The sequence below is a fragment of the Emys orbicularis genome, chromosome 1, assembly GCF_028017835.1.
Source record: "Emys orbicularis isolate rEmyOrb1 chromosome 1, rEmyOrb1.hap1, whole genome shotgun sequence".
NCBI lineage: Eukaryota > Metazoa > Chordata > Testudines > Emydidae > Emys > Emys orbicularis.
Genome location: NC_088683.1, coordinates 42,159,760 through 42,303,938, shown reverse-complemented (window position 1 = coordinate 42,303,938; position 144,179 = coordinate 42,159,760). Strand labels below are relative to the sequence as shown.

The 144,179-nt window shown below is 42.1% G+C and overlaps 1 protein-coding gene across 1 annotated transcript; it reads left to right on the top strand.

Moving 5' to 3' along the window:
- The first annotated feature begins 23,742 nt into the window (after nt 1–23,742).
- PLXNB2 (plexin B2) lies at nt 23,743–138,205 on the top strand. Its single transcript, XM_065400954.1, has 36 exons — nt 23,743–23,759; nt 34,148–35,267; nt 37,042–37,224; nt 38,470–38,592; nt 43,513–43,613; nt 50,928–51,054; nt 52,771–52,921; nt 66,207–66,324; nt 66,847–66,949; nt 67,388–67,489; nt 73,387–73,476; nt 74,683–74,764; nt 79,539–79,711; nt 83,297–83,445; nt 86,049–86,157; nt 99,903–100,039; nt 101,132–101,302; nt 103,924–104,056; nt 105,339–105,566; nt 105,886–106,062; nt 106,701–106,840; nt 108,178–108,278; nt 111,073–111,302; nt 112,133–112,314; nt 113,055–113,121; nt 113,223–113,369; nt 115,876–116,032; nt 117,513–117,613; nt 119,189–119,273; nt 128,012–128,166; nt 128,575–128,735; nt 129,409–129,556; nt 130,935–130,999; nt 132,412–132,487; nt 134,815–134,889; nt 138,101–138,205. The coding sequence occupies exons 1-36, from the start codon at nt 23,743–23,745 to the stop codon at nt 138,203–138,205; spliced, it is 5,589 nt and encodes a 1,862-aa protein (XP_065257026.1).
- Nucleotides 138,206–144,179: the final 5,974 nt, after the last annotated feature.

Sequence of the window (144,179 nt, the reverse complement as noted above, 5' to 3'; positions counted from 1 at the left end):
AGAACTGATCACCCAGAGAACATAAAGGAAGCGTCTCAAAGGTCTATGAATCTCAGAAGTGTGAGAAGCCTGGGAGACCAGTTTACACTGTTACAAGCACCTCAGCACAGAATACTAGCTATACTGTTAAGCAACATGTAGATATATATTTAACATGCTTTCTTGGTAAGCAACACATGTGTGGGATAGCAGTGATGGTGGATTGATGAAACCCATTGTTTACAAGTTGCTAACGGCCATTGTAGAGGCTGTAAATGAAGTAAAATTTACACTAAGGTAGCTTCTCCTTCCCTGCCTCTTCATTTTTCATTGTTAATGGAGCAATAAGAATTTGTATATCGAATAAGAGTGGGGCTTTACTTTTGAACATCATCTTTACAGGTGGCCATTCATTAGTCTCAGGGCAAAGTACAAAGGTGACGTTAAACAAAGTGTTGCCTGCTGTCATGCAGTGACTAATTACGTGAAAGGGTAAAGCTCTCTTGGTAAATGAGGAAGGAATAAGTCTGTCAACTTTTTTAGTACCTTATCAACCTGAAAAGATTTGGTGGGAGACAGATTTTTACCTGACTGAATATATATTAGATTTAGGATTAAGGAAACCATCTGCAGTAACAGATTGGATTTGTATTAGGAGGACTGCTAGCTGGTGGCAGAGAGAGTGTAGGAGTTATGGAATGCCTCAAGGATTATCATAACACTTAGTAGTGGTAATCTAAATAGGAATGGAATACATGGTCACGTTCTACATATTCTGGGCAAAGAAACTGCAGTGTGCAAGTGGACATTTGAGTGGAGGAACATAAAGCTATGTAGGATTAACTGATTTTTAGAGCTCCTTTGTGTGCAAAAGTGTCTGCCAGTGGCTGATAATAAGTTCTGGCTGAAATGTGCTGCCTGATGGAAAAAATATTGATTGAATCTTATTTAGTGTTTGTGGGCTGTGGCATATCTGACATGGTCCAGGCGTGGAAACAGAAGTATTGGTGTCAAGTAAGACTGATGATTTATTTCTGTCTATATGGTCATTGTAGAAAAGTAGCATGTTAAATGAAGGCATCCTATCGTTTTTCTGGAAAGTATATTGAGACTGTATCTTGTTTGGAACTTGTTGCTTTTACACTGGGACAGATATTTAATTCCCTTGATTTCCTGAGAAATGCATTAAGAAAGTATAACTGCTTAAGGGGCCAACTGATTCTGTTGGGTACTTGGTGAGAATTTCAATTGGGCACAAATACATTGACTTTTCTGTTGGTTTTTTCCTTATTCTGTGAAATCAATCCTGTTAAATTAAGTAAATATGTCAAATTTTGGGTCTGACTACATTTAGTAATTATTGTTATGCTACAGTATTACATTTCTGTAGAAATGTACAGATATTAATTAATCCTCGCTACACCCCATCGGTATTTCACACAGGGGAGACTGAAGTACAGAGAGGCTAAGTGATTTACCCAAGGCCAAGCAGTAGATGAATCAGGGGTTATAACTCAGGAATTCTTGGCCCCCAGCTCTGTGCCTAATCCACTAGACCAAACTGCTTTGAAGTTTAAAATATGCAGGCTGCACCTTTTTCATACAAACACCCTTAGCACTCAGTTCTGACTAATTCCTTTATACATATGCTTTCAGAAATATATATTTCCTGTTGCCTTTTGCAATGGGTGTCATTTCTTTGTCCTGCTCTGGTTCCCTCAGAATATTGCACTGAACTCTCTGGGGATCAACATTCTGGAGGTCACCATGGCAACGTTTAGAAAAATGCTCGCTACAGACTTGAAGCTTCATTTCTGTTATCCCTGTGAGCTCTGATGATTTGTGGACTTCCCAGACTAATGGAGGTGGGGTGGGGGGAAGGTAAACGAGAGAACTGTACGGGACTAGCACATTAAAATCTTTTGCATGTAATTTTTGAGGCACTCTGCTGATATTGCTCAGTGATGTACAGCAGCAGCATCTAGCATTTTCATGGTATGCTGCTGCGACTCTCTTCTGCATCAAGTAATCTCTGTTCTTATTCCACATCATTTTAACATTAGTGTCTTTGTTGTCTCTGAGCTCTCCTCATTTTTACTCAAGGATACTGTGAAAGCCATTGACAAGGAAAAGATTGCTATGGTAGTAAAGCCTAAGAATTTGTTGACAATAAAATTTGACCGCATAGGTTATATCACATCACATTTAAGAGTGAGTGCTCACATCACTGCTATTTCCCAGTCTTCTTTAAAGAAGAACCAGGAGAACCTTAAAGAAGCTAGGTGGGGTGGGGGAAAAGAATGAGTTCCATCCAGCTATGAGAAGTGATTAGAGTGGAATATTAGTTCTTTGCCATCTGGGACAAGAATTAAGAACTCTCAGTTGTATTTTGTCAGTGGCAAAGTGAACTTGGAGTTCTGTTTTATTCTGTTGATTTGAGGCGTACAAAAATATTCCAGTACAGGGAGATTGTTTTATAATTTCAGTCCAGTAGACTTCATGTCTGCATGTGGAAATAGTGCATCCTAAGATGTAAATAAATAAATGGGCTTTTTTCCATAAAAGGATCATAGAATCATAGAATATCAGGGTTGGAAGGGACCTTAGGAGGTCATCTAGTCCAACCCCCTGCTCAAAGCAGGACCTAATCCCCAGACAGATTTTTACCCCAGTTCCCTAAATGGCCCCCTCAAGAATTGAACTCACAACCCTGGGTTTAGCAGGCCAATGCTCAAACCACTGACCTATCCCTCTCCCCTTATTAAATGAATGATATTCATTAAATGAATCATATTCATTAAATGAATATTTCATTTAAAATGAAAACAACCTAATTGAAATAAAACTGATGTTTGAATATCTATGGACATCATAGATATGGATATAAGGTGTCAATTTTTAACAGTGAGGGGAATTAACCGTTAGAATCATTTACCAAGGGTTGAGGTTGATTTTCTACCACCGACCATTTTAAAAGCAAGATTGTGGTTTTTTTGTTGTTGGTTTTTTTTTTTTTTTTTTAAACTAAAAGATCTGCTTGAGGAATTATCCTGGGGAAGTTCTCTGGCCTGTGTTATACAGATCAGACTAGATGACCATAATGGTCTCTTCTGGCCTTGGAATCTATCAAAATGCACCACTGAAAGTGAGGAACTGAACTCATCTTTAGATAGTGACACTTGAGCAGAGAAATAGTTAAAATAATATTTTAATGTTAAATGTTCTCCTAAGTAAAAAAGAACAATGGCTTGACTGAGACCCTGATTGAAGATGGGGAAAATATATTGCTTTAACTTTTGTTGGTCTTTATAAATTAAAATTAAATTAAAAAAAAAGGACACTGACTAATCGTAAACTTTTATACAAGGGCTTGGGGGACTCCAGGATTTTATAAAATTTCCAAAACATCAGTGGTGGATGGTAATGGATGGTGGTGAATATTTATTGATAGCATTGCCGTTCCAGGCAACCACTGGACTCCAAATGCCATTACAATAGGAACCGATATGTCAGAAATTGTCACTTGAACACACTTTTAAGTTGTGGTCACAAGTAAAGAATAAGAGAATTTACATAAATCAAAAAGAAAATGTCAGGGTCATGTGTGTCACTGTTGCACCAGTAGATCCAATGTAAACAACATACAAAATGAATGGGAGTTCATGGAATCTCAAGGAGAAATGTCCTTAAGGAGTGCTGACTTTCTACAGCAACTCCAAGCTTCAGCATTAATCAGCCGCTCACTTTATGTAACCCAGTACATGTATCTTCCTTTACTATGTTAAGAATAACTAAACTGTTTTAAAATTTAGAACAAGGTAATGGCTGCTAATGTACATCTGCTCAGAAAGGAAAAGGCCAGAGCCAAACAAGTCACAGTAGAAATTCAGCGTGTTGACTGTACCTGTGAAATATGGTTGCTGGAGTAAGAGGTATGACGGAGGTAGTGGACATTCTTTCTTCTGGACCAGAGGATAAGAGGTTCAGCTGACAATTTTTAGGACTCTGGCTCATTCCCACTGCCAAGACCTACAACTCTAGCTCTGTTGAAATATAAATGGCTGTCTTATCTATCCATATCTGATGGCTGTGCAGAGGAAAGGGTTAAAGATCCTATGAAGATTTATGAGAAGAGTAGATGATAGCCCTGGTCTCCTGACAGAATAAAATAGGTATTTAAAACTGTCTGGTTACTATAAACTTGCCTATGGTATGCAGTCACTGCACTAACTCACTATTTAGGGATAATTTGAGTTTGAACAGTGCTATAGAAAACCAATTTCTTTCTATAAAATGCTGTTCAGAACAACTGCTTTTTATTTTATTTTTGTTTGTTTTTTGCATAGTTGTGGAATTCTTTAATTTTTCCTCCTGTAGTTTCTAAAACCCAAGCCTTGAAAAGAATAATGCAGAAGGCAACCCTTTTAAACCTAATGAAAAATATGGAAACAGCGGGGAATGAATATCCAGCTGTGGCAGGGAAAAATTAAGCGAAACCTTTTTCTCCCCTCCTCAAATAGGTCTTATTCATGGGGCTTTTATGGTACCACAATCATATACTTAAAAAATAATTATTCAGTAATTCTGCTTCATTTCCACACAGCAATGATATAAAATGTCAAACTCCATGCAGCCAGTGAATTTCCAGGCTCCCATGTAGAAACCAGTGTACTGTTAGTAAACCCTTAAAAGATAAGATTTTCTGTATCAGGGTTTAATTAGGATTAGAGTTCTGTGATTGGATACCAGTATAAAGGTCAAAAATTATAATTTTTTAAAAAACTGCATATTTTTTCAGGTTAAAAGTCAAGGGAAGAACTGTTTGCTAGTTTGGGAAGGGAGCCTTCATTTTAATAAAATCCCATCTCCATACACATTTAATGGGAAAAAAAGTTTAAATCATTTTAGAGTAGGAAGTTTTGATCGTTTAATTTGACAGCAGTGCTGTGGCATCATTAAACAAAGTGGAAGCTTCACCTTTGTTTGAAGAAGGCGAATTCCAATGAATAGTTCAACAAGAAAGAATTAAGAACAAGTTGGATTAGATTGTAAACTCTTCAGCAAGGCCTGTATCTACCAGCTGTTTATCGTGCCTGTCATGGTGGGCCTCTGATCTCCCTTGGGACCTCTGGTCACTCCCACAGTTGTTGTCTAAAGCCATGTCACCATCTCTTAGATCTTGCCTGGTAGACAGGGTGGAGACTGTACTCTGATATGAGGCTTCCAAGGAAAACAAGGTGGTGTAAGAAGTTTTGGTAATCTACAGGTGCTTTTCTTCTTTCTGTTAGAAATTAACCCAATTGCAATGTCTCACTGTTCAGTCTGATGGACAGTGGAAGATCAGTGAAAATCCAGCATGCAGATTTTTGTAGCGCAATGCAATAGTGTGTATCTTATTGTACAACTTGAACGCTGAGTGCAAGTTAGTGAATATACAAACAAAACTAATAAACAATGGAGCACAGAGATTATTACTCCTGGGGGGATTTTGCGCCACTGACCGCACACACAATTGATGTCCCCTGCAGATTTTTTTTGTTTCCCTGCAGAATAATAGATTCTGACAGGGAAGCAAAGGGAAGCCATGAGAGGAGGCAATGTGCCCCTCCTCTGCAGCGGTCCCAAGCGGGCGTGTCGGTTCGGGCATTGGGAGAGATGTAAATCACCACCTTGCAGGGAGGGTGTGGGGGCAGAGAAGAGAAAGCAGGGCTGTGTGTTTGTGTGTGAGAGAGAGACTGTACTTCTCACTCGCTACTATGGTGTGTCTGGCACAGAGGGGCAGAGCCCCTGGGTGTTTCTGGGGCAGGCCTGGCCCGGCCCTTGTGCTGTGTCAAGGTCAGGTGCAGGCTTGCCACCAAGTCCATGTCCTGGGGGCCAGGGGCCTGGAGGGTGATCCCTCACCTCTGTGCTGCCAGTGGCCTGTGCTCCCCATTGGGAGCCCCAATGTGTGCCCCTTGCCCCATCACTACGCTCACCCTGCAGAGGTGTGGGGTTGACACAAGCAGCTGTAGGGAAGCTGAGGGGAGCCTTGGCCAGGGGTGCCATTTAGGAAGGCAGGGGAGGCACCTGCCCCACCCCCAGTTTCACACCGGAGGTCTGCTCATAGCGCACATCCCAGGCAGAGCTCTTACCTGCAGCACTGCGCAGGCAGGTCCCTCCTCCAGTAGCTGGGGTTCTCTGGCTGCGGCTCCCTCGGTCAGTTTTCTCCACTGCGCTAGGGCCTCTGGGGGTGGGGCAGCCCAGAAAAGGGTCAGTCAGTGTGTGTGCAGGGGAGCACGGTGGTGGTGGTTGGAGCATAGGGTACCCCTTGATGGGGGTGGGTAGGTGGGAGCAGGGGCCCCAGTTGCAGACTGGGGGAGAGGGTTGGAGCCTGGAGGGGGTTGTGGGGTGGGAAAAGGGAGTCAATCTCAGGGGAAGGGAGAGGTGAGGGCATAGGGCTGTGCCCTGAGGAAGGGGCAGTGAGGAGGAGCAGCTGAGGGGGAACAGTCCCTGGGGCAAGGATAGTGAGAGGGGGGAGCCGAAGAAGGGTGAGGGGCTAGGCACAGCTAAGTGAGTCTTGGGGTCTGTTTGCCATCAGAGAAGCAGGGAGCACCCTCACCTGTCCCAGGGAAGAGACTGAGAACAGACGCCACTAAGCTAATGCATTCTCTGAACTGACTAATCTGCTCTCTTCCTTCCTCCCCATCTCTCCTATTTTAGAGTAACTTATACCTCGATCCTGCAGTGAGTATCCATGTGGGCACAGGTGTTTCTTTAACTTTCTACTCCTAGGAGAATATTTTTTGTCGTCTGTATTGTTACAGACATACTTGCTGACAGGTATTTTGACGTAAATTACCAAAATAATTGAAACTGGAATGATAACATTGTGTTATTTTGATAAATAAAATACGCAGAATTTTTCAGGATTTTAAAATGTGTGCAGAAATTTAAAGTTTTTGGCGCAGAATTTCCCCAAGAGTAGATTATATATTAATAAACAATCAGCAGCCTGGGACTCTCCAGCTCCTCTTTTCCCCCAGAACCACCCCACACTCAACAATATCAACAACATACAAAATTGTGTATATGTACCAGGTAGGACCCCAGTGCTGCATCTAATTGGTGTATAGCAGTAATTTGCCTGTGGAAGTGTTTAATTTTATAAGCTATCCATCTTGCATTCTTTGCCTACAATAAACGCAGGCCCTGACAGAGAAGCCATGGGGCAGAGAAGCAAAATCAGCTCCTTTCTCCAGAAATAAGGAATTTTAATGTAGGGTTTGCTTTCCTGCTGGCAGTCAGATGAGTGGGGGAAGATATGGCACATGCCAAAGTGGGAACCCTCTGTCCTGACTTCCTGAGTGCCCACTGTCGATATTAAATAATATATATAATACTAGCATGTGTACAATATATAGGAAATGAGGGCAAGAGGGGAGAAGAATAAAATCCCACTTATTTCCAAGTCCTTTTGAAGTGAGGCATTGTGCATACTAATATGCACCAGTCACACCCAGGGTGTTGCTGAAGGAGTGCTGTACTGTTGGAGGTGCTATCGTTGCATGAAATGAAAGACAAAGAACCGGAGTGCTTCCAGTCATTAAAGATCCCATATAGCTTTTTCTAAGAATAGTATTTTGCTTCAGTGATTTGGCCAAATTCCAGCTCTGGTAATTGCCTTCTGCTGATCTAAATTGCTCCGTTTATTTAATTGGAGAGGGTCCTGTCCCAAAAGATGTTGTGGAGGTTCCTGGTGCCAGTACAATGGCTGCTGTGTTTCACCCTCACTGATTTCAGTAAAGGGTGAAGCAATTTCCAGTTTATGCAGATCATAGTTTGTAATTCTGTGTAAATCACTCGAGGCTTGCAAAAGATGTGTACTAAATCAAATAGCAGTAGTAACAGGCTTAAACAAAGGGTGATTAATAAAGTGCTGATCATTATCAGACTAACGACCACTATGGAAGTCATTGTGGTGGTGGTTATAATACACTGAAATGTATAAAAGAGAAGTGATTGGCTTGCAGTGAAAATTCAGAGCAGTCTGACTGTCTAACTTAAAGACCAGCAGCTGCCTGCCACAGGCATCTGTGATTATGCACTGATTCTGGGAGACAGGGTCAGATGGAATAAGAACTATGGGTTTTGGCTGTTACAAGGAAAAGGTATGTTGCTCTTTCCAAACCTTTGTTTTGTCTCTCTCTTACTGTTCCTTGAACGCTAACATAAACAAATCCTCATAAAATATTAAATTCAGTATCTTCAATAAAGTCCTTTAGCACACTCACTGGCCCACTTGCAATCCGTGTTTGCTGTGCAGGTGAGCCTCAGTGCTCCAGCATGTCCCGTCATGTTTATAACATCAAGTTTCTTAAGTACATGGCACAAATGAAACTTAACGTCATCTCACACACAAAGACATGTTGACTTGCATTTTTAGCAATTAGAATTTATTCATTGGATGTGTACTTTGCTGGAAGGCTATAAAAAGACAACATACAGGCTTGCTAGCTAAGGCAGTGGTCTCCAAAGTGGGGTGCGCAAGAGGATCTTTGGGGGTTCGTGGCAGGAGGAGGGTTTTTTTGTTTTATTTTTTGTGCTTCGTCAGGCGAGAGTCCAAGTGGCTTTTTTTTTTTTTCCTTTGGCAAAAATGGTAGAGCCGGCACGGCAGGGGGTGCATGCTCAAAATTTTTTTACTGATAGGGGTGCGCGATCAAAAAAGTTTGGAGACCACTGAGCTAAGGAACCATTTGAAATAAGCAAACAACATGAACATTCCTGTTGAACAGAGCTATTTTTAAGGTCGGGGGAGGAGTTTTTGTTTAATCACTTAATTGACCCTGTTGCATTTTTTCCTGATGTGCTCAGGCCTACCAACGACCTGTGTTGAAATAGGTGACTGAGCTTTTCAGCTTTGGATTTTCCCTGGTTTTTTTTGTTTTTGTTTTTTGTTTAAAGCACAGAAACAGGAATCTGACCTTTTCTTCTAAATCCTCTTCCCCAGTATTAAATAATCATACTTTACAAAATGAAAAGATTGAGCAGGGTGACCTAGGTTTGGTCTTTGAATGATAACCTCCTTAATCAAAACACTAACAGTATTTAATCTTAAACCCCTAGAAATGTTTTTTGGCTCAAAGCACAGTGCAATGGGAGTGCACATACTGTACTTTAATGCAGTGTGTCTGGGGCAGTGGATTTAAAGTCTGGACTAGTCAAGTCCCACCAGTGTTGCTCTCTTTATCATATGGGATCAGTGAATTAATATGTGCACGAGACAGGCAATTTTTATGCCTATTCCATTTCATAGGGTATTCCTGGATAGATACAATTTTTCTGTTTTCCATTCCAGACTATGGTCAGCCTCTCAAGACAGTTGAACAGTGAATTAGTTCCTCTTGTCACATCATCCTATGTAAATCTGTGTGCACAATATATATATATGTGGTGTTTTTTCCTTACTAAAATGTCTGACTAAAGCAGGGGTCGGCAACCTTTCAGAAGTGGTGTGCCGAGTCTTCATTTATTCACTGATTTAAGGTTTCGCGTGCCAGTAATACATTTTAACGTTTTTAGAAGGTCTCTTTCTATAAGTCTATAATATATAACTAAACTATTGTTGTATGTAAAGTAAATAAAGTTTTTAAAATGTTTAAGAAGCTTATTTAAAATTAAATTAAAATGCAGAGCCCCCCGGACTGCTGGCCAAGACCCGGGCAGTGTGAGTGCCATTGAAAATCAGCTCACGTGCCGCCTTCGGCACACATGCCATAGGTTGCCTACCCCTGGACTAAAGGCTTGTCTATAAACACAGAACTTTCACTGGTTTAGCTAAAGGCCTGATGTTAAGACAACTTTGTAAATTACAGGTGCAAACTAGACCAATATAAGTCCGGTTTAAATATGTGTCGGTCTCTGGTTCCAGGCAGTCAGGCCTGTTGGTTGGTGCAGTGGTTGAAGCTGGACATAGGGTTGGGACCAAGCTGAGGGCAGCGCTGAAACTAGGGCCCAAGGTCAGGCCATGGGTCAGAACCATGGGTAGTCTGTAGAGAAGTCGAATAAGTATTGTAGTCCAGTCAGAGTACAGATGCAAGCCAAGGGTTGAAGCTGTGTTGTCGTCAATCTGAGAGTCTGGGTTCAGAAAGCCGATTGGAGCAGGTCAGTAACAGGGCTGGAGCAATGTCAGAGTAGGGTGTGGACGAGGCTGGAACAAGGCTGGGACAGGAACCTGTTTAAGGGCAGGCTGGAAGCCTAGGGAGTCTAATACACTGTGAAGCAGCAGGAGGAGGGTTCCTGGCCAGGTAGTGCTGTTGAATGGACTAACTTCAGCTGGTGGGGTCCGTGAAATACCTCTTGGGGGGAGAGAGAGAGGGGTGGTGAGGTGGAAGGAAGGAATCTGATCAAGGCCCTGCTCAGGGATAGGCTGCTGCAGCATGCCTGAGTGATGAGTCACTGCAGGCTCTGTTGGAGGGGTGAGTCATGGCACTGGTTTGGCTGTGGGTTTGCCTCACAATGTGAGAGTAATCAAACAAAGTTGCACTAGTTTGCAATCAGTTTAATATCACACCTGCAATTAAATTGGTACAACTTTGTGCGTAGGCCAGGCTTAATAATGTATTGTCTTAATTCGGTATGGCCCTGCGCCTGCTCCCATTGAAGTCACTGGCAAGATCCCACTGACTTTGATGCAGGATCAGACCATATACATCTTAGTCTGGTGTTTCTGCTATTGCACACTATGTGATGCTTTCCATTCATTAAGTGGAATACCAATGGGGACCCACATGCACTTTTATTTGTTAGGATGTGTCCTGTGAGATGTGCATGTTTGTGCATTATATCCGACTCTGTTGCAGAATTGCAGTTCTTTCTGCAGGTATATTTGATGTGATCTTGTTTAACATTTTCCAACAAGTGTTAAGGGACAGATTGTGGTTGGCCTGTCTGGAAATACAAGCAGGATTCAAGGAAAGGTTCAAGTAGTCTTCACTCTCTTGCTTTTGCCCATGTTCAGGAGCTAGCCACAATGTAGCTGCCAAGCAAAGCCACTGCTCCATGGAATTGCCAGCAGTGGTGATGGCCAGTGCAAAGGAAGAGGGATTGGATCGGGGTAGTCAATAGGCAGACCATGAGCCAAATGTGGACCACCAGATGCTTTTGAATGGACCCCAAAATATTTCTATTTACTTATCAATATAATTATTTTCTCTGGAGTCTGGACCTTGACTATACCTTGACCAAGAAATGTGGACCTAGACAAAAATAATTGACAACACCTGGCTTAGATGATGACAGAGCTATAGCCCCACTATCCTCCATACGAGCTAACAGCTGGGAGCATTGCAGTGTGTACTCAAGGCCTTCCTGTACCCTTGTCTCCAGCCCTCCACCACCATGGCAAAATGTCTGTAAGGCACAATCTAGTACCTCATTAAATACAATAATTAATTAAAAGGCATGTGTCTACCTATGTACAGCATAAAGAGAGATACGTGCCTTGGGGATAGTTTACTAGTGCAATTAAATTTTCAATAGCATACTTTATTCTTTAAAAAAATGCAGTGAGATAACATTACTACTTTTATGTAGTGCTTTTATCAGTTGATCATAAAACACTTTGCAAAGACGGACGAGCACCTTAACCCCATTTTGCAGATGAGGAAACTGAGGGCAGTAGCTTGCTCAAAGCTGCAGAGCCAGAAATAAGATCCCTGTGTCCTGACTTGTAGTCCTGTACCCTATCCATCAGTCCATGTTACCTAGTAAACAGTTCCATTGCTGTACCAACCTTTTCCCTGGCCCAGTTTCTATGCTTTGTGTTAATAGCAGAAATCCTCTTTCTGATCACATTAGCAATATAAAATGACAGATTAGTCAGTCTGAATAAACTTCAGTTGATTACAGAAGCTGATACAACACTAGTCTAGAGACCAAGCAAGAAGCAATTGAAACTTCTAGTCATGGAATTCCCAGAGCAAACTAGCAAACATTTCAAACTCTTCCACACAGAATAATTTTTATGCTCTCATTCAGTACTTCAGGAGATGCTCTATGGCCATTTCTGTAGTGCCTCCTCTGGCTCACAGTTACTCTTCTTCCACCAAATGCCCTTTGAATCATAGGTTTGTGCAGTTCGCCTCATAGAGGCTCAATCTACTGCTCCCATTTTTCCTTACATCAGGGATCGGCAACCTTTGGCACGCAGCCCGCCAGGGTAAGTCCCCTGGCGGGCCGGTCTGGTTTGTTTACCTGCCGCGTCCACAGGTTCGGCCGATCGCAGCTCCCACTGGCCGCGGTTCGCCGCTCCAGGCCAATGGGGGCTGGAGGAAGCGGCACAGGCCGAGGGATGTGCTGGCTGCCACTTCCCGCAGCCCCTATTGGCCTGGAGCGGCAAACCGCGGCCAGTGGGAGCTGCGATCGGCCGAACCTGCGGACGCGGCAGGTAAACAAACCGGCCCGGCCTGCCAGGGGGCTTACCCTGGCAGGCCGCGTGCCAAAGTTTGCCAATCCCTGCCTTACATCATTCTTGAAGTAACCTGATTACAGCTATTGGGCCGAAACTGCCCTCAGAAATAATATATGCAACAACCATTGACTCCAGTGGCTGGTGGTATGTATTTGACGATGGATTTAAAAGCAAAACAAAATATTTATATAGCACCATAGGTGCACATGTCACTTTATGGCTTTGAACATAGCTTCCTCTGACATATCTCCCTGGAGGCTGCAAGCGGAGCATCAATCTGTCTTGTATCAAGATACTGGTCACACTGAGAAACAGTGCATAGTTGTTGAAATTAGACTCTGACGTCTTGACTGGCCTACAGTTTAGTTTTGGAAGGGAAACCTCTTCACGCAAGGTATTTCCTGCACGTGGAAACTTGTCACCTGCTCTGCAGTCCCACAGTAAGTTTTTTAATAAACTTGATAATTAACAACCCACATGGTCTTTGTAGCCATATACAGTATATAGACACATACAATACTGTGAGCTGGATGAATCAGCATAACTATGCTTGGAGAAAACATACAAAATACTGACATCTTAACAAAATGTATTTAGAAATTCATGTGGTTCTGAAGAAGCCAATGTCAGTGGTTAGGAATTATTAGGGTATTACGAACACCGAATGTCTTACAAATACTTGCCAAAAAATGGCTAATTTATAGTGCATGACATTCATGTGTATGCAAGTCAAGGCACGTACCATAGCTAGGCATCTATTTCAGCACCTACCATAGCTGACTAATAAGGCCTGAGCGAAAGTTTATGGAATTCACTTATTAGAACTTTACCCTATCTGAGAGGGGGATGTGCGGCTACCACCTAAGTGGGCAAATTTGATTCTGGGCAAACAATTCTAATGAAACTGATAAAAATTAGATCAATTTACAACTAATAATGCATAACAGAAATATTCAGAGTCATCTGATTAAATTGCAAAAATGCCTGCAGAGAGGAGGATTAATAAAAAGCATATTTTGCAAGGCTTAAGGAGCAATAGTCCACAAAGCAAATTAGCTTGTTCATATTTGATCATACAGAATAACAAATACAAAGAATATACAGTTGGAACAAACATTTATATTCCCTGGTTCTTACAAAAACAGTATTTGTTGTCCTTTATGCTTTAACTCTACCATAGCTAAATCTTTTGTGTTACTTGTGCCATTAGCACATACATTCTAGTTCTTCTAGAGCAGGGGCGGGCAAACTTTTTGGCCTGAGGGCAGCATGGGGTTTCGTAAATTGTATGGAGAGCCAGTTAGGGGAGGGGGTCGTGGCCTGGCGCCCACCTCCTATCTGCCCCATCCCCTGATTCCTGTCCCATCCAACCCCCCTGTTCCCTGATGGCCCCCCCGGGACCCCTGCCTCATCCACACACACCCCGCATCCTGTCCCCTGACCGCCCTGGGACCCCCGCTGCCCTTCCAACCCCCTCTCCTTCCTGACTGCCCCCCTGGGATTCCTGCCCCCATTCAACCCCATGTTCCCCCCGGCCCCTATCCACACCCCCGCCCCCTGACCATCACCCTGAACTCCCCTGCTCCCTGCCCCCTTACTGCGCTGCCTGGAGCACTGGTGGCTGGCGGCACTACAGCCACGCCGCCGTCACCACGCAGCACAGAGCACCAGGTCAGGCCGGGCTCTGGAACTGCGCTGCCCCAGGAGCTCCCAGACCCACCGCCCAGAGCATTGCGCTGCCGGCGAAGCAAGCAAGCTGAGGCTGCGGGGGAGGAAGGACAGCAGGGGAGGGGCCGGGGCTAGCCTCCTGGGCCAGGAGCTCGGGGGCAGGGCAGGACGGTCCTGCGGGCCGGATGTGGCTCGTGGGCCGTAGTTTGCCCACCTCTGTTCTAGAGTGAGTCAATCCAAATCAGGGTGGATTTGATTTCAATCACTATTCAGGCAGACTCGATTTAATCATGAATTTCTACATAAAAGTATATTCTTGTTGATTGTTATAAGATTAATACATATTCTTCACAACTCAGAGATAGATGTAGGTTTCATTTTTAGAAGGTATACACTATACATTTTGAAGTGATTTATTTTGAAAACTTTTCAGATTAGATTTACAGCTATATCAGAAAATGAATGATTGTTTGGTTATTTCATTTACCAAAGGTAATTGAAGCAGATATTTATTAAGTCATTGGGACGTGAACTATCTCCAGTTCAACCGGTTAGTCATTAATATTTGGAGAATTTTCTTGCCATGCTGTATTAGGAGGAGAACATCACTGGACAGACATTTAAATTGCTTTATTTAATTAAAACAACGTTATGTATTCTGGATTTTTTTTCTTCAGCAGCAAACATATAATATTTTAACAAAACAAGCATATGAATTTTTGAATTTAGTTAAACATTCAAGTTTTTTTAATCGTTTGTTTTTGTTAAAATTGTTTTTAACTAAAATAGCTAAATGAAATTTTTTTAAAAACAAAAATTAAATCGACTGTGTCAGCCAGGTCAACATGAGAAACTTGAAATATTGGCTTCTGCAGCAAACTCAGTCATCTTCATTTTCCTGTTTGTTCATAATCTGGAAAAGAAAAACAAGCTTTCCTGCTTTTTCACGTCCCAAACGATTTCTCAATTTGGAATGAATTAGTCCAAAGGAAGAAAATATTCTTTCTACACCGGCAGAAGAAGCTACTGCTGTTAAAAGTGAGATTATCACTTCAACAGTCTCTGAATCCACCACTTCTGAAAGGTTGCCGACCCCTGTTCTATTCATTGAACTTTTTGAAACTTTGCATTTTTAGAGAGAGGTAAGGAATTGACTGTGTACACATGAGGGCAGGGGACTGGACTTAATGACCTCTTGAGGTACCTTCCAGTCCTTGAATCTATGAATTTGCAGAGGGACAATAGAGTTGAGGTCTGTTATTTCTCACCTCTATATATTATTTATTTGTTTAAAAACATTTTTGCTGTTAACAAGCATGTTATCTCTGGAGACACAAATCCAGTTTGAGAACTGCAAAAGTAAGCAACTCTGATGGTATCTTCTAGACTGAGCACTGAGTCCCATTGGGTAATAGAAAGATTAACCTAAATAATCTATACAGAAGCCCCTGGAACACCATAAGATTGGGTCCCTAATCCATGAACTATTGGAATCATTTACAAAACTTTTCTTAAACATTACATGAATATATTGTCTCATACTATAGAATTAGAATTTAAAATCCCTATTCCATGATGAGATATCTTTGAGCTACAATATAGGTTTAATTAAACCTATCTTTAGATAGGTTTTTCCCCTCAAAAAGCATTTTATAAAAAAAATCATTTTTTTAATTGATTTTTATCCACCCTGATCCAAATTACTGGCTCAGACTGAATATTAAACATTTTAGCTGTGATAATCATTCTGTTCCATAGCAGAGAAATGCAGGTGCTATTTAAAATGATATCCTGCTTTAGGTATATTACTGTTCCTAAAACATATATACTACCCACAATAAACCTTTTGTCTTATCAGTTTTCACCTGATTTGCTTTCAGACAGTTCAGAGAAAGTTGATCATGTTTAGAATAGCCCCTGACTATGTATCTGGCATTATAATACATGCCGATTGCTTGTTTCAGATGCGGGTTTATCCACAATATACCATACCAAAATATATTGAACAGAAATTGTAAATTCAATTTGGAGATTTATATGCCAAAGTACCCAATAGAGAGAGCATACAATGTAAGAGACAGAAAAAGATTTCTTAACCGTTGCAATGAGCTCCATAAAAGAAACATGTAACCTAGTAGCTGAAAGGATGTGACTAACGCTGCCCACCAGAAATCTTTGGAAATTGCCTGAATAATTAGACATGCAGGATGGAACTAGTCATGCGACTAGCAGGATTTTCATTGCTCTCCGTTTGCCTGTGATAATAGAGCTAGTTTTTGTTGGCCATGCTAAATTGTGCTTCCAAAGGACAGACAAGTTGAAGAAAGTGACACTGCTGCCAGCTGTTGAACATCCAGCTGCAAAGGCCTCTGTATCCAAAAGTGCGTTCACATGAGAAACTTGCCTAGTTTCAGGTTTCATTACATACTCTGGGCTTATCAACACTGTTTCAAACTGGAATAAGCTGCACCAGTTCAAAATTTCTCTGCTATGCAAGTAGCAGAAATTCCCATGAATACAAGACCTCAGCTTTGTAGAGAGCTTTGTGACACTTGATTTTTTTATCAAAACCACAGGGAGTCCGTGGCTTCACCGGAAGACATGGTGCAACAACATAGCATTAGCTGAATTTCACATTGCAGTCTGCGTTTTGTTCAAACTTGTAAATCAGTGGAATTCAAGGTTTGAAAGCAGGGAACTCTCAGTATCAAACAGGAGAAAATCTTAGTTTCTGCCTCAGAGGAGTGCATGCTATCACGGGTTTGCACAGCTTAATTTCGAAGCTTGTATCTTGTAGTGTGGGTTTATGCTGAGACACTTCAGGATCATGTGAGGCACTGTAATGCCTTCACAATCTATTACTTAAATACACATTCCTACAGTTTGAAAAACTGACTTGACTCCTTCCTTAGCATAACTATATGCCCCTATACCAGGGGTCGGCTACCTTTCAGAAGTGGTGTGCCGAGTCTTAATTTATTCACTCTAATTTAAGGTTTTTAGAAGGTCTCTTTCTATAAGTCTATAATATATAACTAAACTGTTGTTGTATATAAAGTAAATAAGGTTTTTAAAATGTTTAAGAAGCTTCATTTAAAATTTAAATTAAAATGCAGAGCCCCCCGGACCGGTGGCCAGGACCCAGGCAGTGAGAGTGCCACTGAAAATCAGCTCGCGTGCCGCCTTCGGCACGTGTGCCATAGGTTGCCTACCCCTGCCCTGTACGATCAGATGGAGCGTTGCCAACTCTCACCATTTTATGTTGTCTTATGATACACAAGGGGTTTTCCTTAAAGACCAATATATGAGTCTCAGCTGTCTTAAGAAAGAAAAAAAGTTTCTAGCTCTCATGGAGAAAAGCTTGAAAACACAGCTTGGGTGTGGCCTAAAGGTTCAAAAATCAGAGGCAAATAAAAATGCCCCAAATGTGTGTGTTCTTAATCTCATATGGGTTTTAAGCCAAACTCATGATCTTTGGGGTCTGACTCATGGCTGTTGAATGCTTAGAGTCGGCAGGACTGTGATAAAGTTGGGAAACAATAAATTGGGGGCCAGATAAAATTAACAGATTCTTGGGCTGGATCCTACAAACTCTTGCAGGGAATAGAGAGCGCAGAGGGGAGATGCATGTACATGCTCCTTAGACAACATCCTCAAAGGGCGAAAGTCTGTGCAGAAAGCCCACACAAAGTCTATGGCTTAAGTGGTGCATAAGCATCATATGGGCTTTCTGTACGGGGGGTGAATTTTACCTACTGTACAGTGTGTTGCACTTCAGTAATCTGACATTTTCACCCACATGCCAACAGAACCAGGTTGGAGGCTGGGGGCAACTTGGTGCAATGGTGTTGATCCCTCATATAATACTGCGGAGTGCTGCATTCATTGACTGGATGGGGGAGCATCCTAAATAGATGAAATATTTTGTACTCCAAGGTCTCACTGCTTTTTAAAAGAAAAATGCTCCTTGGGCTGAAATCTTGTTGGACAACTCTGAAGCTAGGGAAGCACATTTCATGGCCATGTTATACATCCATAAAAAATGGATTTTATAATGGCAGTGCTGATAGACCATTAAATAGATGGGTACGAGTAGGTGCTGCTGTGAGATCGATGCAAGTTACTGGTTAACTGGCATATACATTTGGAGTGAAATGTAATCAATAGAAACATGGAGCAAGTTGCCCCCAGTTCCGGCACAGGCACATTCGATCAACACAAGCAGCTGCCAGTCCATTAGGACCAAGAACATTCCACTCATTTCCTTGCTCTCAGTGTGTTTAAAAGCTAAAGGGTAAATACAAGTCAAAATGCTGCAGCTCTGCTTTTTTTTTTCTTTTCTCTGCAATGGAGATAGAAAGTCTTGATGGATAAATGTAACAGATCAGTAAATACAATTAAATGTGACTTTGTTTTGCATGGCATCTTTCATGCAAGTTGTATCCCACAATACTTACATTAACCCTTTATCCTGCATGGGCCATTTTAGTGTCTCTGATTTGCTGCAAATCTTTTGACTTGTCAATCCTCCCCCACTCATATTCACACCGTGCTCTGAGCCTCTCCAGCTATTCATCCATTGATCCTTTCATCCATCTGCTGCTCCAGCTATCCCACTCTGCTTTGCCCTATTGCTATGGATCTCCCTCCCAGCAACTCACATTTCCCTGCTGCACCAGTTACCCCCCCTCAGACCAGCAACCGCACAATTCATCCCTGCTGCACCAACATCCATCCACATACTTTCACTGTTCAATCTCTTCTCCCACTCACCTGCCACTACCCACTCATTGCCCTTTACCTGCACCCTGTGCACCCCCCAGTTGGAGCAATCATTCATCTGACTTCCTACCTTGGGCATTTAAAACAAAAATCAGGTGCCATGGGGTTTAATAGGTTACCAAGCTAAAAATAAAAAATTACAGAGAGAGAAACTGCAGGGTGTAGGTAAGGGACAAATGTTTTTCAGGCAAGATTTGAAAATATTTGGAAAGTCAATGAGAGAGAGAGAGAGTGTGTGTGTGTGTGTGTGTGTGTGTGTGTGTGTGTGTGTGTGTGTGTGTGTGTGTGTGTGTGTGTGTGAGAGAGAGAGAGAGAGAGAGACTCTTCCACATCAGGCTGAAAACCACCTGAGGTTCTTGTTCTTTCTCCTTCACCTCCTCTTTTACTACCTGAATCTCTTCTCTGAAGTAGCCAGACTGAACTAGCAGCAGTAGAGGAGAAAATCTTAATGAGGCCATGTCTCAAGATTAGAGAATTATGATTTTTTATGGGGTGGAGGGAGGATGAGGATTCAAGTGACCATTTCAAAAGTGTAAAGAAAGCACTAGTTTGAAAAGCAAACAATGAACCTCCAGAGGAATGAAAATTATCAACATAACTGAAGACTTACAAAAGCCCCAAAAAATATTTAATGAGGGATAGACCAGACAAACCCCTGCAATTTATCTCTAGAGGCAGAAGCGTGGAAACTTCTCCATTCCTCAACTGTGTTTCTTGGCTCTAAACATTCAATAACTTTCCAGCCAGAGAATTTTTCCTTCTCTCTCTCTCTCTCTCTCTCTCTCTCGGTTCGCATTATCAGTTGCCTAAGTACAGCATATTATGGTACTCTGTTTAGCTTGGTTTACAGCTTGCCTCCTTTGCATAGTTTCTGTCCCACCAGCTAGGAATTTCCCAGATAAATGATGGACAGAGCCAGAGAACGACATTTAAGTGAAAAATGGAAGAACCCGTTAAACCCAAATGGGAAAACAAAATGAGAAACAGAAGAATATTGAAATATGAGGAGACAGAAATTCATAGAGCAAGCACCATCAAACAAGGGGCAGAATTCTTAATGAAAATGTTTTCGTTATATGGGGCTTAATAAACTGCTCACTGTATAAATGCTATTGATTTATGAGTTAATAAATGTATGCAGCCTTAGCATTTAAGCTTATATACAGTAGTTCTATTAAGCCTCATAATCCTATTTTAATGGGGAGGGGGAAATTATGGGTCTGTCTGGTGCCAAAGTGCCATTTAACTTGAAAAGTCTATTTGCCATTCTGCACCGCTGTAACAGTGGGGAAATTCCTGACTGTTTACATATCCTTTCTTGTCAGACCTAACTCAACCCAGGGTATTTATTTGCCATAACTGTCACCCATGTAGGATTGGTACTATAGAGAGCTGTATCTCTCCGCTGTTGAAATCCAGAGTGCCGTGTGCTGTTACTGTTCTTAGAAAGAGGGCTACATAAAAAATGGATGGCCCGTGTGCGTGTGACCCTTTGAGCCTCATTTGCATGACTGCAGTGTCATGCAATGACAGTTCTGGGAAGAAAGGGTTTGAAATAGTTTACTTGCATTCCTTTTCACATGGTCGTGTTCAGATTTACTTGCATTGTGAAGAGTTCTGCTTTCCTACTCACTTTCTCCAGAGGAAGTCCAAAATCTGTCTGTGAAGATGACCTTAGCATTGAAAACAAGCATTTTGTTGTTACAGTATGGAACAAGCGACAGAGACCTTTTTACCATCAGTGTAAGTGTATTTTTTCTCTTGAACAACGATATCCTTCTTACAAAGAAACTAAAGTCATTCTAAATCTATAGTGCTACTCTCCATGGGCTAGATCTTTGGCTCCTTCTCTAATTCCTTGCCTTAAAGGGGCCGGAAAGCTGTCCTGATGGTGCAGCAGGGGATTTCCCCCAGCATAAGGTAGTCCCTGGCTTCCAAAAAACTGGATAATCTGGCAGTACACCACTCTCTCTTGACTCTTTTCCCCTGTATTGGGGGGCATGTTGGGAGTGGGGGTGGCATGTCCAGAGCCCCTTGCACTCGTGTGATGTCCTGTTTGTAAAAAATCCTAGGGAACAATCACTAGTCAGTCAGTGTAAGACAAAGTATCCTTGAAACTGCCATTATTTACCCCCCGGAGCCAAACCAGCCCTTGGCTGCTCCTGGGATTGGGAAGCAGGATTGGAGTGTCTGTCAGCCCCTTCTGGGCCACCTCTTAAGGATACCCAGGTCTTCCACTCAGCATAGCTTGCCCAGACCTTAAGATCTGGCCCCATAAGCGTCCGCTTTGGAGCCAGAATTTTTTGTATCATTAAAAGCTGTTGTTATGGAGAGAGGCCATGTGGTCTTACCGAGAACAAAGGATAGGAACCAGGGGCTATTCTGGATTCAAAATCATTCTCAGTCAGTTGCTCACTATATAAAATTTTCTTAAGCCAAGTCATTTGCCCACCTTGTTTCTGAGTCAACTGCATCCTGAAAAACTGGGAAAGAGACAGACCTCTGATCAATGGGTACGTCATCTCTGCTGAGTTTCTCTGAGTAAGCGACATACCGATGTATGGCTGTAAATAGAGAGGCCCATACTGAAACTACAGATCCAAACCCTGAAAAGGCCAGTTTCAGAAGCAGAATTAAGGCCCATCCACACCCCAGTTCCTCTCTCCTTCTGAGATAATGAGTGTGTCACTGGGTTGGAAATGTGGGTGTATAATGGCCGTACTACATAAGCTGATGATCTGCGCACTTGTCTCGTAACAATGAACAATACAAAAATAAATGTGGATTCTGAAAAGTCCTTTTTGGCATAAGCTATTTGTACCTCAGAAAAGAAAATTTCATATCCAGTAATATGACTACAGTAATTACTAGTGTCTATTGTCACGGAATAGGGACTGATCACTCCAGCTATTCTAATTGATCTTAAAAGGCATTTGGCTCTGTGAACCCTTAGAGATGCTGGAGTTCTTGCTTTGACTATCTTTAAAAGAGTTGCACAAAAAAAGTCTGACTGGCAATCCACAGTAGAAAAGATGGAATGTTTAAAAAAAAAAAAAAAAAAAAAAACCAACCCCCACACTGATCTGGGCAGTAATAAACCAGGGAATTCGTTACAACTCAGTTTTGTGTTGCATAGTTCTGCTGTTGAGAATGTATATACATCTACAAAATTCTGCTGTTCTCTGTTTAGTTGCTGATGTTGCTGGCACACTGTCTGCAGTGGCTCATGACTCTGAGTGCCAGCCTCAGAGCAGACTGTCAAAAAGCAGGGTGGAAATCCCAAACTAGTTCTATAGTTAGACTTCACCCACTCAGTAGCAAATGTGAACTCCTAAAGCACTATAACATTGTTACAGACACAGTCAGACAATCCCCTTGGGTCATTCCGGTCTATCTTGACGCCTAGGCAAGCTGAACTATGTGATAGATGGTCACTTTACATGGAAAATCGCAATAGTCAGGTGACTCCCGGTTCCAAAGGACCAGTCACTTACTCCAGGTCAGTTGTACTCAGCTCTCAAACCAAAGACAAGTCCTGTAATTAACTAAAGATTTATTAAGTAAGAAAATAAACAAGAGAGCCATTTATAAGTTTAAAACAGGAAACATACATACAAATGAGTTTCACTCTTAGATTTAAAAAGTTTCTTTAATAAGTAGCTTTATCTGTCCTTTAGGGCTGACTCATGCCAAGTAGCATGGGAATCTCTTGCTTATTGTTAGGAATCTTTGCTCCTCAGAGTCCAGACAGTTTAAGAATCTGTTTCTCCATGTCAGGGATTTTATCCCCTTCATCCCAGAATCCAAGCTGATGGGATGAGTTCATGCACAGGCCTCCCCTTTTTGGAGAGATGAGGAATGCAGTCAAGAAGGTCTCCGTCCTTTGATGCTACACAATGCCTCATTTGCCTTCCATGGGCCACCTTGTGTGCAGGATGAGTACTTTGCCTCAATTAGTGGTTCTTTTCCTGGGTGGTGGGTTACACCAGTGGTTTTTAACCAGGGGTCTCTGGGAGCACACAGAGGTCTTCCAGGGGGTACATCAACTCATCAAGATATTTGCCTAGTTTTACAACAGGTACATAAAAAGCACTACAGAAGTCAGTACAAACTAAAATTTCATACAGACAGTGACATTTATACTGCTCTATATACTGTACACTGAAATGTAAATACAATATTTATATTCCAATCAATTTATTTTAGAACTATACAGTAAAAATGAGAAAGTAAGCAATTTTTCAGTAATAGTGTGCTGTGACATATTTGTGTTTTTTGTGTCTGATCTTGTATTTAAAGTGAGGTGACACTTGGGGAACGCAAGACAAATCAGACTCCTGAAAGGGGTACAGTGGTCTGGAAAGGTTGAGAACTACTGAGTTACACAATTACAGAGGATTATAATGCAAACACTCAATATAACTTTATACCATGGAATACGGATATTCCGTATATACTCGTTCATAAGCCGAATATTTTTGGTAAAAAAGTGACGCATCAAAGAGCGGGGGTCGGCTTATAAACGGGTCTACACCAAAATTTGATGATTTTCAACTCTATGGAATCATTGAATTGAATATCTAATACATTGTCATTTTGTTTACCTGAAGCATCTGCAGGCATGGAGCCCCTCAGCTCCCTGTGGCCGCGGTTCACCGTTCCCAGCCAGTGGGAGCTGAGGGGCTCCGTGCCTGTGAACGCTCCAGGTAAACAGAACGTCCAGGCCCGCTAGAGGCTTACCTAATGGGCCAGGAGCCAAAGTTTGCCCACCCCTGAAATATAGGGTCAGCTTATGAAAGGGTCATACAGTTTTTGCTACTTTTACCTAACCATCTTGGGGGGTCGACTTATAAACGAATGGGCTAATGAACGAGTATATACGGTAAGTAGGATTAATACATGCAGCATCCTACAAGCATTTCATAAAGGCAAAAATCTAAACACATTGTTATAACAGTAATATCTATTTACTAAACCACTGATGAGCCAGGTTTGTTTCCAGTTATGTATTTGTCAGTGTTCAGTGAGGTCCTGGGTCTTTGGCATGTGCTGGCATCTGGTCTTCCAGCATCACAGTTGCAAAGACATCAGGCCACTGGAAATTCTTTAATCAGAGTGCAAAATACTTAACCATGGGTATGTTTCCTGTGTCTAATTAGTTGATTGCTATAAAAATAAGCGTTCCCTCTGCCCCTTTATTAGCCCAAGTCAGAATTTGGATCTGGATCAGAATTGTAAATACTCTGGAGCTTAGGTGTGTTTGGATGCAGGATTTTGATTTGGGCCAGTCTAATGTAAAAATACATTCATTAGCTTTGAGGTAATGATATAATTATTCATGTGGACTCTGATCCTGCAAACTGCTCCACTCAGACCTTTTAGCTCACACATAACTCTTGTTGACTTCAGTTGGGCTTTACAATCATGTTTATTACAGTAATGCCTCAGGGCCAGCCAGGATATGATGTAGTCCCTGCCTCAAAGAGCTTGCAATCTAAATAGATGAGACTGACACAGTCTGGGGAAAGGATATACAACACACACAAGCAGAGTGAACAATGTGATGGCAGCAGACAGCATATTTGTTCCATTTTGGTTGGGAGGGGTTATTTCTGAGGTGGGGATAAACTAAATGACGAGTGGGGAGGGGAAGGTGTGGAGTGAAACTGAGGTGAGGAGACTGAGCGAGAGGGCTCGGTGCAAACAGCCAATCAGTACAGGGCAGAGAAAGTCCAGACAGAACTGTAGAAAGTTCTCTGAATGTCCGAAGGTCCTTGCTTTGGCTGCTTCTGCCCCTACCAGCTGCAGTCTGTGGCTGGTTTCCCTGAATGCTATGTGGGTCATAGTGCTCCGAGAGGGGGTGAGGAGTTATCCCCAGCACCACTCTGGGTCCATGGGGTTGCTGGAGGGAATGGTGGCCCCAGCTGAGCCCTGTTTTGCCTCCCTCCCTTTCTCCCACCAGTGTAGCAGTCCCTGGTTTGGCTGCTTCTGCCCCATCAGCTGCAGTCTGTGGAGTCTCAAATGCAAGTGTGTCATAGAATCATTGAAGATTAGGGTTGGAAGAGACATCTAGTCCAACCCCCTGTTCAAAGCAGGACTAACACCAACTAAATCATCCCAGCCAGGGCTTTGTCAAGCCAGGCCTTAAAAACCTCTAAGGATGGAGATTCCACCACCTCCCTAGGTAACCCATTCCAGTGCTTCACCACCCTCCTAGTGAAATAGTGTTTCCTAATAGCCAACCTAGACCTCCTGCATTGCAACTTGAGACCATTGCTCCTTGTTCTGTCATCTGCCACCACGGAGAACAGCTGAGATCCATCCTCTTTGGAACCCCCCTTCAGGTAGTTGAAGGCTGCTATCAAATCCCCCCTCACTCTTCTCAGCCTTTCCTCATAAGTCATGTGCCCCAGCCCCCTCACACTGCTGTTGTTAATGCCCGGATGACAAAGTCTTAAGAAAACTTTAATCTCTTTATGTTCAGATAGCCAAACACTTTTTAAGAAGGGGATTCGCTTGTGACTGGTAATTAACACGGTCTTGTATTTTACTGGTGCCTTTGTGTATGAGAGTACGGCTTAGAGTAATTGCCATAGCTATGGGAAACTGGATGAAATTCCCTGTTGTTTTTATGTTTTTGTTTTGTTTTTTCTTGGAAATTATGGTGAAAAATGTTTTGTGAAAATCCAGAAACATGATTGTTTAGTTTTCTAAGAAAGCGTGACTAGCTTCAGTGTCCAAATCACCCTTCTTCTGAACTTGTGGGAAATCTATACACAGTTTGAGCCTTGTAGGTTAGGTAGCTGCCTCCTTCCCCTCCCGCTCCCCTCCAGAAATCCATAGAAGCTTTCTGGATTGCTTTGTACAAATGCCAAAACATGGGTACCACAGAAATTATTCATGTAGTAAACTTGGTGTGCGACTCATTCATTTAATCTTAATGATCTGATGATAACTTCAGCTTCATGCTTGTTCATTTCTGATTGTAAATAATTTTCAACAATTAAAAGTGCAAGAATGCCAAATTTTGTGTGGAACCTAAGTAACTTTGGGACTAAAATGAATGCTGTTCCTCAAAAGATAGAACAAGAGAAACTTGGTAACATCATTCTTGCAGGAATTTGTGGGATGTCTTTCCTCCCCCCCAAAAATCTAATTTTCATGAATTCATGCCTCCAGACCTTCCCCACACAGTTTGATTCAGAAAGCCCCCCAAACTCAAAATTAAATTCAGTGAACATTTGAGGTTTGGTTTCAGGACAGGAAACCATAATCTTTTGTATGGCTTACCCCAAAACCACATCAGCCCAGGTTTGCAAACGTCCTCTTGAAAGAAAACCTCCAAGTAAATTTTGTGTGTCAGACTTCATTACCACAGTTTAGTTCAGCATGGTTACATGGGTTAGCAAAACATTCCACAAATAACCCTGAAGGTAAGTGGCTGGGATTATTCCATCTCTTAAAATTGAAGGTGTAGTGTTTTTGAGACACCATTTTAGAATGGGTGAGGGGCTCAAGACTCATGCAGATACTTTCAGAAATTGATTGGGTAAGGTCAGAGGAAAAGTTGCAAGACACCCTATAGGCACCAATCTATATAAATGCTGCTAGACTTGTTCTTCGGGATAATTACAAGAGAAGCATTAAGGCAATTTGAAAATCGGTGTCTGAGTGTGGATTATGGAAGTTCTAATGTTCTGTCTGTTGAGGACTTGACTGATACTTTCAGGTTTTTGGTCTTTCTTAATAAAAGCATATACACCTCTACCTCGATATAACGTGACCTGATATAACACGAATTAGGATATAATGCGGTAAAGCAGTGCTCCGGGGGGGTGGGGCTGCGCACTCCGGTGGATCAAAGCAAGTTCAATATAACGTGGTTTCACCTATAACGCGGTAAGATCTTTTGGCTCCTGAGGACAGCGTTATATCAAGGTAGAGGTGTAATTATGTACTCAGATCATTAAAATTGATCCAATGAGAGAGAAAGAGAGGGGTGGTGATTAGCCTTGCCATTTTTAAAAACAGCTTTATCCTAGTAACAATAAAAAGAACAGGAGTACTTGTGGCACCTTAGAGACTAACAAATTTATTAGAGCATAAGCTTTCGTGGGCTACAGCCCACTTCTTCGGATCCGAAGAAGTGGGCTGTAGCCCACGAAAGCTTATGCTCTAATAAATTTGTTAGTCTCTAAGGTGCCACAAGTACTCCTGTTCTTTTTGCGGATACAGACTAACACGGCTGCTACTCTGAAACCTAGTAACAATGTGGCTTCCCAAGTACTGTACTTGCCCTCCCCTACACCTGACTTCTGGGATCTCATGTGTTGCTTTGTAAATGGCAACAAGGTGTATATGATCCAGTTACCTTGTCTTTTAAACAATTTACTTGCTAATATTACAACACCGCCTTTTCTCTCCAAGCATTGCTGGCAGCTGGTGGGGTTGAATATTGACCACCCCTCCCCCGCCTCCCCCTTTTTAAAAAAAGTTTGGGGCTTTTAACAATGTATGTAAAGTGCTTCGTGAATGGTTTTTATTCTATAATTTATTGCTGCCATATCAGATTTCCCCCCTTATAAAAGAAATGGATTTAAAGTGAATTTTAATTGAATAAAGTAGCTCCTGCATGGTGTGTGTGTGTTGGGGGGGTGGGGGTGGGGGAGGAGATGGTTTAGAAAAGAAAGCGGTTTTGCAATTCAGTTAATTCTGACTGACAAATTAGACAAGAGTATTTAGCCTCCATTTGGCCCCCATTCTGTGTAGTTCTGTGCTCCCTGAACTCAGTAAGAGTTCTGGGTGTTCATCACCCACCTCACAGGATCAGGCGCTAAATAAGCCGCACTTACTGCATGTCTTTGGGCAAAACAAGTAGGCCCTGATTCAACAAGGAACTTAAACACGTCTAATTTTCAGCATGTGAATAATCCCAGGGGGCTGTATTTAAAATTATTCATGATGGTGCTTGAATGTCTTGAATATTCTTGAAAGATGTCTTGAATATGGTGCTTAATATCTTGCTGAACTGGACCTTAATTTCTCTGCCTCCATTCCCTGTCTGTAAAATGGGCATGATAATATTCCCTTTCCCTTTTCTGTCTTGTTTGTTTAGCACATAGTTCCCTGCCATGAAGAGTTTGATCTCTTGCTATGTTATACAGTGACCTAGCGCAATTCTTAGAGTCCAAGGCCAGAAGCAACCACTGTGATCATCTAGCCTTACTTCTTGTATAACACATGCCATAGAACTTCCCCCAAAATAATTCCGGGAGCATGTCTTTGAGAAGAACATCCAATCTTGATTTAAAAATTGTCAATGGTGGACAATAGGCAGTCCAAGTCAGTTGAGTCCCGTAGATGCTGCCATAACACAAATAATAAAAGAGAATAAAAGCTAGAAGGATTCTACTTGAGTTCATGTGAGATGATTACAGCACATCTGATTTTATTTTGTTCACTTTTTGTTAATGTAAGTCTTCAGTTAACGTGCCTGATCAGAACTAAACTTTTAGAAGTGCACTGGGACTTACTTTTGGATCTTTTCCATGGCATTTAATTTTTGTTTACTGTTTTCTTAGAAGGGGGGAAAAAATGAAGCCAGTGAATATAAAATGGAATGTTATGCTGCATGGATGTCTGATATAATCTAGCCCTACTGCTTTGAAAAAAAAAATGAATGCCAAAAAACCCAACTTTATGGCATGTGCACGTTATTTTGGTTAATTTAACTGGAAACTTTTAATTTATAGAATTTAGCGGAACTGCTTTGGAAAAACTTTAATGATTTCTAATAAGACTTAATTTTCTCAAGCATAGTGATTCCTCCTAATACAGATTATAACTATCGTTATCCTGTTATTGATATTTATATCCAAACATATATATGCTCCAACTGAGATTGGAGCCCTGTTGTGCTAGGTGCTGTACATACATACACAGTAAGAGACATTCCCTGCCCCGAAGAGCTTACAATCTAAATAGACAAGACAGACAAAGGGTGGGAGACAGCAAATATCCCCCTCCCCCCCGGTTACACAGAGAGGGAAAGTTGTCACTCAGGATGTCTGTGACAGACCTGGGAATTGAACCCAAGCTCCTAAATCCCAGTCCAGAGAGCTATATTGAGGCCATACTTCCTCTTGATGAGGCATAGCCCCCTGCTTGGAAGTGTGGTGCCTGTATCGTTAGGGTGACAGCCCCTAACGAGCACCATATAGAGAGAGCAGAGCAGTGATGGCTATTTCTAAATAATTCCCTTTCTAATACCTACATTTCAATTCAATAAATATCCAGCTCTTAAAGGGATAAGTTCTCCTCTAAGTTGTACCTCTGCAAATCCATTGACATAAATGGATTTACATGGGTGTTAACTGAGGGCAGAATTTACCCTAAACTGGCATAAGAAATTGCTGCCGTTTTCCTTAAGGAAAATCCAGTAAGTAAAGTCACGTCTTGGCTCCTGTTGCTAAGCTTGAGGGGCAGTATCATTTTATATACATTGCCTTTCCAGTGGGACAGGAATAAACAAATGAGTCTGAGTTAATCTGCATTCACTGTGTCCTAAGATTTGTCCTTACATGCTAGATATAGAATTAGATATGATTATTATTTTAGCTATAATTTATAGCAGAGTAAGCCTGCTTCTCTAGCTCATTGCAGATAAGAAGATGGCACAAACAAGGTGACCATATTTTAAAGTGGATGACATGCTATGCTTGTGCTGTTCCATCACTAAAATGTGGGAGGGGAGATGGCTTGTTTGGATTGGAACACTAAATTCCTGGGGAATGGTGGGGAGGTGAGGGGAAAGGAGTCTTCTCCAAATAAGATAGCACACAGCTGCTCTGAGGCCTGGAGAGAGGGTAATAGCGCTGTAGAGGAGCACCGGGTTTCATTACACTTTATGGCATGCATCGAAGTCTGCATTCATCAGGAATTCTGGGACCTTTCCTGGTTGTTCTGGTATATGAGATCACCCTGTTATCAAGAGGCAAGCTGACACTGCCTCTTCTGCTGTTTCATTTACAGTTTACTACTTGATTTGGCCCATGATGGGACCTTTGGAAAATAGGATTGGAGTTAGTCTCTTTCGTTCTGTCTTTTTTATTATTTTGAACTAAACTAGGTCTAAAAAAGACAGAATCATTCTACTTAAGCAAAGCAATCCTTCCCACTACATCCTTGTCTATGCCTAGAACCATGAAAATACAGAGACTATAAAGATAGATTAGAATTAGTGGATTATTCAAAATGCCAATTTTCAGCGTAGCAGCCGTGTTAGTCTGTATCCGCAAAAAGAACAGGAGTACTTGTGGCACCTTAGAGACTAACAAATTTATTAGAGCATAAGCTTTCGTGGGCTACAGCTCACTTCTTCGGATGCATATAGAGTGAAACATATATTGAGGAGATATATATATACACACATACAGAGAGCATGAACAGGTGGGAGTTGTCTTACCAACTCTGAGAGGCCAATTAAGTAAGAGAAAAAAAACTTTTGAAGTGATAATCAAGATGGCTCAGTACAGACAGTTTGATAAGAAGCAAGTGTGAAAATACTTACAAGGGGAGATAGATTCAATGTTTGTAATGGCTCAGCCATTCCCAGTCTTTATTTAATCCTGTGTTGATTGTGTCTAGTTTGCATATCAATTCCAGCTCAGCAGTCTCTCGTTGGAGTCTGTTTTTGAAGTTTTTCTGTTTTAAGATAGCCACCCGCAGGTCTTTCATAGAATGGCCAGACAGGTGAAAGTGTTCTCCCACTGGTTTTTGAGTATTATGATTCCTGATGTCAGATTTGTGTCCATTAATTCTGCCAATGTGAGTCTTGGGCACAGTAAACAGTTTACTGTCTCAGGGAGAGTTCTTCCGTCCCAGCTTGAAAAGTTTCTGCAGATTGGATGTTGACTTTTAGGTTCTGCTCTTCAGTGCAAATGATGATTCAGGCAATTCCCTTTCACCTCCCACCATGGAGTTTGCTATTGCTGCCAACTTTAACTTCTGTTTTGGCACAGGGATATGGTTCTTTTTTTCAGTTCCTTACTTGGCTTTAGCACTTCATGTGGCTTGTACCCTCCCACAAGGCATTCCCCTGTTAGATTACTTTTTGTTTTAAATTATTTCTCTTTTCTGGTGACCCATTTCCTTTCACAGCCCCAGGTCTTTCAAATTTGTCTTGAGATCCCTTATAGTTTTCCAAGTCCTTTCCCCATCAGGCAGGCACTAGACAGTCACACAATTAACTTTCAAAGGAAGAGTTACTGGTTCATATTTGTTTGCCAGATTTCTGTCTGCATGTGATCTCCCCCCCCCCCCCCCCGTCACCCTCCCCCCTACCCTTATACCTACATGTCCGGGCATGCATGCTTTCCTTCCCCACCATCAGAACTTAACTTTTGCAAGTCTGCAAAATGTTCCACGTTTGGGAAGCCAGCCTGAGTGTCATAGGTAAAAGCACACAGTAGCTTAGCTCTCACAGGGCATTAATATAATTTCAATCAATCAGCTGGTCTATTTAAAAGTTCAAATGCAATTAGCTTCTGAAATAGAAGTTTCAAGAGAATTCTAAAAGAAATTTACATAGTTAAGACAAACTATATACTATTAAAATTTGATATTTTATTTAAAGAAACAAAGTTGAGTGTTAAGACTATGACACATATCAGTAATCACAGGAAAATTTAAAAGTTAAGGCTTATTCTGCACACCAGCTGACACTCCTACAAGTACAGCAGCTTCCATTAAAACGTGAAAGTCCTGATCGAAAGTTCAGTGAAGACAAAGGGTTTTGGATCAGTCCCTTAATGAGTATAGGGGTAATGATTTGTTATTGGCCAACAAGCAAGATTTGAAGTTAGAGTCCACTTCATGGTTTCAGCATGCCCTTTTTCTCTTCACCCACGCAACCCACATAAAGTTGCCAACTCTTATTTTTTTGTTAATATTATGATATTTTGTGGTTTTCCTTAAATATTCTGGAGACATAATTAATTTATGTGAGAAATGTCAGATTTCATTTTTAGTGTCTTGCCCTCATGATTGTGAAGAAAAGATTGAAAATGTAAGCACTAAGGGCTCGCAAACAAGCAGGCAAATATAAGAATCCAGGTATTTTTTTAAAGACACTCATGACTTTCTGGGGCCTGATTCTTGATTTCTGAGTGCTTGAGCTTCACAATACTGCCCTCACACTCCCATTTGCTCTGCCAGTGTCCCCCATACATCCCTTCCAGATTTACATACCCTCCTTGTGTTTGGCTTTCTGCTCTTCCTGCTAAATTGCGGGGGGATGGGGACGACGACTGACACATAAGCACTAGGGACTTGTCTGTGCAAACTGTCACCAACTACCTACATCAGTTTTTAATTCATGCTTTTTGTGTTGGTACAAGACTCTGTGTGGGCAGTCTCTCTTGTTTTGGATTAAGAATGCCTTAAATTCCTTTTTTCACCCTTTTTAAAGCCATTAAGGCAAATCAAAATAAAAGTCACATACAGACTGGCACTTTAATAAACAGAAGTGTGAATTAAAACCAGTTTTTTTTATTTTGGTGGCATCTTGTATGTAGATTGGCGCCAAAGTCACCCAGAGCGATTCTCCCTGATTAACCTTCTGTGGGTCCCATAATACTTCCCAGCCCCTCCCTACCTGCTGTAGAGATCCCCACCCCCTTCCTGCCTCTGTGCTGAGCTTCAACACTGCCTAAGTGTGATCTGTCATTCTGCTTTCCTGCTGAATTTGTGTGCTGTGATAAGCAATGGAATATAGGCTGTCCCTGAAACACCTCAGGCTCCATTGTAGCTGTAGTGTGCTTGAATTCATTGAGCAGGCAGATAGGCTGATGGCTAGGTTCCAGTGTGCATACAAACAGCTGGTTCCCAAGTCACTGTTAAGGCAGGAATGGGTTGCAAGAGCAGGGTTGCAAGCAGGTGGACTGGGGAAAGGAAGAGACAGAGTAAGAGGGTTTAAAAAAAAAAAAAAAAAACCCACACACAACCCTCAGACATTCCCTCCCCCAGCAGGCCATCTTAAGAAAGGTGGCTTGGCTTTTGGCTTCCAGAAGCGCTGCACCCTAGGAGTTGCTGTAACAAATACCTAGTTCTCAAAGTTATTGGAAGATAAGCTGGACGTATCTACAGAGCATTTGCTTTTCATGCAGTTAGGAATGAATAAAACTAGCTCTTGAAAGTCTAGTTCTGAAAAGAGATACATACTTGTTGCTCTTTGACAACGGTAATAATATGAAGATATCACACAGGCAGAATTGGGTCCCAAATAACTGTTTACTGTTTACAAACAAGCAAAGCCTAACTATTTAGATACCGGTAGTCTGGATGATTTCTAGAACCTAGAACACAGTGCGCACCACTAGAGGGCTCACAAACTACTTAACAGGATACTGTCTAATTCCTATATGCTGAAACACCAATCTACTTTACTGAAAATTAATGAAGCTAATGGATTAGTTTTTTCCCAAGCAATTTAGCATGATTGCTATAACTTTTAATCCATTAGAAGGATTTCCTGGCATGACCGCGATTGTTGCTCTTTGGATTAATGCAGGTATTCCAGTTCTCTTTCCTTTCCTTCTCCAACTCACCAGCTCCTCAACTAACAAATGTCTGGAAGGGCCTCACGGAATCAATAAAATCCAGTAGCTTTCAGTGTGAACATTTTAGCTAGAAAGATCATTGCTAATATGTAATGGAAAAAATTAAATCCTTTGTGTTATACTGCATTTAGAGTTACTGGATATGTAAAAAGATTGATCCTTTTTTATACTTTCAGAGAAATTGCCATATGATTTTTAGCTGGCAGGCACTTAAACTTTCAGAAAGCTCCCATAATTCTGCTGTTTAATAACACTGAATTCTTAAGTTTTGTATTTGTTTAGATTTTGATCTAAATTAAACCCCACACCAAACAGCATCTATCTGAAGCTCTTGGCTTATGTTCACAAGCCCAGTAAAAGGACTTACAGAACATAAAACCTTCCAAAGCATCGTCACTTCTCCTTCCTCCCACCCTATCACACATCCTGACTTCATTGATGGCCTTTGGATTACCAGTCATTTCTGTGACCATAATCAAACTCACCTTCATATTTTCCCACAAGACAATTGACCTCATTTGACACTTCAGAAAACCCCAGTAATTCTCAGAGGTTATTTGGTTATAAATCAATATTTTTAAAGCTAAGGTTACTAAAGTTAGGTTAAACTTTATTTTCCCTACGTCTTACATTTTCTCTCTTTCCCTTTTAGGTATTACATAGAAATGGCTTTATGGATCTGGACATTGAGCATTTTGAGCTGTTTTTGTGTCAGCTGTGGATTCAAGGTTAAGAAACTGCATTTTGAAAGTCCCACAGAGTTAAACCACCTTACAGTGAATAATGATACCGGGACTGTCTATTTAGGAGCAGTAAATTACCTGCATCAACTTACAAAAGACCTGAAGAAACAGATGTCTGTAAAAACGGGTCCAGAAGAGGATCACAAAAAGTGCACTCCTCCCATTGAAAATCAGTGCAGTGAAGCAAAATTGACTGACAATTTCAACAAGTTACTTTTGCTGGATAAACTAGAAAGAGAAATTGTTGTGTGTGGGAGCCTTTTTAAGGGAATCTGTGCTATCAGGGAGCTGGAGAACATTAAAAATATAACCTATTATGTTGATAGCGGTGGGGAAAAGTCCTTTGTGGCAAGCAACGATGAGACTGTATCAACTGTGGGACTAATCACCTCCCTGAATAAAAAACGACTGCTCTTTGTTGGAAAAGGGAATGGACCAAATGATAATGGGATAATAATTAGCACTAGGCAGCTTTACAGTGAGGATGGGAAAGACATTTTTGAAACCTATACAGACTCTACAGCTATTAAGTCAGTATATCACTCCTCAAACACGCAGCAGTTTGTGGCAGTCTTTGAATATGATCAATATGTTTATTTTATCTTTAATCAGCAGGAGAAACAGCCCCTTAAAAATCGAACACTAATTGCACGTCTGTGCAAAAATGATCCCCACTACTATTCTTACTTTGAAATGGACTTAGGCTGTCCAGATGATGATGGCACTTATGACCACTGTCATTCTGCCTATGTCACTACCCCAGGAGAAAAGTTGGCTGAGAGCATAGCCCAACCGGGACAGGAGAATAGTAGTGTCCCATCAGGTGACAAAGTGCTTCTTGCGCTCTTCAGCAAATTCAACAAAGACAATGGCTCTCTCAAATCAGCCATGTGTATGTTTTCCTTGAGACACCTCAATGAAAAGATGGAAGAATGTCGGGAGGAATGCTACACTAAACCTGATAAAAAAAAAGAGTTTTATAAACCCTTTTTAGCAGAAGGATCAGAGCCGTGTGGATCACATCCAGAGGTAATGTGAACCTCAACTGTAGGCTCTGTCTAAGACTTACTGTGATGGGAAATAAAATCTAGGAAATCTAATAAAGCATCTGGTAGCTGTTTGATATATCGGGCAAAGGCATAATCAGATCATGGGACTGGAAGTTGAAGTTTGATTAAAATCAAATTGGAAATGAGATGCAATTTTTAAAGAGATTAATTAGACATTGGAACAGCTCACCAAAGAGAAGTGGTAAAGCCATTATCACTTGGAGCCTTTAAACTGATGTTGGATGTTTTCCTGAAAGGTCCATTCTAATTCAGTCACAAGCTATTGCGCTCAACAAAGTTATTTTATGCAGTACGGAAGTATTCCTTCCGATGTAGAAACTATTGGGTGAAATTCCATAGCTGGTGTAATGCACAAGATCAGGCTATAGATGATCATAGTGAATATAAATATATGGAGATATACCTATCTCATAGAACTGGAAGGGACCCTGAAAGGTCATCTGAGTCCAGCCCCCTGCCTTCACTAGCAGGACCAAGTACTGATTTTGCCCTAGATCCCTAAGTGGCCCCCTCAAGGATTGAACTCACAATCCTGGGTTTAGCAGGCCAGTGCTCAAACCACTGAGCTATCCCTCTCCCCCCATCTAGCCTTAAAATCCATGAATCTATGAATTTTCAAATGCTATTTAAAAACCTTGAGACTGTTTTTTTTGGGTGTTCTAGCATTTTTAATGTTGTTTTTCAACTGGACTCTAATTTTTGAGTGTAAGGAGGTCTGCATATTTTTTTCTGCCCAGGCCATGACCACCATGTTTTGGCCCCAAATATTTCCATAAAATGGTGGTCACCCTTTACTTTCAGAGCCTGTCAATAACACTGCTTCACTGTCTGGAGAGACTTCAATCTAGCTAGCCAAAATATTCCCATCCTCCTTTCCCCCTGCTCTTGCGGTTTAGGGTGATGCCTCTGTGACACTCCCAGCTTTGTTTGCTTAGGAAGCCAAAAAGATCTACTGAGTGAGGTATTGATTATTGTGGTGTCTGAATTTGTGAGAATGAGAATGAAATTTAGGAATTCTGCATGGTGATCAGGACTTGGCATCACTTAAAGAGGGGAAGGAGTGGATTAAAGATTAAAAGGTGACTATTTGACAACCTTGTGATACCAGATTAAGTAGGAAGGCTAATGTGTGAACAGTCATAGAGAAAAAAACATCCTTCTTCTAGAGGTAGTCTCTCCAGGTCAGGGTTAAAGTGCATTGGCAGGATGATGTGGGGAAGCTTGCACAGCATCTGCCTATACTGTACCTCTTCTGCCAACAGCACTAAGTTGACAAACCAAAATCTGGTTTAAATATACCATTTTATAGTGTGAACAGATCAGTCACATTTTTAAATGGCGGGTATTTTTGGTTCAAAAAATACCTAAAGCCTATTTATTTTATTGTACAAACTGGTTAGTTTTTTTAATATCTTTTTATATCTTCTTAAGGAAATAGGAACAAAGGTTTGGTTTGGGGTTTTTTCAATCTGAAACAGCTCCTACAAAGTGGGATGTATTGGACCAGTTGTAATTATCAATCTGCTTTGCTGTTGTCCTGAGGAGAAGAGCTATGCTTCTGCTTTTCTTCCTGTCACTCCATGTCCTTCAAATAAGATACAGAAACAGCGACAATTCTCAACTAATCATCCTTGTATAGGGTAATATTGTGATGATAGTGTTGCATTGTGCTCTGAGTTAGGAGTTACTGATCTGAATGTTTAACATCATTCTATATCTCCATTCATTCTTAGGGTGCAAGCAAAAGTTTCCTTTGTGGTTCTGAACACTTACCATACCCTTTGGGAAGCACAAAAAACATTGTTGGGAAGCCGCTGTTACAGAAAGAGGGGATGAATCTAACAGCAGTTACTGTGACAGTGGAAAATGGGCATACGGTGGCATTTTTAGGAACTTCGCTTGGTAGAATTCTTAAGGTAATGTTTCCGACTTTTAAAGGACTAGAACACGTTTAAAATGTTTCAAGTTGTGGCAGTAGCATGTTTAAAGACAATTAGCTTTTTAAAAGGTAAAGCAGAGTTTCAGGTGTAGATTCTTTCTGCACTTCCCATTCTTAATTTTAAAGAGTACACAGGCTATTTCTGAATTACTTCTCCAGCTCCTGCAATGTGCTGTTTTATTTAGTATCACACATATGACATTTAAAGTAGTGGAAAAAAGAAGAAAAAATAACTGTTAGAAAACCCAAACAGCACTAGGCGCTCTAACAATTAAACATACAATTACAAATTATAACCACCCTACATCACACACACAAAAACTTGTACAAACAATGAATGAACTAGTCCTGCCAATCAAATCAAATCAAAGCAGGAAACTATCCCTTTTAATTCTTCCTACCACTCCGCATAGATACACCTTCAGCTTTCCCCCAAAGTCCTGCCAAATGCATGGCTTTTGCAGAATGCACAGAAAGGTCATCAGGTTTTGGCTATTTCAGACTGCATTCATTCATAAGGCATTAGTAAGGGCAATAAATAGTGTGCCTACCATATATATTTAATTAGCACTTTGTATGGTGAGCACAGCAAAGATCTTTAGTCTTATCTCCATTCAAGGCCAGTTACTTTAAGAACAGTTCTTATGACTGTAATTCTCCATTCTCATCCTATAATGATCTGCCCCTCCAGTGACTGTAGAAATCTGAAAGGCAATATGAGGGCTATAGACAAGGCTCTTGTAAATTGTGACTGTAGGTTGTTGGGTTTGGGGTGAGGGGTGAGCCTTCATTTCTACATATAGTGTTATGGATCATCTTAACTTAGGAAGCCCTGCAAAATTATTTTGCTTGAATGTTAATGATAACCACATATATCATATAGTTTGAAATTCGGAGCAAACTCCATTGGATAATATAAGAGTAAATAACCAACATGAACGTGTTTCAGGTGCGAAGGCATAAAGTAGAGACTCTATTAAGTTGACTGGTCTAAATAATATAAGTTGGTTAAAAAATCAATACAAGTGTGAAATACATAGAATGGAGGGAGGTTTCTTTTCATGCCTCATGATCTGTTTACTGTTTTTGAAGTAGATTTCGTTAAATTAGAATGTTTTCCCCAAACACACATTTGAGAGACTCAAGTAAACACAGGATTTTCATTAAAAGTAAATCAAAATAATAAAGTAGCAGCATTAAGCACCTGTCTTTCATTAAATAGGTGTTCCTGATGACTCCTGCAAATGAATATAGCTCTGTTCCCATTGAAATAGACAAACCTGTAAAGAATGACCTTGTCCTTGATGCTACCCAAGAGAACCTGTACGTGATGACCACAACCAAGGTACAGTATCTTACTTTTGGGGAAGGTGTCTATAAAACTTGAGGTGTGCGACTATATTTGAAAAGATTCTTATAATTCACAATTATTCTCATGAGCCTTCACATTTGGTATGATTTTGGCTACCTCTCCATTTATGTCTATATACGTGCCTTTACAGCTAACGAGGGCACAGTTAGTAGCCAACAAATGAAAAATGTGTTTCAGGGCATAAGGCAGAGCAGAGAGAAGGTGGCTACTGTCTGCTCCTTCTTTTGCCTGCTTCAGCTCCTCTTTACTCTGCATTCATGCCAGCAGGGAGGAGCAGCTGGGCAAGTGGAAGGTGGGTGACTGTAAAACCAAGGACAGTGGGTGTAAATCAAATGCCTGGTGTTGACAGTTCTCATGATTTTAATGGTGAGTCTCGGGCTATTTGGTCTCAAAGTCCCAACTGCTGGAGTCAAAAGAGAATGCAAGAATATTAGTTTTCATTTAAAAAAAAAAAAGGTTTCTGGTCCTCAAGGTACAGAGAAAAGCTTGAAAACGTGAAGCAAGGGCACCCTAAGGGCTGAAAAACAAAACAGTAAATTAAAAAACACCCAGATGATTATTTTTTTAATTACTTTCAGAGGCCAGATGCATGTTTTTAGAACAGTTGAAGGTGGCAATACCCCAAATGTTCCAGGAGTCCCTGTACTGCTTGGGGTACAAGGAATCCAGTCAGCAGTAGAGGAGCTGCCTCTATTATAGAGGGAACAGTCAGTTCCAAGTTAAGGGATTCTCCCCCTCTTGTCTGGCAGGGTAGCGCTCCATCAGAGAGAAGGGAGAACCAGTAGGGGGCAGGAAGGGATGCCAAATCTCTGGCAGCTCCTTCACAGCACCTGGCTACTAGAATCATAGAACATTAGGGTTGGAAGAGACCTCAGCAGGTCATCTAGTCCAATCCCCTACTCAAAGCAGGGCCAACACCAACTAAATCATCCTACCTGCTTCCCCTTTCCCCCCACTTCTCTTGGTGGTTGCTGGAGCAGCCAGCCTGGGAGCAACAGATGTTGGTTCACCTGTACAGGCAGGGGAAGCCACTTTTGCCAGTCACTAACATCAACAGACTCACTGGTAGAGTGGTGGGTGAGGAATGTTCCAGATGTACTAATGATGGGCAGAAGGCTGAGGTGAAGTGTAGTGCCACCACAGCTATGGGGAAGGATGGACACTTTGGGTGGGTGACAAAAGGACTACGGTAGTGGGGAGGGGTAAGGGAGTGTCTGTGGAAATCTTATCTTGAGAATAATGGCTTTAACATGAGATGCCATAGGGGCAAATGAATCAGTTCAATGAATGATAAAGTACGTATTGTATAGACTAGATACTACAAAAGTAGTTGTTTTTCAGAAGATTGCAATATTTCAAAATCTGGTTCCATTCTGATTCAAAACAAACCCGCAAAATTTCAAACTTCTTTGTGAAAGGGAAAGGTGCCCAGGCTCTGGGGCAGGCCACCTCGCAGGCCGCCCAGAATCATGAAACCGGAAATCCCTGGCGTCGCTAGTAGCCATCCAGGAGGGCTGCGGAGTAGCCAGGCAGGCAAGGAGGCAGGAAAACAACCAGATTTCAAAAGCTGCATGGTAGACTAGGTTCTGTCAGGTCCCTGCCTGGTTTCTGGAGAAACTCTGTCAAAAACTCTATTACACTGTCTCCACAGGGCATTTCAATTTCAACAAATCAGAAGATTGCATTGTAGTGTAGACTACAAATTCTGAATGCTGTGAATCTGTCAGTCTAAACTCCAATGGGCGCTCTAATTTGGAGTTTGTTTTAGCTTTTTTTCTAACTATCTCACTAAAAATAGTGAGGATGCAGTGGTACCAGCTTCAGTGTAGTGTAGCAAGGCGATAACATAGCCAAGGAGCCAGGCAGGCTTGTACAGCCCACATTGCCATGTCCTCACTGCTATTTTTAATAAACTAGCTAGATTACAGCTAGTGTGGGTACATCTACACAAGCTGCAAATTGCACACTGCTTGTTGCAGGATAGACCTAACCTTAGTTTTCTTCCATAAAATATGTATTCTGCTTCGATACTATTGTTATTTAACAGTAGGTGCTGTATAAATATGGAAGATGGAAGCAATGTAATTCCATTAATCGCAATGAACAGTCAAACCCCCTCACTTACTTTTAGTAACTACATAACTTGACGGAGACTAAAAGTCTTAAGAGCGCAAAGAAATAAAACAGCATAATTGAAGGGAGGGGAAACAAATGTTGAAAATTGTACTTCTATTCCTAGTGTACCATGTGGATATGGGATCAGATATTGATATGTCAGAGAATCTAGTGCAGAGTTGCAAATGTAAGACCAATTTAAACTAAAGTAAACAACTTAAGGACTCTATCTGTGCTGATACAGGTACTCAGTGCTAAACGATAACTGTCAGATGCAGTGAACCTTGTCACTCAGAGAACAAGTGCTGGGTCTTATGTGGTTACCACAGCAGGGACATTATAGCAGAGTGAAGGCACACATACTAGGTAGTGTTGTGCTGGAAGATATTTTGGTGTATCTAATTTAAAACATTAGAACTGGTGGAAAGATGGTAAAGAAGCAAATAGAGAGTAAAGTTAGAGAGTGAAAGAGTTTCCTGCTTTCCTGATTCACTTCTCCTCTCATCTGTTCAGTGTTTTCTTCTGTTGTGTAAATAAGCAGTGGGTGGTTTGGAGCAAATGTTTTTTTAAAGTCTAGCCCCCTCCCACCTGATTCCCAGAGCTCATGCAGAGATCAGGAGAAGTCCCCTGCAGCTTCACTGGGAAATTGGAAAAGACTGCATCACCCCTGCCATACCTATTTTGGTTTATTCAAAGTGTACAGAAGTGGTAGGCTCCCAAATTTGGCATGGTAGCTAACTCCCATATTGGGAATAAAACAGCAACCTGTGGCAGTTGCATGCCATTATTCTTGGCTTGTTTCCTGTTTAGCTTTTACCAATCTCTTTGATTATAAGTGTCAGAAAATCTGTAAAATGAGCTTGTTTGCCTTTTAAAACTGAATCTCACAGTCTAAACGGAGCAGCTTTTTTTTTTTTAATCCATTAAGTTTACATCAAACTTGTAGAGACAATATAATATCTCTTAGGGCTTGTTCCTGCCTGCCAGGATTATGAAACAAATACTTTGTCATAAGGGAGAGCGAGAGCGTCATCCCTTTTAATATTATGTTATTCATGACCATAGTACCAATTAGCGAGAGGGTGTTCCAGGATCTGAACTCCATTTAAGTAAAAATCTAAATGAAAAAACAGTATGAAAAAGGAAAAATGGGGACAAGGACACATCTCAATAGATGGGAACTGTCATTGAAATTAGACGAAGGTTTCTAACCATCAGAGGGGTGAAATTTTGGAACAGCCTTCCGAGGGAAACAGTGGGGGCGAAAGACCTCTCTGGCTTTAAGATTAGGCTAGATAAGTTTATGGAGGGAATGGTTTGATGGGATAACGTGATTTTAGTCAATTAGGCAATAACGTGCCATCGCTGGTAAAATGAGGGTCCGGCTGGAGAATCTTGCCTGTATGCTCGGGGTTCTACTGATCGCCATATTTGGGGTCGGGAAGGAATTTTCCTCCACGGTAGATTGGCAGAGGCCCTGGAGGTTTTTTGCCTTCCTCCGCAGCATGGGGCAGGGGTCCCAAGCTGGAGGATTCTCTGCGACTTGAAGTCTTTAAATCACGATCTGGAGACTTCAACAGCTGAGTTAAGGGAAAGCGGGTGGGTCAGCTTTTGTGGCCTGCATCATGCGGGAGGTCAGACTAGATGACCATAATGGTCCCTTCTGACCTTAGAGTCTATGAGTCTATGAGTCTATGAGATACAGAAGCTTTTTTTTTAATTGCTAATGTGCAAAGTAAGAACCATGTTTTGGATTTTCAGAGTAATTTTTTAGCTACCTGCCAGTTGCTTAAAAAAAAAAAAAAGACTGAGTTATGATTGCCAAAGTTTTTGTAGTCTTCAGAAGTAAATCTTAATGGTCAGCAGAAAGAAGAATGTCCCATTTCCTTCAAGAGCTTTTGTGCAATTTCAACAGCATAATTTAAAAAAAAAAAAAAAGACTGACTGTGCCTTGGCTCACTTTGTCATAAACCAAAGGAAAACAAGGTTATTTACACCCATCACTACAGGAAATCAAAAGCAGAGGCAGTGTGGTTGCTGGGGGTATGAGTAGCATGGCTGCTATTTTCTCCCCTAGTGCTTCGTTTGATAGTTTTACATTGCTTATTTCAATTTTTCCACTTGAATTTGTTGTATGGCAACAAGGGATATGAATAGAGAACTGAGATACCTCTGGACATTCCAAAATATTCTTGCTTTTGAACATGCTGAACTGCTGCCGGATAGAAATAACACTTCTGGATGCATTTCCAAGCACTGGGTGATAGCACCAACTAAAATGTAAGGGCATTCTAGTCATAAAGGGAACTGGAATGGTTGTGTTTGCCAATCAGTTCAAAGTTAGACGTGGAAATGCCCATCCTACAGCAGCTATTCTTTGCAGAAGTGGAAAGCCATTTGTGCAGCGTCTAATGTTTCTGCCCTGCTGTTGTCATTGTAATGGGGATTTCCAGAAGGCACCTGCCTAATCTGGGAAAAATGATGGAAGGGTTCATTTCCAGCAAAAGCCAGATTACATGTTGACTATCCAAAATATCACATTATATTGGACAGAAAATTAGATGAGACTTGCAATGCAATAGAGCAGAAAAAAAATGTGAAATTGGACTCCAGTCACAGAGTCAACAAGTCAAGGATTAGGGAAGTGATTTGATACGTCTCTGTGTGGCCATGGTGAAACCAAGTGGTATACTTTCTTCAGAAATGAAGTTGAGCTAAATTGATCCTTATTTTCTTTGTTCATATTGTGTTTGGATTTTTTTCATCTTCATTCTCCAGGTGTTTCGTCTTCCTGTCCAGGAATGTGCTAGTTACTCAAACTGTGCGCTGTGTACTCAAGCACAGGATCCTTACTGCGGCTGGTGTGTAATAGAGGGGAAGTAAGTATTGTTGATATTTTGCAGGTGGTGTGTGGGGTAGGTTGACACTGTTCATAGAGAAAGTCCTTATATGGCTGGGTGTAGCAGGCAAGCAAATAAGGCAGCAAGGAAGAGAACTGCTAATCCCATAAAATATAAATCAGTCAAACACAGTTTTATTATGAATTGCTTTATAGTGCAAGGCATTGTATGCTGAGCTCACAGGTAATCCCAGGAGCATAGGAACTGACACTTGACTGCCATCTATGTAGGTGACTAAATTATTAATTAGAAATATGTATTCTTCTTTGAGTGATAGTCCCTATTGTATTCCACTGAGGGTTATGCGCCTGCGCTGCTTCATGGTTTTGCCCGAGGCAATAAAGGACACAGTGGGTGGCCGGCATCTCCAGTTCCTTCTCATCGCCGCACGGTCCCAGTCAGAGCTTCTACTCTATCTCCTTGTGATGTACTTTCCAAAACTTTATAAGAAGACTCTTAGTACTGTTTATAGTTTAGATTTATTATTTTGTTCTGTATTTTTTGTTAGATTTTTCCTTCTTCATAGTAGATTTAGGACTTGGGATGCCGATTTGGCAGGGTTTTCAGCCAAACTTCCCTCCCACCCCACCCCATCCAGTACCCAGGCTTAGGTACTAGATTATGCCGAAGAAGATTATTTATGGGTTCAAAATCTGTGCTCCCTGCTACTTTTCCATCTGTGATGAGCACCAACACTGTTTGTACTGCTTGGGGGAATCCCACATTACATCCAGATGCAGTATCTGCCTCTATTTCTCTGCCCATACTCAAGAAAACTGGGCTCTCCATCTCAGGAAACACATCATGGAGTTTGCCTTAGAACCGGCATGGGATCCTGGCCATGGAACCCCCCAGTACATCGGCCTGAACAGGTGAAGAGCCCTCCCCCTACTGTGGACCCTCCATTGGGCTCCACCGGTACCAGTGCTAAGGACCCCGTGCCAGGCCTAGCTGTGAACCAAGGAAGCATGCACATAAGCATGGCAGTATATCGTCCTCCAAGTCTAAGAAGGACTTGGCACTATCCAAGAGTTCCAGCCACAGAGGAACCAAGCGTTCCAAGACTCACAAGACCGAAAAACGATCACCCCGATCGCCGGATCCATTGGTACCGATTACGGATCCTGCAACTCCTCCAGCTCCATCAGTGCCATGGGAGCAGTCAGTCTCCAGACAGATGCAGTTACTGGTGCCAGCTCCTCCCACAGAACGGACCATTGACCCCTGGGAGACTCGTAAGTGCTCTGGGTCCCCACAACTTGTTTGCACCAGAAGGGCTGTGGGCTCCACATGCCCTGATCCGATCACCAGCTTGCAGTGATTTGTCCTCCGCTTCTTCCCACCACCTCCCATTCTAGTGGTTCTGAAGGCACCATCATTTGGAGAGGTTTCCAGCTCCTCTGATTAGGATGATATGGATGTCAGTCCACTGATTCTGTTTCAGAAGCACGACTACCGGAAGGTTTTGATGGCACCGTGGCAGTTCTCCATCTTGCTTTACTCGCAGAGCTGGCATCTGGCTCTGTGGTTACAGGCTATGGGTCAGTCAACAGCAGGGTCAACCAGATTGGCCATACTGGAGCTTATGGCCCCAAAATTCACCCTTTGAACAGGCCTGCTTCCCATCGTCCACAACCGTAGTCGGGTAGGCACTCCGATACAGCGTTGGATGATGCACTGATTAGTTCAACTCCGATGGTACCAGCGGATCCAGAGAGGCATCCCTGATCTTCTCCAGACGTGGCCGCCTCTTCAATCCCCTCCTCCCCACTGGACGACTATTGACAGTTCCAGGAACTGCTGCGGAGAATAGCCAACGCGCTAGGGATCCACTCAACGAAGTACAGAACAGTCAACACCAGCTGCTTGACGTGTTGCACACTTCAGTACCAGTGAGGGTGACCCTACCTATCAACGACGCCATCCTCCAGCAAGCACGCACCCTGGCAATGTGTACACCCACCCTGAAAGGGGCTAAGATGACGTATTATGTTCCCCTCCCCCCTGCCCCCAAGGAGTCAAAGTTCCTATTCTCTCATCCTTCATCGAACTCATTGGTCATCCAGGCAGCATCAGAAAATTCAAGCAGCAACACCCCCACTCCACTCCATCCAATAGAGAGGCTAAGAGGTTAGACCTCATGGGCATAAAGGTCTCCTCGGCAGGGCTCCAATTTCATATTTCAAATTACTTAGCCCTGATGAACAAATATGATTTTATTTACTATGGGCGATTGGCTGTGTTCGCAGACAAGCTACCCTCACAGGATCGCAATCAATTCCAGGCAGTTTTGCAAGAAGGCAGGTTATTCACCATGTCCATGCTACAGGCCACAGTGGACTCTGCAAACATGGCTTCCCATGTCTGGGCAATGGATATTGTCATGAGGAGGGAATCCTGGTTACACTCCTCTGGCTTCCCTAGGGAAGTGCAGAGCATTGTAGAGGACCTTTCATTCAACGAATCGCATCTCTTCAATCAGAAGACAGATGAGACCCAGCACTCCCTAAAGGATTCTAGAGCCACTTTAAGACCTTTGGGTAGCTACACACCAGCACCCAAGAGGAAATTCTACCACTCAACCACAATCAAAATGCCCTAAGGTACACAGACCCCGTCTGCCTATATCGACTGCCAGTCATCCACGCAACACACCCATTCGTTGCATAAGCCGTATTTCTGAGTGTCCTTAGAGAGCCGTCAATCACTCTCTGTACACCCTGCCTATCTCCTTCGGGGGTGCCTCAAACGCTTTCTACCAGCATGGAAAACAATAACAATGGACAAGTGAGTCCTAGATATTATTCAGAGCAGCTGCATTCTAGAGTTTACAGCGATGCCCCCATCTCACCCTCCACCTCAGTCCACACACGGATCACCCTTTTGCTGAGGGGAGCTGTGAAGCTAATCCCAGACCCCTTTCAGAGAACAGGGTTCTACTTGAGCTATGTCTTAGTACTCAAAAAGGATGGAGACCAATATTTAATCTTGACACCTCAACCATTCAATTTCCAAACCGAGATTCCACCTGGTCATGCTTGCAACAATCATTCCTTCCCCAGAAAAAGGCATGTGGTTTACAACTCTCGATATGCAGGAGGCCTACTTCCATATTGGTATATACACCCGACACACAGAACGTTCCTGAGGTTCAAGGTGGGACCTCGACATCTTTAATAGAGCGTTCTCCCATTCGGACTTACCACTGCCCCACAAGTGTTCACAAAAGTTTTCTTGGTGGTGGCAGCTCATCTCAGATGTCCGAGTATCCTCGTTTTTCCCTATCTAGATGACTGGCTGATAGCAGCACAGTCCAAGGAAGAGGCCTAGGAATCAACATCACAGCTGCTTCTAGTCCTCTCCTCCCCGGGGGTTAGCTTCAACATCATATCCTTTTGACAGTCACCTACCTACCGGTCACCCAGAGCATGATTGCCGACAGTCTCAGCAGAAACTTTGCAACTGACCACGAATGGGAATTGCACGACTTGGTAACCACCGACATCTTTGGTTGGTGGGGACCCCCTAGTGAGGGATCTTTTGGCATTCCACAACAACACCAAATGCACCCAATATTGTTCAAGGGGAGGAATTGAACTCACTCAAAGGGGGATGCCCTATTCATCGATTGGTCGGACTGGATGAACTACGCCTTCCCCCACTTACCTCTCCTACCACAAATAATCCACAAGATCAGGCAAGAGAAAACAACAACTATCTTGATCACCCCCTTCTGGTCTTGCCAATTCTGGCTCCCGCTTCTCCTCTGCATGTTAAAGCACCCTCCACTCACACTTTGGATGTTCACAAAGCTACTGACTCAACACAACAGCAGAGTCAAACATCCCAACCCACACACACTTCCACTGACTGCTTGGTTTTTGGATGGACACCTCCACTAGCACAGGAATGCTCTCTGGCTGTTCAAGATGTCCTTTCAAGGAGCAGAAAAGACTCCACAAGACACTTGTATCAAGCCAAATAGACGTGCTTCACTTCCTGGGCTGCACAACAGGGCCTTGTCCCTGAAACTGTGGGCATCCTGCTATTCTTGGAATATTTCCTCTATCTGAAGAACTCAGGACTTGCCCTCAGTTCCATTTAAGGTGCATACAGCTGCCATTAGTGCTTTTCACCCACCGATGGATGGACATTCCATTTTTACCCACCTGTTAACTGTATGATTCTGGAAGGGCCTTCTGTGAAAATACCCTGTGAAAATACTCAGCCTATTGCCCTCCAATGGGACGTTAACCTAGTCCTCTCCTCATTGACAACCATTCCCTTTGAACCTATGGCCTCCTGCTTGCTGTCTCTCCTGTCCATGAAAGCCACTTTCCTTGTTGCTATTACATTGGCTGGGGGGTTGGCGAACTGGGAGCCATGATGGCTAACCCCGCTTTCATCATTTTCCATAAAGACAAGGTCTCTTTATGCCTTCCCCCCCAAGTACCTATCCAAGATGGTTTCCCAATTCAACCTCAGTCTACCCATACGCTTTCCTACCTTCTTCGCCAACCCTCATGCCTCTAATGAGGAATGGAGACTTGACTCATGAGATGTTCACAGGGTGTTGGCTTTTTATCTTGAGCAGATAAAGCCATTTCAGAAATCTCCTAGGCTTTTTGTAGCCATAGCAGAGAGAATGAAAGGGCAAGCCATTTCCACCCAGAGAATTTCCAAGTGAGTCTCAGGGTGCATTACACACTGTCAATTATCAGGATGATCCCTACCTGAAGGGATTCAGGCCATTCCATGGGAGTGCAAGCATCAACCACAGCCACACTCCACAATGTGCTCCTTGAAGACATATGCAAGATGGCCACGTGGAGTTCTGTACACACTTTTTCCACACATTATGCTCTAGTGCAGTGGTTCTCAACCAGGGGTCCAGGGCCCCCTGGGGGGGCTGCGAGCAGGTTTCAGGGGGGCCGCTAAGCATGGCCAGCATTAAACTCACTAAGGCAGAAAGCCAAAGCCCCGCTATGCAGGACTGCAGGCTGGAGCCGAGCCCCAACACCTGGGGCTGAAGCTGAAGCCTGAGCAACTTAACTTCGCAGTGCCCCCTGTGGCATGGTGCCCCAGGCAACTGTCCTGCTTGTCCACGCTGGCCCTAGCTTTTATATGGAGAAAAACAGCTGTTGTGGCACAGGTGGGCTGTGGAGTTTTTATAGCATGATGGGTGGGCCTCAGAAAAAAAAGGTTGAGAACCCTTGCTGTAGTGCATGATTCCGCATGGACACGCCTTCCCCCCTTCCCCCCCCAGAGCAGCAGTCCTCCGTTCCACAGTCTCCTCACACCATCCTCCCACATAGGCACTGCTTGCTCCTCACCTTCAGTGGAATACAGTAGGGACTATCACTCGAAGAAGAAAACGAAGTTGCTTACCTATAACTGGAAGGCCTTCGAGATGTGTGGTCCCTATCCATCCTCCAACAGATCTGCGGTAGAGCAGGAACTGGAGACGCTGGTGGCCCACCGTGCCCTTTATCGCCTCAGGTGAAACCACGAGGTGCTGCGGGTGTTCAGACCACTGAACAACACTACTTTCAAAAGCTCTGGCTCTGGGCATATGGTGCATGCGTACAACCCTCAGTGGAGTACGGATAGGGACCACCCATCTCGAAGAACCTCAGTTACAGGTAAGTAACTTCGTTATCTATGAATGTGCTGAACAATCTTGGAATGTCTCTTGTTTTTACACTGCATTGATGGAGTCAGAATAGGGGGCTACAGCCTTATAGCTCTGCTTCTGACTGCTAGGTTAATTAGCCCCTTGGCATGAGCCGTTGGGATTTCATGATATGAGTGCTTGCTGTCCGCACAAAGGGGTTATTTAATTATGATATGCAGATAAATTTCAGGCCTCTTGCTTCCTGTCTAAAAATTTGAACCATCACATTAAGTTACAAGCTTGATGTGAAGCAGAACACAGAATACGCCAGCGAAGGTTATGCATTCCATGCAGGTTTGTGTAATACACTATAGCTTTATCAGTCTGTACGTCGGTTAGCATATATATAAACCTGGGGATTCAGAGTATATGAGCAAGTTCAACTTGAACTCCTCTTAGGCTACTGGGAGCTGAAGGCTGTGTCATATATCATACAAATGGCAGTTTTCCCTAGATTTCCTTTCAGGTTTCTGATATAACCTCTGACCTCAATATTGCAAAGTATTAATGGTCTCTGTGAGACACGGGCAAACATGCATTTTTGTACATTTTCTAGTATTTTATTAATTTACAAGGAAAATCTAGAACTCATTTTTGAAGTTTTACTTCATTACACCAAATTATAACCCATGATTAGACACAGCACTTCACCAATTGTGTGTGTAGGTATATATGTGTGTACACATACACACACTCAGTTTATATATCTACAATATTCAGAAGGTAGTGTGCCTATTAGAACAGTACAATGATTTTATTGTTACTTGAATGCTGCTGTTTTAATATTAATATTTCAGTAAATGTCTGGAGGCATTAATCAGGATTGGATTCCATTGTGCTAGGCACCATACAAGAGGTGTAAATGGTGTACAAGGCTGACCCAAAGTTTTGTGGGGCCTATTCAGCTAACTTCCCTCCTATAACAAGGACTGTCACCTCTTAGAACCAATGACACCTTCCCTGTCTGCCTCCTATCTTCCATCTGTGACAATCCCCCTTACCTATTAGTGAGACTCCAAAGCCCCTGATACCCCTGCCTCCTATAGTAGCTAAGAAAGCCAGAAGATGGGCCTGGAGTGAAATCTTTCAAGCAGGAGTCATAGCTAATAAATTCACTCACGGTTATAGTTAATAACCCTCTAACGCTGGAATCAGACAAGCCCACAGCCACAGCTCTGATGCTCTCTGAGTTTTATGGGTCAATTGTGTCTCTGGTGCTGTTACACCAGTAAAGACCTAAATTTTCCACTTGAGCTGTAGAAACAGAAGACTGGTCAAGGAATGTAAAGTATGTTAAGGCGTAGATGGAACAAGTCTTATTTGGATGAACTGCAGGTAACTGGTCCATTCTCTGAGTTCTTTGTATTAAATATCATCTGTCTGTGGGATTGGATTGTCTATTTTTATGGAATGTAAAATGGCTTAAAGGTAAATATTTGTGTTTTGTTTTATCATTCAGATGTCTTACAAGCAGCTATTGTGTTATCATTAAAAACCTCTTCTAACTGAAAGTGAAATTGTCAATACCTAATTTTTTTTGAAGAAGTCATTTAAAACAGGGAACACTGATCTTAATCAGCTTTGCATTAGATATTTATATTGTGTTGTCTTTTTATCAGATGCACAAGGAAGATAGACTGTGAAAGAGCTAATATGCCGAACCATTGGCTGTGGAGTCCAGATGGTGTATGCATGGCTATTACTAGTGCGCATCCTCAAAATATGAGTCGCAAAGCCCCTGTCAAGGTATGAAAAATAAACATTTTGCCTATTGTATGCTTAAAGTACACATACAGTTGCTATAAGTAGCATATCAGAAAAATAGTTATCGATATCCATTTGTTTGCGGTGGTAATTTGAAATAGTATTGAAAGAAGCCTACATCTACTCTTTTAGCTGCCATTTTTGCAGGCTGCAATTACAAAGAAGAGTGTTTTTTGTTTGTTTGTTTTTTAACTTTAGCTGTAAACAAAAGTGGCACATGCTGTTATGGTTGTCAAAATGCTTCTGTTCGAGTCTAGGCTACGTTTGTCTGTATTATGGGGAATAGGTTTTTTAAGTTGAAGATCATTGATTAAACTTGTGTAGCTTTTGTTTATTTTTCAGTTTACTAAATGCACTTATCCAGTATGTTCTATAAGCACATGTATGAAACGTTAAAATAATACACAGCTCATGAATGTTAATTAAATGGGCCATCTCCAAGAGGGTTCCATGCCTTCTCAGTACCCACTTGCAGCTCACTTAGGCAGAAATTTGAGTCAACAGTTGAGCCTTAAACCATGCTTTGAAAGTCAACTAGTAATAGGAACACAGGAATTGTCACATTGGGTCAGACTAGTGGTCCGTCTAGTTCAGTGTTCTGTCTCTGGGAGTGGCAGATACCAGATGCCTCAGAGGAAGGTGCGAAAAGCTCAGCACTAAACCAGTATGACCCCAATTAGTTAGAGTTTAGCTTTTAGGCCCTGAAGCATGAGAGTTCATATCTGTTCCAAAACCCTTGCATTTTGTTTTAGTATTTACTGTTACAACTCTGGGTATTCCTCCTCATTCATATAAATATCTAATCCCTTTTTGAATCCTGCTGAGGTCTTGAAAGTCGGGCTCTGATGGACCAGTGGAAGCAAGCTGCTGAGTTGGGACCACTGATAATACCCTGTCGATATCCCCAGATGTTCAGATCTGAAAACTATTGGTGAAAGTGTCCCATTTGATCAGGACTGATATGGTGGAGAACAGAGAGAGCGAGAGAAGACACTCAAACCATATTGAGCTCTATTAGATAAAAATCTATGAATTGAATCGTACCTGAAGGTGAACAGAAAGCCAGGTCTCCCTCTGGTTTTATGTATTCTCTATGGGTAATACACTAAAGCAAGCAGGCAGATACATTCTGCTCTAGCTGAGACTTCCCACGTGGTCTTTGACTCTAGCTCTATTCTAGAATGCCTTGTGATAACCCAATCAGGAGGTAAGCAAGGTGTGAGTATCCATAGGGAACTGACCATTTTAATAAATCCATTGCTGGAGAATAATCTAAAAGAAAATCATCTGTCTGGAAAAAAGTCACAATCAAAACTGTGAAAAGAACATGGAAATCACTATCCTCCATTTAATGTACTCTTTCCTGTGATACATCCAAGCTTTCATTGTGGTCCATCTATTCACCACAGAAATGCTGTAATTCCTAAAGTAAGCTGTCTCAGAGGGGGAAAAGAGGCTATCTAATTACTGACTGTAGTACCGGTGGCTGTGGAAAAAGGGGACAATGAGAAACTATAAAAACAGAACCAGTAATTAACACACCAGTGTCCTGGAGCATCAAAATCCATAAAAGCACTCGGTCTCCATCTTAATCAGTCTCCATCTTAATCTGTCTCTGACCTTGCTCATTTTTGTTTGAGTGGTGGTTGTTTTTTGTGACATTTTTTCTAAAGTAGAATTATGCCTTTGTGTTTACAGGTAGAACTGACTGTAAGTCCGTTGCCAGAGTTAACTGAAAGTGACAAGCTTTGGTGTCAGTTTGGTGAAACAACCAATATTGCAGAGTTGAGAGATGGGACTATTATTTGTGATCCTCCCACTACAATTCCTCACACTCCAAAAGGTCAAGGTAAGGACACTGTGCTGCCTCCCATTTATTTTATGTGGGATGATCACTACCATTGTAATCCTCCATTATCTATCATTTGCTTATAAGTTTTTCCAAGTTCAACCTATTGGGCTGAATTTTTTCTTTTTCTTGATCTCTTCCTAGTTTCAGCAAAAAACAGTGCAGTCATTTCCATGCATGAGGTTAGTGGAAAAATAGTTCAGTCAAAGTTAATTTTTTCCAACTATTTTGTGAACAGCTCTAGCACTTCCAATGTTTGCAGCAGGAACTTGAAATGAGGCAGACGGGATCAGAGATGTGCCTTTTCCTGTACTCATGAAAATCTGTCTAGATTTGATTGACTTATCAGTCCCCCCAAATTGACATTTGCACATGTGCAGTAGAGCTTGTTCAGCACTTGCTTCTAAATTTTATGAATTTCCAAAGTGTGCCTGCCTGTTTCCCTGCACCACAGACCATCCTTTCTCATCTGGCAGTTCCCTGCCTTATTCACTACACACCTTTCAAATTCTGTAACAAACTAGATAGGGGTCCTGCAGGAAAAAATAGTATGTCATGTAATTAAAGATGCTATCCTAATTCTGCATCCCTGTTTGTATGCATTCAGTTTCCATGAGCAATCATGGTTCTTCTAGTGTTTCCTAGCTATTGAGTGCTTGACTTCATAGCAATGTTCCTCTAACATCTATTTTTCGTTGAGTGCTTGCTCATGTTGATTCCATTCTGGGTGTTCACGTGACCACGTCAGGGCCGGCTCCAGGGTTTTTGCCGCCCCAAGCAGCCCAAAAAAACAACTCCCAAGTCGGAGTGAGGGACCCCCCGAATAGCTGGACGTGCCGCCCCCCTCGGGAGTGGCCACCCCAAGCACCTGCTTGCTAAGCTGGTGCCTGAAGCCGGCCCTGGACCACGTGTGCGGCCGTTGCACGTTTTTGCCTTAGCAGTACCCATAGGGCTGGCTGTGGCACCCTCTGGAGTGCCGCACTTATGCCGCAGTATATCAGGCACCACCGTCCCTACGCCCTCTCAGTTCCTTCTTACCTCCCGTGGTGGTCCGAGTTTCTTTCTTGCTTAGCAAGAGCTAGCGGTTTCTCCTTTTGAACTTTGTGCCTTAGGGCCTTTGTATATAGTTTGCATATAGTAGTGTTTATTCATAGATTCATAGATTCTAGGACTGGAAGGGACCTCGAGAGGTCATCGAGTCCAGTCCCCTGCCCGCATGGCAGGACCAAATACTGTCTAGACCATCCCTGATAGACATTTATCTAACCTACTCTTAAATATCTCCAGAGGTGGAGATTCCACAACCTCCCTAGGCAATTTATTCCAGTGTTTAACCACTCTGACAATTAGGAACTTTTTCCTAATGTCCAACCTAGACCTCCCTTGCTGCAGTTTAAGCCCATTGTTTCTTGTTCTATCCTTAGAGGCTAAGGTGAACAAGTTTTCTCCCTCCTCCTTATGACACCCTTTTAGATACCTGAAAACTGCTATCATGTCCCCTCTCAGTCTTCTCTTTTCCAAACTAAACAAACCCAATTCTTTCAGTCTTCCTTCATAGGTCATGTTCTCAAGACCTTTAATCATTCTTGTTGCTCTTCTCTGGACCCTTTCCAATTTCTCCACATCTTTCTTGAAATGCGGTGCCCAGAACTGGACACAATACTCCAGCTGAGGCCTAACCAGAGCAGAGTAGAGCGGAAGAATGACTTCTCGTGTCTTGCTCACAACACACCTGTTAATACATCCCAGAATCATGTTTCCTTTTTTTGCAACAGCATTTAAGTAGTTAAGTGTGTGCTTGTTAGTAGTTAGGGTCCCAGCGGGGACTTCGCCCCAGGCGGGGCATGCCCCAGTCTCCCGGGTTTAAATCCTGCTCGGACTGCAACAGGTCTATGCCTGTGAGTGACCCCCATACAGCTGCCTTAAGTGCTTGGGGGAGTCACAAGTTAGGGATCAGTGCCGGATCTGCAAAAACTTTTGGCCCCACACCCAAAAGGAGTGGGATATCCACTTCAGGGCTCTCCTGATGGAAGCCGGGTGGAGGGTGGACTCCAAGCCATCCATGCAGGTTGCACCACACAGCGCAGCACACCGCTGGCACCCGGCTCCTCTTGTCACTGTTCACGTTCACCAGCGCCGAAGAAGAAGGCCAAGCACCGAACATGAAGGGTCAGGGGTTTGAGCATTGGCCGGCTAAACCCAGGGTTGTGAGTTCAATCCTTGAGGGGGCCACTTAGGGATCTGGGACAAAATCAGTACTTGGTCCTACTAGTGAAGGCAGGGGGCTGGACTCGATGACCTTTCAAGGTCCCTTCCAGTTCTAGGAGATGGGATATCTCCATTAATTAATTAATTTATTTATTTATTCATTTATTTACCTACCAAGGGGCCTGGGCCTGCCTGCCCGGCTACTGCAGAGCCATGTGATCATTCCTCCCCGGTTGGGGCTCTGAGCCCCCTTAAAGGTCCGCCACCGACTCCCGGGAGTGGAATGGGACCCACTCCCCTGCCTGCACCGTCGTCATCGCAGGGTCCCCAGGTGCAGAGAGAGCACAGGTTTCCACGTGCTCCAGTGACGACCGCAGGACCCGACTAAGGCTCCCCAGGAGGGCAAGCCCGCCGTTAAGACCCTTTAGGGGACAGGGGAACACTGCCTATCAATGGACAGAAGACATCGATCTTCTCTGCCACGTCGAGAATCCAGGGGCATGTCCCAGTCGCATCATCAGATGCCCAGGCTGACATCCAGATCCCCTCGGCACTACTCACTGGCATGGGGTTGACGCTCCCCCTGCTATTCCCGGCACCGCTCACTCTCTCTCACTGGTCGTCCTCCAGGTGTTGGTCCCAATCACCGGCGCAGTGGGAATGTTCCCTGTCTTGGCACTGGTCTCCCCAGCACCGGCACAGCTCTTCCCGGTACAGTCATCAGTCAATTATGCCTGGACAACAGTCACCAGTAGCCATGACCAGTAAGCAAACATAGGCATCGACGGCTCCTCCCTGGTTGCCGGAAGGTGGTTCCTCCAGGTCCCATCAGCATGATTGGGCACCGGAGCTCGCTCCCTTGTCTGCGGCACTTCAGTGGCAGCACAGCCAGTGGCCAATGTGGTGGCCATATTGGAACGCGTCGGGCGTACCAGTTGTGGTGATGTCCCCTTCCCAGCACTCCTTGGTGGCCATATTGGAGCATCAGTCGGTGAGTACCAGAAGCCCTTTCCGAGGTCGGGGCGGAGGAACCTTTGCCCATCCCTAAGCCTCCTTCTCCGAAGGTGCTCGAGACCCCAGCACCTCCACCAGCAGTCCAGTCTTCCTCATCATCCCCAGATGAGGTGGTCGTGGGACCTTCCAGAGCTAGCCCGCTGGATGACTTTAGGGAGCATCAAGCCCTTCTCTGGCGCGTGTCCAAGAACTTGAGGCTCGAGGTGCAGGAGATGGCAGAGCAGGAGAACACCCTCTTCAATGTCCGCTCGGCCTCTATGCCTGCCCGGGTCGCCTTGCCCGTACGTGATTGGGTCCTCAAGATAGCCAAGACCCTGTGGCAAACCCCCTCCTCCATCCCTCCCACCTCGAAACAGGCCAAGAAAAAGTACTTCATGCCAGCCAAAGGTTTCAGTGGGCAACGAGAAGGACAAGCAGGTTCCCACCTCCTCGCCTCCCAAAAACAAAGAGGCCAAAACACTCGATTTATTTGGGAGAAAAATGTATTCAACCACCAGCCTGCAATTCTGGGTGGCGGACCATCGGGCCCTGCTAGGCCGGGACAGTCTGAAGAAGTTCAAGGAATCCCTCCCTCAGCATCTGGCCCAAAGTTTGGCACCCTGGTGCAGGAAGGTACTGCGGTGGCCAGATGTTCCCTGCAGATGGCATGGGACTCGGCGGCAAGGGTGGTTGCATGAGTGGTGGTCATGCAACGCAGCTCCTGGCTTCAAACAGCGGGCCTCGATCCAGGACCTCCCCTTTGATGGAGTTGGTCTGTTCTCTGATCAAACAGATGCCAGGCTGCACAGGTTGAAGGACATCAGGGCTACCCTTCGTTCATTGGGCATGCACACGCCGCAATCAGCCAGGAAGCCCTTCTGGCCACCACTGCTGCCAAGAACCTGGCAACCCTGTCAGGGATCTACAAGGAGAAGGGATGCTAGTTTTAAGCTTCATCTCCATTCTTCCTCCTGCTCGCCAGCCCAGCCTGGGCCCGCCAAACACCCAGGGGCCCAGAAGCAATCTTTTTGAGAGTGTGCCTGAAAGCGACGCCCCAGTCATTCAACCGGATCCTACCCACCTTTTCCTCAACCGCCTCTCTCCCTACCACTCGGCCTGGTCGCCAGTTATGTCGGACTGCTGGGTCCTGGACATAATAGGTCAGGGCTATACCCTACAATGCTTGGCCACCCCTTTTTACCACCCACCCACTTTCCCATCCCTCTTCAGGGACTCTTCTCATGAGCAACTCCTCATTCAGGAGGTCGAGAAGGTCCTGGACTTGGGGGCTTTGGAGGTAGTTCCTCAGGACATTTAAGGAAGAGGATTCTACTCCAGTTACTTCCTAATCCCGAAGACCTAATCTGAAGACCCATCCTGCGTGGCCTCAACAAGTCTCTCAATAAGTTGATGTTCCATATGGTCTCCCTGGCCTCCATCATTCTTTCCCTGGATCCGGGGACTGGTACACCGCTCTCAACTTAAAGGACACTTACTTTCATGTCTCCATATTCTCGGGACACAGGCGTTCCCTGCGTTTCTTAGTGGCCAGACACCACTTCCAGTTCACGGCACTATCCTTTGGCCTGTCCTTGGCCCCAGGGTGTTCACAAAATGCATGGCGCCAGTAATGGCTTACCCGAGATGTTGCGGGGTCCAGATCTTCCCGTATTTCGACAACTGACTCATCAAGGGCAGGTCTGCACCAGATCGAGGCTCTGTTACACCTGCTCTGCAGTCCATCTGGAACAATGTGGGCCTGTTAATAAACACATGTGACAAAGTTCCTCCTCTATCTTGGTGGGTCCTGCGCTTATTGGCGGATTTTCTTGCCTCAGAGATTCACTGTGTGATTTGGGGAACAGCCCAGAGGCCTTCCCCTCTGGAAGAACCCACAGTCCAGGTCAATTGGGAGGTTTGGGGGGAACCCGGGCCCGCCCTCTACTCCGGGTTCCAGCCCAGGGCCCTGTGGACTGCAGCTGTCTATAGTGCCTCCTGTAACAGCTGCATGACAGCTACAACTCCCTGGGCTACTTCCCCATGGCCTCCTCCAAACACCTTCCTTATTCTCACCACAGGACCTTCCTCCTGGTGTCTGATAACGCTTGTTCTCCTCAGTCCTCCAGCAGCACACCCTCTCACTCTCAGCTCCTTGTGCCTCTTGCTCCCAGCTCCTCACACTCCCACCACAAACTGAAGTGAGCTCCTTTTAAAACCCAGGTGCCCTGATTAGCCTGCCTTAATTGATTCTAGCAGCTTCTTAATTGGCTCCAGGTGTCCTAATTAGCGTGCCTGCCTTAACTGATTCTAGCAGGTTCCTGATTACTCTAGTGCAGCCCCTGCTCTGGTCACTCAGGGAACAGAAAACTACTCATCCAGTGACCAGTATATTTGCCCTCTACCAGACTTCTGTACCCCACTGGTCTGGGTCTGTCACACACAGAGAAGTCCACGTTAACGCCAGTTCAACGCATAGAGTTTATCGGAGCAGTTCTCAACTTCACATGGACCAGCACCTTCCTTCCGGAAGCACGTTTTCAGGCCATGTTGGACTTCATCACCCACTTAAAGAGCCATCCGCTCACCACGGCCCATGCTTGCCTGAGACTGATGGGTTACATGGCCATGTGCATGTACTTGGTCAGCCATGCCTGACTTCATCTGCGGCATCTGCAGGCATGGTTGGCCTCAGTCTATATCCCCAGCAGGCATGCCCTGGATCGAGGTGGTCATGGTACCAAGCCACGTTCTCTCATCCTTGGACTGGTGGCTGGATCCCTAGTCGCTGCAGGGGTTCCCTTCGTGACCCTGTCTCCGTCGCTCACTCTGGTCTCGGACGTGTCAGACCTGGGCTGAGGAGCCCACCTGGGTGAGCTCAACGCCCAGCGCCGCTGGCTACAAAACAATCTAGCCCTTCATACCAACATCAGGGAGTTCAGAACAGTTCGCCTGGCCTGCCAGGTGTTCTTGCCCCACCTGGAAGGTAAGATAGTGCAGGTCCTGATAGACAATACAGCCGCAATGTGTTACATCAACTGGCAGGGTGGCACCAGGTCTTGGGCCCTTAATCAGGAGGCACTCAGCCTCTGGGACTTTTGTGTGCAGCATGCCATTCATCTGGTAACCACCCACCTGCCTGGAACCAGGAATGTCCTGGCAGATCACCTCAGCAGGATCTTCTCGTCTCGCCACAAATGGTCGCTTCATCCGGGGGTGGTCAGCCTCATCTTCCGCAGGTGGGGGACTCCCCAGTTGGATCTGTTTGCATCCAGGCAGAACAGAAAATGCCTCGTGTTCTGTTCTCTGTAGGGTAGGGACAAGGGCTCCCTGTCAGACGCCTTCCTGTCAGACGCCTTCCTGATTCCCTGGTCAGGAGCGCTGATGTACGCCTTCCCACCGGTACTGTTGATCCACAAGGTATTGCTAAAGTGAATCAAGACAAAGCGTCTGTTATCCTCATAGCTCCAGTGTGGCCTTGTCAACATTGGTTCGGCATGCTGCATGCAGCCACCCCGCTGCAGCTACCTCTTCGGCCGGATCTGCTGTCCCAGAGCCACGGCAACCTGCTGCACCTGAACCTGGCGTCGCTGCACTTAACGGCCTGGCTGTTGCATGGCTGAGTATGGACAAATGGAAGTGCTCCTCTGGCATACAACAGGTCCTGCTGGGCAGCAGGAAACCTTCCACCAGGGCTATCTATGTGGCAAAGTGGAAGCGGTTCACGTGTTGGGCCTTGGACCGACACATTCGTGCGGAAGAGCTGCAGGATGTCCTGGACAATTTACTGCACCTTAAGTTCCAGGGCCTGTCGCTATCTTTGATCAAGCTACACCTGGCGGCCGTTTTAGCATTCCACCCTCCATTTCAAGGCCGGTCGATCCATGTCCATCCCATGACGGCGCGATTTCTGAAAGGTCTGGAGCACCTTTACCTGCACATCTAGGACCCGATTCCCCCTTGGGACCTGAATCTTGTGCAGTCGAGGCTCATGGGTCCCCCCTTCGAACCCTTGGCTTCCTGCTCCCTCCTGCTTCTCTCCTGGAGGGTCTCCTTCTTGGTCTCTGTAACTTCGGCCCATAGGAGCTGCCTTATATGACCTTCTATAAGGACAAGGTCCAACTGCGTCCGCACCTGGCTTTTCTGTCCAAGGTCATCTGGTCAAGACATTTACTTACCAGTCCTTCATCCAAAGCCTCATGCGACGGATGAGGAATGCAGACTGCATACCCTAGACATCAGACAGGTGCTGGCCTTCTACATTGATAGAACGAAGCCATTCCATAACTCAATGCAGTTTTTCCTTGCTGTTGCTGACAGGATGAAAGGTTGCCCAGTGTCAGCCCAGAGAATCTTGTCTTGGATCATGGCCTGCATCCACTACTGCTATCAGGTGGCAAAGGTGCCCCTGCCGGCAATCATGACGGCTTATTCAACTACGGCACAGGCGACAGCAGCCTTCCTAGCGCAGGTGCTGGTCCATAACATCTGTTGGGCCACAACCTGGTCGTCCGTCCACACGTTCGCATCACACTATGCGCTGACCCAGCAGGCTCAAGACGATGCTTGTTTTGGCAGAGCTGTGCTGCAAGACTGTGAACTCAGAGACCACCTCCATTGATTCTGCTTGTGAGTCACCTAGAATGGAATCGACATGAACAAGCACTCCAAGAAGGAAAAACGGTGACCTACCTTTTGTAACTGTTGCTCTTCGAGATGTTGCTCATGTTCATTCCATTACCCACCCTCCTGCCCCTCTGTCGGAGTTGTCGGCAAGAAAGAACTGAGAGGGTATAGGGCCGGCAGCATCTGTTATACCGCGGCATAAGTGCAGCACTCCAAAGGGCACCACAACTGGTCCTATGGGTACCGCTAAGGCAAAAATCTCCCAACGGCTGCTCACGTGGGCTCGCGCAAACCTAGAATGGAAAGGAGATGAGCAACACATCTCAAAGAATGTTATGAAAGGTAAGTAACCGTTTTATATATTTTTCTGTGTGTGATTTCTATTCTACATGCATAATGTTGCATTAATTATTACATAATAGTATTTAAAGTATTCAGATGCTGATACCCATGAACGTGGCTTTCTTGATATCTGGCACAACAAAATTTCAGTGTGCAAGCACACTAGAAGTCTTAGTGCTCAGCTGATGACAATTAGGTTTAGTTACAGAGAGAAGAGCAGTGTAAATTAATTACCCTCTCTGAACAGAAGTATCAGGCTGCTGAGAGATATGTTCAGGTACTTAGATTATACCAAGTACAAAGAATAACATCATACTTCATTATTTAGTAGCCACGCATTGAGACTCTGAAGCTCTGCCTGCCTACCTGGCCCTGCGCGTGGAACAGAAATGCTCCCAGTTCCACGCGCAGGGCCAGGTAGGCAGGCAGAGCTTCAGAGTCTCAATGCGTGGATGAGACGATGGTGTAGAGAGGAGGGGTTCACGTTCATTAGGAACTGGGGAAACTTCTGGGATGGGAGGAGCCTATACAGGAGAGATGGGCTCCACCTAAACCAAAGTGGAACCAGACTGCTGGCACTAAACATTAAAAAGGTTGTAGAGCAGTTTTTAAACTAGGAGATAGGGGAAAGCCGACTGCTGCAGAGGAGCGTGTGGATCGGACACAGACTTCTCTTAGGGGAGAGTCTGATGATAGAAAATCTCCAGGTTATAGTCAGGAGCAGAGGACTGAAAAGTATAATGTAAGGGCCGGATCAGATGACAAACAGCCACATAAAAAAGAATCTGGCACATCAGAAAAAGGCAGGCTAATAAACAGGGACAAGTTTTTAAAGTGCTTGTACACAAATGCCAGAAGTCTAAATAATAAGATGGGTGAACTAGAGTGCCTTGTGATAAAGGAGGATATAGATATAATAGGCATCACAGAAACCTGGTGGACTGAGAGCAATCAATGGGACACAATCATTCCGGGGTACAAAATATATCGGAAGGACAGAACAGGCCGTGCAGGGGGAGGAGTGGCACTATATGTTAAAGAAAGTGTAGATTCAAATGAAGTAAAAATCTTAAGCGAATCCACAGGTTCCATAGAGTCTCTATGGATAGAAATTTCATGCTCTAGTAAAAATATAACATTAGGGATCTATTATCGACCACCTGACCAGGACAGTAATAGTGATGATGAAATGCTAAGGGAAATTAGAGAGGCTATCAAAATTAAGAACCCAATAATAGTGGGGGATTTCAATTATCCCCATATTGACTGGGAACATTTCACTTCACGACGAAATGCAGAGATAAAATTTCTCGATACTTTAAATGACTGCTTCATGGAGCAGCTGGTACGGGAACCCACAAGGGGAGAGGCGACTCTAGATTTAATCCTGAGTGGAGCGCAGGAGCTGGTCCAAGAGGTAACTATAGCGGGACCGCTTGGAAATAGTGACCATAATACAATAGCATTCAACATCCCTGTGGTGGGAAGAACACCTCAACTGCCCAACACTGTGGCCTTTAATTTCAAAAGGGGGAACTATACAAAAATGAGGGGGTTAGTTAGACAAAAGTTAAAAGGTACAGTGACTAAAGTGAAATCCCTGCAAGTTGCGTGGGCCCTTTTTAAAGACACCATAATAGAGGCTCAACTTCAATGTATACCCCAAATTAAGAAAAACAGTAAAAGAACTAAAAAAGAGCCACCGTGGCTTAACAACCATGTAAAAGAAGCAGTGAGAGATAAAAAGACTTCCTTTAAAAAGTGGAAGTCAAATCCTAGTGAGGCAAATAGAAAGGAGCACAAACACTGCCAACTTAAGTGCAAGAGTGTAATAAGAAAAGCCAAAGAGGAGTTTGAAGAACGGCTAGCCAAAAACTCCAAAGGTAATAACAAAATGTTTTTTAAGTACATCAGAAGCAGGAAGCCTGCTAAACAACCAGTGGGGCCCCTTGACGATGAAAATACAAAAGGAGCGCTTAAAGATGATAAAGTCATTGCGGAGAAACTAAATGGATTCTTTGCTTCAGTCTTCACGGCTGAGGATGTTAGGGAGATTCCCAAACCTGAGCTGGCTTTTGTAGGTGACAAATCTGAGGAACTGTCACAGATTGAAGTATCACTAGAGGAGGTTTTGGAATTAATTGATAAACTCAACATTAACAAGTCACCGGGACCAGATGGCATTCACCCAAGAGTTCTGAAAGAACTCAAATGTGAAGTTGCGGAACTATTAACTAAGGTTTGTAACCTGTCCTTTAAATCGGCTTCGGTACCCAATGACTGGAAGTTAGCTAATGTAACGCCAATATTTAAAAAGGGCTCTAGGGGTGATCCCGGCAATTACAGACCGGTAAGTCTAACGTCGGTACCGGGCAAATTAGTTGAAACAATAGTAAAGAACAAAATTGTCAGACATATAGAAAAACATAAACTCTTGAGCAATAGTCAACATGGTTTCTGTAAAGGGAAATCGTGTCTTACTAATCTATTAGAGTTCTTTGAAGGGGTCAACAAACATGTGGACAAGGGGGATCCGGTGGACATAGTGTACTTAGATTTCCAGAAAGCCTTTGACAAGGTCCCTCACCAAAGGCTCTTACGTAAATTAAGCTGTCATGGGATAAAAGGGAAGGTCCTTTCATGGATTGAGAACTGGTTACAGGACAGGGAACAAAGGGTAGGAATTAATGGTAAATTCTCAGAATGGAGAGGGGTAACTAGTGGTGTTCCCCAAGGGTCAGTCCTAGGACCTATCCTATTCAATTTATTCATAAATGATCTGGAGAAAGGGGTAAACAGTGAGGTGGCAAAGTTTGCAGATGATACTAAACTACTCAAGATAGTTAAGACCAAAGCAGATTGTGAAGAACTTCAAAAAGATCTCACAAAACTAAGTGATTGGGCAACAAAATGGCAAATGAAATTTAATGTGGATAAATGTAAAGTAATGCACATTGGAAAAAATAACCCCAACTATACATACAACATGATGGGGGCTAATTTAGCTACAACGAGTCAGGAAAAAGATCTTGGCGTCATCGTGGATAGTTCTCTAAAGATGTCCACGCAGTGTGCAGAGGCGGTCAAAAAAGCAAACAGGATGTTAGGAATCATTAAAAAGGGGATAGAGAATAAGACTGAGAATATATTATTGCCCTTATATAAATCCATGGTTCGCCCACATCTCGAATACTGTGTACAGATGTGGTCTCCTCACCTCAAAAAAGATATTCTAGCACTAGAAAAGGTTCAGAAAAGAGCAACTAAAATGATTAAGGGTTTAGAGAGGGTCCCATATGAGGAAAGATTAAAGAGGCTAGGACTCTTCAGTTTGGAAAAGAGAAGACTAAGGGGGGACATGATAGAGGTATACAAAATCATGAGTGATGTTGAGAAAGTGGATAAGGAAAAGTTATTTACTTATTCCCATAATACAAGAACTAGGGGTCACCAAATGAAATTAATAGGCAGCAGGTTTAAAACAAATAAAAGGAAGTTCTTCTTCACGCAGCGCACAGTCAACTTGTGGAACTCCTTACCTGAGGAGGTTGTGAAGGCTAGGACTATAACAATGTTTAAAAGGGGACTGGATAAATTCATGGTGGCTAAGTCCATAAATGGCTATTAGCCAGGATGGGTAAGAATGGTGTCCCTAGCCTCTGTTCGTCAGAGGATGGAGATGGATGGCAGGAGAGAGATCACTTGATCATTGCCTGTTAGGTTCACTCCCTCTGGGGCACCTGGCATTGGCCACTGTCGGTAGACAGATACTGGGCTAGATGGACCTTTGGTCTGACCCAGTACGGCCTTTCTTATGTTCTTATGTTCTTAATCCACTTTTTCTATATCTTCTGTAGTGCAGAATATGTGAAAAGACTTAAGTCCTTGTCCATGTTGATAAAGTTGATGTAGTTTGACTCCATTCAGCACATAAAGTGATATGGGAAGCCTATCAGGAGGAGCATCCGAGTAATCAAACCATCTAGAAATAATAGAGGCCTCTGAATTTCTCACGAACAAATCGATCTGAGAGAGCCTTCAGAACCACTATGAAGATGTTCAAAACCCTCCCGGGCACCACAGCAGAAGGCAAACTGTAACCACCAATGGCAACAGAATGATTGCTGGTAGAACGTGACAAAAATCCAGACACAACCATTTAGTCTTGAGAAGCTCCACCAAGTTGAAATCATCCACACTGCTTTAGTTGTGAAAAATTCCAAAGGGACTAGGATACATTCTAAATTGAAGGACACCTATTTGCAGATCTCATTTTAAGTTGTCCCTGCAGTACGAGTTGGATACAAACCTAACTGAAATTTTCCACCAAACCAGTGGTAGGCAAAGTGATCTTACAGCCAAGCTGCCATCACCCTTTCAAGAAATTATTTGCGGAAAGCACAGTTTGCAATTGCTCAATAGCTTGTGAAATAGCTTGTCACAGAAGTTTAATGATTTCTGCAAGAGGAATTGTAAATATCCTCATTGGAGAAAGGTTTTTCCATTCTTAGTTCAGTAATGATCCAGATTAGAAATACATTCATGGGGAAGTTATTTACAACAAGCCAAAGGTCCAAAGTGCTAGTTTAATATTTCAGGCATTACTGTGGTTACTGAATAACTTGTACAAGGTTGACTTGTTCTAATTAATATGAGTTTATAGAGTTTGATGCACAAGTAGTACAAGCAATTTTACAGGAAGAAATATCCATACTTTATGAAAATATTTTCTTAAAAATAAGTCTATCAATTTTTTCTTCTGTATTCAATTCTCATTTTCCTTATTACCTCAGTTTTCATCATTCTAGTACCTTCTTAAGGCATTTCCATACTATAATACTATTCTGTAATGTTGCTTACTTACCGTTTCTCTTTATGTATCCCATTCTATGTCTTTGCACCATCAGTTATTGAAAATTTAGTAAACGTTAAGAACAAATAAAATTAATTATATCATTAGTGTGATAGTTTTAACCTTGTGATTCCAGTTAAGTGTTTGTTTAACCTTGTGATTCCAGTTAGGTGTTTGTTTTACATCCTGAACAAATAATAAAAACATCATTGCACCATTCTACACAAGAGCTAAAGTATTCAACAACTTATTTCCTTTTTTTGGTAGATCATGTTTCAGTTTCACTAATATTAACCTTTGGAGAGGAAAAGACGATGTTTTTTGCATCGGCTACATATCCTTTCTATGACTGTGAAGAAGCAATGAATCTTTCTGAAAATCTGCCGTGAGTATTTTATCTTCTTAATGTGAGTTGTTGCATCATGCTGTATGTGTTCAGGTAACTGAACTGTTTAGTTAAGCCAGCTGAATCCTTCTATAGTAAACCATCTGGCACAGTCAGCATTCCCTGATAAGTCTGTTGGCATCCAACTTGCAGATCGAACTCTCAAACTATAGACTCAGACATCTAAATTATCTGATTTGCAAGCACAAACTTGACCTACCTGGGAGTCTAGGGCTTTCAGACCTCACAGATTCAGGCCCAAAGTTCCTATGATCCATATTATGGCTTTTTCATGCATGCTGCTGTTCAGGAGAAGCAAGTTACCAGACTAGGTTCTTTAATTATTCTCACTATGAAATTGTGAACTCAACATAGTAAGGATTTTGTAGCAAATTGTTCTACTTTGTATGACTAAAAATGGAGTTTCTTTGACTTTTTTATTTTATTTTTTGACAATGAAATTGGAATGTTTAGGACCAAAAAAAAAAAGTCTTGTCATGACCCATCACATTATATTTGTAGATGCTATTCCTGTGCAAGCAGTAAATGGAATTGCCAGTGGGACTGGAAGAAACATATCTGTGAAGACTCGTCTTTGGAAGAGGATGTGATTAAACAAAATATGGTAAAAATTTTAAATTAGAATAAACTGGTTTTATTTGAACACTTACATATTTTCTTTAGCATTGCTTCCAGATCAGTTGGTTGGACTCAAATTTTAAATAAAAATCAGGATTCTAAAGTTAACTTCAGATTTTTTTTGTGACTTTAAGTGGGGGTGGGAATGTAGAGGTGTGATAGAATAATTTCTTAGGGGATATTTTTGTTCATTTTACTGTTTTGCTTTAATGGGAGGAATAAGATTTCAGGGCTGGGAAAGATAATCATCTACAGCTTTGGCATATGCTGTAGTCATTTTTAGTATGTCTAATTTGAAAGGGTATAATCAAATCTGTCACTTTATTTTAAGCATGGAGTTCTTCAGAACAAGAATGCCATTGTCCAAAGGCTGTTGAAATTTGTTGTGATGGAAGATTTTTACTTTAAATGTTTATCGCCCTAGGAGGAAGATTGCCCACAGTTTCTAAATCCCAACCCTCCAATAATACCAATGGAGTTCCCAACAATAGTTCATTTTGAAGGAAAGAATCTAGACAATTATCAGGTAAATGAATTAATTCCAAGTAGTCATTTGACTTGCAGTTTAATTTCAGAGTTCATCTTAAATTCCTAAGACAATGGTATGTGTTTCCTCTGGGTAATGTTACTGCTTTCAAACCCCTCCCATTTAAAATGTGTGTATAACTATTAATTATTGTAGGCTGCCCATAAACAAGTAACCCTTGCACTGCCAGGATACATTTTTTTTTTCTCTGTACTTGCTTTCAGAAATCAAGGGTCAACTCCTGACCTCACTGAAGTCAATAGCAAAGCTCATGTTGTCTTCAGTGAAGTTAGAATTTCATCTTGAGCATTTAAATTGTATTAATAAGTAAGGCTGTCAGCTATTTGCACTTAACTCAAGCAATTAATGCAAAAAAATTAACTAGATTAAAAAATTAGACACGATTAATCACAGTTTTAATACTGTTAAATACTAATAGAATACCAATTTAAATTTATTATAAATATTTTTTGGATGTTTTTCTACATTTTCAAATATATTGATATTAGTTACAACACAGAATACAATGTATACAGTGCTCACTCTATATTATTTTTATTACAAATATTTGCAGTGTAAAAAAGTTAGAAGAAATAGTATTTTTAATTCCCCTCAGATAAGTACTGTAGTGCAACCTCTTTATTGTGAAAGTGCAATTTACAAATGTAGCTTTTTTTTTTTTTACATAACTGCACTCCTAAAACAAAACAATGTAAAACTTTAGAGCCTACAAGTCCACTCAGTCCTACTTCTTGTTCAGCCAATCGCTAAGAGAAAAAGTTTGTTTACATTTACGGGAGAGAATGCTGACGGCTTCTTATTTACAGTATCACCTGAAAGTGAGAACAGGCGTTCGCATGGCAGTGTTGTAAATATCTTGTAACGCTGGCTATGTGCCAGGTATGCTAAACTTTTGTACGCCCCTTTATGCTCTTTCTTAATCTTTTTTACAGTGCAAATATTTGTAATAAAAAATAATAATTAGGTCTGTCAATTGCAATTAATGCATACAATTAACTCAAAACAAATTAACATATATTTTTAATGAGCGTTAATCATGCACCAGGGCGCCATGCTCAGGGAGGCTACACGGTGTGTGCCTCCGGGGAAGGGGTGCCTCTCTTCCCGCTGCCCTGCTCCACAGCAGCTCCCGCCTCTTCCCCCTGCCCCTCCTCCCCAAATGGATCCACTCCTGGCCAAGCTGCTCCGGACTGGGAGCCTGCCTCCTGCGCAGAATGCGGACGGGAGGGCTGATGTCGGGGTGTCCCTCTGCCCATGTAACAGGTCACCGCTGAGATGGGGTCAGGGAACACGGGGAGCCTGTCTGCTGCTGGCTCAGGCGTGAGTGCTGCTGACAGCAGCTGCTGCTGGCTGAAAAAGCATTCAGGCTCCCAAGTGCTCTACTTAAAGAGACAGTGTGGCCCCAACACACACACACTTCCCCCAACACCACAAATATTTAAATAAATGGTATACTATTATTGATTCAGGGTGATTAAAACTGCAATTAATTATGTCTATTTTTTGATCTCGTGATAAATCGTGTTTTTTTTAAATTGTTTGACAGCCCTATTAAGAAGAAAAAAGAAAATGAACAAATTTATTTTGCCTCAAGAATATCTGTATTACATTATTAATGAGCAAGCTTAACAATTGTTATGCAAGAGGAGACCGTGACTCTTTCACTGAGGATACCCATCCTGGGGAGGGAACCCCAGTTACTAGGAAAAGCCAGATTATAGTAATGGGGGATTTGAGTATTAATAATATAGATAGTTGGATTTATGATGACTAGGAGAACTGCATGGTAAATTGCCTGGTGAGTGCTAAGGTTGCAGATCTCATGAGACATCTAGACAGATTTATGTGCAATGCCTGGGGGGGGAGGAGCTGGTGGTTGTGGTACCTGTAGGTACCAATGCCATAGGGAAAGGTAGGAGAGATGTCCTGGAGACCAAATATATGCTGCTAAGTAAGAGATTAAAGTCCAGGATCTCCATGGTAGAATTCTCTGAAATGATCTCAGTTCCATATACAGGGCCAGTAAGAGGGGCAGAACTGCAGGGTCTCAATGCGTGGATGAAAGGATGGTTTAGGGGGACAGGTTTTAGGTTTATTAGGAACTGTTGAACCTTTTGGGAGAGGAGGAGTCTATACAGATGGGCTCCACCTAAGCCAAAATGGAACCAGACTGCTGTAAAATTAAAACATGTATAGAGGATTTTTTAAACTAGGGCCAGGGGAAAGCCTCATAATGACACTATATAAATCCATAGTTCGGCCATACTTTGAATATTGTGTGCAGTTCTGTTCACCCATCTCATTTCTAATATTGGTATTAGAAAAAGTGCAGAGAAGGGCAACAAAAATGATGAGGGGTATGGAACAGCTTCCACGTGAGGAGAGATTAACAAGACTGGGACTGTTCAGCTTAGAAAAGAGGCAACTAAGGGATGGGGGGGACATAATTGAGGTCTATAAAAACATGAATAGTGTGGAGAAAGTGAATAGGGAAATGTTATTTACCTCTTTATATAACAGAAGAATCTAGACTTTTAAATTGTGCACTGATTATATTTGTGTGTACTGATTTATAACTCTACATGTAAATGGTCTTGAAATATAAATATGTGCCCCAAGCATCCATTTGGCTAGTAATTTGCAAAGTGCTAGTACTATAAAAGTTAAGTCCCAAAGGTTAAGCAAGGGCCAAAAATAGCAGTGATCCTAAAGGTGGCTGGCATTATTTATTCCTACCGAGTGAAGTAGGAATGAAGCTGGATGAAGGAGAAACTTTATTCACTAAAAGTTCAGTTACTAAATAGGGACCATATTCTACTGTGATCTTGGCGTAAACCTCCCATTGATGTCAGGATGGATCATGGGTAGTATGTGGTCCTAGTTTTGTAGACATGGCCCATAGATCATAATTTGACCACTTGTGCAGAATGAGTTTGATACCTGTGCCATAGGGGGTGCCTGGAATGATGAAAATTTCAGTGTGGGGGATCTGGCAGCTACCAGAAATTTTAAAACCTTTTTCTTGTTGGTTAGTACCCCAATGGATATCCATTATGTTTCTCCTGGCTTGCCTATTTGAGGTCTCTCTGCAGTGACAAATGACAGGTCCCCCAAGGGTGAAGGAAGTTTTCCCTTTTTTGTGGTATTCACCATAGTGAGGTACTCATCATAGTGAGTTTTAATATCTCCATTAAAACAAGAATGGAAGAGAGAGGTGCATTCAGAAGAGAGATGAAGATTTGGGATCTCTTTAGTTCTTATGGCTGATGCCTGTTTATCTCCCAGTGAGTGAGGAGAGAGGATAGTTTTGAAAATGCTGTTCATGATTGTTGTAATAGGCTGGGAATGGATGAAGCACACCCCATAAGATTTCTAGTTTGGATTCTTATCTATACCAAATAAGTTCTTGACCTGGGGACAAATGCTCCTCACTAAATGGAGCTCCTGGTGGAGGCGTTTGTTCAAAAGCAAACAGTGGATCTTTAGGTTGCTTTAAATAGGGGAAACTGCTGTTTTTCTATCTCTCCCTTTGAAAAAATTCAGTAGGATGTTAAAGTAAATCCAAGCTATTACAGTACTTCAGGGGAAAACTGCTACCAGAACAAGCAGCTGAGAGAGGCACTGAATTGGGAGTTGAATGCTGGTCAGTTGTTTTACTTTTAAATTCTAAGAGAAAATTTAATCTGAGTCCTCAAAAGCCAGGCAGGTTTTCACAATGTGAAGAACTGAAGTCCCAGCCTTCAAGGTGTGCTAGATAGCCCTCACATACAGTTCAGTTTGTTTTTCCACATCGGAATCTTGGATACAAGATTCTCCTGTCTGGATGTGCCATCCTCTGCTATAAACATGTATATGTAAAGCACTGGTCAGGGTGTGTTGTCCTATATGCCCAATTCACAGAGGATTCGAGTCTCTGATAAACAACCAAGCTGCCTGAGGACTACCTCAAACTGGAGAGATGCATTTTAGTTCTGGAGGTGCCTAGTTCAAGTCCTTTGTGTCAACCAAGATAGCAGTCATTGCACATATGTAAACACGCACCCTTTCCTGGGTTGTTCTATCAGGAATGTGAGAGGCTGAAATACAGCTTCAGCAACGTTATTTGAAGATTATTGAAAAAAAATATTGTAGTATAAAGTGGAGATGAGTAAGGAAAAAGTCAGGCAATATTCCTTCAGAAAGAAGACCTCTGACAAAATTTAGAAATTGGATGATTATAAAAACCTCGTACAACTTGGAGTGAGGCAATCCTTTGTGTGTGTTGGGGCTGGGGGAGTGGTGAATGGTGTCTGAGGTGAAAGGGTGGTTTTTAGAGCTAGTCAGGAAATTTATTTTTGCTTTCCTCAAAATTTCCTGTAGTGAAATATTTGAGGAAATATTTTTGAGATGGAAATATATTTGAGAGAATCCATTCAGAAGATTCTGGTGGGATTTGTTTTTGTTTTTTGTTTAAAAAAAAAAAAAAATACAGTCGGTGAAAAGCAGACACTTTTAATGAAAATTCATTTTGTCAAAAATCCAATTTTCCATTAAAAAACCCAATTTTAACAGAAAAATTTAGACCACCCTAGAGGCCTTGTCTTCATGGCTTTGGTGTTTAAATGCATTGGTCAGGGCACCTTGTTTTTAGTTTCTGTAAATAAATCTAGTTAGCTATAATGAAGACATTTTGACATTCAGCAGTGAAGTCCTGGGACATTCTCCTGCCCACTGCCTTTATTTATTTATTTATTTATTTATTTATTTATTTATTTAAAGCTTCAGGAGAAGCCTTTTTGGAGCTTGGTAGCCTATTTTCCTCCCTTGGTATCCCGTAAGATCTTGTTATGTGGAGGAAAAGGTCCTTCTCCTTTAATATTATAATACTCTTGGGACTTGCAGTGGAGGGCCTTGCCTCCTGTGTCTGTCCTCACGCCCAGCCCTTCCATGAATCTTTTGGTGGATGAAAGACTATCCTCCTCCCATTTTTGTCATGGATAAAGGACAACAGGAAGAGAAAACCATTGCTGCCTCTTGCTACTGCTACTAGTTACATAAGCCTTGTGGCCCCCAGGGAGAGCTATCACTCCTGCTTTTGAGCTACAGCTACATATAAAACAAATTTGGGCATCTCTCACACCTCAAATTTATATAGATGGCAGCAGCCGGAGAAGGTGGTTTACCTACCCTTGCAACAGGACTGGAGAGTTGAATAACCAAAAAATCTTATTAAAACATTGGGAAGCATCCATCTTGCCATGTACCTCTGGGAGCAGAGCCTCCTCCCAGTGCATCATGAAGATCCTGAGTTAAAGGAGGAGCAGGCCATTGAATAAGGTCTCAAAGTCCTCCAAAGGCATCAAAAGTGAGGGCGGGCCGCTCCCTGCTGAAGCAAAGGGAGTAGTGAAACTTTCTGGTTTCACACAAAGCTAGCAAAGGTTGGCTCCAGCTTCACTTGGAATTCGCAGGTCAGGTTCATGTAGTCCCATGATCACCGTGCAGATGGAACCTGCCTGCTTTGGTTCATAAAACTCCCATGAGCCTAGAGAATGGGATTCACACAGCTTTGTTCACAACACAGCTAATGTTGGAAGGCATACGCTAGATAACTTTTAATTTTGTTCTTACCTGCTAAAAATGAGTGCTAGACGCTCTCCTACTTTATTTGTGCTGCTCTGAAGCTTGGCCTTAAATGGATGTTGGAGAGGCAATGTTGGAGCAAGTAACAGATGATGTTAACGCTGTCTTTAGCTTTTGTTTTCAGGTGATGATTTAATTGGTTAGCTTTCGACATCTGATCTTATCCCTATCAGTGCTGAACAGTATAATGCGTATTTACTTTTTATTAAGCTCAGTGGTACTGTAAAAATTCTAAGCTGAACATTTCTCTTATATAGGGTAGCTCTTTTAAGATTGGAAATGACCAGTTTGAATTTGAGGCTCTTGTTGACAAATCAGATGGAACTTTCTCATTCCAAAGCAAAGAGGTAAATGTTAAAAAAATATGTTTGTTTAAAAAATATACAACATTTTTTGTCCTGTTGTAATACAGGATATGTGTGCGTGTGGCTGGCCCTCAAAGGAGATAAACCCTAATTACAGACCTGTAATGGAGATTCTTCTCCTCCTCCCAAAGGCAAAAGCCTACAGCTTTTGGAATCGTAGTTCCTTAATTCCCCAGTCTTTTCTTTTCTTCCTGATAGCCTTGATTTCAGCAGTTATGCAGCTCATGCATTCATTAAACTATGCCTGTGGAAACTCTGGGCCATATCTTTTTGATTCAGCCTGGTCAGACTGATTGAATATTGGACTAAGAGACAGGACTCCTGAGTTCTTCCCTGCCACTGACTCATTGACCATTCACTGGAATAAAGTGCGCTCAGTCGTTGGGTGCCTTTTCAAAAAAGAGAAAAATTATACCAAGTTCTATTATTCTGTTTACCAAGTTATAAATTAGGTTTATAGATTTTATCCTGCTCAGGATAAAGCCTGAGTAAATAAGCTTGAAGGCCTACTATCTCCCCTCATAAGATTTTTGTTGTTGAGGGTTGATTAATGTCTATGCAGCTGTTGCATTGATTTATATAAGTGTTTTCTTCTTTGTCTCCCCCACTTTTTGAGGCCTCATATTATGGCCATCTTCTTTTAAATACAAGAACTGTGATGTGTTTCAGAGCCTCTGAATGCTAAACCTTGTTTAGCCAGAGTGTGTGTAGTTAGGGAGAGGGAAGGCGCTACACTGCTGAAGAAACATCAGACCTTTCCTTAGCACATTGAGCGGTTATGCTATATTGTCAGGAATAATACATCCTGCTGGTTTGGGAAGGAAGAGTTTAGCAAGTCTAGAGCTGGCAATTTCAAGCAGTTACTGAAACTCTCTAAATACAATATGCTAGCTACTTGGATACTTACCACTAAATATAAATCAGATTATGAAAATTGATAATCCAATGTCAGTTCAGTACTGTTCTCCATTGACCCTTCTAGGTTCTGATTGCTATGGATTAAATTCATTACCAAAAGTTTCCCTGAATACATTTGGTGAAGAACAGAAACAGAGCATAGATTTGAAATGTTTTAGATGCTTTCTGAATCCTCATAGATCATGTTATTAAGAATTATGGGGCACAAAAATTAACCTTCCAGAATTAAAATAAGCAGATGCAAATGTCTTCCTGTGTCATCTTTTCCAGTTTTCCTATGGCGCAAATGAAACTCTACCACTTAATCTGTTCATTAAAACAGATAAGGTCAAGATTGACAGTAAACTCATGGGTAAGTATGAATTATGGGACTCAGGGGGAGTGAAATTATAGTAAATTGAGATTTATTCCCATAATAAAGAATGTTACCTTCTCAAGTTTTACTGGTTTTGGTAAAGCATGTAATTAAATCTGACAGGGCAAAAGTGTTAATACAACTGCATGAATTAAATGTCAATGTTGAGAACATCTTTAAAACTTTATATATTTAAAGTTTTATATAGAAAATATCTTTAAATCTGATTCTGCTCTGAAAAGCAACTCTCTTAAAAATGGCATTGTGAGGGTCCCTTGTTATATCTCAGTAATATGATAGCAAACTTACTCCCTTCATGGGTTAAAGGTGGCTTTACTTACTGTCATCTCTACAAACCTCACCAGGGATCTGAAGTCTAAAACTGTGTTCTGGCTCATGCATCGTCATCAATGATTGATAGATTCTGCAGTCTTCAGTTTGGTTGACAATGAAAAGCCAGAGAAGTATTCTGTGGCAACAAAAAGTATGCAAAGTCATGATCCCTGCCATAAATTGCTTTTTCATTTAGTTATATGTATTCATTTATTTATTCCAATTTATAATGGCACAAAAAATGACAATTAAATCTATGGTCCTGGTCTTGTAAGCTACTATGTGCTGGCAGAGCCCCAGTGAAAACAATGGGCTCCATGTGGGTGCCATAATACCCCGCCCCCCCATGTAACAGTTCTCAGGATTAAGATCCTGCAAACACTTTTTACCAGATATCGTGCATGGTACTATGAGTCCATATGAATGAGACTAATGTCACTCATAAGTAATGTCCCCACGCAGATAAAAATCTTTATACATTATTCCTGGTATATAATAATATTTAAACCGTTTAATTTTGTATAGGCAACACAGAAGCAGTGGAGTTTGAGGAATTTCCCTATGTTGCTTCTGCATGGCTGAGAGCACTTGTTAACTCATGCTATTTCTTCTCCTCTTATGGGGAAATCACATTGTAACAGTGCAGCATCAACATTTCCATTCCAAAGAATTGTGATGTTATAAATCCAGAATTTTACAGGATCTGGTGCAAAAGAAAGAAAAAAGGAAGCAGTGTTGTTATTAAAGGAAAGCTCTTATTCAAATACAAATCTACAATGATCACAAAGAAAAGGCTGGAAAATACTGGCAAAATGCCTTTTTTCCCCTCTTTTGTATGAATGTTTTTATCCAAATTCTCCCTTGCTTCAAAATTTCCTTACCATGTAAAGTCCATAGCATAATGGTCTTTAAACCTCACACTGCACTTTGAAAGGAACTGACTTTGGAGGAATGGACTTTGCTCAGAAGGTACTCAATTATTTCAATTCCAACACTTTTGAACTCTCCAGTAAAGAAACCTCTTCTTTGTACAACACAAGTGAATGCTAAGTTATGATAGCATTTTAAATCTCAGACCACTGGGGGGTTTGAACAGTATGAAATCCAATATATCTATCCCTTTTATCTTTTGTCCTTGTTATCAATTACTTCACGGCTCGGATCTAAAGGCAATGGATAAGTCTGAATCTGAGTGGCTTGCTGCTCCTGTATTTAATGACAGGTTTCAGAGGGGTAGCCATGTTAGTCTGTATCAGTAAAAACAACGAGGAGTCCTTGTGGCACCTTAGAGACTAACACATTTATTGGGCATAAGCTTTTGTGGGCTATAACCCACTTCATCAGATGCATGGAGTGGAAAATACAGTAAGCAGGTATAAATATACCATCTTTTCATGTGCTGTATATTTATACCTGCTTACTGTATTTTCCACTCCATGCATCTGATGAAGTGGGTTATAGCCCACGAAAGCTTATGTCCAAATAAATGTGTTAGTCTCTAAGGTGTCACAAGGACTCCTCATTGTTTTTATATTTAACGAGTTGGTTAGGGAGTGAAGGATTGTTTAACACTTTAAGACTCTATCTTTCCCTGTCCCTTTCACGCCTCTGGGTGTGAGAGACTTCAAGATGTTGCTGTGCTGACTTTGTTTGCAGAGAAAGGGAGTGAGACTTCCGTTCTAGCCAGTGATATTTACTGATGACGAAGTAATTCAGTAAATATGTTCCTTTGCTTTGTCAGGTTGTCATGTGGTGATGTGGGTGGAGATTGTAGGGTGTGTGGAGGCAAAGGGAGGATTTAACAACCGTGCTTGTTAAAGTTCCTGTGCAAGAACAGTCTATTACCAGTTTGAGTGCTGGATTAGGAAAGCAATCTGTTACATCTTTTAAATTATGTTCATGTTTGTAGATGTGGGAAAAGCTTTCCCTGCTGCAGTCTGTGCTGTCTGTTCCAAGGATAAAGGGAAGTGTTAACTCTCTTGATAAAGTAGGGTTGTCAGTCTGGCACCTTTTACCCAGCACTAAATTTGCTTCTTTTTTTTTTAATTGCAGAATGAATGAGTAAATAAATACTCTGTTTAAAATGACTCAGTGACTGAGAGGCTCCATGTCTAAGTGGTTTTCAGATCAAATTAGCTTCATGTACAAGTGAAAAGAGACTCTCTCCTCACCCCTCCCATAACTCTTAATACTGCAAACTCAACATGGAATCTCAGTCAAGTTCGATCTTTTCCTACTGTTTCATCATTAGTAGTAACAAGGGTCCTGCAGCCCACCATAGGCACCCCGCAACTACCAATGCAACCCAATTACCTTGAATGGGTTCACACTGGTACAACTGGTTGAATTTTAGAAACTATCATTGATCATGCACAAGGAGGAGTAAAATCCAGGTCTTTCACTCTCAACTGTATTAACACTGCACAGTAATGAAAATAAAAACTGTGTCATTGAAGTCACCAGCTGGGGCGCTGAATGCACACAGCAAGCACATCTGCTGTTTAGAAGGTGCTGTTTTTAAAAACACGCTCTCCAAGGAAGAACCAGACTGAAGTCATTCAATAACGTGTATGTTGCAGAGAGACTGGCTCTACTGGGCACCACTATACTGTGCATGCCTAACAAAGAAATCACAAAACTGCTGAGGACAGAGATGGAGAAAATGTGTTTTTATATTACTATTCAGTTAGAAAAGTAATCTGACATGGTCGCCTCTTGGAATTAGCATTAAAAACCTATTGCTGTTACTGCAATGCCTAATTGCTTACTATTAAATTAAGTATCTTCTATTATTCTTCTCCAGTATATAAAAGTGCACTGAAATGGTAGAAGTTGGAGAGTGATTTAGCTGGTGCTCTACCCAGCGTTCTAATCCTCTAGCTAAAGAAGGGCCGGTGCATGCCCTTTTCAGTCAGACGTTTTGAGGATGGACTTAACCTACGCGTTCCAAAAGCAGCCGTTCTCCTCTCCCTCCCAACCCCCCTTCCTCAGCCTCCATTCAGCAATGTTTACTTGCTGCACTTCACTCTAAGGAAGAACCTTCCTCCAGTGCTTTCATTAATATCACTTGGTAAACTGACTAGCAAGAAGAAAGACAGCTACAGGGCTGCTTGTACTACTTATATACCCCTTCTGTCCTGAGATGGTGTGGCACCTCTTCAGCCGATCCAGTTTCCACTATAGTAGCTATCAAGTGCATGTCCAAAAGTTCTTTTCCAAATCTGGGCTTTTCTCATGGTGCTGTAATGCTTGGCTGCATAGCTAGGCTTGAGTTTTACCTACTAAGGGTGATTTTGCATGGTGATAATGTATCACAACAGACTAAGGGCCTATCTCCATGGTCTTGGCAAAGCCCATTGAAGGGATAGGATTTGTCGAGCACACTGTGCACTTTAACATAAACTAGGCACATTTTAGTTCATGCCAGCAGGTCTACACAGACCAGTTAGAGCAGTTTACAGATCACACCCCTCTAATGTGTTTTGCTGTACCACATAGACAACCCTAAGGTCCAAGGTAAGCTGTGGTTCTCTGGGAATGTTGGTGCATGGCTCAATAAAAGGAGCACTGTTCAGTAGCTAGCCAGCATGACAGTTGTGCTACAGTCTCTATGGGATGATTGGCTCTGTTAGTTGCTAGGTTACCCACTGTGATTTAACTGCATTTTTTGCAGAAGGGACCGTGCATACTTAAGGGGTGGCAACTCAGGAGAAAAAGAATTGAAAACCATGAGACAGTTCACTTACTGAAAGTGAATAATAAAAGGCCAGGAATAAATTAAGGAGTACTGCCTTGGTATACAGAAACCACTAGATTTCCTGAATACTTCCAGGGAGATTTTTAAAGTGTTGGTTTTGGCCTAGAAAGTCCTAAATGACCTGGGAGCACCCTACTTGAGAGAGACTCTCTCTCTCTCTCTCTCTCTCAGTGATACACTGATACGCCTGTGATCAGCAGGGGTGCTGATGCTAGATCACCCTCAATACAATAGAGGGGGCCTTCTTCTTGGGACTTTGGACTCTGGAATACCCTCCTTTCTTCTCCTGTCTAAAATAGCCTGGATTTTTAATGGCTGATGTACGGGGGCTGTAGTATTTGAAGAGCTACTCCCTTGTACAATGGGTGAACAGATTGAGCTGTATTTGGATTTCTAATTTTAAATAATTGGTAGGTTGTTCAAAGCCTGTGCATGGAAACTTTTATTGTGCTAAATTGGCAGAAAGTAAATATGTAAATAGAGCTTCTTGGTTCTCAATAAATACCTTTTATGTAGCTAAATACACTGTGCTCTGGGCAGGATTGGCCTATTAAATGGGAAGACTCTGGCCCCAGCATTACGGTTTTTCTTCCCCATCATCTTGTTAAAAGAGATCATGTCCTTGAAACAATAATTGACTTGACACTGCACTTGTACGTCTTTTTATAACTGTCATTTTAGTGACTTTATACAACTGCTCTTATGGCCGAAGTGACTGCAGCTTGTGTCTTGCGGCTGATCCGGTCTACAAATGCGTCTGGTGTGAAGAAGAAGACAAGCCAAGCAAATGCATTTATGAGAACCTGTGTAAAACTTCTCATACGAACACATGCCCTCATCCAGTCATTACTCGGGTAAGATGATTGTTTTTCTGCCTACCAATGTATTGTCTTTTCATGAAGATGTCTCTGAAAACATTGCACGCTGAAAGAAGGCTTTCTCAAGGCATTTAAGTAAGCTTCTAAATTAGCTGCCAGGAGATGGTATTGGCATGGTGTGTCTGCAAAGCTTACCAACAAGAGAGATCTATCACAATGTGATAGATGTTGAAACCATGCTAGCAGTACTTACTTAAACATGGTGGTTGGTACCAGGGAGTTAGCACAGGTTACTTGACCAGTATGGATTTATTCTTATCTGAGCTCTGTGCTAACCAAGCATGATGTAGAGCACACCCTAGATCTGTGGTCTCCAGCATTTTTACACCCAAGACCACTTTTTGAATTTAAGGACAACCCAGGATGTACCCCGCCCCTTCCCCGAGGCCCCACCCCTTCCCTAAAGCCCCGCCCCACTCACTCCCTCTCTCCGTCACTCGCTCTCCCTCACCCTCACTCACTTTCACATGGCTCCATGCACTGCCCCTCTCTGCAAGCACTGCCCCTGCAGTTCCCATTGGCCACAGCTCCCCGTTCCCAGCCAATGGGCACTACAGAGGCGGTGCTTGCAGAGAGGCTCCTGGCTCCCTAGCTGTTGACTTTCTTGGGTGGAGACCAGGGCCGGCTCCAGGCACCAGCTTAACAAGCAGGTGCTTGGGGCGGCCAAGGGAGAGGGGCGGCACGTGCGGCAATTCGGGGGTGGCAGGTCCCTCACTCCCTCTAGGAGCGAAGGACCTGCCGCTGAACTGCCGCCGCCGATTGCAGCTTTTTGTTTGTTTGTTTTTTGCTTGTGGCGGCAGAAATGCTGGAGCTGGCCCTGGTGGAGACCCAGGTGTCTCTCCCTCCTGACCAGGGTATTTCCATGCTGAACAGTTCCCCACCTTCACTGTGTTATTCCCAGAAAAAGACAGACTGCCTCAACAGGCCTGCTTGCTTCTCTCCTCAGAGACAGTACACAGTGTGATTCCCTCCAGTTATAAATTAGTACATAGCACTTTCTGAGTAGGTCTCTTTATTTTTAGGGTAAAAGTATTACAGAGAAAACATATTAAAAACAGCAAAAGAATCTACACACATGCTAAGAGATTCCCATGGCCCCTAAAACTCCAGCATGGGCTCTGTCAAGTGAATCCCTCAAACCTCTGAGAGGAATCTCTTTTGTGGTCACAAGGTCATAACCTCAGCTCAGAATAAGGACCCAGTCTTGTAGCACCTCAGTAGGCCAAGTCTTTCTCACCGTTCCTTTAAGGATTAGGCCTTTCCATGGACCAGAGGTCCTGTTTATTTGCTGGATCAGGAGGAAGGCCCTGAGTCAGCTTAAATTCAGGCTATTTATTCAAAATTCCTTTCTTTTTTCTGTGGAGAATCCAGACCCGGGGGTGAGGGGTATCTTTGAATTGTTTGTCCATGACAGGTGATCAGCAGACAAAAGTCCCGCCCCACCCCAATCCCCAAGGTGAAGCTTCAAAGACTGAGTCCACAGGTGGGGTTTGCAATCCCCTCCTCCCAGTACTTCCTAGGAATTCTACTTCACACATATTGTCCCAAAAGATCAAATGTGTCTGCTGTATTGTTCAACAAAGTCTTTTTGAAGTTCACATGATCTCCCAGCAATTGCATTAATCAGTATCCTAGAGAAATTACATACAATTCCACAATAACATATACACAATTGCATTTTTAATACAATGAACCCCAAAGGTATTAAACTTAATTCAGTATGTTTATCTTAATTCCAGAAGGTTTGTCCAGGATATTGTCATCTCTGTCACAATGTGTGTTTCAAACTGCTCCTGTAGCCTGAACTATAATTGTCATCAGTCTGTTGAAGCAGATCTGATCACTGGGTCACGTGCTTCCAAGCCATCTGGGTCTAGTCACTCTTTCTAGTTCTGGGAGCCCAGAGCACGATTCTGGGCACAGACCTCTTGTCTGATGCCTTTTTTGGGATCTGGGACTCGTCCGTTCACCCATTCTAGACCCTGAAATCAGCATCTGAGACCTCCCAAGAACTCTCCCACCCCAGAGTTGCTTACACATGCTCCCAGAGAGCTGCACCTAGGCTGTGGGTGCTTCGGTTTCTCAGTTAACTCCTTCAGGGAAAACCTGGCATGAAAGCAAGGAACATAGGCTTAGCAAAGGAATTTCTTATCCACATTGACTTTACTGTTGAAGCACTCAAGAGTTGCAGATCTTTGAAATGAACAAAAAGCCGGGAGAGACACCCTCCCTTAAAAGGGGTGAGCACAGTCTATGAAACAGTGTTTCAGGCCGGACTGAGTCTCTCCTGCCCTCCACTTCCTGCAAGTTCCTATATGTAGTAAGTTCCTATATGTCGCCTCCCTGCACAGAGCAGAACTCTGCACTTATGTAGGGCCTAAGTCTCTGCACTGTGGGTTCCAATGGTGAAGGTCCATCTCCACCAGGCATGCATCTCCCCATGTAGAAAGACCATTGTTGCATGAGGATGGGCTAGTAGTTGTCATTCAAAGTTGATAGTCCTAGTTGTTCTCAGTGATGGTACTTCAACAAAGTATTAAATGCCTTCCCCGCCAGGGCATCTGTCTGAAATGCAGTACAATAGGCTCCAGTATTCTAAGGTTAAAAAGCTGAAAGGGCTTTCTGGAACTACTACACAGAAACTGGTAGACAGGTGAACTATCAAAATGTTGGAAGGTTCAGTTAAGTTTCAAATTCAGATGCTTGTCTGAGCTGTGGAAACCCACCTTTACCATGGGGACCCTTTTGGTCCGTATTTTCAGTCACAGATATGATCAATAATGTTGCCTCCTCTCATCTGATACAGTAGGGAGGGATAGCAGATTAGCAGAAGCATCTGTGATAGGCCTCTGTGCACCATTCTTTGTGTCCCAGAGTCTACTGTGCATCTGATACGATCCTCCAAGCAGAAATGATTACAAAACAAAACAGATACACGTGCACATGCAAACAATAGGAAGGATAAATGCAAATGCTCTTCAATTAGCTAGAAATACTCCCCCAAGTGGTGCAATTCAGCCTAATAAGTCTCAATACATCATTTAAAGAATGTGATATTTTGAAAAATAAGCACAACAAAATTATAAAAAGGATAAAACACGAGCCAGGAATTTTGTATACAATAGGTACAGTCTGTTGGGAGCTTTGTTGTAATAAACTGTTATAGAATTCCATGTTTGCAGTGATATAGCTGTGTTGGTCCCAGATTATTAGAGAAACAAGTTGGGTGAGGTTCCATGCAAGTGCCAAAGCTTGTCGCTTTTACCAACAGAAGTTGGTCCAATAAAAGATATTACCTCACCCACCTTGTCTCTCTCATAGAACGTTACTGCTATTGGAGATTTGAAATCTACAACAGATTACAATTGATTCTGTACTTCTAACTAAGCATGTGATTTAAGAGGTTTCTTAGCCTCTTTTTTATGAGGCCTATGTAAACAAAAAAAACCTGTATTTTTAACACAAAAGTGTAGACCGTAAGATGATGTGGATTTAAACCATATGTAAGAGCAGCACCATCATTGTAATTTTCAAATTTGCTTTCTTTTTCCCCCCTCACAGATTGAACCAAAGACTGGGCCACTAAGTGGTGGAATCCTTTTGACCATAATGGGATCTAATTTGGGTATAAAAGCTGAAGATGTCAAAAATATAACCGTGGCAGGCACAGAATGCCTTTTCAGAGAGGAGTTCTACTCTGTTTCCACCAGGTACTTGCTGCTGATTTCTGAGAGAGATTTTAGAAAAAAGATTTCTGTGCAATTATCAGGAAGTATTAATACAAGAGGCAGTAATACAGTGTTACCTAAAATTGTTAGTACTGACATCTCTCAGGATTTATACAAAACCACGTTATATAACGGGTAGCCAAACTGTGGCTCTTTTACCATTAAAGTGCGGCTTGCAAGCCCCCCACTCTTCCCCAACCTCCGCCTACCAGACTGGACGGGGGGGAGCTCAGGACCTCTGCCTTGCAGTGGGGTGGAGTAAGGTCTTTTGTCCAGCGGAGAGGGGAGTCTCGGGTTTTCAGTCCTCCAGGGTGCATCTGCCAGGGCTTGGGGCTTCAGCTGGAGTGGGACTGAAGCCCCGAGCCCCAGCTCCTGGTAGGTGTGCCCCGGCTCTCGAACTTCTGAAGATTGTTGTATGCGGCTCGGAGGGTCAGTAATTTTGGCCACCCCTGTTATATAACCACTTATATACAGAAACAGATTTGTCACATTAAGAGTGCTTTCTCAAGCTTGTAATAGATTATTTTGTTTAAAAAGCTGTCCTAAATATTTACTACGTATGTCTCAAAACTGTTTGTTTGTTGTTTAAATTAAAGGCATCATAGCCATTTAGCCCAGGTCTTATCAAACAAATAATTTCAAGATTAAGTCAGTTTTGAGATGAGCTGATGAAAAGTGCTATGTAAGGAATAGGAGGTGATATTAGTAGAAGCAAGCAATACAATTGAACAGAGATGACTGATGATTTTTTATATTTAAAACTATGCAGTTGAACCTTGACTCTCTTTTGGATTATTTTAACTGTATTACAGTAACTCCTCATTTTTTAATCTGTTTAAAAGGAACTTTTGAGATGTTTAGGTAGTGGCTAGTTTTTGAGAACTCAGTTGATGGATTCAGAAGTTCCAGGGCTTTTCTACACTGCCCCACAGTTCCAACTGTGGGGGTGGGCACTGCTATTCATACCCCCATAGTCTGAATGTCAGGCAATGTAGACATGCCCTAGGTCCCAAGAATCTTGAGAATAATTTTTGGTCAGAACAGAAATCTCTGTATACACCAGTTTCTCAGTGGCTGTTTTTACACTTATCCATACATGCAACATCATCCTCAGATGCACCTCTTTCTTTCCCATCCCAAAGTATTTGCAGAAGCATCACAAGCACAGTATAGCCATACAAGAATTCCCCCAATGTTGTTGGTTTTGTGCCTTTTCTAAAACTTTGTGATTTAAACACATGGAGAGAAGCCAGATTTTAGGTGATTGTATCCTTGTATCTCAGCAATGTTTCTACTTTGTTTAGCTCTACCAGTGTGGTAAAAGGAATGAATGTATACAACTTGCATACTGTAATTTATTTATAAATCTAGGTGTGTCTAAGGGTTGAAAAAATAAGGTATTCCAAAAGCAATTTAGAACACATTCCTGTAACTTTCTTTTTCTGCCACTTTCCATTCGCTTAGCACATTTTGTAGTGTTTTATTTCACCTTTTCTTTAGTAAAATGTTTGATATTTTAGGAGTCAATATTGTCTATTTAGTAGAGAAGAAGAGAGAATCAGGAGACCTGGGTTCTCTTTCTAGCTCCGCTATTGACCTAATGTGTGACCTTGGACAACACACTTTCTTTGTCTCTCTGTCTCAGTTTCCCCATGTGTAATATAGAGGGATACTCCTATTTACCTACCTCTGGAAATGGCTTACTGATTCTCAGATTAAAGGCACTATTATACACCCCAATACAAAGCCATTTTAAAAAAAAATCCCTGTTATCCTGCCACTACTAACAGCACCACTGCATATTTTATATTATATTGACCACTTCTCCCTGTCAGCTTCTAGCAGTTGACACATTTTGCAAATTCTTCTGAAGGTAACATTTCCTGTCTGTGCCTGACAAGAAGACATAGCTTTCAAGGATACAGTCAAAATTATGAGGAACTGAGTGCAGGCTCCAGCAGCAATACGTAAGCCAAGGTTTACAAGAATTTGGAAAATTTTGTCCATGTGCCAGGACTCCGACAGATAATTCTGGAGTGATCTGCCATGGGACTTGACAACCCTTTATTTAGGTCCTAATTTAAGTACATTATACTGGGGAGAGTGATTTTCATATTTAATTCTTTCTTAATAGACAATAGTACATTGTTTAAAGAAGAATAGCAATCATCCCAAGACTGAAAGAGCCACACAAAAAAAAGAGAGAAACTCACCAAGAAATGCTCTTTACTGTGCTACTTGATTACTAGTGAGAGTTTGATCTGTCAATAGTGACCAAAAGTCACTGCCATTCAATAGCTATTTAGTAGCCACTGTGTAGAGTTGGCGGTCCACAGCTTTGGTCTTAATGGATAGAGGACTGAGCTATCCTCTCACACCCTTAGGGGATGGTCTCTTCATGACAGGGTTGAGGTACAGTGAGATATGGTGAGGAAGCTTGCACTTCTGCTTGTGCTCCATATGGTAGCTAAAGACTTCAGATTCTAGTGCTGACAGAGTGATGCCTTATGTATGCATTAAGATCCACTTTTTTCAACAGTTGAAATGGAGAAAGTTATAAACTTACTGGTATTATTTCTGATTAGAATTGTGTGTCAAGTTGGAAGCGTCTCAGAACCCAGACAAGGTGAAATTGAAGTTGATATAAATGGAAAACGAGGTAGCTCAACAAATGAAATACAGTTTGAATACCAAGTAAGTATGTTTTATAAGCGTTCTACGTGTGTCTTGTTTTTTTACCGTTCGGACAAACAGAAGTGATTGTATTTTGTAGACTTTATTTCAGAAAGAGAAATATTGGTCTTTGCTCATTCAAGTGTGTTGGAAAACACACTCAAAGGTATTAATATACAATAGACGCAATGAAGATCCCTCTGAACAGCAGATACAGAGCCTTGAAATAGGGCAATGCTATCTACAGTTCAAATGACAAAAACTATGGTAGAGAAAAAGCATCCGTAATGAACCTAGGTACTGTGTCACTGCCGAACAAAAAACTCAACATTGAAAAATTAGGCATTCTTTAGACATGGTAATTGCACTAGTTTTTTTCATCAGTGTGTTTAGATTAGCCAGTATTCTTAATCATGACAATTAATGTGTAGCCACTGAAAAATAAGAAATGACGCTGCACATTTTAATTTAATATTTTTCAACAAATTGTTTAGTTCAAAAGCACGGCGTGCTCAGAAATAAGCAGTGCCACAGACAGCATGAGGTACAGCACATTACACATGCGATTTGCTTTGATTGTCACTATACTGAAGGAAAGTCCTCAACTGTATCTTAATTGCTGTGCCCCAGTGTGGTGCTTAGTTGCAGTTGTTTCAGCCTAGGGCTTTAGTAGCCTGTGTTGTAGATTCTAGTGGCTTTAGTTGTATATGTGTGGTCACTAGAAGATAATATGGATCTGTTATAAGGGAGAGGTTTTAAATAATCCCATTATCAGATTTGATAGGTTAAAAGTAAAGCCTGTAAAACACAGCATGTGAGGGTTGGGTTTTACTCCTGTCCTTCCCCCTCTGACCCCATGCAGTTTTAACTTCCATGCTATTAACTCTTAAGAACCCCAGAACAACAAATGTGAGGGAAGAAGTGGGACCCAGCAGTGAAAGGTGGGGCAAGTCTAGAAAGGCATACAGTGGAGCAGGGTATGGTCCTTGTAGAGAGAAGGCAAGTCAACTCACTTTCCAGCACAGCTCCTCCTCTTGCTAGTCATAGGTCTGCTCTTTCTAGAATCATAGAATATCAGGGTTGGAAGGGACCTCAGGAGGTCATCTAGTCCAACCCACTGCTCAAAGCAGGACCAATCCCCAACTAAATAATCCCAGCCAGGGCTTTGTCAAGCCTGACCTTTAAAAACCTCTAAGGAAGGAGATTCCAGCACCTCCCTAGGTAACCCATTCCAGTGCTTCACCACCCTCCTAGTGAAAAAGTTTTTCCTAATACCCAACCTAAACCTCCCCCACTGCAACTTGAGACCATTGCTCCTTCTTCTGTCATCTGCTACCACTGAGAACAGTCTAGATCCATCCTCTTTGGAACCCCCTTTCAGGTTCTTGAAAGCAGCTATCAAATCCCCCCTCATTCTTTGCTTCTGCAGACTAAAAAATCCCAGTTCCCTCAGCCTCTCCTCATAAGTCACGTGTTCCAGCCTTCTAATCATTTTTGTTGCCCTCCGCTGGACTCTCTCCAATTTTTCCACATCCTTCTTGTAATGTGGGGCCCAAAACTGGACACAGTACTCCAGATGAGGCCTCACTGATGTCGAATAGAGGGTAATGATCACATCCCTCGATCTGCTGGCAATGCCCCTACTTATAAAGCCCAAAATGCCATTAGCTTTCTTGGCAACAAGGGCACACTGTTGACTCATATCCAGCTTCTCGTCCACTGTAACCCCTAGATCCTTTTCTGCAGAACTGTTGCCTAGCCATTCGGTCCCTAGTCTGTCGCAGTGCATGGGATTCTTCCGTCCTAAGTGCAGGACTCTGCACTTGTCCTTGTTGAACCTCATCAGGTTTCTTTTGGCCCAATCCTCTAATTTGTCTAGGTCCCTCTGTATCCTATCCCTACCCTCCAGTGTATCTACCACTCCTCCCAGTTTAGTGTCATCTGCAAACTTCCTGAGAGTGCAGTCCACGCCATCCTCCAGATCATTAATGAAGATATTGAACAAAACCAGCCCCAGGACTGACCCTTGAGGCACTCTGCTTGATACCAGCTGCCAACTAGACATGGAGCCATTGATCACTACCCGTTGAGCCTGACGATCCAGCCAGCTTTCTATCCACCTTGTAGTCCATTCATCCAGCCCATACTTCTTTAACTTGCCAGCAAGAATACTGTGGGAGACCGTATCGAAAGCTTTGCTAAAGTCAAGGAATAACACATCCACTGCTTTCCCCTCATCCATAGACCGTGTTATCTCCTCATAGAAGGCAATTAGGTTAGTCAGGCATGACTTGCCCTGGGTGAATCCATGCTGACTGTTCCTGATCACTTTCCTCTCATCTAAGTGCTTCAGAATTGATTCCTTGAGGACCCACTCCATAATTTTTCCAGGGACTGAGGTGAGGCTGACTGGCCTGTAGTTCCCCAGATCCTCCTTCTTTCCTTTTTTAAAGATGGGCACTACATTAGCCTGTTTCCAGTCATCCGGGACCTCCCCTGATCGCCATGAGTTTTCAGAGATAATGGCCAATGGCTCTGCAATCACATCCACCAACTCCTTTAGCATCCTCGGATGCAGCGCATCCGGCCCCATGGATTTGTGCTCATCCAGCTTTTCTAAATAGTCCCGAACCACTTCTTTCTCCACAGAAGGCTGGTCACCTCCTCCCCATGCTGTGCTGCCCAGTGCAGCAGTCTGGGAGCTGACCCTGTTCGTGAAGATAGAGGCAAAAAAAGCATTGAGTACATTAGCTTTTTCCACATCCTCTGTTACTAGGTTGCCTCCCTCATTCAGTAAGGGGCCCACACTTTCCTTGACTTTCTTCTTGTTGCTAACATACCTGAAAAAACCCTTCTTGTTACTCTTAACATCTCCTGCTAGCTGCAACTCCCAAGTGTGATTTCGCCTTCCTGATTTCACTCCTGCATGCCTGAGCAATATTTTTATACTCCTCCCTGTCCACTTCTTGTAAGCTTCTTTTTTGTGTTTAAGATCAGCAACGATTTCACTGTTTAGCCAAGCTGGTCGCCTGCCATATTTACTATTCTTTCTATACATCAGGATGGTTTGTTCCTGCAACCTCAATAAAGATTCTTTAAAATATAGCCAGCTCTCCTGGACTCCTTTGCCCCTCATGTTATTCTCCCAGGGGATCCTGCCCATCAGTTCCCTGAGGGAGTCGAAGTCTGCTTTTCTGAAGTCCAGGGTCCATATACTGCTGCTCTCCTTTCTTGCTTGTGTCAGGATCCTGAACTCGACATCTCATGGTCACTGCCTCTCAGGTTCCCATCCACTTTTGCTTCCCCTATTAATTCTTCCCGGTTTGTGATCACCCCTTTGCTCCCACTTTTTACTGCCAAAACTCCCCCCTCCCGCTTTCATATATCTAATTTTTCTCTGAAACTTTCCTGCTTTGATCATCACTCTCCTTACCTAGATAGCTCCACTAGTTCCCAAAACTGCCATATTCATCTATCTCAGTTGTAATGTTTAAGATTTCTGGAGCAGGGGCTATATCAGTAGAGCATAAAAGGGATGAGGGCTTCGCAAGAACTTATTGTGCTGGATTTTGCTGTAATTGTACCATCCTTCTAGCTGTAATGCATTCTGTGCTAGATTGTGTGATGACACTGGGCAAAATAAAATGGTTTATTTTTAAAGAGGCGTTTAGCCATCCTCCTACGCTTAGAAGACCTTTCTTCCCATCTCCTCAGAATGGTTCTGAGCTGCTTATTATTTCCTCTTCAGATCTGAGGGAAGAGGTGGGCAGCCTCTGCTCTTTAGTACTAAAAGGAAAGAGAGACTCTTTGACTGCTTTGCCTTAGCTCCCGAGGAACCTTCTATACACAGACATTAGCTGAGCAGTGTGTCTGAATATTCAAGACAGATTGTGTCCCAGTCTATATGTCTGTTTGAGGCTATGGAATTAGGGGGTTTTAAGTATGATAGAACTGAGCAAGCTGTAGCTGGGGGGAAAAACAAGGCTGAATATGGGGAAAGAAATAATATTTTGGGGCTTCATATCTCCACCATGGCTCTACTTACAAAATGTGCAACAATGCCAAGTAGCACCGAATCTGAAAGGGTAATGCTGTGTGCCTTAAGCTGAGATGCCAACCTCTTGTTTGGCTTGTCTTACCTATCTTTCCATGAGGAAACAGACAGCTTCTGACAGCAGGAATAAAATTAGTATGTAGGTGTCACACATACTTGCACACATCTACAAGTGTGGAATGGTTCTTTCTGGCTTCTGCCGTGGCAAAAGAAGATCAAAACAGACAATCTAGTCTGTTTATTTGGTCTTAAAAGCTTCTGTTTTGGCACGGTTTGGGATCTTATTTGTTCATAGTCTGTGGGTAGGTACTCTGCAAGAATGCTTGTCAGAATTTTTTTAGTAGAAAGAAGACATTTGTTTTGTTTTAAAAGTATCAAACTTATTCAGTATTTCTACATGTGGGAAAAAATTCCTCTTTTAAAATAAGTACAATTTCTGCTGTGTATTTCTACTGTTTGTTTCTTTCTTGGCTAAGTTAACCTGCTGTTCTCCTACTGGGAAAGATGGTAATGTGTGTCCATAATCCACTTAGACCACCCCTACCATGTCAAATAGATTAAAGTTAAACATTCAGTGATAATTTTAAAAAATGTTATGGTTACACAAGAATATAAGCGTAGCATTACAATAGGAAATAAATAAAATAAAAGACAACACAAACCAGTTCAGTTCCCCTCTGCAGCAGTCTGTTGTACATAAAGGCTTGCATGTTGTCAAATGTTTCTAGTCTGTCTTGCCTTTTACAGCATCCTTTCATATGGGACTAGGTGCAGTAAAATTCCTTCCAGGCCTTGTAAATCATTACTAACCTTTCCACTTGAAACTAACTATTAGGAGCCCTACTCCACTGAAGTCACCGGTTCTTTTGCCATGGACTTCAGTGTAAACAGAATCAGGCCATAGGTTAACAATGACTTGAACATTCTCTGTCAGTTTTAACATAGCCATTCCTGGTACAATGGAAATAAAATGCTACTTCTAAATTCTCAGTGTCCAGCCATGCCAAACATCTGGAATACTGACAGCTCTAGACATCTTTGCCAAATGAAATAGCAGCACCTGAAAAGCCAAAAGCCAAACCAGTTTTCTTTCACTTTATCTGACTGGTTGCTTGTTACTATGGCAGTGAGTCACAATATCAAACTACAAAGAGACTAAGCGTACTACTCCTGGGGGAATTCTGTGCCAAACAATTAAATGTTCTGCACACAGTATTTTAAAATTCTGCATATTTTGTCAAAATAACACAATATAATCATACCTGTTTCAATTATTTTGGTAATTTATTTCATAATACCTGTCAGCAAGTATGTTATTAACAATACAGACAACAAAAATTATTCCCCCAGGAGTAGAGAGTGAAAGAAACCCTCTACAACAACCCAGTTCCTGTTTCTCTGTTATGCTTTTGTTGGGCACCTCAGTCTGGGTGTGTCACACGTGCCAGCTGGGTGCATCTTGGGGGGAAAATTCTGTCCCTCCAGTCTGACACCCACACCCTCTACCCCCCAGAGCCCAGGGATCCAGAGAAAGAAACAGCCTGATGCTGTGTCATGGGCTTGCACGGAGTTTCTTGCATGCCGCCGCCTTCCTTCAAGACGTGCTGGGAACCCTCCAGCTTTCTTTCCCCCACCCCCCTCACCCTCCGGGCAATGTCCTGTATTTGTGAGCAGGAGAGCTGGGCTTGGCTGTGTCCAGCAGCCCCTAGTGGTGGCCAGAAGCTCTACAGCACCAATTCTGCAGGGAAAAATGAAATGTCTACGCAGAACATTAATTCTTCGCAAATTCATCATTCCGCAGTCGTGAAGAATTCCCCTAGGAGCTGTACCTTTCATCTGTACATGAGTGAAGTTTGCTAATTATATACAAACAACATTAGTCCTCAAAATAAAGGCTCCTATTGAGGTTAGATCTTGAGTCCTAGCCTGCATGTCTGGATGACCATGGGGCTGAAATGGTTGAGGATAGAAGGATAGTCACCAATGCAAAGGCATTTTACACCTAGTTTTGGTGATTTTCAATGTCAAGTTCTGGGTCAGGCATTTTAAGTACAGCTTTTGTGTATGTAAGGCAAATAAGGGCATATTACTTAAAGGAAAAATGAAAGATGATAGCACTATAGACAAAAGCTTGCAAAATTGCTTTTGTAACACATTTATTTAGCCATCTGATGCACTGTAGAGAATACTTTAAAGGAAACTTAGAAACTGTTAACCTCTACATTAGTACAAAACATGAAGACTCTTTTCCTTAACAAAATGAGCTCGTTGGCTAGCCGAGTCACTGAAATGGGGGAGGGAGAGGCCAAGTTAGAGCAAATTTGTGTATGTATTTGTGAGAGAGAGAGAGAGAGAGAGAGAGAAAATGCACACTAACATGGCTGGTGAGCTTGATCTCCAAAGCCCCCCACCTCAACACTATCCAAAGTTGTCATCTTCCTCAGATATTTTTCCGTGTACTTGAGACTCTTTCTTCACTTGCCCAATCAAGAGCAAAGCAGATATTCAGTGAGCTTTAGCCATCACAGCGCCATTTTAGCAAGGCGTTTATGGGACTTGTAGTGTTTTCATCCACTCCATTATTCATAACCACCAGTCTCTCTCTCACAGCTGCTTCATATGCTTCATTACAACACCGTGCTTGTTCTGTGGCCTGGAAGACTAGTAGCCAGCTTCTCTGGGGTCAGAATGCCACTTCACCAGCAGCCACTAGAAGATGTAGCAAGGGGATAAAGAAAGAGGGGAGGCAAAGAGGGTGTGCGCCTTCTCTCTCTCTCTCTCCCTCCCTTTTTTTTTTTTTTTTTTTCTTGATTTGAGGGAGGGTTGTCCCCCTGCTTCTTATTTTAGGAGGCAAGGACTCTCCAGGGTGAGAGCGCAAAAAGATAAAATGATGTCCGGCTGAGGAATTCCCAGGTATGAGTGTGCTCTGTGGGCTTGTTTTCACTGCAACAGTTTGCTACAATTACTATATTCAAGTCACTCTGTTCAAGCTAGCCTTGAATGAGAGCATCTGCTCTGGGCAGGGTAAACTACTTGAGTTACTGCCTCCAAACTGTCACAGTACTGACCGGTGTATTCTTGGTTCTTTGCATTGCACTAGTCTGAATCACTCCTTCCAAACTTCTGTGGTGTATTATATGATTGCATGGTCATAATACCTCTAGGACAATGCAAATCACAAGCAGAATACCAAAAAAAAAGTATATAAGCTGAAATTTCAGGCAATACAAAGAACATAGCAGCTACCACTTTCAGCTAAAATGAGCAAATTGATTAACATAGTGACACTAAACTTGGGACAAATAATTCAACCAATAGAGACACAAGCAACCATACATACCCAGAGTAGACAATGTACTGTGGCATCCCTGCAACAAAGCTGCTAAAAGTTTACCATGAGGTATCGGAAGACATCCCAGTTGTTCAAGGAATGTTATACCTAGAAATAGACAAAACAATTAAGCCGATAGAGCATCTGCCTCGCAGAGTGCTCATTGCATAAAGAAGAAAAAATGGGAGTATAAAGCAAATGGAAAAAGAAGGCATCATTGTTAGTCACAGAGCCCACAAGTTGGATAAACAGCATGGTAGTCACCGAGAAGCCAGGCGAGCTGTGTATTTACATTGATACAAGCAATTTAAACTGGGCACTAAAAAGAGCTCACAACCACGTGCCTACAATTGAAGAAATATTGCCTGATTTAGCAAAAAGCAAAAATATACTCAGTACTTGATGCCAAAGACAGATATTGGCAAGTGCTACTGGATAAGGAAAACAGCTACCTGGCCACACTTTGGACACCAGCAGGTAGATACAGATGATTGAGAATGCCATTGAGAATCAAACCTGCGGCAAATGAATATTGACGCTGCCAATAAGATGTACTAACAGGATTTGCAGGCTCAGCATCATAGCTGAAGACATTCTAGTGTACAGAAATGGAGACGACATGGCAGTAGCTGTGGTAGAGCATAGAGGAAATGTGATCATAGAATATCAGGGTTGGGAGGGACCTCAGGAGGTCATTTAGTCCAACCCCCTACTCAAAGCAGGACCAATCCCCAGACAGATTTTTGCCCAAGATCCCTAAATGGCCCCCTCAAGGATTGAACTCACAACCCTGGGTTTAGCAGGCCAATGCTCAAACCACTCACAACCACAACCTCATCTATCTGCTACAGAGAGCCAAGGAAGTAAACCTAAAATTCAATAAAAGAAGATTGACTGCTCTACCATACACAAGACATTTGCTGACCTCGCAAGTTCTAAGACCTGACCCTGAAAACATAAAAGCAATACAGTGGATGCCCAACCTACAGATATTAAATCAGTTCAGAGATTATTAAGATATGCAAACTGATAGTTTCTTCCAAGCCTCTCACATGCGTGAAAACACTTTAGGCAACTACTGGACAAAGTTGCGTGATGGTTACTTCATCACGACACAGCCATCACGTGTATCAGAAGGCTGGTGACCAAGTATCCAATCCTGAAATACTATGTTGTGAAGAGGCTACTATACAATGCCAGTGAGGTGGGGCTCGGGGTAGCCCTCATATAAAAGGGACAAGAAGGTCAAGTCACCAATGGAAAAAAGAGACTCAAAATGAAACGCAATGTCTTTCAATCGTTTTCATATGTGAAAAGTTCTATGTTCATATGTTTAAGGATGGAAAACCATTGGAGTAGAAAATGACCCTAAACCGCTAAACATTTTTTTTAAAAAAACACTGCTAGCAGCCCCAAAACACCTTCAGTGCTTGCTACTGAAACTGCAGTGCTACAGTTTAGATGTACATAACTGACTCCTTATCCAGAGCAGCCTGGCAGCATGAAAAATATGGTAACTGAAAAGGATATGAGAACATGACAGAAATCTAGAAAACAAAGAAAGATAGAAAAAGAATCAACCAAGCCAGTTATGTGCTAGTTTCAAGGCGGAGACTGGAAAGAATCCGAGAATAAACCACAAGTGCTTATGTCTGTCATTCTGTCAGCATGGCCCTATGCCAGGGGAGAAGACTCACCTTCCTCTCAAGAATACTGGATCTATAGAGACAAGCTGAGCCTCCAAGTAGCATCTTATGTAAAGGCAGTCGCTGGACTTAATACCAGCATAGACCATGCAGTGGACTTCTCCTGGGCCAGTGCCATTTGTAAGGATTTAGGCTACCTTTGAAAATGCTAGTGCTAATGTGAGAGAAAGTATACTGTGACTATTGCATGTTCCACTCCTGATTCTGCATCCACATGCCTTTGTAGGCTGCATTGATAATACCTGCTTGGCACACATGCAGTAGTGTGAGCCATTATCAATCCGTTTGCATCTTTAAATTTTGAATCAGACATGAATACCCTGGGAAGGGGGTGGGGTGGGAATTGGGAATTAAAGGGAACATAGAACCAGCATTACAGCAAGCCAGCCCTCTCAATGTTTGGAAAGTGTGCCAAGATCCCCAAAGCAAAAGTGTTGTGCAGTTACTAAGTATCTAACCTCTCTCCCCTGTTGGTAGTTCATTTTGATATCAGCTGTGGTATCAGGCTGCCTTCTTTTCAGATAATTTGATGCTTATTGCTATCAAACAAGGCTAGCACAGTTAATATTGAAAGTACATATTGAAACCATCTCAACAGTCAGCAAGAGGTTTAAAAGATCTTGTACTACACCAGCCCACGTGATTGCATTTCTGAAAAGTGCTTTTCATCAAACCATTAAGACACCCTGGGGTGTGTTTTTTATTGGTCCATTAAGAAACACCTCAGGTGTGCTGAGGCAGCTTTGTTCCTTGAGTCACCCGTAAACAAATTAAAGGAACGGGGAAAAAACCACTTAGAAGTGCCTTAATTTTGCTATAAACATGGTTATTAAAAATTTTTAAATAGACACTTAATTTAAAACATTCATTTATTCTGGACATCTCAAATCTACATCTACCTAAAAGAGACAGTGTGGGGGGAAACCAAGGAAAAATCAAGGCACCCATTTTCCTGCCTGGTTTAGTATAATGAACCCTGGACAAGCAATGCCCACTTATTAGAGATCACCTCAAAGAATCTCAGATACGCAGTTCAGTACACGCTGTTACACCATCTCTGTTAAGTACTTATATTTTTAGGTTTCATAGTATTTAGAACATTATTTTTAATAATTTAGTATTGAGTATTCATGTTCAGCCTCTCCATTTTATCTGTCTTTAAATTAGTCCTGTGAGGAGCTGTTTGTAAATGAGGTTGAGCTTTAGAAAAATAGGGATTAAAATGCAACTTCTGTCCAAGTTCTGTCTCCTTCTTTGCTGCCACCTACAGCAGCTCCAACAGGGATTCCTAGGTACCATTAACTTTTAATTCTATCCCAAGTGAAGTTAAAATGTATTGAGCTCATATTGTCAATGTGTTTCGGAGAGTTTTGTGGCATATTTTCCCACTGAAATTGCTGTACTTAGCAGTACTTTTCAGGTACAAAACTTAAATTTTGTTTATTTGTTAAAAACTTTAATCTCATCTCTCAGTGGACTCTGAATCTCTCTTTCTAACAAAAAGCCACCCTTTACTGCTGAGGAAAGGATTTGATGCTTGATTTCCTTGGGTATTTAACTTCTCTAGATATATTGTTGCTTTATGTGGATATAATGACATCTAAGAGGCCCAGTCAGAACATGGCTTTGCGCAATGCAAGTTCAAAGCCACACAACATAGCTTCATAGAGCTGGACTTTTGTGAAACTAAGGACTGTATCTTCACCAGAATGCAGCCGTCTAACTTGAAGTGTGATTTTAATATGATTTAGTTAAGCAACTCCAAACTCCTTATTTCATAGATTCATAGACTCTAGGACTAGAAGGAACCTCGAGAGGTCATCGAGTCCAGTCCCCTGCCCTCAGGCAGGACCAAATACTGTCTAGACCATCCTTGACAGACATTTATCTAACCTACTCTTAAATATCTCCAGAGATGGAGATTCCACAACCTCCCTAGGCAATTTATTCCAGTGTTTAACCACCCTGACAGTTAGGAACTTTTTCCTAATGTCCAACCTAAACCTCCCTTGCTGCAATTTAAGCCCATTGCTTCTTGTTCTATCCTTAGAGGCTAAGATGAACAAGTTTTCTCCCACCTCCTTATGACACCCTTTTAGATACCTGAAAACTGCTATCATGTCCCCTCTCAGTCTTCTCTTTTCCAAACTAAACAAACCCAATTCTTTCAGCCTTCCTTCATAGGTCATGTTCTCTAGACCTTTAATAATTCTTGTTGCTCTTCTCTGGACCCTCTCCAGTTTCTCCCAGGGCTGCCGGGGGGAGGGGGGGAGGCAAGTGGGGCAATTTGCCCCGGGCCCCACAGGGGCCCCCACGAGAATATAGTATTCTACAGTATTGCAACTTTTTTTTATGTAAGGGGCCCCCGAAATTGCTTTGCCCCAGGCCCCCTGAATCCTCTGGGTGGCCCTGATTTCTCCACGTCTTTCTTGAAATGCGGTGCCCAGAACTGGACACAATACTCCAGCTGAGGCCTAACCAGAGCAGAGTAGAGCGGAAGAATGACTTCTCGTGTCTTGCTCACAACACACCTGTTAATACATCCCAGAATCACGTTTGCTTTTTTTGCAACAGCATCACACTGTTGACTCATATTTAGCTGGTGGTCCACTATAACCCCTAGATCCCTTTCTGCCGTACTCCTTCCTAGACAGTCTCTTCCCATTCTGTATGTGTGAAAAGTTGAAGAGTTTAAGTGGCTTATTTCAGTTTAGCTAGGTTGATAAGGAACAGATTTAAAATAAGACAAAAGAAGCCATTCTTAAACCAAAATAAGAATGCCCATGCAGAGGGTTTTGTACAGGTTTAAATATATTGGTTTAAAATCACACCTTAAGTTAAACCAATGCAACTTTCTTGTGGTAGAGCAGGTCTTAGAAATGATCTTAGTTCACATCTCTATGTGAAGTCTTTACGCATGCTAAAGAAATGCCAGGTTTTGTTTTTTTTGGTTTGGTTTTTTTAATGCAGATTTTTCATGTGAGAGGAAAGCAATCAAACACTCCATTACTGTTAACAAAGAACCCCTGGGCACACGCATTATAAATGTACTGTACTCCCAAGTATCAAAGTACAATTATAATAATTTGAATTGTGAATTGCATTGAACTAGGTTGCATTCATTCTCAGAGAAGCCTCCCAGACATTTAAGTACATTTCAGCAGAGCATCTGATAGTTCTTTGGGGTTCTGTAAAATCAGTGCTGCACTAGAAAAAATTCATGAAGTAACCACAAATTCAAGAAATTCAAGGTCACCTGAATCTATTTTTACTGATTCCAGCAACTTGTAAGGACTTTCAAAACTTCTCATTTTCCTTTGAGCTAAAATATGATGTAACATTATGATGCAAGTTACATACAGTGTGAGAGTCTCTGCCTGAATGGAAGAAAGTGAGAAGTGTGTTGCCTTCCAGCAATGGTGGTTCACTCTGCTCAGAAGAGAGGGGTGGGAGGGGAGAAGGTTTCTCTAAATATCATTTGATAAGTACTTGAAGCAATAAAGCACAGCAAGATGAGCAATATATGTGAATAATGCCCTATTTCAAATGCACTGTGAGGCCCAAGAGCAAAAGTAGAGAGCTTCTGTCTCCCAAGAAAGCATGATGTCTGTGTTTCACATTCTGAAGTGTGTTTAAAATATTTTTTTTAAATGTTTGCTTTTTGATGAGGTTTTGTCTGTCTGTTTATAGTGTTGGTCTAACTCAGGGTAGAAAACAGATTTTTTTTAAATAAAAGATCAAATTTTATATTTCAATTTGATTTTTTTTATTTAAATACAGGTTCAAATAAAATAAACCTTTGTTAATTTCAGGTTTCAAATTAAATCTGTGCTTAGGCCTAATCTTACTATAATCTAGTAAAGCAGCGTGGTTAAGGTAATATATTTTATTGGGCCATCTTCTGTTGGTGAGAAAGACAAGCTTTCGAGCTTACACAGAATTCTTTTTCAGGTCTACTATAATCTAGTAAAATCATTTAAATTAATTTTAAAAAATATCAAGCAGTACATGTTTGCTGGCAAGCTTTAAGGAAAGTCAGACTGCTAAACTTGTGAAAGTCACTGGCTAATTGCTTGGAACCAGGGTTTGTTGAAGTGCTAAACCAGCTTTTGAAAGCAGAAGCCTCTTCTGCAGGTGCAGAGAGAAAATATTTTCTTTATTTCAGTTTATTCAACTAGTTTAGCATGAAATAAAAATGAAAATAGGAAGTCCAAGGGAAAATTTTAAGACCGCTAATTAGCAGGTAGTCTACAAATTGCTGTTAGGGTCTTTAAATCTGGAGGAAGCCTGAGGATGCTCTAGTGTGAAATCTTGCACGTGAGTAAATCCACATTATCTGTTCATCACCTCGTTCTCTAATGAAGGAAAATCTGTTGTGGAAGATCGGTTCCTAACCCTATTATTCTCATGGGGTTTTTTTATTCTTCACATCCATATTGATGCTGTCCTTTACAAAATTGCCTCAAATTGAGACCCCTTAAATGGGGACTGATTTTTCAGAGAAACTCTTTCTAAAAATCAGGCATCCATTTACGTGTTTCAAGTTAGGCATCCAAAAATACTAGTCATTGTTGAAAGCTTAGTCTGTAATCACTAGAAATATAAATAATTCCTATGTAAAGTAAAAACTTAAACCCATGTGTTTAATGAGTTTGTTGCCATTTCTTCCTTACAGCAACCTCATCCTACAGGAATAAGTCCAATCAAAGGCCCCCAAGCTGGTGGGACCATCCTTACAATCACTGGGAAAAATCTGGAAACTGGCTCCCAGAAAGATGTTAGAGTTTTCGTCGGTGATGTGCCCTGCAACATGTACGTATGCAGCACTTAACTTTCATAATATTGACTTGTACTCCACTAGCACCAACCAAGATCAGAGCCCATCTGTGCGAGGCATTGTGCAAATCTATTGTGAGAGGAGATCCCTGCCCCCAACGGTTTACCATCTTTAAATGGATAAGACTGACATAGAGTGAGAGAAAGGGATAGAACACAGAAGCAGTGCAAATATAGAGTGGTGGTTTGTGAACATTAAGTTGGTGCCATGATTTTGTTTGTTCATTTATTTTTGGGTAGGTTTTTGGTTGGTTGTATTTATTCTGTGAATCACAGGGGACAGGTGGGGGAGGATGGAAGGTAGGAGGGTATTAGCTATAAGAAGGCATTAAGGGATGGGGTGGGGAGAGGGAAGGAAGCACTTGTCTTTTTTTTTTATATGAAGCTTTGCCCTTATTAAAACTTGTCACTTTGTGACTGTAATACAGAGTAGTATAAAGCCTTCCCTCAGCCCCCGACCATTCCCAGCCACGTGCCCATGAGGGTAAACTGCAGCGAGGAACCAGCCAGAGAATCCAGCAGGTAGGAATAGCTGCAGAAGCAGCCAGAACAGGAACCTTCAGTCAGTCGGAAAACTTTCTGCAGTTTTGACTGGACTTTCTCTGCCCTATACTGATTGGCTGGTTGCTCCAACCCTTTCCATCCCGCTCCTCACAATCTCTTCATCTCAGGTCACTCCACCCCACCCCTCTTTGTCTCTTCTCCACTGCCCCATCCCCCTCACCACTCTTCCCTTCCCTTCCTCTTTCCATGTAGCTGATCCCCTTCTAACTAAACCCACCCAAAACCCCAAAATTTTGGAACTAACATGTTTGCAGTGATCACTTTGTTCACTAGGCTTGTGTTTCCCCCGCCCCTCTCCCCTTCCCCCGTGTCGATCTTGTCTATTTAGATTGTAAACTCTTTGGGGCCGGGACTGTCTGCTACCATTTGTTCAATGCCTAGCACAGTGGGACCCCATTCTTGGTCAGCTCTTGGGCTCTACCGTAATAAAGATGATGATTAATAATATAATAATGCTAGTAATTTGAGCCTTGTTTCCCCTTTTCTTTTCCCTCCAATTTCCAGCATTGATTTTGGTGAACAAATAGTTTGCATCACAGGACAACATGACAAAGTTGAAGAAGTTCATGTAACCGTGCATCACGGAGACACAGAGAACAAATTAAACAATCCATTGTTTGCATATAGCGAAAATCCTACTGTCACTAAAATCTTTCCAAAAAATAGCTTCAGCAGGTAATGAAATGTTTCTATTATAACTATGTTCATTCTTAATAGATATGGGTGTGTGGTAGTTTTTCTTCATATGGAACTATTTAAATGAAAGTCACTATACTGTGTCTCTGCAGAAAGTTTAAGTATATGAGCTTGTACATTTTTTCCCCAAACTATTGACACACATTAATAATGTATTCTGTTTACCTCAAAACCTTAATAATACCTTTTTCAAAGCTAAATCTTGAAATAAGAAAAGTAATTAGCTTCTTTTAAAATACAGATTTCTTAAAAGAAAAAGAAAATAGATTGAGACGTATTTAAGGAGAATGTCAATCTACACTAGTTTACTTTGCTTTTTAAAATTAATCTTATTCCCATTAAAGCAGAAGTCATCACCTGCAGATAACATAAAGCTGTCAAAATGTCTGTGTCCATCCATTTCTGAAACATGTCTTGCTCAGCTATTAAGAGTTGGTTTGATGGAAATAAAAAAGAATAAATTATGACTTGCCAGCTTTGTTCCAGTAGGGCAAGTAGTAGCTGGCTAAAAAGCACAACTGGAGTTCAGCAAGGTTTTTAAAGATTTTTTTTGTGTGTGTTTTGTTTTTTGTTTTGTTTTTTTAATCTATAGCCAGACTGGTGGTTTCTCTCTGAGCATTCAGTTCTTTCTGAAAAGAAAAATACCAATAGCCTAAACATAAAAGCAAACAGGAAATCCCAACATGATACTTTGAACTATTTGACAGTGTACCTGTATAGAAGTCCTCCCAGAATATTCCTCATTTCAGGGGCTGGGGACAAAAACTGTGATCTTTACTGATGGGCTTCAGCTTCCTAATATCTTAATCTTGTTGCCTAGTAGAGGACAATTTGGTATTTTCATATCCTGAGAGATCAGAGGGAATGAGCCCCATCTCAAATTCTGTCACTTTCTCCCAAAAAAACAACATGAGATGATGACCTGAACAGGATCTTAAAAGTTAAGTCACCTGTGACTTACCAGGCTCCTTTAACACAGCCTTTTATATAAATAAAGTAATACTTAAGATTATTCCCATTTAAGAGATTAGAGGGACAATAGATGTATTTTTCTTTTTGTTTACTTGGTACATTTGTAAACCCTTTGTAATCAGTCTAATTTTTCCCTCTTTATAGTCAATCACTCCAGGGATTCTCAAAACTTTTGATAAAGTGGAATTCATTTTATTGGATTATTTTGCGGATCACCTTCCCTCCCAGTAATGATTATTGGGATTGTTGGTGGTTGGAAATGTATGCTAAGTCCTTTCTTAACTGTTAATGTATCTATCAACTGAAAGCAACAAGGAGAGCCAGCACCGTGTGACTTCTATTCCTTTCTGTATAGGTTCTTATAACTCACTCATTACCACACTATCAGAGCACCTTCCAGGAATGCTGTAAGCAACATGACTAATTTGTCATGTGTTTATGCTCTCATCCTCTCTCGGGGGAGATGTGCTTGCAGTGGAGTGTCCTGTTTTGGTAGGGGCTCTTTTAATATGCATGTTGCTATGTATTTATGTCAGAGAAGGTAAGGTCGAAGAAGTACATCTTGCACTTGGAGTGGAAGATGATGAGGTTTGTGGCGATCCTTAATTCCTGGTGAAGTTCATTCCACAGTCTCGAACCAGCCCCTTAGAAAGCTTTATCTTCTGTTGTAGGGAGTTCCACTGAGCTAGAGGAGCAAAGTTGATGAGTATGGTCTTTGTCCCAGAGCTTTAGAGGGTCTTTGAAATATCCTGGTGCCAGGCAATGGAGCACCTTGAAGATGAGGTCTAAGACTTTTAACTTGACTTGATTCTATAGGAAGCCAGGGTAGGGAGCAGAGGACAGGTGTGATGTGCTTGGTAGCCAGCATTACTGTAGAGATGCACTGCAGCCTTCTAAACAAGTGGGAGTTTGCTAAGTGCTAAAGGTACTTCATCCCCAGGTACACTGCCTTGCTGTAGTCCAGCCAAGAGGTCATGAAGGCATGAATAACTGAGGCCAGATCACTGTCTGCCATGATAGGGTAGAGTCTCCTAGCTACCCGGAAATGATGGAAAACGTTACTCATAGATGCTGCTCTGTGAGAGCTTAGCCTCAGTGAGGAATCCAAGAATATTGCAGACTGTATTGACCAGTTGTGGTGTGTATTTTCAACCAAAGAAGAATGCTCCATGGCTACAAATTCTTCAAAATGCTTTCCTCTGCCCACCAGCATAACCTCTGCCTTGCTCAGCTTCACTTTCAGCCAGCTATTCTTAATCCATGAGCTGATCTCATCCAAGCACTGAGCCATTTTGGTAGGAACCACCAACCATTACGTTAGGTTCCCCTGTTTGTGTAGTGCTCCCCACCCCAAGAGTGATAAAGGCACGGGAAAACATTTTAAATAATTTTAAAATGTGAATATAAAAATCACAACTAGGCCACAGGGTTTGGAACAGCTGTATCACTTCAAAATTTTATACCCATATTTGGTTTACTGGAAGTTCTTACATTTGATACCTAACTATTGTACAAGTACCTGCATGCAAAACTGTGCACAAAATATTTTAAGTGGAAAAAGTCCTAGATGGAGCTAGGGTATGGTTGTAGAACTTTACTGATGTTTGATTTGTGTCTGTTTTTTTCAGTGGAGGGAGAAATATTACTGTAACAGGAGCTAGGTTTGATATCATCCAGAGTTTCTCCATAGTTGTAACTGCTGACCTTAATGGGTCTTCCAGAAGGAAGAAGAGGCAAATACGCAGTCTAGCCTCAAAACAGGTATGTATGTATGTATGTATGTATTTATTTATTTATTGTCAGACATGCTATCTTCGTCAGCAGTGTGATGTCTAAACAGGGCCTGATCCTGGTCAACCATTTGTTTCCTTTTTAGTTCACTTTATTATTTTATTTTCATTTCATTATATTATGGTAGTATCCAGAATGTACTAGGAATGGTACAATCACATTTGTGATGAAAGAGACTGGGAAGACTGTATCATGGGAAGTCATAAAGATAGCTGCTGTTTTTTGTGTTGTGATTTATGTTAATGATTGAAGAGGGTTCCTAGAGTAAACTATTTGTATAATTGTACTTTTTAAATGTGCCAAGGAACACCTAGTGCAAAGGATTGGGATGGGGAGGGGGAAATAAACATACATACATAAATTATACTGTTAGGATCCAGACATTTTCAAGCATGAGGTGCCTTAGGGTACGTCTATACTTACCTCCGGGTTCGGCGGTAAGCAATCGATCTTCTGGGATCAGTTTATCGCGTCTTGTCTAGATGCGATAAATCGATCCCGGAAGTGCTCGCCGTCGACGCCGGTACTCCTGCTCCACGAGAGGAGTACGCGGAGTCGACGGGGGAGCCTGCCTGCCATGTGTGGACCCGCGGTAAGTACCTTGTAGTTCGAACTAAGGTACTTCGACTTCAGCTACGTTATTTACGTAGCTGAAGTTGCGTATCTTAGTTCGAACTGGGGGTTAGTGTGGACCAGCCCTTAGAAATAAACATTCATTGTGGTGGAAGATAAGTTTTATTGTGAGTTAATTAGTTGGTGTTTAATGTATTTTATTCATAAATGGTACTGAGCATTTATATTAAGCTGATAACGTCTCTGTTATTTATAAATGCCTTGAATACAAGTGATGTGCCCAAGGTTGCAGAAGAGTCAAAAATAGTCTGGATTAAAGCTAAGGAGTTACCATCCCACCCCCATCAATCCTGTGTTCTCAACATTAAATCGCCCTAAAATAGTTCAAACCCACAAAATTCAGATAATGACACAAACTTTCTGTCAACTTCGGGAGTGTTCAGACCTTAGGATTTTGCTTTGGGCCTGAATACTAACCCACACTGAAGCAATGATTTATTTTTGTGCAGTGATTTTTTTCTTTTCCAAAAGTATCTGAGAATCTCACATTTTTATTTAACCTTGGTTATGTTGTGGAAGGCCTAGTTCACAGGCTCTGCCTTCTATTTTTAGGTGCTAAATGTTCAGCAGCAGATAACATGATCTAATCAAAACCCAAAATGTTTTGTTTGCTTTTTAGTTTCTAGGAAAAGATATTGCAAAAATCAATGGAAGCACAATAGTCTTTTCTTCTCCACCAATACTAGAGGATCCAGAAAACTATAGGATTACTACACTTATTAAAATGGATGGTTACAGTTTCGTTTTAAACGCCGACAATGACCTCTTTAAATATGTTGCGGATCCAACATTTGAAAACTTCACTGATGGCATCAAAAAACAAGTCAACAAACTTATTCATGCAAAGGTAAACTTGACAAGACATGGCTGGTTGTAGTTTTATTGTTATAATAAATATATAGATGTGAGATTTTCCTTTCATCCTTAAAAAACGTGTGCTGCCCCCCACTACTGGAATCTGGAATTTCCATATTAGCTGTGTTTCCATAGAATTAATAGATTTCCTCTGTGTGTAAAAAGCCTGGGGGTATTTTTTCCTCCCCCTTCGCACTGATGTCACTACATCCTCTGTTGAAAATGAACTGTACAAAAGGTTGTGTAACTTGTGGATTGCTTCACCCGTGGCTTTGTAACTTAAATGACTTAGCCTTATATTTTCTGTCTAGGGCAGTAATCTGAACAAAGCCATGACGATAGAGGAGGCTCAAGCTTTTGTAGGGGCAGAACCCTGCAACATAAAAACACTGACTGAAAAGGATTTATATTGTGAACCACCAGAAGTACAACCTCAGCCAAAGAGAAGGCAGAAGAGGGATACAATCAATAACTTGCCTGAATTCATTGTATGTCACCTTTCCTGCCTGTTGTCTTTAATAGCATGTATGAAGAGAGGAGGGTATGGAGTACTGTGTTTGTGACACTGATAAAGTAGCTTCCTATTTGCATGGGTTTATTTTTCAGTGGGAAAATAAAGGAAACTATCTTGTGACTCCACTCCACTTCCCGATTCTACCTGCTATCTATAAAAGGATTGCAGATAGATAGAATGTCCCAAGATGTTGATTGCCACTTTTATTAAGGGGTCAGGTCCTATGTATACTCACAACTAGGCATAGGGTTTTCTATCTTGACAAGTCCCATTGCAGTCAATCACTATTCTGGGTAGTAAGTGCTTATAGGGTTGGGTCTTAAATTCCTTTGTATAGTAATAACTTTTTTTTTTCCTTTTATGTAATAAGGGCTAAATTACGTGCTGGAATACAAAGGTGCTGCTCCATTAATTCATTAACTTCAGTGGAGCTATGCCAATTTATGCCAGCAAAAATATTGTATCTGAATATTATACCTGTTTGGCAATCTGGACTAGGAATTCTATAGATTATAAAGATTACTAAGAAACTAAAGCATGGCAGCTAAATTATTGAATAATCTTCTTGTTACATTTTTTGAGGCAGGTATAAGTATGTATTTAATTCTTTAGGTGAAATTTGGCCTCAGAGAATGGATCCTAGGAAGAGTGGAATATGACACACGTGTGAGTGACATACCCCTGGATGTGATTTTGCCATCTGTAATTTTTCCTATGGTGGCCATTATCATCATCTCTATCTACTGTTACAGGTAAGATAGATGCTATGGCTGTCCCAAAGCTCTGAAGGAGAAGGCTGATGGGGCAGAAAAGCAAACTATTCTCATCTGCAAAGAGGAACAATCTTGATCACTTAATAAACTAAACATTTTAAAGGAAGTAGCTGGAAAACATTTATACCAATAATTCCCCTAACATAGACCCTTTCAGTGGTATTTCTTGGTGCCTGTCAGTCCAGTGTTCTTTCTCTGCTGTAAGCACAAACAAATTGGCCCAGGTTTTCACACCCCTCACTGAGAGGGTAAGGTGCACACACACAATCTTGAAATTGCAGCTGAAGTGCCTTCATGCAAGTGAAAATATTGCTTGTTTTGCATGTGTATTAGTCAATGTTTAAGCTTCCTATGTCAACACTCTGAAGACCTGAGATGGTTGGATCTGTCTGAGTGAATATTCCGGTCTTTACAGCTGAGCCACGTATTACCACACACACATTTTATGACTATTGGTGAAATTCACCCCTTTGTGGAGTGCCAGTACCAGGACTATACACCACTTAAGTCCTACTTGGGGCCTATTTTGAGGTCTTAAGTGGGATGTAAGTAGTGTATCAGCCTTGTGCTTGGTGGATTTCACTGTAATGATACAAAGCTGTACAACTGAGATGCAGTGCCTTATAGTATTTGCACCTGTACAACGTTGAAACTCCCTTAGATCTCCCATAACCTGCTCAGTATGATCCTGTGCATGTACTTACTTAAGCCATATCTGTGCTCTGGATGTTACAGCAGCACAGCTACAACACTGCAGCTATGTTACTGTAGTGTAGACACTTCTTACAGCAACTGAAGGGGTATTTCTCCCCAAGTGGAAGTAGCTAAGTCAACAGAAGAAGTCTTCTACTGATCTAGCCACGTCTACACCTGGGGTTAGGTCATCTTAACTATGACACTCAGGGGTCTGAATTTTTCACATCCGTGAGGTCGACATAGTTACGACGCTGTCTTAAGTGTAGACAAGCCTTAGTCATGACTCAGCAGCCGTTGTGGAATGTGCTCTGAGTGCTTATTGCATTGTCTGTCCCGCTTGCACAAGTGAAGTAGCTGTGCTTAAAATGTGCTCACAAATGTAGTCTAATAAGTTTAAAATCATTGGGCCAGATCTTCAACCGGTCTGTTTAAGCAGCTTCATTGTAGAGCTACATTGATTTACATTAGCTGAAGATCTGACCCGCTATCTCCTCCACTTTCGTTATTAAAAGTAAGGAGGAAAAGAAACAGGCTTCCTATGATCCCTCAGCCTTTCCATTTGATGCAATTGCAAAATGCTTTACTTTTACCATTAATAACTTTACCTTTATTCTTTAAAGACGAAAAAGCCAACAAGCAGAACGTGAATATGAAAAAATCAAGTCACAGCTTGAAGGTTTGGAAGAAAGTGTCAGAGATAGGTGCAAAAAGGAATTCACAGGTATGATTTATGTTAGATTTCTTATGGACCCTAATGAGAAATACTAAATTGGGCTAAAACTACTGCACTGTCTTACTGAAACTGTTTCTTGGTTGTAACTACAAGCCAGTATAACTACTCTTGATTGCAGACATCAATGTACAGTACATATTCTTCTGACAATTAAGACCATAAATAAGATTAAATAGAGTGAAAGTAATTAAAGGAAACAACAGTTTTTTAGGGTAAAGATTAAAATAAGCACAAGGAATTAAATCAGTAAATGGAAATAGAAACTAGGTTTTTTATTATTACTATTAAAAAGCTGCTACTGGTACTGAAAAGTCACTTTTTTCCCAGTAAGTAAGTGTAGTCTGTATTTATGCTGTTGATAAAATATGACACATTTTATTTTAATAAAAATATAATGTTAGGAAAGCCACAAAATATATGAATTGGTGAGCTATGAATTTATGAAGATAGACTGCAATATCTTTTAAGTCTGGGAAAATCAGAGAGAAGAAGAAAACTTACCTCTTTGTAATGGGAAATAATGGAACCTGATTTGAGGAGCTAGTTCATTCTTTACTGTATGTAAAGAGACTTCACCTGAGGGAAATCAATGGGAGCTGTAAGGGCACAGCACCTCTGAATATCAGGCTACTTATTTTGGTGTCTAATTCAGGCACCCATGTTTGAAAACTTTGGCCTAAGTGATTACCTTGACCTGTAATATCACTATCTAAAATACACTATTTGTTTATACTGAAATAACCTATCTTTGCTTCTATAACAAAGCATGTTTTTTCCTAAAGAGAAATTACTTGTCTCTTCTTAACAGAGATGGGCTGAAAAAGTGGTGGTTGAATCTGAATTTGGCTTAGATTTAGCTTTCGGAATTCAGGTTTAAGGTTTAGAATTGACTCTATAGATAATCTGACAAGATTTTTGCCATCTTGAATAGTGGAAATCTCACAAAATCTACTGTTACCCTGAGATTTCTGCCTTTGGAGTTGAAATTGTCTCAGAATAGTTTTTTCCCATTATACTTGAGTCACATCTGGAAAATTGGCATGTTCCAATTTTGGACCCTACCCAATACCAAACCTCTGTAGCAACTGTTTAGATTGAGGGATTCAGCTTCAAAGGCCACTCTGAAATTTGAAGGGCTAAAGATCAAGGTTCCCGTTTGGAGCCATCTCTGCTTATTAGTCTCCCTCACCAGCTGGCCTTTGTAATCCCTCTTCTTTTCTGTCCTTGGTTTCTCAGAGCTGTTTCTGGAATGTGAAGCTGCCCGTCCCCTGCCAGGGGAGTACTGCTGCCTGCTGGAGTGTGGGGTTAATCTCCTACTCCAGCACAGCTGCCTCTCTGGGCTCAGGAGGAACACAAATTGTCTCTAGCAGTGTCATCTAGCACATAAGATACACGTCATCTTGGCTAATAGTAATGTAAAGCACTTATATGAAAGTAGTTTCTAGATGCCTATAATATTGATAATGGCAAATGCAGGAAGAGGAGTCTTCCTGCATGCATCAGAGCAGTCATAGTAAAGGAAGTGGTGATTAGGGTAGAACAACACACACAGCATGAACCTTGAAACCATGAGATGTTTTCTTTCTTAGAATTGGCTGAGTGTAACAAAATAAAGAGAACCAGGATAAATTATGTGGTCAATAAAAATTGCTGAGATGACAGGCCATTATATTAATTAACATGGTATTCTAGTCAGTCAGCAATATCAGGCAACTGGAAAGCCTCCAGCTGAAATGACCACTTTGTGGAAAGGTGACCTCCTAATTGCTTTTTGTGTCAAGAACTTCAAAGCTTTTGGGGCTCACAGAGGTGTTTTCATCATTTTCAGTGAATTATTTTACCTTCTTCCTTTCTGCCCTTCTCCTAATAAAATGATTATTCTTTGTGCTTCCTGTTGCTCTTGCTCCATGGCTCAACGTCCCAACTATCATGAAAAGAATTAAAAGGCAATTTCACAACGATGTAGACTTAAAGGAATAGAAAATATATAAACATAAGAAAAGTAGTTGGCCACAATTTCTTTTTTTTCCTTTGCTGCTGGGGTGTGTGTGTGTGTGTGTGTGTGTGTGTGTGTGTTTTAAGAAGAGCTCTCTGCATAAAGCCCAGCGTTCAGTAATACTGATCCAACAGTAAATTCATGGTAAGAAAATATTGTGGTGGTGATGATGATTATTAGCATATGTATAATGATGCTGTGCAGGAACCCTGCTTGTGCCTGCTCATGGTACAAACAGAAAACAATGAGATTGTCCCTTCCCCAGTCTAGGTAACTATAGGTACATCTTCGCAGCAAGCAGCAGCCTGTGGCAGCCTGGCTCAGAGCCCAGGCTGACAGACTCAGGCTCCTGCTATGGTGCTAAAAATAGCCATGTAGACATTGGGGCTCTGGCTGGAGCTCGGGCTCTGAAGCACACCCCCTTCCCTAGACTTCTAAAATCTGCACAGCTATTACCTTAGCACGAGCCCCAGAAGCAGTCTGTAGACCCAGACTCTGAGACTTGCTGTCGCAAGCTCCAAATTGGTGAGTAGATACACGCTGTGATTCCTCAAAGATAGCACTGTCAGTGTCTCAATAGGATTATCTGGGAAGAAACTCTGGGTTGCAGGGAACATGCTTTGGCAATTGGTAAACATGGTACGGAAAAAGCAGAATGGATGTGGCAGGGGAAAGGATTCTGAATATGTTTGATCATTTTTTCCCCCCTAGTATAAAATTCTTTCATTGTTAGATGACAACAAAAGGTACTGTGGTTTCTAAAACTAGAAATATTGTATGTTCTAGATCTAATGATAGAGATGGAAGATCAGACCAATGATGTCAGTGAAGCAGGAATTCCTGTGCTGGACTATAAAATGTACACAGACAGAGTCTTCTTCTTGCCCTCAAAAGATGGAGAGAAAGATGTAATGATTACTGGGAAATTGGATATTCCAGAGGCTAGAAAGCAAACTGTGGAGCAGGCTTTAAATCAGTTCTCCAATCTACTGAATAGCAAATCATTTCTCATCAATGTGAGTATTGAAATGAAAGTCACTGAGCTCACCCTGTATTTTTCAGAAAAGCCTTTTGGCCTGGTATGTATGTGCCTGTAGAGACACACGTACATTTTTAAGCACAGATGAGCCTACAGTTCAGCTCTTAAGTCCATATTTAGGCACCTACAAAAGTGGCCTGATTTCAAGATTGATGAGCACCCAGCTGCTCCCACAAAAATGCTAAATCTTGGTACTCTTGTAAATCAAGCTGCTTTTTTAGGTGCTAAATATGGAGTGAGAAGCTAATTGCAGGCACCTATTTTTTTTTTTTTTTTTTAAGCATGACCCTAATGCTCATTACTTAAAAGTAGTGTTACATTCTGAGGCAGAGGAAAACATGTTCCGAAACTTACAATGTACTTATTCAGCTCACAGTCCTTGTAATTCAAGTGGAAGGGTTTATTTTTTGGTTGGTTGGGGTGTTTTTGGGGAGGGGAGGAAAGGGGAGGTTAAACTTACGGTGCAGAGGTTTTTTTAAACAAAAACATCCTTCATTATATATTACTTCATACTTTACTGAAGACATAGAAGTATTAATTGAGTTAGCCCTGAAGACAGTGTTTAAAACTTTCTCGCATACACACACACACAGAGAGAGAGAGAGGAGTTGTAGATAGTGCTTATTTATATGTAGTTTGTTCAAAACTTTGAGTGTTTTTTTCATGCTGTACTTAGAAGACTAACATTAAGACAGTAAGTGTTTTGGTTTTTTTCCCCTCCTACCGTGCTAGGTATGTGTTGAGCTGCTCTTGAAACTTGTCATGAATCGTTTAGACTCAAAGCTTAATCTGCTTTTTCTGTTTTAGTTTATTCATACATTGGAGAAGCAGAGGGAGTTCTCTGCCCGAGAAAAAGTTTATTTTGCATCCCTATTGACTGTTGCTTTACATGGAAAGCTAGAATACTATACTGACATCATGAGGACATTGTTCTTAGAGCTGATGGAGCAGTATGTTGTGGCCAAAAACCCAAAGCTGATGCTCAGAAGGTTTGAATGATTGTCTTGTTTTCCATAGTCCTTTGTTTTTTGCAACATTGTTACATTTACAGTGTGGTGTTTTTCAGAGTGTGTGTGTCGTGCTACAGACTGTCTAGAAATCATCATGATGATGACATGTCCAAACACATTAGGGAGCAAAAATGGATAGGAGTTACTTTTTTTAAGAGCAGCTAGTCATTTGTCCTGTCCAAATAATTTAATTTAGAGCTTGGAACAAACTTGCTCAGACATCTATCCATGAAGAAAATGCAATATTGAAATTTTTGTATGCTTCTTATCTAATTTTATATCATATCATCTTCATAATGAATACACTTAAACAATTTTCTGATGTATCTCCTTCACTTAGATAGGTCTGATTCTTACTCCTAAATACATTACAGAATTTCAACTTTGCTCTGCATGTTTTGTTTCAATTACCGGTAGTTTGTTCCCCAGTAACTAAAGTGTAGGTTTCTTTTAAGCATTCATTCTTACAACATGGAAACAAACTTCTGATTCTGGATATATGATATGTACCTTTAAGTAAAAGTAATGAGCTGAAAGTATCTAAGAATGTTGAACAGTTCAAAGCATTATCTAATGCAGGCGCACGCTTTAAAGAATCTATGTAAAATTATTGCATTAGGACAAGTGCTGTTAATGTAGAAATATTTTATTTCAGGCAACACTTTAAAAGAAAATTGCCTTCTTGTCAGCAAACATTTTCAATATTCATATTTTTTTAGATCAGAAACTGTTGTGGAGAGGATGTTGTCTAATTGGATGGCTATTTGTTTATATCAATATCTGAAGGTAAGGGATGAAAGCTATGCATACACTTCTCCTTCATTAAGTACTTAAACATATGGCATTGATCCCTTCCATTTTTTATTTTTGTTTTTTCCCTTAAACAGGACAATGCTGGAGAGCCTCTTTATAAATTGTTCAAGGCTATCAAACATCAGGTGGAAAAAGGCCCAGTGGATGCTGTGCTGATGAAAGCCAAATATACATTGAATGACACAGGGTTACTGGGAGATGATGTAGAGTATACACAGCTGGTAAGCAGCTCATCTGCTCAGTCATTAATTTATATAAAAAATTTTCCTCTTGAACACTGTGGAATTTAAATTTATATCAGTACACTCTTTCTATAATAATTAATGAGAGCCAAGATGAGCCATTAACATGGGCAATAGGTGAATAATTAAGAACTATATAGAAGGGTTTAGAAGCAAGTCCCCAGATCTGAGCACCCCCAATCTCTGAAGAAGTTTGAGGGAAAACTCCATGAGCCTGATTCTCATATTCTCTCTCTCTCTCTCTCTCTCTCTCTCAACCATTTTATATTGGTTTAATTCTATTGATTTCAGTGGAGTTACTTCTGATTTACACCAGTATCAGTGAGACAAGAATCAGACTCTGAATAGTCCCTAGCTCTAATGTCCTGTATCGGGCTACTTCTTTAGGCATCTAAAGATGGAAATAAGTGTCTAAATCTAGTCATCTGTTTTTGAGAATCTTGGCTTGTTTGTTTTTCACATGGTCTAATAAACGCACATAATGCTCAGAACTGTCCTCGGAAGAGCAGCATCGGATTTTCTTTGCCTTGAAAGTCACTCTGATGTGATTACTCTGGGTTTATTATTGACACAGCTAGCAGCCTTTTCCATTTGTCTCTTGAGTGTGAGACATGCAATGACAAATCTGTGGTGTGGATGAAACTTAATAAAAGCCTTTATTAAGTGTTGGTTAAAAGTGCATTTTTGATATATTCCTAAGGGATTTGAGTGGGAGGGCAGCATGGGAAGCTTGCTTTATGAATTGTTCTTACACACAACCTACAGCAACTGTAGTTAACAGACTGCTTGGGGGTGGGAGATAGATAAATGAAAAATGTAACTTTTTAAATGTAGATTTTTGGGCTTAATGAGGCTTCCATGTTTGTCTGAGCTGAAGAGTATACCTAATAGTTCCAGACTGGACAACATGGTTTACATTGTCTCATGTGTTTAATGAGCAAGATATTTTTGTATCGTACGTCATTTGTGACTTACTGGAATAATTCTTCTAAGTTAGGATCTTTTAACTCAAAAAATGGCTTTTACAATTAAGATTTATGAATGCAGTATCAAAGAGAGATGTGTGAATGCAATCAAATCTGAGACAAATAAGAATAATTCTCATAGATATTTATTGTGAACATTAGACCAGATTTGGCCCAGATTTCATTGCATTCACCAATTGTACGTATAACAAAAAAATCGCATATCCTTCACAAAAAAGTATGTTAATATTGCTTACAATATTGGGATTATATGCCTGTTTTATGATTAAAAAAAATTCTTGTGCTAATTATGCCAGTGTCTGAGTTTGGATAGACATTTATGGAGTACTTACTGCCTTAGGTAGATAAATGCAAAATTTAATTTGCACACCTCTGCCTGAAACTGAGAGGTGAACTATACGGTACATGGTATTTATCCATTTTACAGTCATTATTTTTGTTTAAAAATTTGGTATGTTCATCAGTTGTTACACTGACACACTACATTTTCAACTGACAGCAAAATCATATATAATTAACATAATAAATAGGGAAAGGAAGAAGAAATACAATTAGCCTGCAAATTCTGTCTAGGGAAAATGAAAACGTGTTTAATTTCACTGCATTGCAGCACAGTTTAACTACATAAAATAATACACAAAGTGCAGGGATCACTTCGACCAAGACCATATCTGAGAGAGAGGGAAGTTCTGCTAGCCAATTAAAGGGGAAAGAAGCCATGGCTAGACATTTCTGCTATCAAAGTATGCCTGTGTAGCAGAGTCCATGAAGATTCCAAGATTTTTGCACCACCTTGACCATTGGAGATCAGGTACCCTCCATAGAGGGTGAGGTCACAGTCTCCGCCTCTTTCTCAAAATACTTTCCCCTTGTAGAACATTATCCTTCCTTTTTATTTTACCTGGACTGAGATTATCATCTCTATGCTGTGGGCACATTTAAATTTCATTCTGGGTTTGGAGATTTTCTCCTGTATAAATAAAATGGAGGAATACCTACAGAACCAATGGTATCTTGAGAACCAGAATAAACTACTCAAGTGTGCCCTCTGTAATTAAGGGTTATTGTGATGAGTAATAAATAGTAAATTGACTCTTCTTTGGGTATTGCGTTATTGGATAATTTAAGTGGTACACAGACATTGGATGGTCCAGGTATTTTAATACATGCCTGTCTCTATTTAAAACTTTCCTTTAATAAGTTCCCAAGACACAGTAGAGATGTCATATTAGATATCAGTGAAGAAGGGGAAAATCCAATCTGTGCCTTTTCTATTTTATCATAATAGAAAGAATGGGCTGGAATCTAAAGTAGCTAGCTGGCTGGATATTAGTGAAGAACTGTGCAGATAATCCACGTTGCAATTGCAAGCGTACATTGCTGCATGGCGGTAAGACTGCACAATGTATCTTGGGCACTGCTTGGATTCTAATCATCCAGAAAAACAGAGATTGGAATTGATATTTTTGAATAGTTTTGCATATCTTTTTCTTTCATAGACAGTAAATGTGTATGTACAAGATGGAGGTACTGATTCTGTACCTGTGAAAGTGCTGAACTGTGATACTATTTCTCAAGTAAAGGAAAAGATAATAGACCAAGTCTACCGAAATCTGCCTTGTTCACAATGGCCAAAAGCTGACAGTGTTGTTCTTGGTAAGTAGTTATTTTTGGGCCTGTTGTAATATCGAAAACACTAATTTGATGCTCTTATCTTTCCCAAAATGTTTCAGTAAAAGTGATTATTGAAACAAACAAAATAAATCATTCAAAGGTTTAGTTCTTGAACTATTAAGCTGAATCCACCGCTAAGCATGATGCTCTAGTACTTGCTTTATTTCACAATATAGTATGTCCGTATTATAAAATTCCTAGCCCTTGTTCTTTGCCCAGTCTCATATTAATGCACAGACCACATTAACAACTCTCGGTAAAACCTATTATCAGAACCAATGAAATATTGATTGTTTCCGGTACTAATTCATGCGACAGTGATAACATGAACAATTAATTGATGTAAAAGTAAGGACACAAATTTTCAGAAGTGTCTTGTGACTTTGGTTGGTCTGTTTTTGATTGCCCAAATTGAGGCAACTTAAAGGGACCTGACTTTCAGAAAGAGCAGAGCACCCACTCTCTGAAAATGAGACCCCTTTAAGGTATCTCCAGTTGGGCACCCAAAGACTGATGCCTCGAAAATTACTAGTCACTTCTGAAAATGTTGTCTTTAAAGTTTTAAACACCAACTGTTGCTTTATTAAAGGAAAATAGTTTTGTGACATGTCCACTAATGCCATAATTTAAGGGGATAAAGTGGTGTTTATTACTTTTTTTTTTCTTTGGTGCATTTGCCTAAAAACAAATTTTTGTTTATCTATACCACAGGAAGTCCTTAATCCTCTGTTTTGGATAGGGTTGCCAGGCGTCCGGTTTTCGACCAGAATGCCCAGTCGAAAAGGGACCCTGGCGGGGTGCCGACCGCGCTGTTAAAAGTCCGATTGGCAGCACAGCTGGGGCCCGGGGCTAAGGCAGCCTCCCAGCCTGCCCTAGCTTTGCACAGCTCCCAGAAGCAGCCGCCAGCTCCTTGCGGCCCTTAGGCGCATGGGCAGCCAGGGAGGCTCTACGGGCTGCCCCCCACCCCAAGTGCTGAATCCGCAGATCTCATTGGCTGGGAACTCCTCCCATACCCCAACCCCCTGCCCCAGCCCAGTGAAAGTGCGTGAGAGCGAGCAATGGAGGGGGGGGGGTGGAGCGAGTGAGGGGGGGGGCCTCAGAGAAGGGGCGGGGCCTCGGGGAAGGGGTGTTTGGTTTTGTGCCATTAGAAAGTTGGCAACCCTAATTTTGGATATCACAGCAATTTCTACAGCAACTAATTGTGGTGTCCTAAACTGTGGATTTTGACTTCAATTGGAAAATAAACAGAAAAATCATATGAATTTTTAAGCAAAACTTGCAGAAAGTTCCCTAATAGGAAATAAAAGGGAAAGGAGGAAAGTCCAAGTGTTTTGAAACGGAATATTTCAAAGATATTTTATGATGTTTCATTGGTTCTTTAAATGTAAACACATTAGTAGTGTACTGTCTTAGTTGCCCAAGGATAAAACCTGTTTCTTTTCTCATTTTAATTACTCCATAGAGTGGCGTCCAGGTTCTACTGCCCAGATCCTCTCAGATTTGGATTTAACATCCCAAAGAGATGGCAGGTGGAAACGTATGAATACTCTGATGCATTATAACGTAAGGAGGATTGCTGACATCTGTTAATTGTTTTTCAATAATAAATAAACTTCTGTTAGCTTTTAGAGAAAATTGGCTTGTACCATCTAATAAGGGGGCTGGGACATGTAGCTATGTTACTTTCTAATTCTGGAAAGTGAGAATGTATGTATCAAATTCTAGTACTCTCACTGGTTTCCTCTCCATCACTGGATACAATTCCAAATTGCCCCTATATAGCCTTTATTTCCATATCTCTCAGCAGTCCCAGGTTCAGTGGCTCCTGTCCCATGGGGCTGTTAGGCTCAGCTATTCTTTCCAGGCATTGCAATCTGGCCCCTGGTGCACAAGGTCATAGCACCACTCCGTTTTGGCCCAACCTGGCCCCCCTCATGGGTGGAGGCAGCTAGGCCAAATTTGAGTGAGTACCACTGCAACTCCATGGCTGGGTCATAATGCCACTCACTCAAATTTGACATGGCCAGCCTATGATGGGCAGGTACCAGGGGCCAGGTCTCAATGCCCAGAACGGGGAGCTGAGCCCAGCCAGCCCTTCAGAACAGAAGCCGCAGGAGCCACCACTACGAGATGAGATGAGGCTTGCTCCACAACTCCCCCCTGCCAGGCCTCCCCGCTCCTGTGTGCAGCACCCCACCTACTCACCCCACTGTGGGGGACAGGACTCATCCCTCTTTAGCTACTACAGATTTTGGGAGGTATGGACTTCTGACATCTTACCTACTTACTCTTTTTCTCACTCCACCCGTCCCATTTTGGAAGCTGCTTCTCTTCCCCCATCCCTCCATCAGAGAGTTGTCTCTTAATTCTCCCCAAGCTCTCTGGACCTTTCTTCATTTGTCACTCTCTCTGCTTCACTGATGTGTTTAAGAACCCTAAACCCTGAGGTGGAACAAAGGCACTTTTTTTTAAAAGGACCACTTGCTCTATTTTAACCTGTGTATAAACCCCTGATACACCCAGTCAAGTAACCAATCTTAACATAATATTTCAGGTTATGTATGGCAGGGTCGGGGGAGGGAGGGGCGTTGAAATTTTTGTTTATGTAATCTATCTAGGTTTCATGCTGCGCTCATCGTTATGGATATGCAAGCACTTGTGATACCCTTATTTATTTTCCCCTTTACACTACCTAACCCTTTCCTGACAGCAAATATCCTGCCAGTTAGGTGGTCCAGAACAGCTCCCTAAGAAGGCAGGTAGCTCTGCTCCTTTATGGGGAATTTAACCCTTGTGTAGAAGGTTCATGCAAACCGCTTGTGTGCCACTGAACTCTCACACTTCGAACATCATTATCAACCTTGGAGGAAGCTTTACCTGTGCCCGCTTATCTAGCAAGTATCAGAGCTTGAGCCCTTCTGCAGGAGAGGGGGTATTGGGGATGAAGGGCCTGATGGCTAGAAGTTAAAGTTTGCACAGCACTTCTCAAGATCCAGGCCCTAACTGGAGAATAAGAACATTGGTGGGTATCTTCAAAAGCCTGCTTAGGTGGGGAAAGACTCCACAACAGTGAGGTTTAAGCCTGCTTCTCGCAGTCATGTATTATGGAATGATTTCCCTATGTTTATGTTCTTGAAGGTCCGAGATGGTGCCACACTTATCTTGTCAAAAATAGGAATTTCCCAGCAGCCAGAGGATAATCAGCAAGATGTCCCAGGGGAAAGTAAGTACAATAGGGTTTCTTTATGCCTCCAAGGGAGTTTAAGACAAAATGCACAAATAGACAATATCGTTTTTGCCTGATCTTGTTTGATGGGAATGGCACTAGAGACTTTCCAGCTGATAATGTCACACTAATTCAGGGTGCTTTCCTTCTGTACACCTTGTTCACTATAGTTCTAAAAGCCTCAAGTAATAGGGCTTTCACTACTATCCTTAGGAAACTGCCGTCCGTCTTAATGCAGTGCACTCTCAGGAAATTTCTCCTGGTATTTTGCCTGAATTGTCTTTCTTTTAATCCAATTACTCCTAGCTATACCCTGCACGCTGCCTTCCATTGTGTACCCCCCAAGTACTAAATTCCTCCTCCATCCTTGGTGTTTACAACCTTCAGATATTTGTAAACTGTTTAGACTGTTTCCATGTTCCTCACCACCATCACCACCCTCTATTTTCACTTAGCCAAACTACCTGAATTTAATCTTTCCTCAGAAGTCAATTGTTTCAGCCCTTTGAGTATTTTGTTGCTGTTCTCTGAACTCAATCCAAATTGTCCATACCTTCCTTGGAATGCATTGCTCAGAATTTAATATGAGGTTCCAGGTCATGCAGCGCTAGAGACGTACAGAAAGGGATTGTTTACTTCCCTGCTCCAAGACGTGATGATTTGTTCATACAACCCAAAATTACACTGGCTTTTTTTCACCCCCATATTGCTTTGCAAACTCATGTTAGGTCCCTTTCCGCTGCTACCATGGGTTCTTTTCGGAGTTACTGCTGCCTGGTTTCTTCCTCACACTGAGTGCATGTCAGATAACTTTTCACAGATATATTAGCTTTGCTTTTTTCCAAGTTGAGTTTCACTTTGCTATTTTCTGCACACATTCCTAATTTCTTTTGGTCCTATTTTATTATTCCTTTCTATTCACTGGAGTTTGCAACTCCACCTCATTTCATGTCATTTAAGAATTTCACTATTTTGTTGTTTACTCCCGCTTCCAGATCAGTGTATGGCCCTTTGCTTACAGCTTTAAAGAGAGTTTTCATTCCACATGACAGTATTCCTATCCAAGCCAATTTGAACTGAATTTTCAAGTAAGACTTTGTGAGACAGTATCAAATGTCTTGCTAAAGTTCAATGTGTTACATCAGCTGTGTTCTGTTTCTTCCACTTATTTTGTCATTTTAGTCCCCTTCCTTCTCCACCCAAAAACTCACTGAAGTTTGTCTGGCAACATTGATTTTGTAAACACTCTTTATTGTGCTGGGTCTGTTGTATTTTAAATGTTCAGTGTCTTTTTCCTCCTCTTCAATCATTTTACAAGGGATAAAAGTTAGATTTATGCCATGGTAATTGCCAGGATCATTCTTCCTTCATGTTTTGAACTGATTTGAAATGCTTCTGTGACTGTCACTGAATGCTAAACCCTGGGCTTCAGTTAATAGTTTTTAATCTCTTTAACAGATCTGCTGATCTTAGTTTGACCACACAACACTTGAAAGCTATTAAATATAATGGAATGGAAACAATATAACAGAAATGTCTATCTTTCCAGGGGATCTCTAATGGCTGGTAGCTGGTGGCTTTGATGTACATTGCTATTTAATAAAAGTGTGCCAAGCTGCAATTTTATTCGTGTTGAGAGTCGGCTGGGGCAGCAATCCAGGCAGTGCTACATGCAGTTAGATTTTACTCTCTTCCTTTTGGGACTCTTATTGAAATGCTTTTTGCAGGGTTCCTAGAAGGCTTTTCCAAGGGTATTAAGTATAGTATTGCATATATTTTTAATTCTTAAGTATGGAGGAGTAGATGTTAAGCCTTTTGGACCTGCGTTCCCCACCTTGCAGTTTGTTTTGGCAAAAGGAAGAAGTATGATATGTTCATTTCCCAAGCCCTAGGCAGAGGAGGATCCGACTTTTTTCTTTATGGCTGTGCCATTACATCCAGAGGTGTTGTGGATGAAGAAGCTTATTGAAAACAAATGGCCCATATTCCATGGTTTAACTACTTAATCATACACGTCACTCTGCTTGGTAGAGGAAAGCAGACTTCTCCTGCTGGAGTCTTTGCAGAGAGCTCAGTAATGTGAAGAAGAAGCTATAGTGAAATTTCAAATGGTAAAGTACAGGAGTGGAGGCAAATGTTGTCTTTTTTCCACTCCACGCCCTCTCCCACACAAGAAATAGCTTACAGCAGAAACTGGAAAGGCAATATTTCATGCCTCACCAGTGCATTTTCATTAATGCATAGGTCTTCTAGAAATATCACATGCCAACTTGTTTGTTTGGAAAGCTATCATGGACAATGATTTGTGAGAGACTGTGTTGCATAAAAATGAGAGGAAGGGATCAGAGGCTTACACACACATTCTCTCACTGTTAGATGACACAGTCAAGGAGTTACACACAAAATGTCCTCCTCCTTTTTATTTTAAAAGGACTGGTTTTCTTTTTAACCAGAATTTCACGTTAACTTAAATTTTGCTTTGGAAATCACTGCCAAAGAAATAGGTTTTGCCCAAAATAAAAATATAAAATCGTGTCCAAATGTTCTAAAACCTGACATTGCTTCCTTTCTGCTTTCTATTTCCCAGCTTTAATAGGGTTACCATATTTAAACCTTAAAAAAGGAGGACACTCCACGGGGCCCTGGCCCCGCACCTTCCCCGCCTCAACTCCGCCCTGGCCCCGCCCCTCCCCCAAAGTCCCTGCCCCAACTCCGCCCCCTCCCCTGAGCACCCCGCATTTCCCCTCCCCTCCTCGCCACGCGAAGCTGCCCGAGCGCTACCGGCTTCACAGTTTGCCGGGCAGCCTCCAGGTCTCCAGACCCTGCGCCGCTGGCCGGGTGCTTCCCCAGCGCAGCCGGAGCCCGGGAGGGGAAGCGCCCGGCTGGGGGCGCAGGGTCTGGAGATCTGGGGACTGCCCGGCAAACCGTGAAGCCGGTAGCGCTCGGGCAGCTCTGCTCTTCAGCGGCACAGAGCTGAGGTGTCTGGGGGGAGCTGCAGGAGTGAGGTCAGGGCAGAGTGAAATGAGGGATGATTTTGCTGCTACACTGATTGGCGGGGATGATCCTATATGCTGTGGTGCGGCAGGGTGCTATCTGATAGGGATGTGTATTTAATTGTTGTCAGGGGGCCCAGGCCTGGTTTCTAGCACTCTTTTATATGATTGAATCCAAATGAATAAATACAAGCTAGATTATTAGTCATTTTAGTGCATGCAGGTGAACTGAGCACCCCAGCAAAACTACAACCCTCAGCGATCACCTCTCCAGCCTCCTGCTTTAAACCCTCATCCTACAAACCCTGGCACAGCTGCTCAACTTCAGATTGGGGGCCCACTCACACGTGTAAAGTTAAGCACATGGGTCAGCCTTGCCTTAAGTAACAAGGATCCCATGTGCTGCTGGCCAATGTCCCAGGTAAATGACAAGAAAACGCAAAGGGCAGAGCTGTGGCTTGGTTGAATCGCTCCCAACACTTTTCGAAAGCGCCACAAGCTGCCGATAGGTCTGTGCAGCTGGGTTTGCTCGCTGCAGCCCGTGCTGGCAGCCAAAGGGTTACCGCCGGCTCATCCCAGCAGACACTTCGTTGAGCTTTGCAAAATTGTGCCCCGTCCACCGTGTCTCCGAGCTGCCCTCGGGGGGATGGAGGCAGCGGGAGGTAAGCCCGGGGGCTGGCAGGGGGGGTCTCGTTTGCAGGCTGTGGCTGTGCTCAGCTGCCCAGAAGCTGCTGCAGCCAGGCTGATTAAGCACCTTCCCGGCGGGCTGCTCCCGGTGCTCTCAGCCTGTGCACAACGGCCAGGCACAGAGCCCGCCAGCCCCGCGCCGCACCCAGCTCTGTCCCGAGCCCCCGGAGCCGGCTGCTCTCTCTGCTCTCCCCCCAAGAACACTTTCCCGGACATGTTCGGATTTTTGGCAATTCCCCCCAGGCGGGGATTTGAGTACCAAAAAGCCGGACATGTCCGGGAAAAACCGGACGTATGGTAACCCTAGCTTTAATCAAGAGAGATACAAGGGGACTGGTTGTTGTGGTAAATTAAGTGCAGAAGTCTTTCAGCTGTGGAGATAGGATTGCAATTCCTATCTTGGATCAAAAATGAGAATGAGTTTGCTTGTATACTAGCTTCTATTTCTGCAGCACAGAACTAGGTAATTAGGCAAAACTGTCTATTCATGACATACTCTGATTTGGAGTATCAGGTGAGTTGCAGGTCAGAGTTGTTTACAGCCAGTCTTTATAGGGCAGCTTGTACAGCACTTGCATCTACTGTGTCTGGCTCATGCTAGTGTAGAGGTTATGGATCTATTAAAGGAGTGGGTGGGTGAGGTTCTGTGGTCTGCAATGTGCAGGAGGTCAGACTAGATGATCATAATGGTTCCTTCCAATCTTAAAGTCTATGAGTCTAGCGTAATTAGTCCCTCGTTCTCATGAGTATTTAGTTACCTTAAAATTTTACTTTAAACAGGGAAAGGAAGAAATTTCAGAGAGACCAGAAGGGTTTTTAGAGTAAAGCCTGGAGAGTCAGTTTTGTAAGAGTCCTCTCGCTATTGACATCTTGAAACATATTGACCACCTTATTTGCAAAGGCAAGGCGTTGCCTTTTGTTATAATTTCTTTATTCACTTCTTAGTTTATTATTGATGAGAACTTAAAAAGCAACTAATATCTCCTGAAAAGTCCTCCATTTATGAACCATACTAATATATTTTGTTGCTCCGTATTCTACATTTCTCTTCCTCTTTCATGCAGCTGTCCTTAGCAATGAAGTGGGAATTTTGTATCTTAAAAGTTCATCTGCTTGTTCTGTTCATTTCTGTGAAGCCCTGATTTTCCAGGAAATATTAATTATTTTATCAGCAACCAATTATGATGTCACTAAATGAAAAGGTGTCAAATTCAGTTGTTGTGTAGATAATCCCAGTGAACTCAATGGGGTTCTGCCTGTTTACTCCGAAGCTCATTTTCCTCCTTTACCATTAGGAGGACATAGGGAGGAAACAGAGAAGTATGTGCATTAACCAGGCAGCTGGTTTAGTTAAGGTAGAAAAGATAGTTTTCACTATAACTGCCTTTTGTCATCTATTTAGAAGTAAATAACAGGCACTGAAAAAGTATCACAATAGAGAGGCTCACCAGTAATTTTTGCTGCATTCTATGATATTCTGAAAATTCTAAGATTTTGAAAATAATTAGGGCTGTTGATTAATCGCAGTTAACTCACACGATTTAACTCAAAAAAATTAATCGCGATTAATCACAGTTTCAATTGCACTGTTAAACAATAGTATACCAAATGAAATTTATTAAATATTTTGGCTGTTTTTCTACATTTTCATATATATTGTATTGTGTCGTAATTGAAATCAAAGTGTATATTATTTTTTATTACAAATATTTGCACTGTAAAACTGATAAGGAAAAGAAACAATATTTTTCAATTCACCTCATACAAGTACTGTAGTGCAATCTCTTTATCGTGAAAATGTAACATACAAATGTAGATTTTTTTTTTGTTACATAACTGCACTCAAAAACAAAACAATGTAAAACTTTAGAGCCTACAAGTCCACTCAGTCCTACTTCTTGTTCAGCCCGTCACTAAGACAAACAAGTTTGTTTACAATTGCAGGAGATAATGCTGCCCTCTTCTTATTTACAACCTCATCAGAAAGCGAGAACAGGTATTTGCATGGTTCTTTTGTAGCCAGCATTGCAAGGTATTTATGTGCCAGATATGCTAAACATTCGTATGTCCCTTCTTGCTTATAGCAGTCTCAGATGATGACCCAGCACATGTTGTTCATTTTAAGAACACTTTCACTGCAGATTTCACAAAACGTAAAGAAGGTACCAATGTGAGATTTCTAAAGATAGCTACAGCACTCATCCCAAGGTTTAAGAATCTGAAGTGCCTTCCAAAATCTGAGAGGGACAAGGTGTGGCGCATGCTTTCAGAAGTCTTCAAAGAGCAACACTCTGATGCGGAAACTACAGAACCCAAACCACCAAAAAAGAAAATCAACCTTCTGCTGGTGGCAGATGAAAATAAACACGCGTCGGTCCGCACTGCTTTGGATTGTTTTCGAACAGAATCTGTCATCAGCATGGACGCATGGCCCCTGGAATGGTGGTTGAAGCATGAAGGGACATATGAATCTTTAGCGCATCTGGCACATAAATATCTTGTGACGCCAGCCACAATAGTGTCATGAGAACAGGGGCGGCTCTATGTTTCTTGCCGCCCCAAGCACAGCAGTCAGGTGGCCTTCAGCGGCACGCCTGTGGGCGGTCTGCTGGTCGCACGGATTCGGTGGCGTTCTGCGGGTGATCTGCCGGTCCCGCACCTTTGGCGTCCTGCCACCGAAGCCGCAGGACCGGCGGACCTCCCGCAGGCATGCCGCCAAAGGCGGCCTGTGACTGCCATCCTCACGGCGACCAGCACGCCGCCCCCTGCAGCTTGCCACCCCAGCCACGCGCTTGCTGCACTGGTGCCTGGAGCCACCCCTGCATGAGAATGCCTGTTCTCACCTTCAGATGACATTGTAAACAAGAGGCAGGCAGCATTATCTCCTGCAAATGTAAAAAAACTTGTTTGTCTGAGTGACTGGCTGAGCAAGAAGTAGAACTGAGTGGACTTGCAGGCTCTAAAACTTTACATTGTTTTATTTTTTAATGCAGTTTTTTTTTGTACGTAATTCTACATTTGTAAGTCCAGCTTTCATGATAAAGAGATTGCACTACAGTATTTGTATTAGGTGAATTGAAATACTATTTTCTTTTGTTTTTTACAGTGCAAATACTTGTAATCAAAAATAAATATAAATAAATGGTATTCTATTATTGTTTAACAGTGCAATTAATCGCAATAAATTTGTTGAATCGCTTGACAGCTCTAAAAATAATTAAATTCCTATCTTGTTCCATTGTGAAGTCACAGATGCTCCAACATAAAATGAAAGCTTTTTTTTCTATCTCCAGCGAAATAATTGCAGCAGCAAAGGTGGGAATGAATATTTGGTCACCCCATTTACCTCAGTAACATGTGAACTTATTACCCCCAAATCTCTTAAATTCAAAGTCAAATTAAGCCCACTTAAATATTAAGTATGAGGGAAAAATTAAATATAATTAAATGGCAAAAATGATCGTAAAGGAACATTGATGCATAACTAATATCACACAAGAGTATATATGTTCAGGTTCCAACAGAAACATTACCTTGGCCAGATTGCACATACGGAACTCTCTCTCTTTCTGCTTATGCGATATTTCCATTTTTGTTATATAAAATATGCCATAAAATTCTGAGTTAGAGTAGCTGTTGGGAAACTTAATTTTGCATTTCCTAATTCTTTTCCACAGTGAATCCTTAAGGTTCCATTAAGGTAATAGTATACATATGTTCTGAAATCCATGGAAGGTTGGAGTAATGCAGTGGTGAATCAGGCCTATATGCATAACTGAGCATTTAAAACTACTAAAGTCTTCAGAAATTCAAACTTATGCTTCCCATAAAACCTGCAATTCAGCCCCATTGCACATATTATTTTTCATTACTGTTAAGTTTTATGCCTTAATATAAATATATGTGTGCAATATAACTGAGTTATAGCTGCTATGGGAAGGATAATTTTGAATCACATTTATGCATTTAAATTCTCAGATATAGTGGTGCATTAATAAAGTTTGTTGCACTGAGTTACCGTTCTTTTTTTTTTTTTTTTTTTTAAGAAGGAAATTAATTGCACATTTAAATAATTGACTGTCAATTTGGCTTATTGCAAGAAATACTCAGACACACAGAAATTTTTATTTGGGTATTCACATAGAATCTCACATTTGAACACAGATAGTACATTTATTCTGTTGTGTACTAATTGAACTAAACTTAGATACACAGGGCTGGCTCCAGGCACCAGTGCAGGAAGCAGGTGCTTGGGGCGGCCAATGGAAAGGGGCGGCATGTCCGCGTCTTCGGCGGCAATTCGGCGGCAGGTCCCTCGGTCCCTCTCGGAGGGAAGGACCGGCTGCCGAAGAATGAAGCGGAGCAGTAGAGCTGCCGCCGATCGCGGTTTTATCTTTTTTTTTTTTTTCCCTTCGCCGCTTGGGCGCAGGGCCGTAGCAACAAAGAACGTGGCCCCCTCCGAACGGTGGCCCCCTCCGAACATATGTCCGGGCGGGGCCCCTTACAATGCAGAAACTGGAATGCGGTATTTATTTTGCCACTTTTAGGGGCCCCCTTCCTTGCGGGGCCCCCTCCGGTCGGAGGGTACGGAGGGCGCTCGCTACGCCTCTGCTTGGGCGGCAAAAAAGCTGGAGCCGGCCCTGTAGATACATTTCCAGTCTTTCAGTATGTGGATCTCCAGATACACCCCTATTGTAATTTGCAAAGATGACTGAACTTGCGTTTCTTTTTTTCTTGTGGTCCCCCCTGAGTGCAGAAATCCTCCATTCTTCTCTCTTGACGATAAGGGCTAGCCATGTGCCTTGCAACTTTGAGTTCCTCTTTCACTTTATGTAGAATAGAGGACTTTAGAACTTTGATTTGGTTCATATGGAGTACTGTGTGCATTAGGCAAGAGTGAAGTCATCTAAATCCCCTGAATGAGAAGGAAGGTAAGTTGACAATATTATACATGTGGAAGAAAACAAGGTATCTGTGGGTTAAATGAGCTCAGTCTCTTACAATGTACATATACTATATTTTTTAATGTTATTTTATCACAATTGTTGTTTCTAGGGCATGCGCTATTGGAAGATGAAAATAAGATCTGGCATCTAGTTCGGCCAGCAGATGAAGTTGATGAAGGCAAATCGAAAAGAGGGAGCATGAAAGAAAAAGAACGAACCAAAGCTATTACAGAAATCTACCTGACAAGGCTTCTGTCTGTGAAGGTAGGGTTTACTATTAAATTATTAGGCAGTTCTTTGAAGGAAGCTGGTTAACTTGCCTTGTGAGGTTCAGATGACTAAAATGCTGAGTTATTAGGGAGACAAAGATGGGTGAGGTAATATCTTTTATTGGACCAACTTCTGTTGGTGAGAGAGACAAGCTTCTGAGTTTACACAGAGCTCTTCTTCAGCTATTTTAGCTGTTGGAAAGGACATTATGTGTTGCAGGAGAAATCTGCCTTTGTCATGGCCTGTCATCATGCGTCCTTAGCATTCTGGGCCAAGGCCTTCAATGATTATGATCAGAACACAAAGTATTAATGTAAAGTGGAGAGAGAAATCTAGGATAACACAACATTTGTACTGCAGGCTCAATTTTAATGTCATTTTCCTTTTTTTATACACTTTCAGGGTACACTTCAGCAATTTGTAGATAACTTTTTTCACAGTGTACTCAACTCAAACCATGTCGTGCCACCAGCTGTGAAATACTTCTTTGACTTTCTTGATGAGCAAGCAGAAAAACATGAGCTCAAGGATGAAGATACCATTCACATCTGGAAAACAAATAGGTAGGATTCAAACAAAATAGTAATTAGACTGAAGAGAAACAATACTGTAATCACGAACAATGCTAGTACTCTAAATACAGATCTAAGTGGAAAGGAAATAAATTTGTAATTCTGAGAATGGATTTAATTGAAACAATTATTTACATTGATCAAAGAGGTTACCCATCAGGCTAGAAAATGCAAAAATAGAGCCGAAGCTACTTAAGTGTAACTGTCTGCAAACCTTCTATTTTCTTATCTTTTATCTGTCATCTTTCCCTAGTGCACCCAGAGCTGGGGATTTCCTGTAATGCTCCCAGTTACCAGCAGTGAGAGGCAAAGGGACCTGTGCTAAACTATTAAAATTCAAACCCATACCAGATGATTAAAGGGCATAAAAGTAACACATATGCTCTCTAATTGCAGTTGTTTTCTCACACCATCTTGAGGAGTTCTGGGAAGTGTAATCATTCTCCTCCTCTTTCTATAAAAGTAAGACATGTACATGCTTTTGTTTTTAAGCAGGGAAACCAGACAATAAGTAGTTCTTCATATAAGAGTTTGAATGCATAAATGAGCTAAAATGTACTCAGAAGATCAAATGCAAAGTACACATTTTAGTTTTCTGGACTCTGGTTCCTGTATTATGTTCATTGTTTAAGAGGGTGTGTTTATCTCTTTGCTTGCTTTGCAGTTTGCCACTTAGATTCTGGGTAAACATATTGAAAAATCCCCATTTTATCTTTGATGTTCACGTTCATGAAGTAGTGGATGCTTCCTTGTCAGTCATTGCACAGACTTTCATGGATGCCTGCACAAGAACAGAGCACAAATTAAGCAGAGTAAGTGATTTACATTCCACACCATGGCTATGTTCATGTTTGTCAGACAATATGCATACTCCCAGAAGATTCTGGATAGATCTTTTTTTTTTCTTTTTAACCCCTTAAACTTATCACTCAGTTAGTATCTGGCCATTTAATAGGTTTGGTGAAAGTTTGTAGCTAACCTTACCCTATGACATTTACAGTGTGAATAAGATCACAGTGGTGTTCCCCAGAGTTTTTAGAGAAATCTAATTTAGGAACCAGTTTTTTCAGGTCTTCCATAATTCAAAAAGATTTTGTGTCAATTGTATAGAGATATTTTTAAAACTCAATAATAATGTCTTATGAAAAACGTAATTCTCTTCATGACGTAAATATTCCCATCCATAGACTGAGGGAAGATGGTTTAAGTAGGAGTATTATCCAAAAGAAGTTCAAAAGTTCATGAACATATACTAATAAGTGAATAAAGGGATGAGCCTTGTATAAGGTATATTCTGTTGTATTCTGATAAGGCTGCGAGTTTGTATTCCGTGACCTCCATGATTTCTGCAACAGCTGCTGTGCCTGGCTCAGGGGCAGCTTAGGCAGCCCCTGCGCCAGGCGCCCTGGCCGCTGCTGGGGCAGTCTTGGGCCCCCCCATGCCCTCCCCCAGCAGCAGGGGGTTGGGACACGGGACAGGGTGAGGCGAACTCTGGGCGGCGCTTATCTGGGGGGCTCCCCAGAAGTGGCGACATCCCCCTCGCTCAGCTGCTAGGTGGAGGCATGGCCAGGCAGCTCTGCCTGCTGCCTCCACCCAGAGCGCTGGCTTTGCATTGGGAGCTGTGGGGGCGGTGCCTGCAGGCGGAGGCAGCACGCTGAGCTGCCTGGCCATGCTTCTGCCTAGCAGCTGAGCGAGGGGGATGTCGCTGCTTCCGGGGAGCCTCCCAGATAAGTGCCGCCCAGAGCTCGCCTCACCCTGTCCTGTTCCCCAACCCCTGCTCCCTCCCACACCCAAACTCTGCTGCTGCTGCTGCTGGCGGGGTGCGGGGGAGGCATGGAGCCAGGTAGGGAGCACTAGCGGGGATCTTGGGCTGAGGTTCTCCGCCCGCACACCCCCAGCACCAGCAGGGATCCCAGGCCATGCACCGCTGCCCTCCTCTCCCCCCCGCCCCAAGCAGCCAGGCCACCCTTCCCCAGCACCCGCGGGGCCCCCGGGCAGCTCCCCGCCCCCCAAGTTTTATTCACTGGTATTTTTAATAAGTCACGGACAGGTTTACTGCCCGTGACCTGTCCGTGACTTTTACTAAAAATACTAGTGATTAAAACATAGCCTTAATTATGTACATTAACACTAAACTGGAGGATAGAGTCTTCCTAGATAATCAAAATGTGCCTGTTATATATTTTCCAGGATTCTCCAAGTAACAAATTACTTTATGCAAAAGAGATCTCTAACTATAAGAAAATGGTGGAAGAGTAAGTATATAGAGAAGTTTTTTGTGTTTATTCTTGGTCACTTGGTTTAAGCTTCTGTGTACAAGCATAGCAGCAGTATTACCCATGAAAATATTAACGTTGGAGGGAAAAGGCCTAAATTTCAAACACTGAAAATAGATAAATAAAATACACTTGAAAAAGTTAGAATCATGGTATTTATCCCCTTAGCTATGTTTTAAATGTTGAAATGAAACGTGATTGTGATCTTACGTATGTGTTTATAAGTTATTGGCAGCACTTAATTTTAAATTACCTGAAAAAGAGACAGCCAAAATGTGTAATTTCCCCGGGGCTCCCATTTTGCCTACACAATCTGTCTGATTGTTCAGATTTCCACAACTGGCTAGGGTTAAACCCTAAAATCATTTTCAACAAAAATATATCTTCCTCCCTTTTATTTTCTGATCTTAGGTAATAAGTTTACTTAGTTTCAAAAAGGTGAGATCTCTATGAATAAAAATAGCATTAAGAGTCGCATTAGCCATGCTAAAGAGTTTAAGCCTAGGTCTTCAAAAGTTTCAAGGCATAAGATAACTACCAGATGCCAGAAATTTCTTCCTATGGCAGGGCATTGCACAGTATGGGACCACGTGTTTTGTGATGTGCACCATCCTCTAATATGTTAGGCACAAATGACTAGGGGGAGACAGAATAGCTAAATGGACCATTGGTCTGTTGTGGTAGAACTACTACTATATTATTATTTGGAAAGCTGTTTAAAATAATCGCAAAATCAAAATATAGTATAACCATTAAACTGCTAATGCAGTTCATGTTAAGTGAAAGCCGGGGAGCAATCAGAATCTTCCTAAGGAGGGGACCCAGAGCTCTCCCTCCTCTGCCCTGCACCCAAGCTCTCTCCCTTGCTCCCAGCCCCCACAGCTGCTATACCCAGACCCTCACTTTCCCTGCACCTAGGTGTACACACACTCCCCTCCTTCTGCCCCACATCCAGCCTCATGCTCTTCCCTCCACATTGTCTCTGCCCCAAATCTAACCCTGAGCTCTTACCTAGAGAGGCAGTCAGGCTGAAGAGCACCATCCCCACCAGGATGAGAGAGGTCTGGGAGCCCCACACCCCATCTTCCTTCTGTGTCTTCACTTCCCCAGCAAACACCAAAATCTGGATCCAATCCCCTTACCCTCCTGGGGACTGGGGGTTCCCAGTGCCCCCTGCTCCACTTCTCACCGGGGGCTGGGGGTGCCTGGTGACCATGGGCACTGGAAGGACTGTGAAGGTGCGGGGGCCAAGCAAGTGCACGGGGTTATAGCACTTCATCATGATGGAGGAGCAACAGGGCAAATTTCCAGCTCCAGTGTGGGCCTGGGTCCCCTGCCTCCCTCTACTTCCCCATTGTGCCCAATTGAAAGTTTATGTTAATTCATTGCAGTTACTACAAAGGTATTCGTCAGATGGTGCAAGTGAGCGACCAGGACATGAATACTCATTTAGCAGAGATTTCCAGGGTAAGTGTGAAACAAGCATTCTCGTCCTGAAAATACTAGTTTTCATTGTCTTCTCTGCATGGGTTCACAGTGTCCACTAACATCTGATGAATAATGCCACACCTCTCTGAAACACTCTTAGTTAGACATAATATATTGTGCTTCATGTGGCTTTTGAAATGTTGATTTATAAGAATATTATAAGACTATCAAGAGTGGTAACTGTCTCAAACACATTTTAACTGACCCAGAGGAGTGTTTGGTTTTTCATACTTATTGTGGGAAAACGTCAGCGCTGTTGAATAGTTTTTCATTCTGCACTTCCTACGGATTGGTTTTGTTTATAGTGTTGGAGAGATTGATGGCTAACACAGTGATTGTGAGTTCACGGTGCAATGCCACAGCAAAATTGAAAGATCCCAGAAATGAACTGGCATGTGTATGTGTAGGGATTTCTTGCAAGGCAAGAGAGGTTTATGTTACTAATTTTTGTTACATTGATGTGGAGTAATCTGTTGCTAAGGTTAAGATTTTGTCGTGGTTAATGTTAGTAAAAGTCACGGACAGGTCATGGGCAATGAACAAAATTCACAGGAGTCCTGACCTGTCTGTGATTTTTACTAAAAACAATAAGGGCAGGTCTTCACTACGGGGGGGGGGGGGGGGGGGGTCGATTTAAGATACGCAAATTCAGCTACGCAAATAGCGTAGCTGAATTCGACGTATCGGAGCCAACTTACCCCGCTGTAAGGACGGCGGCAAAATCGACCTCCGCGGCTCCCCGTCGACGGCGCTTACTCCTACCTCCCCTGGTGGAGTAAGCACGTCGATTCGGGGATCGATTGTCGCGTCCCGACGAGACGCGATAATTCGATCCCCGAGAGATCGATTTCTACCCGCCGATTCAGGCAGGTAGTGTAGACCTAGCCTAAGGGGGTGGTGAAAGGGGGGGAGGGGGAGAATGACACCTGGATTCCCATGGAGGGGACTCACAGCCCCAGCCCTATTGCCAGAGGGGGGCACAGCCCGGCTCCAGACCCTGCTAAAGCCACAGGGCAGGGACACACAGCAGTGGCTCTGGCTCTGGCTCCAGCCGAAGCTGCAGGGGATCGACACGGGGATGGGCACACTGCTCCGGCCCTGGCCAAAGACGCAGGGGGCGCACAGCCCCAACTCTGGCCCCAGCCAAAGCGGAGGGTGGTGCACAAATTATTTAGATTGGCCCAAAACAAAATTTTTGCAGAATTTTTGTTCTGTGGGGAATTTTGAATTTTTTGTTTTGTTTTGTTCCAAATTGGAATGACAGCAAAATTCAAAAGGTTTTGACTAGACCTAGAAATAATTTATAAGGACCACTAGTATAAAATCAAGAAAGAACTGGTATGGTTCTCCACTTTTCTGTACCTTGGGTAGTCATTTACACTGGTAGCAGCATTCCTCTGCATTTCCTTTGCACAGGTGTATCTGACTATAGTGGGGTACAATGACAATGGAGAATCAAGCCCAATGTGTTTAGGTGACAGAGTTTCTTTAGGTTATGACCTGTCCTTTAGAGGAGTTAAAGGTTTTATATTTTTAAGAAAAGACATAGTGTAAAATTCTCCCTATATGATGAATAAGGCTACGAGTCTGTCACAGAGGTCACGGATTCCATGACTTTAGGTGACCTCTGTGACTTCAGCCCTGGCCAGCGGGGCTCTGGGCTTCTTTGATTTATTGTTTATTGCCCGCAGTCTGTCCCTGACTTTAATAAAAAATACCCGTGACAAAATCTTAGCCTTAATGATGATTTAGAAGCCCTCCTACCATCTTTATAATTTGAATGATTCTTTTAAATGCACATGTGCTCCAAGCCTTGATGGCTTTCACCTTTGCTATAGCTTTGTGTGAATTGTTTCAAATGGTTAAAAAGCTTGAAAGAAAAGGATTTCATATGCATGTGGCACTGACAGAACCAATCTGAAGTACCTTGAACACTATGCAGATTTTAACTGTGTTTCACCAATGCGTGCCCATATAGTTAGCAGATGTGTCTGATCCTAAATCTGTTTGACTAATACTGTAACTCAAAATGCTTTTCCACCTCCTTTATTTGGGAGAGTTGCGTGCTGGCTGGAAAGGCTGCAACAGGAAAATCTTGACATGTGAATGCTGAAAATCATCAAACAAGATTTCTAATCCTCCCTCCCTCTTCCAACCCCATCCAGTCACCTGTCTAATGTTTTAAGATCCAAAGCTTGAGTCTGCAAAAATAATTATACTGTACGTGGTATTTATGTATGTGTTTGGTTATGATTGTTAAATAGCCAAGACTGTATTTTGACATTTTTTTTCTTTTAAATTACTAGGCGCACACAGATTCCTTAAATACACTTGTGGCTCTACACCAGCTCTACCAGTATACTAACAAATACTACGATGAGGTAAGTTCCTTATTTGAATAATATAAATATTTAATATGCTAGGAGAGACTAGTCGTAATGGCTACAAATCAGTGTAAGCCAAATAATTGATTTGAGAATCCTCAAGGTGTGTCTACCCTGCAGCTAGATACTTGCAGTTGGTCCGTGCCAGCAGTGTAGACATTCAGGCTTGGACTGCAGCCTGAACTCTGGGGTCCTAGAGCCCGGGCGCCAGCCCAAGCCCGAATGTCTACACTGCAATTAGACAGCCTCTTAGCCTAAGCCTGAATCAGCTTGTCTGCCAAGCGCAGGTTTTTAATTGCAGTGCAGACATACTCTGAGATAATCAGGTAAGGGCAGTGCTAAACAGTAAACCCACAACTTCTCTTTACAGTTGCACTCATGACATGGCCGTTTCAGTGGTCAAAAGTGCATTGTTGTAAATGAATTTTTTGATTATCAAATACTTTTTTTTCCCAATGATGTATTTTTAACTAACAGTATCGTTTACCCTTCAGTGCTCTTCCCATCCTACTTGCAACCTAACAATGCCAACAGGAAAAGAGCAATTGTAGAAGATACACTGAGTGTCAAACCCCAGTACTTTATATTAGGAATGGTCCATTAAACTTGTTTTGCCTGTAAAGATGGAAGAGTGCCTTTTTTATTAGTTAAATTCTACTTGCAACTTACATGCATGCTACAATCTCTGTTTTGTCATCGCAAACAAAGGGCCTGACCAAGGTAAACTTGGGTAGAATAGTTCTTGACTATGGGCTGATTCAAAAGCATGCTCTTGGATTCTATCCAACATTTGTCTTGGATCCTAGAAGCCTTATTGAGGAGAAAAAAACACACTAGGATGTAGGTGGCCCACGGGTCTCTAAGTTTTACTCTGAGAACAAAAAAGGAGAAAGAAACATCCATTCAAGGGTTTCCATGGGGATGAATGTCTCCTAGAAAGTCTTGGAATTAAATCAAAGCCAATAAGAACAGATGCTGAATCTGAAAGGAACTTGGCACATGTGATTTCTCGAGTCCATTTGCCCCACACCAAAGTGTAGTTTGGGGTTTTACTAACGCTTCGCATTAAAGGCAACAGGCCTCATCCTCAGCTGCACTGTGGCTGCTCTACACAGCACCACCAGCCTAAAGCAACTTTAAAGTTGGCATAGCCAAACATGAGAGAGTTAATTCAGTATACAGGGATCCCCCAGTGGTATAGAACCAGCTTAGCAGTTCCTGTGCCAGCCCCAGGGGTGTGACTGGTGTATGTAGAATGGTCAAGGGCAAGATGGCCCAGCTCATGGCAATGCCCCGTCACTGGTAACCATTGTAATTTAGAGCAGCCTTTGATGTTACACCAATTGACTGGCCTGGTATACAGAAAGCCCAGGATTAAGAAGTATAAAAGAAGCTTAAAGCAACATTTTTCTTGCCCCCGTATCTCCACTCATGCATGGGCTGCAGCTGAAGATTAGTCCCTCAATTGAAGGCCAGCAAAAATGCTAAACATGTTAAATATTTTTGCTGTAGAACAGCAGATCTGAGAATTTCCTTTTGGGTAGAACTGCACAGAAGTAGCACTTGTATAGTACCATGGGTGTTCTACCAGAGAGCCATGCTAACAACCTGCCCACAGCACATTTGCATTAAACAAAGCAAATTTAATTTCTGTGAAAAATTTAAATTGCATAAATTGCAGTATTTTGTAGCTGCCCTCATCCTCTACGCTGAAACTACCATTCCCAGGATGCAGTGCACTGTGTTGATCTGTGTGGTGTGTGACATTGACGAAGTGGGTACATTTTAATTGTCCATAAGTATATGAAGAGTGCTTTTTTTATTAGTTAAAAAATTCACCAAGGAGATTTAGCCAGGGCAAAGGAGCTAAAACTAGATGGAAAGAGATTAATTTAAAGGAAAGATGTCCACTTAAATTTGGATGAATTTAAATTTTGTAATAAGTGTTTATAAAATCTAAGTCTCAGAAATGTTTCCACATTAAAACAAAATGTTTAAGATGTTTAAAAAACAATTGGTTTTTAGACAAGTCTCCTGCAGTGTTTGGAACCTAAACATTGCAAGGAACACTAAGCCCCTGAAAGAGAAACGATTAACAAGAGTGATACTGACTTCAATGATTTTTCATTATCTAAGTTGAAAGAAGGACAAAATGTAAATAAAAAGCTTAAATAGTGACAAGGACACTGGATTTTTAAAGTTCTTGCACTTCTAATAAATTGGCATTTAAACATAAGTAAAGTCCTTTTTGTTTTTGTTTGTTTACAACTTATAACTTGTGTTCAGAAGGTAATTTTTTGAAAAGAAACATTTTTACTATATTTCATTACCCCTCCTAAACTATTAGATTGCGAGGTAGTTTCCAAAGGAATGTGGTGGAAATGGCATTGTCTGGGACATTTTACATTTGACATTAAAAGCCCCAGGAAATGTATTTTGGGAACAGCCCTTTCACAGCAAGTGGAATTAGATTAAATGACCTATTTGCCTCTTCCATCTCAAGCTTTTATAATTAGTCTCTTTGGATTGTTCTTAGGCATGTATTCTGCATATCCTAGGCCATGTCGTAAAATACCATGTTGTAGGATACCACTCTTTGGCCATCTCCATGCTATTTAGACTATAAGACATTGAACAAGATTCTCAGCTGTATCCAGAAAAAGCCATAAAAGAGCTACCTACAACTCCCTGACTTTGTGACCAGTTCTCTAGTGGTTCTTTTTTTAATTCTGAACAGCCTTGGAGTTTCTCTAATCTATGCTGGCTGGCTGCGGCCACCATGAGCCATCCTGCAGTCAGTAATAGCTGGAGTACAGTGCACAACTCTCAGGGGTGGAGATTGATTAATATTTGTAAAGGACTTTGCAAGCCTAGGATGAAAGGTGCAACAGAAGTAAAAGTTGTTGTTGGAATAAATAATCATTATTAAACAAATGCTCCATTGTTTATAGGTAGTATATTAAAAATCTACAATTTTACTTTCTAAAGTCACTCCGATACCACAGTAATGGGAGATATTATAAAAACCTATATAGATAAAGGGCTGGAGACAGAATCTTCACTGGAAGAATGGAGCAGAGGTGCACAATGAAGGAAAATCATTTAGTACATAGATACACTCTGAAAACCAAAGTAGTGTTAAATACTTGATGTAGCAACCTAGATGTCGACTGACTCGTTCTGAGCATTCTGTTTCTGTTTCTTCCAGATCATAAATGCACTTGAAGAGGACCCAGCTGCACAAAAAATGCAGCTTGCCTTCCGTTTACAGCAGATAGCAGCTGCATTAGAGAATAAAGTGACTGACCTTTGATTAAAAAGCCACAATAAAGAAATCTGATCTGAAGATGTTTAAATTCATTCTTCCTGTTAAGGAAATAGTGTTCTATTTTTTAATGTATAATTACAACTTTAAATGAAAGATTTCATGTTTTTGATAGCAGAGCTGTAATGTAAAGAATTTTTACTGTAAATTATGCTTCTAATTAAAATCTGTGTTGTGTGTAAATGAATCATCTGTGGGGAAAAGCATCCTTGGGGGGAGAATTATAGTTCATTTAATCAAATAGTACAATCTGAAACATCAGCATTTTAGAATCATTATGCAAGTAAATTCAATACTATAGCATCCTTTATATTTTAAGCAATATTTGTACTTGGAAAAATGGTAGCATATTTGAAGAAACAGATGCAATATCCCCTCTTATGTTGATAACTGGAAATGAATTTCCGAATAGCTCTGGAAATCACTGGCTATATTATGCTCACGATGAACATAGTAAATGACATGTCTGCTATGATTTTTCTTTAAGATCTTGGGATGGGCTTTGGTACCATACACTATTTCTCAGTAAATTAGCTACTCCTGGCCATGGTAATGCGTGGTATCATACCCACCCCACTTCATTGTGATGGGAGTAACACAGTTCTGTCACCCCTGTGGAAAGGTTCTGATGATAACTTCCAATTTGATTCAGAAATCACTGCAAAGGAAATTATCCCTTAAAACTTTACAACCTTTTATTTTTATTGTGAGTTTTACAATATATGCTAATGTGCCTTACTTGTATTAATTCTGTGAATCTGAGGAACGGTTTTGTAAAGAGAAGCAGATCAGAAAAAATATTTATGTGCTATTGAATGACTTTTTTTGTGAAAAACATGACCAGCAGAATGCCTGTAATTAGTTGCTTGCCAAGAGTGTGCTGTTTAACATGATTGTTATGTATAATATCTTCTATCAGAATGGTTCTGGTTCTTTTTATTTGAATCTTGGAACTGTCTAGAAAAACTACCACTTGTTTTTTTATTGTACTTGTGATGTAAAATACTAGTAATGATACTAGAAAAATCTTATATCCATATAGCTAAATACCACTCAATCAAGCCTTGGAATGCTGCATTTGATCGAATATACATCATAACCAATAGCAGTGAAAATTAAAATTACTTGTCAAAAGGTGTATTTACAATATAAGTTCTATACAATTTGAAAAGCTAGGTACGTTTTCTTCAATTGCTGTATTGCACATCCGAGAACTTTGTTTCATTCTTGTCTCACAGTTTTTTGGCAGTTCAAGTAGCATTTTAATGTAGTTCTGCCATGTGCACTAATTCCCTTTCATTATTGCTTTTTTGCCTGCTGAGCACTTGAACTCTGCTGATTCTTGGCAAGATGCTGCAGTTTCTGCTGCCATCTCTCTCTTCCCCATTTTCTGTCCTACAGTGAGTTTAACTTTCGTTGATTTTTATCCTTTTTGAAAATATCCTCAAACTTGTGAATTGAATGGCCTTCCCCTAATTTTCTAAAAGTCAAAGGTCTCATCACAGGGTCACTTTCCCATCCCAATCCAGTTCTTTAAAAAAATAAAAATAGACTTTTTTGCATCCATTTATTGACATTACTCAGCTTGGCTGGGACATAAGTTATTTTCCATTTTTTTAGGACTGAGGTACATAAGAATGCTGCATCAAAAACACTGTGCCTGCTACTCCCTGATCAACAAAGGCATCCATCATATTGTCATTGCTAATATGTTTCTTTTGTCATTATTTGTAAATCCTGTTAATTGTAAATCAAATACAATGTGGTTTTTTCCATTAAGTGTCACAGGATCTTTACTGAATCAAGGTTGGGATTTGGGGGAAGAAGGGAGGGAATTTAAAAGAATGTAGATGCTTCCTCTAAAGGGTGATATTACAGCAGCATCTCTTGTGGTTGGTAATGAAAGGTACAATGTATTCTGCAGTTGGTGGTCATTTGCTCAGAAAATGAGCACACCCTTGAAAAAAGATGACGCAGTGCAGTATCCCATAGTGAAATCCCACAAGATGTACACATTTTTAGGGATTTGAAAGTAAACTTGAAAACTATGTAGAGCCAGTTTATATAAATTGGCAAGTGCTGCTAAGTAACTTGGCTTTGCTCAAGGAATCTGAAGGTGTTCTCTCTCCTCACCCTCCAATTAGGTGACGATGCAGAGCAGCTGTCCATCAGCTATGGTGGGCTATAGTAGTAACCAAGGCTGCATGACCTCCCTTACATGTGGAATTTAGATATGTGGATCTGTATAGTAGTGGATCCATTGGCCACTTCCCCAAATCATCTTTGTCATTCACAGATTATAGATTCCAAGGCCAGAAGGGACCACTGTGACCATCTAATCTGACCTCCTGTATAACACAGGCCATAGAATTTTCCCAAACTAATTTTTAGAGCACATCTTTTAGAAAAACATCCAACCCTGGTTTAAAAATTGCAAGTGATGGAGAATCTACCATGACCCTTGGTAAACCGTTCCACTGATTGATTACCCTCACTGTTAACAATGTACACCTTATTTACAGTCTGAATTGTCTAGCGTCAACTTCCAGCCATTGGATCTAGTTATACCTTTGTCTGCTAGACTGAAGATCTCATTATCAAATATTCATTCCCCATTTATGTACTTACAGACTGTAATCAAGTAACTCCTTAACCTTCTCTTTGTAAACTCAATAGATTTAAATCCATGAGTCTATCACTATAAGGCATATTTTCTAATCTTTTAATCATTCTTGTGGCTTTTTTTCTGAACCCTTTCCAATTTATCAACATCCTTTTTGAATTCTGGACACAGTCTTCCAGAAGTGGTTGCACCAGTGTCAAAGAAAGAGGTAAAAACCTTCTGACTCAAGATTCCTCAGTTTATGTATCAAAGGACGGCATTAGCCTTTTGGCCACAGCGTTGCACTGGGAGCTCATGTTCAGCTGATTATCTGCGCAACGAGCAAATCTTGTTCAGAGTCACGGCTTCCCAGGATAGAGGCCCCCGTCCTGTAAATATGGCCTAAGTCCTAGATGTCTACATTTACATTTAGCTATATTAAAGTGCATCTTGTTTGCACACAGTTTACCAAGAGATCCAGATGACTGCATCAATGACCTGCCGTCTTCATTATTTACCACTCCCCCAATTTTTGTCATCTGCAAACTTCATCAGTGATGATTTTATGTTTTCTTCCAAGTCATTGATAAAAATTTTAAATAACATGGGGTCAAGAACCGATCCTTGAAGAACCCCTCTGGAAGCACACTCATTCGATGACGACTCCCTGCTTACAATTACATTTTGAGATCTATCTGTTAGCCAGCTTGTAAACCACTTAATGTGTGCCATGTTAATTGTATATCATTCTAATTTTTTAATCAAATTGTCATGCCATACTGAGTCAAATACCTTACAGAAGTCTGTTATATCAACTCTGTTATCTTTATCAACCAAACTTGTAATCTCATTTAAAAAAAAAAATCAGTTTGGGATCTATTTTCCATAAACCCATGTTGATTGGCATTAATTTTATTACCTTCCTTTAATTCTTTATTAATCGAGTCTGGTATGAGCTGCTCCATCTTGTCTGAGATTGATGTCAGACAGACAGGCGTATAATTACCTGGGTCATCCCATTTACCCTTTCTAAATATTGTCTCAACATTAGCTGCTTCTTCGAGTGATTGCTTATGTGTATTACACAATAGGTGTGCGTGCTCGCCGCGTGCAGTGGTGCCGGACGTTTTTCCCCTAGCAGTACCCATAGGGGAGTGCCCCAGCAACCCCTGGAGTGGCACCTCCATGGCGCAGTATAAGGGGCACTGAGTGCTCCCCCCACCTTCAGTTCCTTCTTGCTGCCAGTGAAGGTGCTTCAGAAATGCTCTGCTCTAGCTTTGCTGTGGCTCGTCCCCAAAACTGCTTGTTTGTTCAGTGTATGGTGCCTGTAGTTAGTTTTAGTTAGAGCGCCCGGGCCGGGGCATGCCCCTTGCCCTGGGTTTTAAGTCGTGCGACACTTGTAGGTGATCTATGCCACTGAGTGACTGCCTACGCTGTTTGGGGGAAACCCACCTCTGCGATCGCTGCAAGATTTGCAAGTTGTTTAAGCCTCGGACCAAGCAAGAAAGGGATATTAGGCTCTAGGCTATTCTGATGGAGTCGGCCCTGACCCCGGCTCCGGCGCGCCGCTCCGAGTCGGCACCAGGCACCGCAGTGTCGGTGCGCAGCAATCCTTGAGCGCCATCAAGTAGTCAGTACTGCTCCCCGTGGCATGCTCACAGGGCATGCCAAGAAGGCTAGGAAGAGGCCTTCTTCACTGCGGCACAGGAGTAAACCTGGGACAGAGGCTAGACCCATGTCGGGCAGTCCTCGATCCCCACTGGCCTCTAGGCCTCCGACTCAAGTCAAGCAGAGTAGCCCGGCCCATTCGGAGCAGGCCTGTCCGGATGCCCTCCACACCAGAGGCCCTGCAGGCGGCCCGGGATGTTATGTCCATGCTGGTACCAGGAGTACCACCGATGTCAGTCCCGCGCTCCAGAGGCAAGCCGCCACTGGGATCTCCGCAGTCACCCCCAGCTCAGTACCGGTCTTGGTCGAGGGAACGTTCCCGACGCCATTCGCCACCCAGCGATCGTTCAGGGCAAAGTCCACGTGGATCGCCCTCAACGCCCACCAGGCTGTCTGGTTGGGTTCCGTCTGACCAAGACTCTCGGCACCACTCCACTTCGAGGAGCGAACACCGACGGGACTGAGGCAGACGACGCCAAAGGTCCTCGTCTCAGAGGAGCTATCGCAGCTGGTCACGGCATGAATGTCGACGTCGTTCCCGTTCGGCATCCCCGGGCACCGATCGGCCTCTCACGGGCGCGCCGCCGGAGCTGATCGCGGAGCAGCTGTTACCAATCGTACCGGTCCTCCACGTCAGCATCGCTCCCGGCGCCGCTTCCCCGGGACAGCAGCAGGTTGTATGTCAGCCTGGCCTCCCTTTGTATCCGTCCATTTATGGGCCAGGCCAGCCAGGCTGAACAGCCAGCTCCACCGGTACCACAACAGGTGCAGTGGCACCGGGTCCCGTGGCCGGCCCAATGATACCAATGGACACCGTGGCCCCCGACACAGCCCCTGGTGGGGGCTCGCTCGGTGGTTGGAGCCTCAGAAGGACCATCGGCCTCCCTCTCCAGACCTCCGAGGAAGCCTCGGACTAAAACAGACAGCTAAAAGCAATGCCCTAAATAACCTGGTGCTGGTATGAATTTGCCAGGTCTCCGAGTGGCTAATAAGACTAAATGCCAGGCCTGTATTTTTCCAGTAGTGAGGTTGCAAGTGAGAGTCAACACCAGAAACAGTAGTTGCATTTTCTCTCTTTGCTGTTTTTTTTCTCTCCCCTCTTGTGTTTGTCTTGTTTTGTCTTCTAGGAAATGTGATTGGACTGTAATAACAGTTCCAGCCCATCTCAACTAACTTATTTTTTTCCACAAAAAGGACAGTAATTACCGTCTTTAATACTATCTAAAAGACTGTCAAATGGGGGTGTGGAGGGGGCAGCTTCCTTCTAAAAACTGTCTCCAGTGAAAGGGAAAGGGAACAAAGGGTTTAAATGAGCCTTATTTAATACCTTACATTTCAAATGCTTTAACTGGTTTTCCTTCTTTTCCTGCAGCTTTAATAAAAGGCTAAAATGATTTTTAATAATGTTTGCCATGGCACTAAGCAGACAGAGGTTTCTGTATACCAAGCCCTGAACCTTGTTTAGCACCGTTGAATGTTCGACAGTGACAGGGTCATGATAACACCTTTGATTAACCCGTACATTCCATACAACAGAACTCTGTGCCCCGTTGAGAAGGCTCTCTCTGGAAGAATTCATAGATTCCCAGGACAGAAGGGACCACTGTGACCATCTATTGGGACCTTCTGTATAACACAGGCTATTGAACTTCCCCAAAATAACTCCTAGAGCAGATCTTTTAGAAAAACAGC

Coding starts and splice junctions, on each gene's coding strand:
- PLXNB2 (XM_065400954.1), top strand. Junction 73,477..74,682: donor TCTCATTCCAAAGCAAAGAG/GTAAATGTTAAA, acceptor CATCTTTTCCAG/TTTTCCTATGGCGCAAATGA. Junction 106,063..106,700: donor ATAACTTGCCTGAATTCATT/GTATGTCACCTT, acceptor TTAATTCTTTAG/GTGAAATTTGGCCTCAGAGA.